This window comes from Elgaria multicarinata, chromosome 1 (assembly GCF_023053635.1).
Source record: "Elgaria multicarinata webbii isolate HBS135686 ecotype San Diego chromosome 1, rElgMul1.1.pri, whole genome shotgun sequence".
Lineage (NCBI taxonomy): Eukaryota > Metazoa > Chordata > Lepidosauria > Squamata > Anguidae > Elgaria > Elgaria multicarinata.
In genome coordinates this window covers 16,095,352-16,239,530 of record NC_086171.1, presented here as the reverse complement: position 1 = coordinate 16,239,530, position 144,179 = coordinate 16,095,352, and the positions used below count along the sequence as shown (strand labels likewise).

General features: G+C 39.9%; 1 protein-coding gene across 3 annotated transcripts; it reads left to right on the top strand.

Annotated features, from left to right (window-relative positions):
• Positions 1 to 39,043: 39,043 nt before the first annotated feature.
• On the top strand, positions 39,044 to 133,777 carry SNX13 (sorting nexin 13). 3 transcript variants are annotated; one of them, XM_063123635.1, is made up of 26 exons: positions 39,044 to 39,304; positions 79,823 to 79,935; positions 82,100 to 82,202; positions 84,236 to 84,325; positions 89,128 to 89,249; positions 90,808 to 90,929; positions 92,208 to 92,309; positions 92,783 to 92,871; positions 95,720 to 95,803; positions 97,636 to 97,774; positions 99,798 to 99,886; positions 100,529 to 100,628; positions 101,805 to 101,998; positions 102,980 to 103,084; positions 104,313 to 104,445; positions 107,398 to 107,435; positions 108,887 to 108,956; positions 112,357 to 112,496; positions 113,377 to 113,484; positions 115,682 to 115,792; positions 119,218 to 119,379; positions 122,222 to 122,293; positions 125,054 to 125,199; positions 127,751 to 127,819; positions 129,043 to 129,155; positions 130,023 to 133,777. In XM_063123635.1, the coding sequence occupies exons 1-26, from the start codon at positions 39,290 to 39,292 to the stop codon at positions 130,268 to 130,270; spliced, it is 2,877 nt and encodes a 958-aa protein (XP_062979705.1). In that variant the 5' UTR covers positions 39,044 to 39,289; the 3' UTR covers positions 130,271 to 133,777. The 3 variants fall into 3 exon arrangements, with proteins under 3 accessions (XP_062979705.1, XP_062979704.1, XP_062979706.1); XM_063123634.1 differs by having other exon boundaries at positions 112,324 to 112,496; XM_063123636.1 differs by lacking the exon at positions 119,218 to 119,379 and having other exon boundaries at positions 112,324 to 112,496.
• Positions 133,778 to 144,179: the final 10,402 nt, after the last annotated feature.

Sequence of the window (144,179 nt, the reverse complement as noted above, 5' to 3'; positions counted from 1 at the left end):
GGTCTAACTAAGGCCTCAGTTTCCCACCCGCAGCTGGTTGGCCACTGTATGGACAGAATGCTGGACTAGAGAGGTCGGGGAGTCTCCATCACAGATGCCCATGAAGCTCTTCACTCCCTGCCCCTTCCAAAGCATTATAAAATAAAATAAAAACTTGGAAAATGTTACAGCAGTCTTCTTTCTCTCCCTTTCTAGCCTCACTTTTCTGTCTCCTACACCTATTTAGTGCCCTGTTCCCCCCCACAGGTTTGCACCTTGGATAGCTCCTTTAGAGTTCTGACTGAAACCCAGAGCAAATTCACCACCCCATTGACATCAGAGCTACCAGCCTCCACTGCATGGACCCTGTTCAGACGACACGCTAAGCCACAGTGGTTAAGCTTTTTGAACTAAACATTATGGCTTAGCGTGTCGTGTGAACAGCAAAGCATGACTTAGCATGTCATGTAAACCATTCCTCACCATGGTGGCTACATAACTACAGTTTAAGCATGCTCACAGGCCCATAGAATCGTGGAATTGGAGGAGGCCTCCTAGGTCCCCAAACTGTTCCAAGCAAAAATCCCAAGCAACAACATCTTCAACAGATGACTGCATCCTTTGTTTTAAGAACCCTCGGCCTACAGTCATGATAAAATATCCTCTCCCCCCCCCCCCCCATTTATTTCCACTAGTGCGTTTTATTTTCTAGGGCAAATAATAGTTTAGAGGTATTTGTCAGTACTCTGGTGCAAAGGAAGGGTTAAATGCTGCAGTCCCAATCCTGGTTCCCCACTCCTACCAAAGCAACTATTTAAGAAAGCAAAAACAGGCACATTGAATGCGTTCACATAGTTAGCTTATCATCTAGTTTGGCCCTTAAATCTCCCTGATTTATATCATTTATCCTCCAGACTTTTCTTACGCAGTCTCAGACTATTTCTTGATTGCCAAGGTTACTAAACACCCTCCCTAGCCCCTAGTGCCATTTCCCTAGTTTTTGTGTGCAAAATGTCCTCTATACAGGTCAGTAACTTTATGTATATTCTATATTTAGCTATGTTCTTAGCTCCACAAACATCTGGGTAGTTATATCCCAGGCTCCTGTGTTTATGAGCTTTGGATGTCCTTGATACCTCCTTGAAGAGTGCTTGGTCCACCTTTTCCCTCCTTTTTAGAAAGTCTAAGAGAAATTTTCCACATCATTATTATTATTATTATTATTATTATTATTATTATTATTATTATTATTATTATTATTTATCATTGCTTTTGGGCATACTGTGCAGTTATCAAGGCAAGGCTAGAGACATTCCTTGAGGAATTGTATTCATTATTAAATATGTATAGCTCATTCTTCTACCAACAAGTATCCACAGCAGCTTACAAAAAAGAATTTAAAAATAATAATATATAAACCAAGGGTGGACAACATGCAGGTCACAGGTGCACTCACCTGCCCAGCTCCCCCCCCCACTGCTATGCCACTGACATTCAAGGTGGTAGCAAATCCAACCCACCCCCAATTTGCCACTGCAAATTGGCAAGAACTCACTATGGAGCATTACAGTAGTGATATTTAGCTAGGGTGACCCTATGGAAAGGAGGACAGGGCTCCTGGAGCTTTAACAGTTGTACAGAAAAGGGAATTTCAGCAGGTGTCATTTATATGCATGCAGCACTTGGTGGAATTTCCTCTTCATCACAACAGCTAAAGCTGCAGGAACCCTGCCCTCTTTTGTATCTGGTTACTCTAGTATAGCTCCTACCTGGGACTTTCTGCATATTAAAGCATGCACTTTACCAGGGTCCTTTCGTTTAATGCAGGGAAAGTATTTAGAACTTTTGACTCTGATTGTTCACTTCCAGATATGTAAGAAAAAATATTTGTAAATGTACTAACGTTTATTAGTTATTATTTGAATGATTATTATTAAGTATAGTTTGGAGTTCTTAAACCATCGACAAGGCGTGATCTCATACCAGCTTTCCGATTAATCACAAAGCTTCTCCCCTTCTTTCACTGTAGTGTCAAATACATGTGTTTGCTTTCTTCTGATGTAACCATCCATATATAATTTGGCATGGTTAAATACATAAATAAGTCTAAATATTTTTTTTAAAAAAAGGAAGAAAACAATGTGAAGTTTTAAGACTTTCACACATTCTAAGCTCACTGAATAAAGTTTAATGGAACTGTCAAATGCTAAAAAAAAGTGATGCAGTAGATGCATGATTCAATTCGCACAAAGAAAACACCCTCATAATAAATAAGCAAAGATCTATCAGAAGGGAAATTTTCCCCTGCACTTGAAATTTAACAGCCAGGCGTCTGCATCCTACACATAACTGTCATGAAGAACCTCTAAATCTGTCCTTGTTTATGGCATGTGTTATGACAAGATTTGACAGTTTCTGAAAGAGCTATAATTGCTACCTAAACATCCAGCATTTTGTCAACTGCAATCGTGTTTAAGGAAAGCATTACTTTTTTTTTCTTCCTGAAAGAGTTGACAGAACTTTTCTTTGCTCATTAGTGTTTGTAACTCATTTTTTTCCCTTAGTCATATTTTTTCAGCCAGGGACATAGGAACCTTTAAGGGTAAGACAGACATGCCATGCATAATGAAAGCCAATATTAATTCATTAATAACACCAGTGTAGTTATACACAGTATTGGTTATTGTAGGCAGTTCTCATTACCTAGGCTGTAAAAAAAAAAAAGAGAGAGAGACCTCTGGATAGTATTTCATTTTTTGTTTTATTTTTTTACGATGCCATCATAGGAGAACATATAAGAATAAAGAAAATAACTCAGCAATTGTTGTTTCAATACATTACAACTAGTTTTTGCACTAAAATAATTATCCACGCCCTGGTAACTGGCTCCTTGCCACAGAAGTCACTTGAGCCTCTAATGACAATCATGAATCCAGGAGCGCCCCAAACTACAAAACTGTTCTTTCTGAGGGGTTGTAACCTCTTCTTGAACAGACAAAGTCTCCAATTCCATTCCCAGAAACCACCCACCCAAAAACTGTCTCTCTTGTCGGGATTGAGTCTCAGTTTGTTGGCCCTTATCCTACCCATCACTGCATCCAGGCACTGGTTCAGAACATGCACGGCCTCTCCTGATTCAGATGTCACAGAGAATTATAGCTGTGTGTAAATGTGCTGATGGCACCTTGCTCCAAATCTTCAGCTTCTTATAGATTGTAAATAGCAATGGGGACAAAATGGCACCACACAGCATAATTGCCAGGGAGCTGAGGCACAATCATCCAATGCTACTTTCAGGAATCATTCCCCCAAGTAGGAGCAGAATCACTGTAGAAGACTGCGCCCCAGTTTCTTGCTTCATTGCCCTCAGCTCAGATGTATAGCAAGGAACTGCCTGGGCTCTGCTCAGAGGGTGAAGCACCAGCTCCAGGTTTTTGAGGGCCCCTGGGCAAGGCACCTTCAATGGGTCCCTGCCCTCTATGAGTCTATCATTCCCTGCCATTGTCACCAGCTGCTATTGCTCCTCATCCTCTTTCTCATTATTGAGAACTTGCACGCTTGACTGGCTGAGATCCAATGAGCAGGTGGCAGTGGCATCTATTGCGCCTCCTTCTCACCACTACCGTTGACTAGGCCAGAATGAGAAGCAGGTGAACAAGCAGTTATTCAATGGTGAAGAGGAGGAGCAAGTCCAGGGGGGCTCTTGTCAGTGGGCCCCTTTTGGGGTGTGGACCCTTGGCAGATGCCTGACCATGCCTACTACTGACCTTGACCACTTGGGTATGTTTGTGTCAACTGCATGAGTCATTTCTACATTCCACAGGGCTTTGACAGGAACACCAGTCACACCAGGAGGAAACTCCCCCAGAACCTATTAGTCTCAGTGGTTGGACCATTCTAATATTTCACCACCGTCACAGAGGGGAAAGGCTACCACGACTAAATTTCAAAATAAAAAGTCAATTCAGTCTTAAATAAATTCTTCCTCATCCAAGACTTAATTGTGGACGTGAGGGCTAACCTGGTGTTTCTTACTGAGACCTGGGTGGAGCAATTGGGAGAGGTTGGTAGTCAGTGCAGACCTACATAGATCTGAGGATCAGAGAGGGGTGGTGGGGTGGTCTACAGGAATTCTATCTCCATCTATAGACTTCCTGTCCATTTGAGTGCCAGTCTTGAGTGTTTGTATCATGTGTTGAATATCTGTAACATATTAGGCATTCTGCTGCTGTACTGCCCACTCTGCTGCCCTTCAGTCTCTCTGCCTGACCTGATGGAGGGGGTCTCACATTTGGTGTTGAGGACCCCTAGAATGATGGCTCTGGGGGGATCTCATCTTCCATGCCACTGGATGTGGGGCAGCTGCCAGATTCAGGGCAGCTCAGGACTGCATTCCAGCCATGGGGCTGCCCCAACATGTTACCAGCCTAACACATGTTGGAGATCACATGCTTGATTTTGTGTGTGTGTTTCTTCTGACTGGACAGGAGGATGGTGTTCTGAAAGTGGGAAAATTATCATCTATCCCCTTATCATGGTCACATCACTTCCTACTGAGGTTTTTGACCAACCTGGCCTAGCTTTCATCCTCCCAACAACACAGTCATTAGAACCTGAGCTGCTGGGAGAGGCAGGTCTTCAGGAGGAAGGGTTGGACCTTTCGCCTTCATTGGTGTTTGGTTCTCTTCTGTCTCTGGGGCAGCAAGAATCAAGCTGCAGGCACACAGTGACTTTAAGGCAGTTGGACCTGTCATTTCCTCCCAATTGTAGTAAAGCAAAGAGGAAATGCAGTCAGAGAAATAGACACATATTACAAAATTAGAAGTGTGTCCCATGTTGCAGGTTAAGATTCAGCTTGGGTGGATCCCAAGACTGGAAAGTTGGAAAGCTATTGATTTAATATGTACTTCCGTTCCTTAGGAAGGTTTAAAAACAACAACAATGTTCTTTTTAAAAGTTTGGCCAGCAGCCAAAAGATCCCACTCTTCTCCATAAATTCAATTACACAAGAAAGTGTACTTTGGGGATAGAAAGCAAAGCAGAGCTCAGATCTCACTTGTTCAACCATCTTCTTTTAAACAACTTGAAAGCCTTTTCCAGGAGGGCAACTGGGGGAAGTGATTCCCCTGAAAGTTGTTTCAATGACCCAGCTATTGAAGCCACAAGCCAATGAAAAGAAGGATCTTACCCCATCCTTTCGTGACCTATAGCTTCATCCCATGTACCTGTTTCCCTCAAATTATCCCCTACAGTGCTAAGCTGTCGGCGTTGTTGTTAGCTAAATCACACCCCGGGCGGCAGCGCTCCTAAGATCCTTTGCACACCAGGAAATGGGTTTAAGGGGGAAATGTAAAAAAAATCATTAAAAAAAAGCAATGGACGACCCAATCTGATTCAAATTTGGTATGCTTAAAGCTCTCCTTAATATCTGTGCCAATTTTGATGTCTTTATCTTTAAAACTTACGCAAATGTAAGCATTTGTTTAATTAATTAAGCTTAGAATCAAAGCTTTTTTTCTGTTGGTGGTACTGAAATTAGTGTGCGTCTTACAATCAATGGTGTCTTAGAATTGAAGAAATATGGGTAGTACCAAAATAGGTCAGGTCTTTTGCCTTTGAAGCACAATTAAAGCAGGATGCATGGGAGTATTTCACAAATCAAGGCAGATTATAAACTGAAAAACTTCAGAGTACTTCACAATAAAAGCAGACTATAAGATGGAAAACTTTGGAGTCCTTTGCACGCAATTCGCAGTGATTGCACAGTGTGAAAAAGCTCCAAGAGAGGTGAGTCCTGCCACTGTTTGAGGGCAATTACAATAGCAGCTAGCCCAGAGTCAGTGGCAGCCACTGATGAGTTGCAGCATCTTCACACAACCACTGGCTTTACTTGCTTTGTTTGGTAATTTGCTTGCAATGTTTTCTGAAAGACGGGATGGTGGGGTGGGGGGAGAGAGTGATTCTGCCAGTGCAACAGTTTTATCAGCTCAGGCTGATATACCAGCTGCGCCCTTATCTGGACAGAGATAGCTTAGCTACAGTTATCCATGCTCTGATAACCTCTCGTTTGGATTACTGCAATGCGTTATACGTGGGGCTGCCTTTGAAAACGGTCTGGAAACTTCAACTGGTGCAAAACAGGGCAGCAAGGTTATTAACAGGGACTGGCCGGCGAGATCACATTACGCCAGTCCTTTTACAACTTCATTGGCTGCCAGTCCAGGTCCGGGCCCAATTCAAAGTGCTGGTATTAACATTTAAAGCCCTAAACGGTTTGGGGCCAGGTTATCTGAAGGAACGCCTCCTCCCATATGTACCTACCCGGACCTTAAGATCATCTACAGGGGGCCTTCTCCATGAGCCCCTGCCAAAGGAAGTGAGGCAGGTGGCTACTAGGAGGAGGGCTTTCTCCGCTGTGGCACCCCGGTTGTGGAACGAGCTCCCCAGAGAGGTCCGCTTGGCGCCTACACTGTACTGCTTTCGTCGCCAGCTGAAGACCTTTTTATTCACTCAGTATTTTAACACTTAATTTTAACTTAAATTTAAATTTTACTGTTTTAACTCTGTATTTTAATCCTATATCAACTTTGCTGTGTGGTTTTATCCTGGTTGCGCTTTTTATACTGTATTTTGTAATTGTGTTTTAAACTGTTGGGTGTTTTACTGTGGTTTTAATTTTTGTGAACCGCCCAGAGAGCTTCGGCTATTGGGCGGTATAAAAATGTAATAAATAAATAAATAAATAAATAAACAAACAGTTGAAACTATCTGAAGCCAGCAATCTGATACAACAGGTGTCGGTAGTTTTCTTATTTGTGGGATGCCAAAGTATTATTTTAAAAATCAAAATCCATGTTTCTCTGTGGCCAGCTATTATTTATTTATTTATTTATTTATTATATTTTTATACTGCCCAATAGCCGAAGCTCTCTGGGCAGTTCACCAAAAAAAAAAAAAAAAAAAAAAACAGTGACCAAACTGGTTTTTAAAAGGATATTTCTATTACAATGGCCACATGCATTTATGATGATGATGATGATGATGATGATGATGATGATGCATTTAATTGTGTATACTTTTAAAAAAGAATTTGTATGTGTCTTAGTGTGTTAGGCAACTACCCACATTAATTTCTTTGCGTTGCATTATTGTTTCGCTCTCTGTTAGGCAACCAGATTACTAACTTATCTTAAATACAACTTTTGTGTCATTTTCTGGACTGCATTAATGTTTTAAAACAATAATTTGTGTGTCTCTATCTGGACCACATGAATTTATCCTTTAAAATGATTTGTGATTAATTTATGATCTAACTTTTTAAAAGTATTTTGATCTCCCTTTGTGGTTGTGGTTTGTCAAATTTCATATCTCTAAAAACAATCCTGTGCAGAAGATGGCTGGCTATATAGGCATAAGCTGGATATTTGTATTGTGCTGCTTCTCACCACTGGTACTTCTGAGTAGTCTGCAAGTAAGGGGAGGAAGAGAAGGATTAATCAAGTTGATGTGTGTCTGTGTGGATTCCCCCCTCCCACTCATGAACTTAAGTGAATTAATTCTCTGTGTGATTGGAGTTGTTGCTGGAGTTATTGAGTGACTCTGTACAAGGCATTTATCATGCGCTCGTGATGAATCACTCACAGAAGTTCGCAGGTCCTTTTCATGATGCAGTCAACCTCCAATGCCTCTCATGCTGTTTCCAAGGGATAATCCACTGTTTTAAAACTCACCAAAAATGCGGTAATAAACCTAAATCATGTGATAAAACAGCACCACCTGCTGGCAGTATCAAGAAACGTATGGTAGGGAGCCAGCCAAAACAGGGTGGAGGGAGGAAGCCTGTGTATTTTGCCAACCATTAAGGCGGAAAGACTCCAGAGGAGAAAGGCCTGGTAAGGCTGTGGGATTTTTGTTAAATGCAGAGAAGTACTTAGGGTCTAAAAAGTGTTTTTGTGTGGGCTGTGTTGTCTGATTCTCTTTCTCTCGCACAGACACACTCCCACACACTTGGGCACTCATGATTTCAAAGACACTGGTTTCAATTTGTGCTGCTCCCCCTACCACCACTGCCAGTACATATTCTGGAGAGTCCTGCCAACCACTCTCCCATTGTGGCATTTGCTTCAGCGGGAGGGTGGGGCTGGCGGGACTCTCCAGAGCAGCCACCTTTTCAGTGATGCTAGAGTGAGCTCCAGAGGGCCCCGCCGGTCCCACTCTCTACCGTGGCAAACACCACAGTGCGAGAGCAGCCAGTGGGCTCTCCAGAGCAGCCAGTGGGCTTTCCAGAGCAGCTGCTCGCCTGCTGTTTTGCTTTGAGTGAAACAATGGACAAACAGCTGCTCTCAGCCACCTGCCCTCTGGCTGATGCTGAGAATCCTCTCGGTATGAGCTAGAGGGTAGGCTGACAGGCGCTCTGGAGAGCTGCACCTGAGCCATCTTGGTTGCTTCCTCCAGAGTTCAGTCTAGGATGAGCTGCCTGAGACCCAGACTTCAGCAATCAGAGCTATAAGACCCTGGCCTTCAATTGGTGGGTTGGGGTCTACTGTGGTGTTGCAGCCTAACCTAAGGTGGGTCATTTCAGCAGCATTACCATCATAAAAATACATTGCAGAATAGTACAAAGTCTGCCCCCCCCCACCAATACATATTTAGGCTAAAGGTATGTCTGATTTCCCAAAAAGTTGCACTAGGGGAAAATTTAGAAATTGTTTATTCCTCCCAAATTGGTAACCTAGCTTTTGCTTTTCAAAAGAGAGTGAAGGGCGCTCAACAAAGGTGATATCTATCTAATTGTGCTTTTAACATGTTGGTTGTTTTATTATGGTTTTAACTTTTGTGAACCGCCCAGAGAGCTTCGGCTATTGGGCGGTATAGAAATGTAATAAATAAATAAATAAATAAATCTGACCTAGGAAGAAATTGAAGGACTCCTGTTGGCAAGTCACCTAGGCCAGATTGCAAAACTATTGAAGTGTGGAACAGCAGCAAACTTTCACTTACATGTTTGGACAATGCTTTTTTAAAAAAGTTATGAACACATAATTTAGGAGGCTAATTAGTCATGCAATGCAGCACTGCCCTTCAACAATTTATTTCCACCAGCATTATTAATCATAGTGTAGCAGATGTCTTAGGGACAAGCCAAGGTTAAAACAAACAATTCAAAATAATGAACTAGTGCACACAAGATGATAACCTGGAGATTTCCATGTCTTATGGGAGAATGTATAAAGGGCTCACGCCTCATAGTTAAACTATGCATAGTTAAACTGTGGAATTCACTACCACAGGATGTAGTGACGGACAACAATTTGGATGACTTTAAAAGGGGGTGGATAAATTCCTGAAGGAGCAGGCTGTCAATGGCAACTAGTCCTGATGGCTATGTGCTGTCTACAGTATAAGAGTCAGTAAGCCTATATACACTGGTTGCTGGGGAACATGGGTGGGAGGGTGCTGTTGCACCATGTCCTGCTTGTGGGTCGTTGGTCAACAGCTGGTTGGCCACTGTATGAACAGAGTGCTGGACTAAACGGACCCTCAGTCTGACCCAGCATGGCTCTTTTTATGTCTTTTTACATCTTCCTGCAAGCCTCTTTTATTTTTGCTAATTCTCATCATGGTGACATGATCTTAACAACAGCATTACCACTCATTAATAATGCACTATTATTAATTTTTCGCTATCAAAGACAGGGAATTATGAATATAAACATAAAACAAACTGTTTGAGTCACCAGGCTTTTACTGAACTGATTCAATCAAGAACAGTGAATATGATAGTTTATTTAGAGCAACCTTTTCCAACCTCATGTCCTCTAGTTGTTTTGTACTACAATTCCTAGCATTCCCAACAATTGGCCATGCTGGCTGGAGCTGATGGGAGTTAAAAGTCCAAAAACATCTGAACATTGGGGAAGGGTATTCTAGAGTAAGAAAAGAGAGCTTCGACTATGGGGCGGTATATAAATGTTAATAATAATAATAATAATAATAATAATAATAATAATAATAATAATAATAATAGGCTGTGCCCAATGTTTAGGCTGAGCATTGTGCTTTCAGGGTAGCCCTTGATTTTCCATCTGGTCTATGTGATACTGTTCATGGTTGTCCCAGTTCACTGTTTCCCAGGCTGTTACTTCAGCACCATTATTTCCCCAATCAACTCTCCTTCCTCATGAGACCCCAGCCTATCCGGGGGTCATGTAGTGTGTTGATGTAACTAACTGAAGTCAAATTATGACCAGAAATGGGCTGGGAGCCTGTGTTGTTATTTAGGCATTGGGAAAACATGGTCTCAGCACCTGATCCCAGTTAGAAACTAACTGCAGTTTTCAAAGGCAGCCACATATAGAACACATTAGAATATTCGAACCTGGAGGTTACTAGAGCATGGAAAAGAGTGGATAAATGAGCTCTATCCTGGAAGGCACACAGCCTCCCTTGGTGATGGCCATTCTATGTCACAGCCACTATTTCCTGTGGAAGCTAGCGGCTCCCGTGACAAAGGGGATATGAATCTGCTCTGGGATAAACTCAGAACCAGAAAGAACTATAAAGGAGCTATCCAAGGTGCCAAACCCATTTGGGGGATAGAGTTCAGCACTCTGGGTTTCTTTGGAGTTCTGATTGAAACCCAGAGCAGATTCACGGTCCCACTGACAAAGGAACCGCCAGCCTCCACCGGCTATTTCTGAGAGCACCTCCAAACTGTGGAACTGCTCCTTTATGGGAACTGCAACCCCATCAAGAACAGGCAGAACAGCCCCTCTCTGGGGAGACAAGTAATGCTGTCATATTGATCCCAGATTCCAAATTCACACTTGTGCTGCCTCACCTGAACCAGGTAAAAGAGGAGAGGAGAGCTAGAGTGATGTACTGATGCTTTAGTTGTGATACTGGAGTTTGTTCATGTTTTCTTACAAATGAATAATGTTTTCCACTTATTCATTACAAAGGTCATTGTCTTTGTGCTCTGGGAGCAGGACCTTCCCTTGAAGACTGTGTGATGGAGCCGTCCCTCTTTGCTCCTGGTCCTTGCTGCCTCACCCTGCCCTGCCCTCAACACCTTGCCATAAATAGCTGCCTGATTCAAGAGCGGGTGTGGATGAAGATCTTGCGGCAGGTGCTCTGCTTCTTGGAGGCCCTCTGCTTTTAGCTGAACAGCTTGGCCATTTTTAATTTTTTTTACAAAGCTCCCTAAAAGTAACCACCAAAAAGTGACTGATTTTTCACACCCGATGCAAATATTCATGACACTCACCCACCCTTTGGCTTGATTCTTTAAAAGAACATTACAGAAGCCAAGTAACACTGCCTAGTAATTTAAAGCAGAGTTTCCACAAGCTACCTGATCCCTGTCTTATATTTCATGTCCGTGACTGGCGACCAGGTGGGAACAACAGAAGATGAGATAGCATTGAACTCCTTAAGTCTTTTGCCAAGTAATTATCCATTGAATGGAGAGAAACACTTGCAGACAGAAAAAAACTTTCATAGGTGAGGAGCCTCTGCAGCCTCTCGAAAAACAACAACAGCTGGATCACAGCATATATGTGCATTTGTTTTAATGATACATGGCTTTATTTCTCACATACCCATACTGTTACTGAAAAGTTCAGCCATGGTGATTTTTAAACTTGTAATTTGTTGGCATTGCCCTAGTGCTATGTATATTTAATGTCATTTCTTTGGAAAAGCTAAGCGGGCAAGATACTCGTAAAAGCTAGGAGCAAACGGATCCTGATGATAGCATGCTATCTACCTGTCTTCATTGTAATTAAAGTTTATGCCCTGTGTGACCTCCACTGTAGGCAAATCAGGAGGAGGCGGGAGTAGAAAAACAATGGGACCCATGGATGAACAAAAATGCTTTCCTGAACATCAAGTCACCATCTAGTCAAGGTGCTCCTGAGGGTAGCCTAAACTGGCCAATCTAAAGCCTTGGCAGGACATGTTCTATCTTGTGGTGTCCTCTCCAGGCACATCCACACTTAGCCACACTTAGCCTTGCCTCCCTCTTCGAGGCTGGTTAGAGTTCAAGGAGAGATACTGCTTCATGTCCTCAGCTCACAGCTGAAGTTCAATATGGAAGAGTTCTGAGCTGGTAGAATGGAAACTACCACTCCAGATTGCAAGTGCAGGCTCATGTTTATGAATGCTTGCCTGTGTAAATAACAAAGCAACAACTATCTCAGCAAGCCAAAAGTTAGAACAGCCAGGGCTGGGCTGGGCTGGGCTGGGCTGGGCTGGGCTACAACATTTCTCCTTGATATGTAGAAGACTCCTCCTCCTCCTCCTCCTCCTCTTCTTCATCTTTACATGCAGGGAGGTTTTACATAGGGGAGCATTCAAACATAGTGTCACCTCTCTGCAGTCTGAAGTGCTACAGTCCGCTCTACAACCAGACCTCAGCGGAACAAGCATGTAATTGCTTGATAGTGCTATTTTCTCTGGCTGTTGTCAGTCCAGATGGTGAGTAAATTCTATCAGTTAGGTTGTAGATAGACAAGGATTTTATGGCTTCCCATATTACCATGGGTGGGCAACCTGTACCCTTCCAGCTGTTTTGGCCTTAGCCAGCATAGCCCATGGTGAAGGATGGTGGGAGTTGTAGGCCAAAACAACTGGAGAGCCACAAGTTGCCCCCCCACCATGCACATACTGCTCCAGATGAAGGATTTCTAGCGAATCTCCAGCTTAGCAAGTAAAACAGAGGCCCAAAGATGCAACGGCTGATGATGACACCCAGCTTGGTTTCTCCTTTTCCTCTGATCTGGGAATGGCAGTAGACTGACTGATTCATTGCCTGGGCTCACTAATGACCCGGATGAGGGTGAACACGTTTAAGCTTAATCCAGACAAGCTGTTGATGGTATGTGTCAAGCTGGGAGTAGGGGGACTGCTAGATCTAGGGGGGAATCCACTCCTAAAAGTGCAACTTCCAAGATCCAGCATTACATCCGGATGCCAATACGTCACCTCCTTTCTCTTGATACTGGGAGCCCATGGTGTATGGAGGGTTGCTTAGGTTTGTGTTGCAGGACCTTGGATAGCTCCAAGCAGACCACTTGCTCCACAAAGTCTGAAGCTTAAGTGAGGCCTCTGATCCTTCTTGGGTCAGATTGCCTCCAGATCTCCGCCTTTCCTGAAGAGCCTTTTAAAGGAGTAGCCCTATAACCTGAAGCCTGGCCCTCCAGTGTCTCTTAATCAGCTCCTGCCTTGTGTGTTGTCTACACTGACATGCAGACACTGGAGAGCCATGCCCTCAGGAGAATTTGGCCAAGGAAGTCTCTGAGTGTCCCTGTTCAAAGGCATTTGGCTTAAGGGGCTCCTGGGTGACAGGCTCCACCTCCAGTTCAGTGCTAGGGTCTGGGTTCAGCACATCCATTGCTTGTACCGCTGGTCCTCTTGATCCAACTGCCCCTCCTCCTTTGAGTCAGAATCCTGGCTCAGGGTTGGGGTTATGCCAGCATATGTGGCCAGGGCTGCATTTTATCAGCTTCAGCTGATCTGCAAGCTGCAACCTTTCCTGGAGAAAAACAATCTGGCAATTTAAGTGCCTCATTAGCTGCCTTTTATTTAACAGTCGTCCAAGGGTGATCACAGCTGTCAGAATCTGTCGGATTCACAAGTAGAAAATGTGCATGTTGGGGGTGGTGTACTACTTGGCATGGGCGCTAGCCAATAGGTAGTGGTTTGATTGGTTATACATGTTACAGTAAATTCATATTTGGAATACTGTAATGTATTCTATGGCTGTTCTGGGAGACAGCTATAGTTGTTACTAATGTGGCAGCCTAGCTGTTGGGCAGGACCAGAAACATGGAACTTATCACACCTGTATTAAAAGAACTTCATGGATTTGGTAGTGTGGGTGCAATTCAAGGTAGGTGCTGATTCTTACTTTTAATATAACTATTGCTTCCAGTTGGTAGTAAACTAAACATGCATTGAATCAGGCTGCACCGTTCTTTCCCTCCAAACTTGTTGAAGAAGGGAGTGCATAAGTCCCTTGAAGGTTTCAGTCCCAGGGCAGTTCCACAATCATTGAAACATAGCATATATCTGTAGGGAAAATAGAGTATTTCTTGTGCACAAGAAAAGATTGCCACGGTTATGGACTGAGTAGGTCCCTGGGCAAATCTACTGACTCTAAAACAGACATTTGACTGTGGATTTAGCAACCCCTTAACTGGGAAACACCTTATGTTCTACATGTGATTTTGGGAAAGAACTGTGTGAATACTCCATCCAAATCCATAGGAAGTTTTATAATACTCCAGAGAAAAGAGGAAACACTAGCTGAATGACATGGGAATTGTGAAATAAATATAGCTTTTTATAGGCGGCCTTCGTGTGAAGTTCCAGTGTGTCATATCCACTTCCTGTTATGCTTGTAAGCCTTGCCTTGCTTTTTTCTTGAGGTCTTTATCCTGTTTGTCCACCCTTTCTGTGATTGTCCCCAATTTTTAAGCTTATTGAGCCATAGAGGGTTTATTTTGAATGTGAACACTATTGAGGGGCTACTAATAATGATGATACCTAAGTAATAGTAATAATGTTACAATGACGTTCCAGGGACAGCACTACTCAGGCTTGGTTTATTTTGAACGAGAGGCCCCTAGGTAGGAATGGCAGTTTTGTAACATTTACTTTATTTACACATCATATTCATTTAAGAGATATTTAGGCTGACTTTCAGTCAAAGCTTCCAAGGTGGTTAACAAAAGAATAAGAAAACAATTCAGAACAAATTAAAATAAAATGCTGCAATAAAGCAATTTATAATAGCAGCACTAAAAACAAGAAAACAAAATAGCAAAGAGAGGAAGAGAGAGAAACAGCAGAAATAAAACAATCCTTTAAAGGCCAGGGAAGATTAAAAAATATCTTCAATATCGTGCCCAAATGGTAACAGTATTGGTACCAGCTGAGCATCCCTGAGTGGACTGTTTCATAACCAGGGCCTATCCGCTACAGAGGCTCTGCTCTGACACTGGTCACCAACCTCACTTCCACAGATGGAGGTACCCAGAGTGGGTCCTCTGATACCAGTTCATACAGCAGAAGGTGGCTCTTCAGACACCTTGATCTTAAGTCATGTAGGGCTGTAGTCATCCTTACCCAACCTGGTGCCCTCCAGATGTTTGCAACCACAGCACCCAGAATTTGTGACCACTGGCCATGATAGTGGGGCTGAAGGGAGTTGAAGTTCAAAACATCTGGAGGGACACCAGGCTGAGGAATGCTGCTTTGGGTCAACACCTTAAATTGTAAAAGGAAACAAACTGGAAGCCGGTGAATATCTTTCAGCATATAGAAGCAAGCCCTACAGAGTTCAGTAGGACTAATTGCCAAGGGAGTTCAGCCTTAGAGGTTTCAAGACCCAGCTCAATCACACTGAATCCCACCTAAGATGACTGGGTGACTTCTGCTTTATTATCAGTAGTATTGGATTGTCTCAACCCACACTGAATTCAGTGGAGCAGGAGCAAGCCTTCCATTAGTGGAATCATAATCCTTTGTTTTTGACATTCCAGCTGGTAGCAATGGAAAAAGATTAAGATATTTGAAAAGCAAGGATTATGACCTCAAATGGGGAATAAGCAGTAGCAACTAATGCCATGAGCCTCATTCATAGGGGCAACACAGAGCCAAGAGAAGTAAAAAGTTTGTTTTCGCAAAATACTCTGCGAAGTATTTCAGCACAACAACTACTGCATGCCTTCAAATATCAGAAAAGCTGAAACTGAAGAATTATAAAGGGAACTCTTGTAAATACACATGCTTCTGTAAACAGAATCTATTTATCTGTTCAGCCTGCAAACAAACAAATAAACACAAGTGAGGACCTGCTAACACATGCAGCAGTGTGAGCATGTTCCAACATCTACACCACAATGTCCTTATCAATACCTTCCCATGGCTGGACTCCCTTCTTCTCCTTCTCAACTCTTGCCATGTGCCTTGTACTCCCTTGTTCACCTTCACTGCCTTCTTCTCATCCTCTTCTTGATTAAACCCCCCATCCATTCCCTCCATCCTTTCTCATTCTGCCTGCCCTCTCCTCCCGCCCCCATCTTCTGCTTGCCCACCTGCTTTCCTTGCCTTTATTCTGCTGTGGCCCATATATTAGTCTCTTGTAAAGAGCTAGAAGAGAAAAGCACTGTAGTCCACTCTACCACCAGGCCTCAAAAGGAAAATGTTTCATTCATTGACAGGGCTATTTTCTCTTGCCCAAATGGTGACTAGATTCTATGAGTTAAGTTAATCAGGTAGACAAAGGTTTCATAGCTTCCCATTAACCATGGGTGGGCAACCTGTGGCCCTCCAGATGTTTTGCCCTACAACTCCCATCAGCCCTCTGAGGGATGACAGGAAATGTAGCCCAAAACATCTGGAGAACCAGCTTCAGCTGGAGCAGGACAGCTGATAATGATACCCAACTCAATTTCTCTTTTTCCTCTGATCTGGATATGGCAGTGGAGTCTCTGATCCAATGCTTGGGTTCAGTAAAGGCCCCAATGAAGGTGAAAATGTTTAAGTTCAATCCAGACAAGCTGCTGATGTTTTCTAGGAGAGTCAAGTGTGACTGCTAGTTCTGGAGGGGATCATACTTCAGAATTTCACTAAGAAAATCTATGTGGCACCATTTTATGGTACTTTTCTTTCACCCCCGTTTCTTCTATTGAAAGACTAGATTGAATGGGACAGGGATGCTGACCAGGTCACTGGTGATTGTTAGGACTCGATGGGCTTCAGAGGGAATGGCCAAACAGTTTCACCCTCAGTATTTTTCTTGAGTTTAGACCACTGGTAGAGACCCTTTCCTGCACTATCCAGCCCACTATTTGCATATTCAGCAACCTGTACTCCAGACCAAGTCAATAAGTATTATTGTTGTGAGTCTTTGGGATCTGGACAGAAGAAGGTTAATGGGGCCAGATGCCCTAGCAGCCCAGACCCATGTATTCTATCCCACTGCAGCAGAGTGAGGGAAGGGAAGAAGGGCTATTTCATCAGCTCTGCTGAAAGACCTTTGACTCCTCTCCTGTCTCAGTCAGTCATCTAGTTATAGCCATTCCATCAGGTTACCTGAACAGTTTCCACCCCAGCTAGTTGATACAGGAACTGTAACTTTAAGGCAGTCTTCCCTGACCTGGTGCCCTCCAGATGTTGGGACTCCCACTCCCACAATCCCTGACCATTGGCCATGCTGTCTGGGGCTGATGGGAGTTCAAAATACTTGGAGGGTGCAAGATTAGGGAAAGATAACCAGCTATTGTTCGAATGATGTTACTTCTGGTTCCTGTCCATAGATAAAGTTCTAAAATACTATTAGGTGTACTGAAAATATTCTTGGTAACAGAAGTTGTTGCTTTTCTTCTTATTTTTGCTAAAGCAGTGCTTGTTGTGATTTATTTCACCCAAAATGTGTACAAATAAAAGTGATCTTTGTATGCCAGCCTACTGCACAATTATCCATAGACTTAGTTTATATATTGCTCATAAAAAGCACAAACTGATAATCTAAAATGCTTTCATTTTAGAAAAATGATGGAATAAGCTGCCACCTAGAGTTGAAAACCAGGTTGATATCTATGGCTATATTTTATGCGTTGCTCTGACATAGTGTTGCTTTTTAGACAGCATCACCTTGAACCACCGCTTTAGGGAAGACAACATCAATATAATTACAAATAAGGCTTAGGATATACTATCTTGATAAACTGTCCTATATAATTTTCTAGAATCATATTGTGTATCACTGCATTAGGTGCAATTGTTGTGTATCATTGGATTAGGTGCAATAAGGGTTTGCTTTCAAAACAGAGCCAGTGTGGCTTAGTGGCTAAAGTGTTGGACTGGGAGTTGGGAGATTGGGGTTCTAGTCCCCACTCGGCCATGGAAACCCACTGGGTGACTTTGGGCCAGTCAGCCCAACCTACCTCACAGGGTTGTTGTTGTGAGGATAACATGGAGAGGAGGAGGATTATATACACTACCTTGGGTTCTTTAGAGGAAAAAAGGTGGGATATAAATAAATAAATAAATAAAATAATAAAAATAAATATGTAATGAGCCTGGGTTTGTTTTTTGGCTCATCATTTGTAAAGTTGTCATAGTGGTTTTAAAAGTATGTGCATTTTGCATGCTTTTGTGTTTTTTAATTTTTGTATATTGCTTTTAAGTGTTTTTATCTTATGCGAACCGGCCAGAGAGCTTCAGCTATGGGGCGGTATACAAATGCAATAAATAAATAATAAATAATAGTATTTCTCAAGTATTTTAATCTTTATGGGATAGTCTCTACCTGGCCTTCCAAAAGAGAATGCCACTGGACTTTAAAACAGGAGATCAGTCTGAGTTTATCAACACTGTAAACTGAAATGCGACAAGTCTGCAAGTCCAAGCATCTTCGACAAGTAGCATTAGTATCTTTATTTATTGGGAAATTGCAAAATAAATTGTTGAAATGCAAATCCAAATTAGGCATTCCCAGGTATTCCTTATTTTGTTAAAGAATGGCTTTTCTTCATATTATAACCTCAGAAGCAATCGTCGGAGCAACGTCTGTCCCCACTTAAAGTAGGAGGAGAAGTTTCGGTCTGTATTGTGTCACGCCTTTTGGCTCCCTTCCCTGTGACTATGACTACTGCTCTTTATTGTTTATTGATAAGTAGCTTCAGTTTTCTCAGCCATGATTTGCAAGTTTTATATCCTGCTTGTTCCTGTTTATTGTTAATATATCTTGTTATATTTTGTTACTGTTATATTTATTCTATTGCTAGCTGCCTTGCACACTTTTAGTGGAAAGATTAATGGGTTCATAATAAATGAAGAATATAGTATTATACATAGAGAAGAATTGGAATTGGAATTAAGATTAAAATCAACATGCTGGAAGAAAGAAATAGTTCATCTAAATAATTGGTTCTACCTTTGTCAGTGACCATCCCAGTGAACCAAGAACGTTCACGATGAGACCATGTCCATCTCCTTACCATGTAGGACAGCTGTCTCCAATGTGTGCCTTCCAACTGTGATGGATTACAACTCCCATCATCCCCACGCAGGGCTTTTCTGCAAAGTGCAGGGCCTTTTCTTCTGTGGTACCCCGGCAGTGGAATGAGCTCCCTAGAGAGGTTCATCTGGCACTTACATTGTACTCCTTCCCGCACCAGGTGGAGACCTTTTTATTTTCCCAGTATTTTAGCAATTTAGCATCCTAGTCTTTTAGTTCAGCTGTTTAAAATCTGTATTTTACATCTCTGCAGTGCTGCTCGGTTTTATTCTGGTTTTACTTTTATATTGCGGTTTTAAGCTTCATATTTTATACTGTACCTTATGGTTTTAATTTTTGTGAACCACCTAGAGAGCTTTGGCTATTGGGTGGTATAGAAATGAATAAATCACATCTGGAGATGAATAAATCACATCTGGAATGAATAAATCACATCTGGAGAGTGCCATGTTTGGGATGGCTGTCCTAGATTGTAAGGAGATAGATATCTGGAGGGCATTAGTTTTTTATTAAAATAAATTAATCCTGTTCCCTTTCGTAGATGTTGTATCTCTGACCACTGTGGCTAAAAAGAAAGAAAAAACAGAAACAGAAAAAAAGCTATGAATGTAAGTAATGTTTTCCAAAAGCTGTTAATGCATATGACCATAATATTTGGTGTTATCAAATTCAATAACTTATCTTCGAGTTGCATAAAAGCATTTTCTTTCATTCGGCTTCTTAAACCTGCATCTTGAATTGTATTAATATATGTAATATAAGAAGCTGACCAGCAGGGGGCTTTCAGGCTGGTATAATGCCACTCAAGCGCTTTAAGTGAAATTTGAACACTCGTATTCTTTTTCACTCAAATTGCTTGTTTGAGAAGTTTTATTTATTAAACTATTAACTAACTAACTAACTAACCATTGTTCCATTAAAAAATAGCGCTGAAGGCAGCTGTAGTAATTGATCATCTCTAACTAACATCAGGACCAACAATTGGAAAGACATGGAATCTGCTGTTGAAGATTTTTGAAACAAAATACATTCTACATTCCTCTGCTTTTTTTTTTAACTTATATTTTTATTTATTGAAATATTTGTACTCCACCTTTCTGGACCAAGTCCACCAAAGGCAGAAAACAAAATATAAGTATGAAAATAAAAACAATACTGTATTATATTAGTTTATATTATATTATATTAAAACTTTTTTAAAAATCCCAGACAGCTTTAATTCACACTCCGTTTCCTGTTCTCCATGTTGCATTTATCTGTACAATAATATCCCACCTTATCTCCAAAAAGCTCAAGATAGTGGACAGGGTTCTTCTCCACTTTTTAATCTTCACAACTTTGCAAGGTAGGTCTGGTGGAGAGATAATGACTGCCTAGGGTCACCTGTGATCTTCAGGGCTGTGGGGGGATTCGAACCTGGGGCTGCTCAACCATAATAAAACACATTACAGAACATGGGTACTCAGTATTTCTCAGGGCACCACAGATGAAATCAGTTCCTACCTCAGAAATGCCATAATATAGGGGAGTGCATTTCACAAGCAGGGTGCCACCACTGAAAAGGCCCTGTCTCTTGTATCCACTCACTTCACCTCATTTGGTGGGGTCACTTGGAGAAGGGAATCAGACGAGGATTGAGACCTTGCTCCTTCCCCCTGGTACATAGGAACATAGGATGCCATCTTATACCAATTCAGACCATTGATCCATACAGCCCACTACTGTCGACACTGACTGGTAGCAGCTCTCCAGGGCAGGACCTACACTACTGCTTTAAAATGCTTTAAAGCGCTTTATAACAGTTTTGACAACTGTTGGGGCCCAGGACACACTGCATATACAGTTTTCAAAACGTTTTCAAAGTGCTTTAAAGCGCTTTAAAAGCAGTAGTGTAGATCTCCTCCAGGATTTCAGACAGGATTCTTTCCAAGCCCTACCTGGAGATGCCAGGACATGCCTCCCTGGTTAGAGGAGAGATGATGATGATGATGATGATGATAATAATAATAATAATAATAATAATAATAATAATAATAATTTACCCGCCTCTCCCTCTGGATTGAGGCGGGGAACAACACCAAACATGATATAATACATAAAATTAGTTAAAAGAGCATATAAAACCAATACAATATTAAAATAACAATCACAGCATCTTAAAATTCTTAAGTTTAAAATTCATCTGGGTAGGCCTGCCGGAAGAGACTAGTCTTTACGGCTGTCTTAAACTCAGAGAGAGCATTAAGCTGATGAATCTCCTCCGGCAGGCCATTCCACAGTCTGGGGGTGGCAGAAGAAAAGGTCCTCTGGGTAACAGTTGCCAGCCTAGTTGTGGCTGACTGGAGTAAACCCTTCCCAGAGGACCTGAGTGTGTGGGGCGGATTGTATAGGAGGTGTAAGGTGTCATCTCTTCTGATCTTCATCTAAGTTTCTTGTCTCCCATGGAGACATTTCACCCAAACATAAATACACATCTGTCATGTCTAAGACCCTGGCCAGGTATACCTCAGGGCAATCCATACTGACAGCCCTACTCACTGAAATCTGGTAGTTCTTCTCACAGAAAACTGAGAGCACAACTTGATGTCCTAATTTGGTTCACAGATAGTATTGTTAAGAAGGCAACACATGGAACTGATAGAATCTAAAAGGGTAAACAAATTCTGGGATACCTGTGTATTTTTGCTTGAGCAGAAATAAATACAGTTTTAAAATTAACAATAGACGTATGCTCTCATTCTCATTAAATAAACCCATGAACACGGAGGGATTTCCACACACCCCACAGATCTAGGAGCATACTGAAAGTGGAATCAGACAAGAAACACCCATCTGGGAACTGGCTGGGGGCTGCCTACTCTTGAGTAAACTGCTGCCTGTCCCAATTGAGTTAAAAATAATGCCCTCAATTCCAGACTCTTGACCTGGTAGTACCAGCCTAAGAAATCAAACCACCATTGGTAGGTTGGGATATCTGATCTGCCAGGGAAGAAGTTGCATAAGACTGCCGGAAGTAGGGTCTGTCTGCGGTGGAAGACAAAAAGCTCCTCCTGGACCTTGTTTCTTTTCTTTTCTTTCTTTTTTTGAAAAAGGCATGGGGACAGGTTAGGCTCCCAGAGCTCCCAGCGTTCCTCCAGACAATTCGGCCTTTTAAAATTGTCATGTATTTTAAATGTTTCAATATTGGAATATATTTTAAACTTTTGCATATTTCTATTCATAGGTTTTAAAATGTATATGTTTTAAATTTTGTAAGGCCACCTTGAGGCTCAATATTGGGCAAAAGGCAGGATGATGATGATGATTTCATTTTGTGTGTCTTTTGAAGAATCTTACAATGAAACATAATTGGAGCAAACCAGGATAATGAATTCAAGGAAGAGGACCATGGTTGACCCATATTTATGAGACTCCCTCCCTTCAGTGATATGACTAGCTCTCTTCCCTTTTTCTTTTAGGTGTTTTTATTGCAGTTTGATTTTAATGAGGAGGGCAAGTTAATGGTTCTGCTGCTGTATATTGTTACATTGTCTTTAAGGTGTTTTTTTTTTAAAAAAATCTTATGACAGGTTGATTGTCTTGAAATGAAATGGTTTTACTGCATGTTCTGTAACGTTACTTTTTAATTTTTGTATGCTGGTTTAGAAAAATATATTTTGAAAAGTGGATTAGAAATCTCTTTAATTAATTAGTCGCTTTTTACATTATCTCAGTCATTTGGGGTCTCCCACACCCCTTTGTACATAGTGGCTCAATTATTGTAATTGTTGGTTGTGTCCCTGTGAACTCTTTCTTCCCTCCCTCTCTTCATGGGTGGATTCTCTACTCAACTTCCTGTTGTTGTTATTATTGTTTTTGCCAGCCATAATCTGCTGTGGTGTTCTAAATGACAGCTCAGTTAGTGCCTTGTTTCAAAACATGGTCTGAAAAGACAGCTTGAAGGAGGTTAACAAACCATAGTTAGAGCTATCCATATTTTGCCAATCTGAATAATCTGGCAAGCTATGGTTAATGAAAACTGGGAAATAGAGCATGGATCTCATGAGGGAGGAAACAGTATGTGAGCCTACAGAGATGCTCCCAATTGCCAAACCATAATTTGGTGTTTTGTAGGGTGTCCATCTGAAAAGGAGGACAGGGCTCCTGTATCTTTAACAGTTGTATTGAAAAGGGAATTTCTGCAGGTGTCATTTGTTTATGTGGAGAACCTGGTGAAATTCCCTCTTCATCACACCAGTTAAAGCTGCAGGTGCCCTGCCCTCTTTTAAATCTGGTCACTCTAGTATAGCTCCTGCACTTTAAATGTTGTGATGAAGAGGGAATTTCATCAGGTTCCCCATATATACAAATGACACCTGCAGAAATTCCCTTTTCAATACAACTGTTAAAGATACAGGAGCCCTGTCCTCCTTTTCATATGGTCACCCTATGTTATGTCTGAACTAAACTAGTGTAAGTAAAATTCAGTCCCTTATTTCAAATCAGGGGAAATAATGACTGAACAAATCTAGTCTAAAATTATATAGTAATTTAGTCATTGTTGTCTGTTTTGACAGATGGTAACTCTGCTTGGTATGGGGTTTGCTGCCTTGAAATAATTTTAGAAATGCATTAGCCTACCACCAGCTTCCTCATTTGATTGTGCAGGCTTTCATTTTTAATTTGTAGTGACTTTTTAAACTAAATAGCAAAGGTAGGCCATAGCTCTGGAGGAAATAATACACCAAATTAGGTCTCCAAGCACTTACATGGGAAAGACAAAAAAGGGATAATGTGATTAATAAAGGAAATTCAGACAGATCATTGTATAAGATGCAACTTCACCCTCCAAAAACAGCTGGTGTTAACAACATGGAAAAAGCAAAAAAGGAACTATTTCACATCCATGGTTATAATCTTCTATGGTGAAAATGGACTGATGCTGATTATCATTAAGGCATGCTGCATTCTCTGTTAAAATATTGAAAAAAATATTCTGTGTATAATTGAGATGAATTGTCATATTGTTTTGCATGTTCATATGCCTCTTCAGTAAGGGGTACAAGCTGCCCAAATATCAGAGATAGGAGATGAAAAATGGTGCAGTAAGAGGAGTTTAACTAGGGTGCAACCCTATACATGCTTAGACAGAAAAAAAAGTTCTACAAAAGTCCCATGCTGGCAGGAAGATGCTGGGAGTTGTAGAAGGTTTTTTGTTGTTGAAACATGCCGTGAAGAAATGCCATGTATTGTTCTGTAATGTTTATTTTGTGTAACCTCTTGAGAGGCTATAAGAGATCCGGATAGGCCTAAGGCTTTGTTGCTGTCAACAACTACAGTTGCTTGGTGATGTTCTGAAGGGGGAGTGAGAGAGAGACAATTGCTTTAAATATTTGTAGATAGGACCTGGACCAGGTGAATTTAATTCTGATTGGCTGGTAATTTTAGCTAGATGAAAAAGAGCAGTTAGAAGTTGATGGATGGTTGTCAGTAGGGGTGTGCTCCACTCCGCTCCGCTCCGCGCCGCTCCGCTCATACTCTGCTCCTCTTCGCTGCGGAGCTCCGGCTCCGAATCGGAGCTCCGCAGTGGAGGGGAGTGGTGCCAGGTAAGGCCGGGAGAGGAGGGCGGGGGGGGGGGTTTACCGGGCCCTGCCGCCATCGCAGCCCATGCGGCGACGGCGGCAGAGCCCGGTAAGGGACCAAGGGGGAGGGGGGCCTTACCTGCCTCCGTCCGCGGTCCGTCGGCTTCTTCAATTAAGCCCGTGGTTAATTGAAGAAGCCGACGGACCGCGGACGGAGGCAGGTAAGGGAGAGGAGGGCGGGGGGGTTACAGGGCCCTGCCGCTGTCGCCGCATGGGCAACAGCAACAGCGGCAGGGCCCGGTAAACCCCAATTACCTTTCCGGCGGAGCTCCAGATCGAGGCGAAGGATCCGCCTTTACCTCGATCCTTTTCGCCACGCTCCGCCGGCCCCCCAATCCTCTTCGCCTCCGCCTTAAGGGAAGGTGAAGCACCCCGCTCTGCTTCTAATTCGCCGGTCCGATTAGAAGCGGAGCACATCCCTAGTTGTCAGGGATTCAGGAAGTCAGTTTGTGAGTAAATAGAGAAGGAGAGGTTCTGCTGGCTGGTGAGTAGTTGTATAGAAGGACTAGGACAAAGCTGTGGAGCAAGTGAATAGTTAAGGCATGAATATTAAGCCTTTTCTTCTCTGTGGGATAACCATATGTGACTGGTAAAGAAGAGGAGTAGGGAGCAAGAGACTGTGGGCCTTGCTAGACCTAGGAGATAATCCGTCTGGGAGGAGGGGCGACGGCGCGCTACAGCTAGCGCGCGCCGTCACCCTTTTCCAGATGTCAACACCCGACGGGGCAAGGGAAAGCCCTGTCGCGTGCTCCGGTTTTTCCCTCTTAAAGGGCCATGTGCGCAGGAGCGCACCACCGAAGAAGGTAAGCGTTTTTTAAAAATAATAACCCCGTGATTTCCCCCCCACGATGTCTGATGCCCCTCCCTGCCCGCTTGCTCGCCCGTCCTCCCCACGTCCGCCATGGCTGTCCCCGTCCCCGTTCTTCTTCCCCTGATGCCCGTCCCCATTGCCCGTCCCCGTTCTTCTCCCCCCTGTCCCCTGACGGGTCCATCTTTCCCCCGGCCCCCATCTCCCCCCCCATGGTTCCCCCCCCGGCCCGATGGGCACAGTGCTCCTATGGAGTGCTGTGCCCAGTCCGTGGCTTCTCCCAGCTACTCGCGTAAGCGAGCAGCCGGGAAAAGCCACGGAAGTCGCTAGACTTTCCGCAGCCCCGGCCTCAGGCCGGGCCATAAGCATATCCGATTATCCTGGTTCAAGGGAGGCGTTAGCCCGGCCTGACCCTGGAATCCCGTGTGTCATCTGGATGCACAGGAGGGACACCAGGCCTCACACCGCGCTAACGCCTCGTCTAGCAACGGCCTGTGTTATGCCAGGAGATTGCCCTAAGTTTTTGCCAGAAGGTTAAACAAGCAGGCATTAAAACCCAGATAAATGGTCCAAGCAGCCAGAAGTACAACAGGAGAAGCTTTGGGAGTCAGAGGAAGATGGTACCCAAGAGCTAGACCAGGTTGTAAGAGCATTTGACTGGGGTGGGAATTGGCTTGAGGTAAAAGAAGTCATTAAGAGGCTTGTAGTAGTAAGATGCATCAGCAAGCAGTCTTTTGAAAACCCTGAAGTAAATATTAGTATCTCTTTAATATATGAACATTTAATTGTTCATCTTGTTTGTAGTGGTTTAAATTTCTTATGCCAAGCTACTAAGAGGCTTTAAAGTAGGGGTGTGCACAGACCCCCCGCTCCGCTTCACTTGCAGATCCACCATTTTCCGGATCGGGCCGCTCCGCCCACTTCCGCTCCGCTCCGCCCGGAGCTCCGGATCCGGATCCGTAGCTCCGTTTCCCCCCCCCATAGGCTTGCATTGAAAGCTAAAAAATTATACAACTTTTTTTCTGTTCAAGTTAGAAACCTCATGTTTGGCACCATGACACCTCATGGGGATATACACACGCATGCCAAGTTTCAAAGCAATCCCATCATCCCCTGATTTTTGGCGAATTTTTGAAAATCGGGCACCCCACACACACCATCCCTGCGAGGTGGGCAGGGGAGGAGGGAGGGAAGGCAGGCAGGCATGCAGCTGGCATTTCTGGGGGCATAAGGAAGTGAGCCAAGGATAAGCCAGTAATGCATATAAAATGGAATAAATCAATCAATAAACAAAGGAGGGGTGGAATTAAAAGCAGCAGTGTTGCTCAATAAACAACAAGAAGAACTTTTTTTAAAAGGCTATATCTGTCTTTTACCAGCAATAGGGGGACATGCCCGGGGGAGGGGGAAGTAGCTGCCAGTTCAAGACACTGACAGCCACAGCTCTGAGAAGAAGTAAAACGCTCACTTCGACTCAGAACAGGCATTGCTCCACCACTGAAAAGTGACCATTCACTTCAACTCATGATAGGCATTGCTCCACCGTTTTACTCTCTTTGGAAGGCTCTAATGGCCTTCCAGTGCAGGAGAGAGTGGGGGCACGTCCACGATGAGATGCCCTAGGGGAGCTCATCCCCTTGCACCACATCGATTCAGTTGTTCCCCAAGGTTAGGGTGGGGAGCAGTGCTGTGTTTCTATCTCTTATTCTTGGCTTAGTATATGATTTCAGGTTGTGTTTGTGCATTTGGTGGGGCTACTGTGTTAAAAAACACGGGGAAAAGCCCGTTCAGATGAAGAAAGAGAAGTTTCCCAGAATCCCAAGTTACCTGTTTTGCCTATGCCCTCCTCCAACTTTGGGATCATCATGACCGGGAGCTGACTCTGCCCCTCAGCCCTTTGAAAAAGGTATCTTTCCCGCCGATTTTTTAAAAACGTCTAGCCCGCGACCCGTACGATGCAGAAAGTTGAGAGTGGTCTCAAAATGACCCCCATCCACGACTCTCTGTGCACAAGAATTTTCAGAACGATAGCTTAAACCCCCCCCCCAGTTATCCCCGATTCTTTCCCTCAATGCAATCCTATGGGCGAAAAGCCGAAAACGCAGTTTGAGCCGCGCGGTTGACCCGATTTTCACAAAAATATAGCCCGCGACCCGTACGATGCAGAAAGTTGAGAGTGGTCTCAAAATGACCCCCATCCACGACTCTCTGTGCACAAGAATTTTCAGAACGATAGCTTAAACCCCCCCCCCCCAGTTATCCCCGATTCTTTCCCTCAATGCAATCCTATGGGCGAAAAGCCGAAAACGCAGTTTGAGCCGCGCGGTTGACCCGATTTTCACAAAAATATAGCCCGCGAGCCGTACGATGCAGAAAGTTGAGAGTGGTCTCAAAATGACCCCCATCCACGACTCTCTGTGCACAAGAATTTCCAGAACGATAGCTTAAACCCCCCCCCCCCAGTTATCCCCGATTCTTTCCCTCAATGCAATCCTATGGGCGAAAAGCCGAAAACGCAGTTTGAGCCGCGCGGTTGACCCGATTTTCACAAAAATATAGCCCGCGACCCAGACAACGCAGAAAGTTAAGAGTGGTCTCAAAATGACCCCCATCCACGACTCTCTGTGCACAAGAATTTCCAGAATGATAGCTTCAAAAACAACGTAGTTATGCGCGATTATTTGCCGCAATGCAATCCTATGGCGAAATGTTTTCAAGATGGCGACCGGAGCGCTCCGCCTGAACTCGGAGCTCCGAAAAATGGGTGCTTCTCTTCGCCTTGCTTCTAGGGGGTCCGCGGTCCGCTCCTACTCCGCCTCTGGGTAAGGCGGAGCAGGCCAATCCGCTACTGCTTCTATGCTCCTAATCGGAGCGGAGCACATCCCTACTTTAAAGTGTTCTAACAGAATTGGTGGCAGAGGAAAAGGGTCAGCCTGTGGAATTCTCAATTATAGTGGCAGATAGTTCCTTAGGTCCTGAACATGAACACTGCCTCCCCACCCCCGCAGAGCTGGGGAAAATCCTTCCTACATGTTATTTTCACATCAAACCCCCCCCCCCAAATGTTCTGTTTTCCCCACCCCCAAAGTACTATTTACAGCTCTGGTAAGACTTCCTGTTTCATTTCTGGGTTTGTGACAACTGTCACTGGGGAAACTGATATCACAAATCCACATATCCAACTCTGGTGTCTTTTCCCCCCCTGGTTTTCTTTTTCTTTTTCATTTTACAGTATATCAGTTGATAGTATTTCTCTGGCTTAGAAAATGCATGGTATTTTCTGAGGAATTTCGAATCGTGTTTCTGCCCAAGCTAAGTATGTGGCTATTTCTTTAATCTCTGCTGGTTCGGAATAACATGTCAGCATCATTTAGTAATGCTACTTTGATGTAGCTTCAATTCCCCTGATAATGTGCACACACTAAATAGTTGAGGATAATAGTGAAGAACATTTAGAGATATGAAAATACATTATGGAATGCTGTAAATCCGATATTTCGACTTAATTTTGCCAGACAAATATCCTTTGTGTGAATAACAAATAACTGGAGAGAACAAAAACAAACGAAGACAGACTAGCCCTATTTATCCATTTTGAACAACAAATGTAGAATATGGCATTCATTTCTAATTTTCTAGTTTTAATATTTAATGTTTGGTTTTTCAACAGTTACAGTGACCACATCACCGTATTGATTTAACACATTTCTCTCACACCCTTCAATCAAAGAACTCCAAGAGCAGGTTACACGAATCAGTTGTCATACAATTATCAAAGTGCTATTCCCTGTTAACAGCGATATTCCAAAAGGGAGTTTCTGAAGTCTAGTATTTGGGTATTATGACTGAATACTGAAATTACTGAGGCACTCCTATTGACTTCAGGGGAAGGGGAGAGGCACGCTATTCTAAAGTGGTTGCAGTCTCTCCTGAAGAGCAGATCCTAGAAGATGTGGCTATTGCCATTTTTATTAACTTAACTGAGCTGAATGTCAAACACACACACCCCAAATGCATTTTGTCTACAATTTAGTGTTTTCTTGCAAGCTCATTCTCCATTAATCCCCATTGCCTCTCTGTATTACCTAGCACAATCTATCATTTCTCTCAGTAACACCACAGATCTTTCTGGAATCACAAAGGAGAGAGTCTCCACCCTCCACTGTACAGTTATTTAATTCCAAAAGAAAGAGGATGTATTGAAAATATAGGATTGGACCATGAAAAATTCAGGCATCGGACACCGGAGAGTAAAGTAACCCTATGGTTATTTGAATAGTATGGCCCACATGATGAGAACGTATGGTTTGGGACTAGCATCTTCCAAAAAACAAGTTCTAAATATTCATATTGCCATGTATTCTTCTTCATAGAGAGCCCCTGCCCTGGGCCAGGCATCATAGAAGAACTGCCTGTGGGGTGGATCAGGGCAATCCTGGACAGACGTCAACCCTAGTTCTCTCAGACTCAGAAACAGATGCTGAGCAGCCATCTAGCCCCGGAGAGTACAGGCGTCTAAAGGTTAGATCTCAGCCAGCTGCCAGCTGCAGAAGTGCCTGCCTGATGAACAGGGACAGGGATACATGTGAGCAAGGCCCTGCTCACAAGGTGACCTTTCCTCAAGTGCACTAGTTGCCTGAAGCTGTGCTCTGGGTGGGTCTCTAAAGGCTCAAACTCAAAAGTGTTTGGCTCCAGCTAGAAGGTGCTGGACTTTATGAGGTTTGTGGAATGGGTGAAACTATAAATCTTCTCTGGGATTATCAGTTATACTGTACAGAATGGGGCTTGCTTGTTAATGAGCTCCAGAGCTTGGGAGTTGAAGATTTGGAGTCTGTTCTCCAACATAAGAATCTTAGAAGCATGGTCCTCAAAACCCTATGGAGATTTATTAAATTTACACAGTTTATGCTTGCTTGTAAGAATCAGTTGTGCTTTTCTTTCCTGATTTCCAGTAGGTGGCAGTTATGAGACCATTTAGCCTTGATATGCTGTTAAATCCCAGGAGGAGGAGGAAATATCTTAGTACATTAAGTACCAGCTTCTTGCCTTTCTCTGCTATTTCTGTGCTTCTTTTGATTTACTTTGAATTGCCTACTAACTTTGCTTTTGGACTTGGCCCTGTCTGGAACTATGGACCTTTGTCCCAGCACCCCTGTAAACAAGACCTCTCCATATGGGACATATAACTTTTAAAGCCAAATGGTCTGGTATCAGGATACTTTAAGGACTTTCCCCCCATATATACCTACTGAAACACTCATGGAAATATAAAATGCTTTGTGTATCCCTTCTGGTAAGTACATGAGATGTGACCTTTTCAGTTGTGGTCCCTTGATTATGGAATACCCTCTCAAGGGAGGTCTGTGTGGCTCTAAGTGAGAGTAAAAGCTTGGCTACTTCAAAAGACTTTGGGGAGGATAACACAATTGACTTTTTTTTTTGTTATGACTTATTTCTGGCTCTATATACTAATTGGTTTTGGCTGATCATTTTGTTTTATTTTGTATTTAATTATTTTATATTTGTGTGAACTTAGTTAACTGCCTTGGATGTCTCTTTTGACAGACAAGTGGGATAAAATTAATATAAATAAACTGCATGTGTGAAAATTGGCAATGAGTCACCACAGGCCACTGTATCAGCAAAATACACTCGCCTCCCAGTGGTAGTCAAGCTAGAAAGTGACAAGAGCTACAGATCTCTGGAGATGACATGCCCATATGAATACATAAATTCATGCTCAGATTGGTAATAAAAGTATTATCCAAAATACAGTGCTTGTGTTGATTCTTTGACATGTGGTTTTTCATTCTCCCAAAATATTTTTCGTTGCTAATGTCTCAAAAGAGCTGCTTGTTTCTTGAATAACTGTGTTGGTTTAATATCTATTATTATTTTAACCCAGGTACTAATGATAGGAATAATGCAGCAGAAATAATCAGCTCTACAGTGGCCATCCTGAAAATCTCAGGGGAGATCACAGGAACAGGCTGATGAAAGGAGCAATTCATCTTAAACTGTACAGAGGCAATGCAGGGATAATCCTTTCCTTCAAATAAAGGGGGCAAACAGAAAAGGAAAGGAAGAGGCAGCTAAGAAAAAACTAAGATCTGTGGATTAGGCAAATGCTGATTTACCAGGAACAGCAGGTGCTGTTTCAGAAACAACCTACAACCCAATTTATCCATGAAGACATTTTGCTAGCCATCACTATTTTATGAGAATACAGTTTCCCCATCTGGTGCCTCAACTAGACTACTCAGCAGTGGAATAATCTTAGAATTACAGTGCAGCATTGGAAACAAGAGTGCAAGTAACTACCATCAAGTACAGAGTTAATATGACATTGAGGAAGCAACACATTTCCCATACCCCTTCCGCTGAACATGTTGCACACACTGTTCTCTTACAAATATTTTCTCAATACTTTATTCAAACATTTTGTTATTAAGCATAACCACCATCAATGTTTACACTTCCGTGTTTTGTTTTAGCTCAGAAATGGTGTTGACCAATCAAATGTGAAGCTTTCGATTTAACTAGTCCATTCAGCATCTTGCCTGTTTGTAATGCAATAGCTCCCTTGAAAACTGAGATACCAGAGTGAAATTTGGTACACTTGTTTAGGACAATCCTACATTTCACATTAAAGGACCAGCTCTGCCATTTCCCCCATTTTCAAAGGGAAATAGGAAAAAGTAAAAGATATTGTAAGGTAATATCTACTTTAAAGGTTCAGATATCAGAATGAAAGTTGGTGTTTACCTTCAGGCAGTGGTGTAGTACATCGGGGGATCACAGGGTCAAAGCCTCAGGACTTCTTGATTAGCAGAGAGAATGATGTCATCTGCTGTCACCACTGTCACTGACTTCCCTGTTCTATCTGAGCTTACCTGCAATCCTCACAGTAGCTGAAGGGAAAGTTGATTTTCCAGCTACAATATATTGTTGTGAACTTTCCCTGTTGACCTTGGGGTTGGTTTGGTTTTGAATGGGCAATTCATAACCATTAGCTTTACAAAAGAACTGCTCTTGAAGATGAAAACTGCTAGAAAGTCCTGGAAAACTTTGAGCTGTTGGTCTTTTTGTTTGGGGAAATGTATTCACCTCTTTCCCTTTCTCATGCAGTCTCATGTCTCTCCAGCCAAAGTCCAGTGTGCTATCCACCACACTGCCCTTTGCCAGCTGATCCCAATGAATTAGGTATTATGCTGTGTATTGCTGCTTTTTGGGGAGGCTGCATGTAGCTGTGTACAGATGCACACAGAATACACAAACACAGGTATCTATCTACACCGCTGCCTGCATTTTTGGATTCTCTTTAGGGGCATGGCTATGGGGACTGTCAGAATTGTGGAGTTGGAAGGGATTGCAAGGATCATCTAGTCCAGCCTTTCTCAACCTGGGGCGCTCCAGATGTGTTGGACTACAACTCCCAGAATGCCCCAGCCAGCTCTGCTGGCTGGGGCATTCTGGGAGATGCAGTCCAACACATCTGGAGTGCCCCAGGTTGAGAACCACTGATCTAGTCCAACCGTTTGCAATGTGCAGGAAAACCACTGTTGTATAGATCTTACCACCAGGAAGTTTTTCCTTATGTTTAATTAAAATCTAGGTAAGTAACTTATACCCATTATTTTGCGTCGTAATTTCTGTAATGAGGAACACCTGCACTTCAACATATACCAGTGGCATCAGGACATTCTAAGTTCAAATCCTGACTTCTCTCTTTGCACTACAATGTGATATCTCCCTTGAAGTTTGGGATTTTTTTTTTAAAAAAGGTCTTTGTTTGAAGTTAGAACACCTTTTCCAACTCAGTGTTTATTTTCAAGGAGTGGTGGAAGATGGGAGAATAGATTGCAATGCAATATGCAATGCAATAAATTGCGATGGAAGTGAACACTGCTTTACTAGTTCTACTTTAGTAAATATTGCAAGTTACTTCAAACTTTAGCTATGGGGCAGTACAGAAATGTAATGCATACAATAAAAATAAATAAAATACTTTGTTAGAAAGAACTGCACAGTTTCAGCAAAGAGGCAAGTGTTCACATGAATATATGCAAAAAAAAAAAAAAAGGAAAAGGAAAAAAATATTTAAAAACACTCACATAGCTGAAAACTAACTGCTGCAATTTGTTCCAATTTGAGGTATTCAGCAGCTAATTTGAGGGCAGTAGGATATTTAAAACAATAAAAAGCAAAAACAAACATAGAGCTCCAGCAAAGCAGCCTCTTTCCAAAGCAGCCATTTTAATCTTTCAATATATGTTAAACTGTCTACGAACATTCATGCTGTCTTATGTAAATAAGCTCATATACACATGAATTATAGTTCAAGAAAGGCCTGCTTTGCATGCCAAAGGTCTCAAGCTCAATTGGGAGTACTCTCAGATCTGTCACTGGAGGCCCAAGTGGCTGCTGCGGCTCAGAGTATTTTTACCAGCTTCACCTAGTTCACCAGCTATGGCCTATCTGGACAGGGATAGCCTGGCCATGTTGGTACAGGCATTAGTGACCTCAAAGCTGGATTACTGCAATGTGCTCTATGTGGGGCTTGCTTTAAAGCTGCCCCAGAAGCTGGAGCTAGTGCAGAATGCAGCAGATTGGCTGTTGTCTGCAACTCCTTTCCTGAGGGAACTGTACTGGCTGCCTATTCGCTACAAGGCCAGGTTTAAGGTTCTAGTACTTGTGTACAAAGCCCTAAGCAACTTGGGACCAGAATACCTGAGAGAATGCTTTCTCCTTTACCAGCCTGCCTATGGTACGATTGGAGTACACCAGGAGAAGAGCCTCCAGTGTGGTGGCCTCCTTCCTATAGAATTCTCTGCCTTTGGAGGTCAGGCTGTATTGCTTTTGGCGCCTCCTGAAAATGTTATTGTTCCATGAAACTTTCCCTGAATGACCTTATTCTTTTAAAATGCATGTTGATTGTGTTTTAATTCTGTTTTTATCCTTTGATTCCATTTATTCACCACTCTGAAATCTTTAGATATGGAGTGGTATATAAAAATAGTAAAATAAATAAATAAATTCCTGGCTTCTCCAAGTACAGCTGAAGACCTCTGTCTGAAACCCCAGAAAGTTGCTGTCAGTCAGGGTAGAGAATCCAGAACTAGATGGACCAGTGGTCTGACTTAGAATAAGGCAGTTGCCATTGTTTCGACACATGCAAGCACATACTAAAATTAACACCAGATTATGGAACTTGTAATGGACATACACTATGCTAGAGGTTCTTGTAACAAATATGTGACATATCCCCCCATTTTTAACATTAACGGAGTTATAGCTTATTCCAGTTATTATAGTAATCAGTTTATTTGTTGTTTCAACCATCATGGTCATATCAACTTTACAAATGCATACACCAGCAGTACAGGTAAGCACACAAAAACTTTACAATACAAAGAAGTAAAATACAAAAATATACTAAAAAGGGTTTTATTAAAAGGTGCCCAAAAATATGTAAAAGTTAATTTTAATGCAAAGAATTAAAATGAGACACTAAGAATTTACAGTTCACCATATTGACCCCCTATGAATCTTCTTCTCAACTTTTGGGCAGCCACTGCGAATCTCACAATTCTGTCTGTCACAAATTTGTCAGCATCTCCAGATATATTGCCATATCACCCACTCCAGGTGCTATAGCACCAGTTTGTCTAGACTGGAGATGTGGAAATGGGAGGAGGGGAAACATGTTTTTCCGTTTTTCCACTGGGAAATTGAAAATTTGGGGAGAAACTGAGGGTAGGGAAGACAATATTTTATTTATTTATTTATTTATTTATTTTATTATTACATTTATATCCTGTCTTTTTTCCTCCTTAAGGAACCCAAAGCAGTGTACATAATCCTCCTCTGCTCCATTTTAAACCTCACAACAACCTTGTGAGGTGGGTTGAGCTGAGAGTCTGTGACTGGTCCAAAGTCACCCAGTGAGCTTTCATGGCCAAGTGGGGACTAGAACCCGGATCTCCCGACTCCCAGTCCTTTATTTCCCCCAAAATGCTTCTGATAACTATGTAAGATGATTTACCGTATTAGACAATTACAATTCCTGCATTGTATTCCTATTGGAGACAGAATTACCATCCCCCTTGCTTCGGGTTGCTCCATCTGCTGCAGGATGTGAAAGAAATTACACACCAAATCAAGGAACAAACTAACACAAGAAAGAGTAGAGAATCCAAACAGAACTTGACTTTTCTGAAGACCATGGAGATACAAATGAACATTTGCAATTAGAAATCATTGAATTGATTCTGATTAGAGAAACTTAAGATGGCAGTATCTTGAAGGATATGTTATTTATTGTTTAAATAAATACCAGTTTCACATGGCAAATTATATCCAGTTACTATGTCACTTTTGTGATGAGGCTACACTTTCAAAGAATTCAATGTTATTCTAAAGTTTTACTCAATACCCAGATGTATTTATTTTAAGGATTTATAGGCTGGATAGTCCTGATATTAAGGGCACAATTCTATGCATGTGTGGACAGAAAAAGGTCTTACAATTCCCAGCATGCCTGGAGTTGTTGGGCTTTTTCCTGTCTAAACTTGCATAAGATTGTGCTTTAAGTGACAGAGTAATCCTAAACATGTAACTTGCCTGTAAAAGAGACGAGGAAGAGGCGTCCTTGCCGCCGCCACCCAACTCCCTCCTTGCCGGCCGGCTCGGAGAGCTCGGCAGAAGAAGGCGGGGTGGAGAGCTTCTTCCGCTCTCCACCCCGCCTTCTTCCGCCGAGCTCTCCGTCCCGGCCGTCGAGGAGGGAGGTGGGCGCCGGCAAGGACGCCTCTTCCTCGTCTCTTTTACAGGTAAGTTACACGATTGTTTTCGGGGTGCACTGGGGGCGGATGGAAGCACCCTGAGTACGATGTGTGGAAGTGCCCAGGGTGGGGCAAGGTGCTTGTTGGTTTTTCTGCCTTATGTGCCAAAGTAACTTGGCTGGCTTTGGGTACTATGGCCCTTGACTTGGGTGGGCTGTGGCACAATTTGGTCTGCAGCAAAATGTCTTGGTCTCACCTTACCTGGGAGTAAGGCCCAAAAGAACACAGTGAGATTTTACTTCTGAATAAACTTGCATCAGAATGGTCTGTCTGGCAGTTGTACTTTTAAATGGTACAATTAGGTGCAGTTGTTATGCATAATCCATTTTACGTTCTTAAGGCATCAAAGTAAATTACACGTAGATAAGAAAATAACTATCGGATATACTAATTGCAAACTCAGTTCTACCGGTATGGATCCAAAATAGCACCATCTATCTACAAGAGAACATAAAAGGTGTTTTGTACTTTTGCAGTGCAAAAATGCTTGGGGTGGGGTGGGGTAGGGCTAATTGGTGCATGTATGGCAGGCAGAAATAACCCAAAACTTAAAGTGGGCACAGAGTCCTGACTGATTTCAGAGGGGAGAAACGTGTGGGGAGAGAGGGCAGCCGGGGGAGGGGATGGAATGGAGTATCCTGGAAGAGGGCATGTATGATTGACTGGAATGCCAAATGGGACCTCTCCAAACAGCTATATTTTCTTACAGGCCCCACATGATGCATATATAACTACTGGCCACATGTTATCCTTTTCTGGGCAAGGTCCTAAAGTGAGTGGTGACTTTCTTGGATAAGACTGATTATTTGGATGCTTTCCAATAAGGGGTCAGGCCGAGTTTCAGGACTGAAACAACCTTAGTGGATTACTCATGCCAGAAACTAACCCTGTTAGTTCTTCTGGATCTCTCAGTGGCATTTGATACCGCTGACCATGGTATCTTCTTTGGGCAGTATAGGACTTGGAGGCAATGCATTGCCTCCAAGGTTCCGGTCTTACTTGGTTGACTGCTCTCAGAAGCTGGTGCTGGGGGGATTACTGTTCCGCTCCATGGCCTCTATTTGATCCCTATCTGTTTAATTTCTGCTCGGCACTGCCAGGAGAGATCTTCCAGAGTTTTGGGGTTGGGTGTTATTACTATGCTGATAATATTCAGCTCTGTCTCTCTCTGAACTGATGTCAAGGAGGCTGTGTAAGTCCTGAATCACTGCCTGGATGGGGGCTAACAAACTAATTCCAGACAAGACAGAAATACTGTTGGTCAACAATAACGCTAATCTATGATTGGAAGTACAGCCTATTCCAGAGGATCGGGCGGCATCCTCTCTGAAGGAACATGTTCACAGCTTGGGGATGCTTCTAGATCCAGCATTACTCCCGGAGAGTCTGTTTTTAAGAATCTCTCTTGCTCCCAATTTCTGCTGCTGGTACCGTTTTAAATTTGTTTTAACTAGTTTGTTTTTTTAAAAAAAGGTTTTGCAAGTTTTAACTGTAAGTCGCCTATTTGTGCTGAGAGGCAGGACTCATATTTATAAATAAAGAACATAATTTCCCCCAAAACTTCAGTCCTCCCTAATGGGGGGGGGGGCATCCCCCCATAGTTTCAACGTACTTGGAAATTGTACATTTCTAATCTATATGCCATCAGGTCATTTCACACTTCAAGCAGAGTAATTGAGCTCATTTATTCTTCTGTGAACACTGTCATCCTGTTATCTGTCAGTTTGCCTCTCTTGTTTTCAATGGTAATTTTATTCCAGACTTGTCTATTGCAGTCTCATTTCTTTTGTCATCGAGTTACTTGTTTCCAATGCTAATTTGACCCTATTATCTCTTAGTTACCCACAAGCCTTAGTCCTAATAAGCTGTTACTCTCATACATTGATCTAAACTGGAATGTTCAAACCTGCTTCCTTTGCTGCTCCAAATCTCTAAACTCTGGCTCATGTGCTGCCGTCCCACTTCCTCTGAACTTGTTTGGCATTCTGGTTCAAAACCTCTACTACTGTACTCTGCCATCTTTGCCCCAACATACCGACACGCGGGTTAATTTGGTAGAATTACCAGTTCCTAGTTCTAAACACAGCCAGTGAAGTGGATTAAAATCCACTCTGGATGACATCATAAACAAGTGTTGAAAGGGCGTGCCAAGCTTTTTTGGTGGGTGTGGCAATGTGGTTAAGCGTAAATAATTCACATGAACAGCAGCTTTCCTAAGCAGAAGTGAATCACATTATGTTCAGTGGTGCTTACTCCACTGTAAGTGCATTTAGGACTGCATCCCTAAGTGAAGAGACTTGTGCCTCCCTCTTGTCCTACCGCCTTTGACCTCGTTTCCCCTTTGCCAGTCTGATCTCGCTCCCCCACCCCGCATCAAGATCAGAACTACTGCCTTATTATTAACTTCACGACAACCGTGTGAGGGAGGTTAGGCAGATAGAGTCACCATCTCTATAAACTTTGTGACCGAGCGGGATTTTGCACCCTGGGTCTCCACGGTCTAAATCCCACCATTGGCTCTTTCATACTTCCTCCCACTTTCCTCACGTGCCGCCGCTCTAGACCCGGGTTACACAGCCAGAGCCCCTGAACACGGGAAGAAGCAAAAGCGAGCGAGCCTGTGTGAACCGCGAAGCAAGCTGTGTGGGACCAGGCGGAGTTGGGCAGGGCAGGGCAGGCAACAGACCAAGAGCCGCGGCGAGAGAACGGCCGGGCCAGAAAGGCCTGCCCCGCGTCTCACCGCCCCAATAGGCGGCCGCGCCGGGGAGAGCAGGAGCGGCGTCGGCGTCTCACGTAGCCTTTTCAAGATGGCCGCCTCTCCTGAGCGACCTGCGGAGGCGGCGGTGGCGGCTGTTATGGGGCTGGTGGTACGGAGGGACCGCTGAGGAGGTTGACAGCCGGCTGGCGCCGTTTCTCTTGAGGTGGGAGGCGACAGCAGACGTTGCGGGCTGCGGCTGGGACCGAACACACCATGCGGCGGGGCTAGAGCCGGAGGCTTCCACCGCGAGTAATGATGTTAGCTGAGGTAAGAGGCCGGCAGAAGAGGAGGCGAATACGGCTGAAAAGGAAACGAGACCGGGGCGGGGGGCTTTGCCGTTCGTCCCTGCGGGGCCCTCCCGCGGCCCTGCCTCCTGTTTGAGAAATCGTCCAGCCGCCTCGGCCCCCTTTTCCCTGGTCCCAATCAAGGCGGTGGGTGCGGAGCTGCTCCAGCTGGGGTCGGTTGGCCTCTAGGCTCGTCTTATCTTCAGTTGTGGTTTGTGCGTCTGGCTGCTACTCGTGGGTTACTTCAGTAACGAAACTGGTGAGGGGTTTCACCCCGTTTCCTAGCAGGCCGGCTGGCCGGCCGGGGATTTCTTTGGATTTCATAAAGACGTCAGTATAATTAGGCTAATGCCTGCTCAAGATTCCTTAGGCCTCTTTTAGGAAGGAGTTTGCTTCAAAATGTAGGTCCTCCAGCTCTCTTTTTACATGCGTTTCATGCTCCCTTGGAATAACATGGGTCGCTCCCCCCTCCCCGCCCATTAACTGAGCATTGAAACAGCTTTGTGTCATGAGCTGAGAGAGACGGGCACTCCTGGCTCCAGCTCCCAATGCTTCATTGTATGTCATTCAGCACTCCTTATCTGCCTCAGTTTCTCTCATGTGACTGTGAACCTTGTCTTAGAGAGGAAAGGCCGAGTCCCCCCCCCCCCCCCGAGCTGTGTCAGTGCAAAAGGATGTAGGATACAAGCCCAAATTATGTGAGAGAAGGGAATGTACAAATGAAAGGGTGGGGGGTGGAGTGAGCACAGCTATGTCACTCCTGTTTTCTCAGGAGCCTGGTACTTTTTCTAAATGACTTAGATTTCTTACTGTTTGGCTTCTGTCTTCTTGGTTGAATACCAATGATATAGCAAATATCAAATATATATATTTGCTATAGAGAGTGATTGCTGCATTGTTCCAATTTAAGAGATGAACACTTTTGTGGTATGTTTACTGCAGAAGTGTTTGCAAGGTTTTAAGCTCCACAGTAATCTTTGTGAAGCAGCTAATTCTTTGCTGTTGTATGTTTTGGCTCATTGAAGTCGTCTAACTGTTGGTTAGGATTAAAGGTACTGTTGTGTAACATGTTGAATACCTTGTGATTAGGCTATTGTCCCCTGAAGTCAATCACTTGTGCCTTGGTGTTAAAGGAACATACTGAACATGTGAAACTGCCTTATATAGTTGCTGCTGCCTAGTCAGAATGGTAGCATCTTTGTAGAATTCAGGACAGTTGTGGTCTATTTCAGCTGTGCTACCTGATACTATTTTAACTGGAGATGATGGTGAGTGAATCTGGGACTTCCTGGTTGCAAAGCATGTGATGTACTTTTATCATTAAACTTCTGGCCATAAATTACCTTGCTGATGCCTCCATGTTCTTACACCAGTAATGTGTGAATCTGGAAACGAGATGCGACAAAGAAAATATGTTGTTACTTCCTTCTAGCATGGGAGTGTTCAGTGTAATTTGGAAGCTTGTGTGCTTTTTCAACAGCAAGACTGAAACAAATGAATTATTCTTCATGGCGATATAGAAAAAGCTGGGAATAAATAATAAATATTTATATAGCACTTTTGAGTGTTCTAAGTGTTTCACTTATGGCATATTGATAATCCCTTACAACAACCCTGTAAGAGAATTCAGTATTATTAACTCCACATGCAGATAGGTTGGGGCTGAGAAATAAGACAACACTTAGTGAGTTTGTGGCAGAAACCTGTTCATAGCCTACGTTGTAATTGTTAGTGTACAGTGGGTTCAATATATGCGGTTATCAGTGACTTAAAAGTACGCTTGCCCTGAGAAGAATTGCAGAATTTAGCAATGTATTATGGTAATTGATGAAATACTGTATTGAGAAGTTATTTTTCTCTCAGTACTTATGTACTTTTTTTGAACCTGAGCCATCTATTTTTATTGGTATATGATGAGGATTTTTAAAATTCTTATCTGCCCTTTTGTTCCTGTTTAGATATGAGCATTTCAAAATGAATGTTGCAGGGTGGTACTGATGGTTTTCTTTTCTACTAACATAAAAGTTGCCTTGCACACGAAAGCTTGGCTAATATTTGTGTACTGCTATTTATGAGGGGCAGTAAAATGAGAAGAACTTAAAAGCAGCAGTGGTACCTAGCCTCTGCATTAGCCTTGTAATTTATTACCTGGGATTTTGATTGAAAGATGTGATCTAATTTTGGAATAAATAGAAAAATGTAAGTATGGGTAGCTTTGCTTTGGTAGTAGGATATTATATATTCCAACTTACAGTCTCCTACAACACAATTCACATGTTTCGTTGGAAGTAAGTACTATTGTGTTCTGTGGGGTTTACTTCTTAGTGTTTTAGTTTTAGCTTAATTTATATGCCACTTTTTCCAAGGTAGCTCACAATAAATATCAAAATACATTGCAGTTTATTTATTTATTTATTGCATTTCTATACCAACCAATAGCCAAAGCTCTCTGGGCGGTTGACAAAAATTAAAACTATTCAAAGTATAAAACAACAGTATAAAACCATAATATAAAATACAGTATAAAAGCACAACCAGGATAAAATCAGCAGGAGTGCAGAAATACAAATTTAAAATGCAAATTTAAAACAGCAAAGTTAAAATTAATTTATAGACTGTTAAAATACTGAGAGAATAAAAAAGATCTTCACCTGGCATCTAAAAGAATATAGTGTAGGTGCCAGGTGAACCTCCTTAGGGAGCTCATTCCACAGCTGGGGTGCCACAGCAGAGAAGGCCCTCCCCCTGGTAGCTACCTGCCTCACTTCCTTTGGCAGGGGCTCACAGAGAAGGACCCCTGAGGATGACCTTAGGGTCCGGGCAGGTATATATAGGAGGAGGCATTCCTTCAGATAGCTTGGAGCCAAGCCATTCAGGACTTTAAATGTTAATACCAGCACTTTGAATCCTGCCTGGACCTGGACTGGCAGCCAATGAAGCGGGAAGAGGATTGGCGTGATGTAATCTTGTTGGCCAGTCCCTGTAGTAAACTTGCTGCCCTGTTTTGTACCAGTTGAAGTTTCTTGACCATTTTCAAAGGCAGTCCCACATATAACACGTTGCAGTAATCCAAACGAGAGGTTATGAAAGCATGGATAACTGTAGCTAGGCTATCTCTGTCCAGATAAGGGTGCAGTTGGTATATCAGCCTAAGCTGATAAAAGGTGCTTTTTGCCACTGAGTTCACCTGTGCCTCAAGTGACAGCTCTGGATCCAAGAGCACCCCCAAACTACAAACCCGATCCTTTAGGGGGAGTGCAACCCCGTCCAGAACAAGGTGAACATCACCTAGCCAGACAGGTGAACCACCCACTAACAGTACCTCTGTCTTGTCTGGATTGAGTCTCAGTTTATTGGCCCTCATCCAGTCCATTACCATGCTCAGGCACTGATTCAGAACAGCCACTGCCTCACCTAGGTTTGATGAAAAGGAGAGATAGAGCTGGTTGTCATCCACATATTGTTGACACCTCAACCCACATCTCAAGATAACCTCTCCTAGTGGTTTCATGTAAATGTTAAACAGCATAGTGGATAAAATAGAACCCTGTGGATACCCATGGCCTAAATGCTATGGCACAGAGCAATAATCCCCCAGCACCACCTTTTGGAATCAGCCATCCAAGTAGGAGTGGAACCACTGCAACACAGTGCCTCCAACTCCCAGCCCAGACAACCTATCCAGAAGGATACCATGGTTGATGGTATCGAAAGCCGCTGAGAGGTTCAAGAGAATCAACAGGGTCACACCCCAAACAGATGCAAATAGGATAGAATTGACAAGTTACATTCAATAGTACAATGAAATGATATAATCAGATACAAAAGCAATGTTAAAATTAATACCAAACAATTTATTCCCCAATGCAATACTGGTCTTGTTCATTTCCAGGGTCACAGTAGCTTGGTTGAAATACTATTGAGATGTTGAGGATGGCTCATCATGCTAGATAGTTTGCAGCTGGCTCCATGATGGGTCTTTCAAGGAGGCAGTGGCAGCAGAAAAACTGAAATGCTGGAGAGTAGCAATGAGAAGTCCTTTTCCCCAGCCTCCTTAGTGTTCTGGCTGCTAGTGTTCAGAACTGCAGTCATGTAGTTTTACAATATCTTCTCAGTTAGCTGGACATGATTGATCTGAGATCTGCCATGGCCCAGAGGTTCAGAAGTGCAGTAGCAGCTTTTGTATACCATTTTTTATACACCTTTGCCCCTCTCTAATTACTCTTGTCTATTTTATTATTTTGTAAATGTACTGCAAGAGAATTATAGTTGGTAATTGGTATAAATACTCAAAAATAAATATTGTACCATTGTTTTTACTGTTGCCTTCAAGTGTCAGTAATGTCTGTGTGAGTTTGAGCTTATCCCATCAATTTTAGGTGTTCTTCCTGATATTTTTAGTATAATAAAATCATAAAGTTATTTCACCAAACTTTGTTTTAAAGTAGAATAATAGAGTTGGGACGGATGGTTATTTGCTGTGTTGTCTGAACCTGGAACTTCGGGTTGTTGAGAGAAACAATGCAGGTTTTTAACCCAGCAACAAACAATAGGTTAAAACTTTGGGTTGTTTCTCCCTCAACAACCCAGGGTTCTGGGTTTGGATGTCACAGCAAATAACCCAGAACCCAGTTCTGCATGATCACAACTACCCATGGTTTAAACAACCCATGGGTAATCATTACATGTCAACTGGGTCATAGTGTGATCAAAATTCTTTATCCTGATTCAAGATCATGGCAATAGAATGAAACTTGTTGATGAATTCTAACTCATCAGTCTCTTGCTCTAATCTCCCTTTGAAGTTACTTTGCTCCACAATGGTCACTTTAAAGTCAGTGACAAAATGTTCTTCCACTGTTATTTGAATATTGCCATTTCTGATGTCAGACTTGTGTCCATTTCTTCTTTTCTATAAAGAGTGGCCTGCTTGTCTTATGTAGAATGCAGAGGGGTGTTGCTGACAGATAATGGCATATCACACTGGAAGATGAGCAAGTGAATAACCTCTAATGTTGTGGGTGACATTATTGGGCCCTTTAATAGCATTTCCAGAGTAGATATGGGGACAACTGGCGTCTGTTTGTTGCAGGGTCTGGTCCTTCATTTGTATCCTTGTTATGTGGCCTGTTTTTAGTGAGTAGCTGTTTTAGATTGGAGTGGGGACTGACTATAAGCAAGTACAGGAAAGGCTTGTGAGAGGGAAGTGTCATTGTCCAGGTTGGACTCTAGCACACAACTCATTCACAATAAGCCAGAATTGGGATAAGTGAATACGGTCAGTGTTCTTAGAAACCTGGCTGTTCAGAGTTCTCAAATAGAGCACTGTGAATATTTTTCTGCTAGTTTCTGTCTTTGGTTTGATGTATTTCTCTATTTTGCTTGTAGCTAGTTCCACAAAAACATCAAAGCTTTACAAATTGAATTAGTATGTTTGTGTAATGTGCATTAATAAATAGAAACTCATTTGCTAATGTAGTACAATTTGGGTTAAATGTGATTTGCTTTGGTGACCAGCACCATTTTAATAAAGCTGCATATCTTGGTTTTCATAGAATCATAGAATAGTAGAGATAGAAGGAGCCTATAAGGCCATCGAGTCCAACCCCCTGCTCAATGCAGGAATCAAGCATTTATGAAATCTACATGTAATGACTTCAGCAATCGCTAATAAATAACTACGAAGTTATTTTTGTTTGCCATCTGCGGTGTATAGAAATACCCAACTTTGTGTTTGGGCATATTGAATAATGAGTACCATAACATTTTTGTTTTTCTCAATGAGAAGCAATTCATTTTAAAATATTTTTGGTTCTGGACAAAGCATGAACAACATCCTTGAGAGATTATGATGCTACTTCTAGGTTTCTTTTTATAGATGCTACTCTGAAAATATAGTTTGATCTATTTTCAAGTCTTTTCTTAATCAGATGCCATACTCCTAGTGAAAGGAGAAATGCTTTTATACAGCTATAAAGAACTGGTGGGCTTGCTAATAATCACGTAGCATGGGTTGTTATAGAATTGGTGCCTCCGTTTAGTGTTACAAGTCAGCCAGAACTTCACTGGTGCAATAGAATGATTGTGGGTGTTTCGTTAGAAAAATGATCACTGCCAAATATGAGGAATTACACTATACCAAATGTGAAAACGTATGATCCAAATCATGCAAACAAGTGAATGTGATTATGATGTAATTACAGGTCCCCTTTAAGGTTCTGGCCCCTAGAGGACACTGGTCCAGACCTTAACCAGGAGTCCCCAAAACACCAGTTGCCACCACCTACTGATTTATAGAGAGAAGCAGTAGGAATTTACTCTTCATATCCTTAGCACATGCAGTGAGGTATGTCAATCTTCAAATCCACCCAGACCAGAACAGAGATACTTAAAAGTATAAACATACATTTATCTATTTTATAGATCAATGTTCAGAACAAACAATAACTGATTAATACTACTACTACTGGTATATGTAATAGCTCTGAAACACCACAAGCTATCTCTGATTTTACTCATTGACTAACTTAACTAATTTTGGCTCCTAATTCCTCTCACTATTTCTCCATCCTAAGACTAACTTCCTCCTTCCCTGACTTCTCACTAATTGGGCCTGTTCAGAAAACACACTAAGCCACGGTTAGGCTAACCTTTTTGCAAATGGTTAGTGAGCATGTTTAAACTGGTTATGTAGCCACCATGGTTAGCAATGGTTCGCATGGAAGGCTGTATCGTGGTTCATATAACATTCTAAGCCATAATGTTTAGCTCAAAATGCTTAACTACCATAGTCTGAACAGGGTCACTATCTCTGTCCTTCTAACTTAACTTTCTTCCACTGCCAGTAGGTCTGCCCAACATACCTTTCTGTTCTCAGCTGTCCATCATTCTTTTCACTCTCGTTTGTTATAGTGAGAGAGATATTCACTGATACATAGCAGATTCTTTACGATCTCACATAACACTTACGAAAATCTACACGTGTCATTAATGTTGTCTAAAATGTTCAAATCCATAGGGATCCACAGGAATATACTGAATTGTCTTGCAACATGTGGACCAACATATCTGCTCCATTCAGTTTCAGTTTCTTTGGTCAAGTTGCCATTGCCTCCCTGTTCTGAATGTCTTTTAATTTCGTTAATGGCACAGGTATCCTAGTGAAGGGGCCACAGGTTTGTGTGTCTTAGGGCTAGATCTGGACTTACCATGTTTGCATTAGACCCATTAAAGTCAGTGAGACAAGTAAGTCTTGACTAATTTCTGTGGGTCTTCTCTAAGCACAATTAACACAGTTGACAAACTGCCAGCTTTGGTAAATGGTGCACAGCTATAAATACTTAAGTGGTAACAATTCTCAGAATTTGTACAGGAGTAAAGTTGTAGTGGAGTCTATTCTAGATAAATGGTTCTTTATATCATAATGAGTATTCCAAGGTAAACAATTATTTAAGCTTACTTGTTAGTCTACAGGAAGGACACGGGTAGATTTGTTTCTTCTCTCCCATGCTTGAAGAACTACAAAGGTCAAAGTAAGAGTGATATCAGGATCAAACTGGCCCATGATTTGGTCTAGATTTCTGAGCAGATAGTAAAATGAGCAAAAAACCCCATTGTCTAGGACAGTGGTGCTCAACCTTTTTTGCTCCATTCCTCCCTGTCACCATTGTTCAGAATATAATTCCCTCCTTCCCAAGATAGTCTAACTCATGTCGCCTGCAAAAGCCAGGCCTTTGCTCTTTTTTCCCTCCCTCCCTCGCAATCCTAGAAGTTTCAATCTTCCCATTTAAAGGGGCAACGCAAAGCATGGCCCCTTTTACATTCTCAGCTCCCATGCTTTGCATTGCTCCTTTAAATGGGAAGCTTGAAACTTCTAGGATTGTGAGGGAGGGAAAAGAGAGCAAAGGCCTGGCTTTTGCAAACGACATGACACTTTTCTGGGATGTTTTAAATAACATGCGTAGGAAGACATAATCTACAGGACATCATACTTTGCTGAATACTGGTCGCAATTCCCCCCCTGGAACCCTAAAATCGCTCCCCGGGGCGGAATTCCCCCCTTGATGAGAACCCATGGTCTAGGATAATCCTTCTGCTTAACATTTTGTTATCTGATTTATGAAATAACAGAGCTGCATATTCACAGGAGTCAAAGGTGTATGGAAGCAATTATCACAGAGAGATGCTCTGCACCTCTTTACCTGGCTCAGAATATGAAAGCAAGGTATAAATAGTTACCTCTTTTATAGCAATTTTGGTAATACTATTACCCTTTTGCTATCATGGTCATCATATTGTTGGATTGGAATAGCAATTACTATAACTAATCTCCACTAGAATTTCTGTGTGAATGCATCTTTGCAGTCTAGACAACTTGATCAGAGATAGACGAGCTGCATTGTCAAAATAACTCAAAGCTATTACCAGCATACTTCTGACTGTATTAGTCATGACATTAACTAGTCAGAAATCACCATGTTAAAACTATTGCTATATTTTTTCTTCCCTGTAGTCATGGTTCCTCCGACCTACTTTTTGAGACTTCTCTCATATAGATTTATCCATGTGTTAGAGAATCTAATCTTTACTATGATAATTTAAACAGCTTTACACTTCCAATTGATTCTTTTGCACTTCCTAGAAGTGTTACCACAAGCAGAGACAGTCATATGCGAAGTGATTGCGCACACATAAACATCTTGCCCTTGATCTTTAGCAACCCCAATTCAAATGCCCAGTTATTTATCATACCTCTGTAACCAACCAGAACAATGTGCACAGAATTTCACACATACTCTTTGCAGGACCACTACCCACTCATGGTAATGGTGGCTAACCAGCAGCATAACTCATGGCTACTACATTAAGGAAATCACGAAGAAAGGCTTTGCATTTATACTTCTTCTGCTGCAAATGTTTAGCTTACCAGTCTAATCTTAGAAACAATGTGTTAATCATTGAGCTGTTAAGTCCCTGGATCAGGCTCCATGCATTTGTGCTGGGGAATATGTGGTTAGAATTGTGTGTAGTTACTGCTTCACTCAAGTAACCACATCACAAAACAACATGCTCTGCCAATATTGCAGGCAAGGATGGAGATACTTGGAATTGGGATGTAAATGGTACAAGCCTCTCAATAGTAATCTCAGTTGTTAGTCTTAAACCATTTATAATTCTACTATTCTTGTGTAAGCTGCCACTGGATTTATAGTATTTCTTGGCATGTCATTATTAATAGCTTTTAAAATGTACTCGAATGTGTATATATCTATGTTTGAGTTGTGACATAGAACTATAAGAACAAGTCTGATACTTACAAAAGATGTTAGGAATACAGATGGGTTCAAAATGTGATGCCAGTAGTGGGTGTGGTTTTGCTTCAGAGGTGGTGGTGGTGAGGAAGAGTGCTAAATGGGGATCTTAGGACCCCCAAACTTAATAAATAAGTGAAAGAAAGGAGGCAAAGCAATAAGGTTATAAATACATCTTCTCTGTTCTTTTCATAAATATAGTTTCAAGTTCATTTGTTGCTTTTTTTGCCCAGCCTCAATAGGTGATTGTCTCAGTTGGCCTTCTGTACACTGAAGTCTGTGTTGGTGCTAATACCGTATTTCTTCGATTCTAAGAAGCACTTTTTATCCCATATAAACATCACTAAAATGGGGTGCATCTTAGAATCGCGGGTGCGATTATTATTCTTAGAATCAAAGCTTTTTTTCTGTTGGTGGTACTGAAATTAGTGTGCGTCTTACAATCGAAGAAATACGGTAATAAATTGGATTAAGTTGTTAATCTCTTTTCAGTATAATTCTAGAACACTTTGTAAAACCTAGTTGTATTTCTTTAGATTAAAATATTCTGACAACTTCAAATACTGATGCACATGCTTCATCTTCATCTGAATTACTTCAGATCAGGGATTCTAACAGTCTAATTTTGGGGAAGGGGCAGAGACACTGTTTGTTGCCACTGTTGGAAGTCAGAAACCTTTGCCAATCTATTGCAATGGAGGTTTTGTTTTTTTTAGTTTTCATTGTAATAGGAAAAATACCTAAACACGTAAGTATTTGCACTTCATGCAGGTACACCATGAGAGAAACCTTTATTGCAAACAAAATCTGAGATGTTTATAATTCTAGAAGGCATCTGTGGGCCAAGGAAAGGTGGCTAAGTAGACTTCTTTTTGCAATTTCTATCTTTGCTTATGTGGCATTGTATTCAGATTTTTTTTTTATCAGCAGGCCTCTAAAAATTTGAATAAGATTGCTTTCAGACTGTTGGCAGTCTTATTCAACCTTTAAGGAGGCCTATTCAGTTTGCTTCTGAAGAATTACCAGTACAGTTTGCATGTATACTTTCAGGGTAGTGGTATGAAGCCATATCTTAGGTGATTTAATTATAGTTAATTCAGCACTTACCTTATTGTTGGTTGCAAGTATACTCCCAGCTATACTTTTGCCAAGAAGACTAAATACTTTTACATATAGCCCATTTTTTGTTTACTCGATGAATTGTTCCCATATCAATCCTTTCCCTTGTTTATGCTCCTTCAGCAGACAAATTTAAGTTGATTTCTTGAATGACTGTTGTGATGTTCAGTAAATAGCTTTTAATAGTAAAATTGCTATTAAACAACATGGCTTCTTGATAAAACTGTTTCTGAACCATGGGTATAACATCTAAAGAGTAGTTTGAAGTCCTGCTTTCTTATTTGCCTTAGTAGGAGTCATTGAAATATTAGCTTTATTTTAGTTTCACCTGCCCATGATGTGGCATCACTTGTTTTCAATAACAACAAGCCATTAAAATAAAAGGCCAATGTCACACAGTAAAAACCATAATAGACGATACAGACATTAAATAGATATATAATGCTTTGTAATACTTTGTACTATTCTGTTGAAGTGGCATTCTTATGTTAATTTAGTTTATTTATTTTTATTTATTTATTTATTACATTTTTATACCGCCCAATAGCCGAAGCTCTCTGGGCGGTTCACAAAAATTAAAACCACAGTAAAACACCCAACAGTTTAAAACACAATTACGAAATACAGTATAAAAAGCGCAACCAGGATAAAACCACACAGCAAAGTTGATATAGGATTAAAATACAGAGTTAAAACAGTAAAATTTAAATTTAAGTTAAAATTAAGTGTTAAAATACTGAGTGAATAAAAAAGTAGATGTCTTTATTTTGAAGAAAACAGGTTTAAAGTTTCAACTGCATTAATTCAACTTTGTGGGCATAAATGGGGTGAGATCATCATTGGAAAGTAGCCACATAGACATTGTATAAGGCTTTGTAATCTTGAGCTCACCTTTATCCAGGCATCTTGTCAGTTTTTATTGCAGGGCTGAATTGATGGGCTAAAAGTGCAATTATAGTGTGTGCATTCAGAAGTAAGTCTTACTGAGTTCAGTGGTATTTATTCCCAAACAAGCATTCATAGTTTCTATCATAAGGCAGTAATCCTAAGTACATATTTACTCATGGAACCTGGGTCTATTGACTTGGCCCTTTTTTTTTTTTTTGGATTGGAGTGCATATTTTCCATAATCTGGAAGTAACCCTAGAATCCTGCTGGCTGTGCCTCCACTTTTTTAATGTGTATTTTAAATGTATGTGGAAAAATGCTAGTAGTACAGGAATTGAAATATATGAATTGAGCCTTAATATGTAGTTTATTGCCTTTGGATATGATTTAGATTGCTTTCTTACTCAAGATATACAGAAAATACTTAGAAGTGTTTAAGGAGTAAACCAAACATCCATCCTGACAAATCCTAATTTATTAATAGCATTATGGAGCTCATTCACTATATTTTGTTCTCTACAATTTTCTTATGGAAGGAGGAAAGGTAGGGTTGATCTGACAGTACCATAGCTACTCTAATTTCTCATGTCTTGTATTTAAGTATGTATACACTTCTATCAACTTGTTAGGTGCTATTTGTGCTCTGTACTTCACAATAGGTAATGTTGAATTCTATATACTAATAGAAAATTCAAGTCTCTGAGCGCTGATTCTTACAATGCAAAACAGCACAGGGTACTTTAAAGGGAGGGAGTCTTGGTAAATAGTACAAAAATAATGGGTGGGGGGCAATCAATGCGAGGACTAAGCATATTCTGTGGACATGGAATGCTGACTGGTGTGTGGGGTGGTGGTGGTGGTGGATGGGAATGAAAATTGGTGGTGGGGGAAGGGGAATGGAAATGGAGTATCCTGGGAGAAGACATGGCTAGAACCATGTACAGGAGCATATCACATTTTGTTGCGGGTGCCACTTGTAAATCTTAACAGTGTTTTCAGAACATCAGATTGTTCAGCATTTTCATGCATTACAATGAATATAGTGGCATCTGCTAATGTGGTCTTAAAAGAATAGAGCAGTGCTAGGCATAAACTTGAAAGTTAGTTGCAAAGCCATATATTTCGAGCAATTGAGGTATAATGCTTGTATGAAAGTGATGCTTACAATATTTACCACACTGTAGCTGGGTTTACACAACATACTAATCCACCATGGGTTATTATGTTGTCTGAATGCAGTGCATTTTCCGTAGGATGGATTATCATGTTGTCTGAACGCTGCCTGTTTTCCACAGTGTGGCTTGTTAACCATGCAATATGGTTTATTTTTCTCAAACAAGCCACCTTGAGAACCCATGGCTTGTTGTTGCGTTGTTCAGGGTGGTTAACAAGCCACACTGCATGGTTAATGAGTAGCCCTGCGGAAAATGCTGTGTTCAGACAACACAATAACCCACGGTTCAGCAAATCCACAATGGGTGGGTTAGTGTGTTGTGTGAACCCAGCCACTAGGAAGTCATACGTTCTGAAGCCTCATAGATATGACATCAAATATATTGAGATATCAGCTTGTGCTGGACTTACTCAGGCTGCAGATAAGCAAAAGAGCTTATGAAACTTATTAATGTATTAAAAGGCTTTTATAATACTTATCCACCTTTGTAGTATATGTGAACATGGATAGTGATATGATCCGCCCCTTTCTCTTACTTTATTATCTTACTCAGGCTGCAAACATCAGAGAGATAAATTCTTGGAAACTGAACAACTCTAATGCGTTTTTCTTCTCATAGTCTTTAATAAAGATAAATGTGCTAGTGATAAAATGGTGTCTTATAGTCAGCTCAGGTAGTTCTAGGGTTTCTAAACATATTATAGCAGTGTCTCATTTCCAGGCTCAAAAAAAATAAATACTGTTTACTTATCTTTAGATTCGGGCTGGTATATTTTGATGCTGCAGATGAGCAGAAAAACAGCTGTGGCCCTCTAGTTGTTGTTGGACTTGGATGCCCATCAGCCCTAGCTAGCATGGCGAATAGTCAGGGATGGTGGGAGTTATAGTCCAAAAAGATTTCCATGGCCACAGCTTCTCCACTGATGTCATAAATCTTCTTTGGTGTCTTAGCAAACAGCACTTTAAAAAGATTTAAAATCTAGGCAAATAGGAGTGAGGAAGTAATAATCTTGATTTAAAACAGAAAGGTTGTTGCATATGTTAGTTTTGAAAAATGTGTTCCTTATCTAAATTGTCAACTTCATTTTTGGAAAATGTATTGCACAGGCACTAATGTTTGTTCTGATGTTTTGATTTTCTTGGATCTCCTGCTTTTTATAGAGATTAAAAAGAACAGCAGGGACTGCTTTCTTTCACAAAGTAAACTTTAAAACATGTTTTCTGACAGCCTGCATGGGCCATGCTGGTTGGGGATGATGGTAATTGCAGTCCAGCACAACTTGAGGATCCAGGTTGGGGAAGGCTGGTCTAAGATGGTCCCAGTTTTCCGGTGTTCACTAACCATAGTTGTCCATGATGTTAAAACTGGCAAACTATGGTTAGTGTACCACCTCCAAGCAATTTTCTTAAAACTACAGTTTAAAATTGTGTTTTGGAGAAATCATGAAGATAAGATGGATATTTTATACTAAGAGTTTTATACTATAATCTAGCAACTATAGATTTCAAGTCCAATTTTGCTTGTGGTTTAAATATTGTTCCCAATGAACTTGAAGAGGCTGCAGCATAAATCTGCTATAAGCAGAATTTTGCAGCTAGTATAAATATTTAAATAATTTAACATTATAGTTTCTAAAGACCGTTATTTTTTAATTCAGTTTTAGAGGTCCAGAATATGTGCAATTTATTTACAAATGGAGCAGATGGGTTTGTTTGTTTCCCATAAATAAGGATAATCTGTAATTGATTAATAGACCCTTCACTGGGATTTATTTAGAATATTAAGAGAGATTTTTTCTGTATAGATGGACCTTGAGCAACTTTACGCCTAGGTTGAATTCTACTTTTGTGTATTTCATAATGTTTTGTATTTGTAATTTCATTGTTATCTTGTCTTCTTAATTGTATTATGCAATGCTATTTTTGTAGTTCATGTTTTGTAGTTCAAACTACAAACTTGCAGCACTGCTAATTTGTATGCTGTACTTGACTAGGAGAGCCAAAATATGAGACACAGGAGGCTGACTAGTCACTTCATTGCATCTATTGCTATAAATTCTAGTGCTAAGCATTCTGAAAGGGAACGTGGAAGTTTTCTCTTACTCTCCTTATGCCTGATACTCACCTTATGGCAAGCACTTAGGCTTGGTTCAGACATAACACAGCATTTGTTAGGTTGAGCAAGTGTGAGCCAAAGTTTGAGAGCACCACTTTCCTGTTATATCTGAATTTGGGGGATTGTGGCTTGTTCAATCATGGGATTAGAACCATAGTTTGTTTGAACTTAACTGATTTAAGCAAAGTGCATATTAGGATTTTTTTCTTTCAAAAACAAGAATTGCTACCACAGGATGTAGTGATGGCCACCAATTTGGATGGCCTTAAAAGGGATAAATTCCTGGAGGAGAAGGCCATCAATGGCTACTAGTCCTGATGGCTACGTGCTACTTCCAGTATCCGAGGCAGTAAACCTATATGCACCAGTTGCTGAGAAACATGAGTGGGAGGGTGCTGTTGCACAGTGTCCTGCTTGTATGTCCCTGGTTGACAACTAATTGGCCATTGAGTGAACAGAGTGCTGGACTAGATGGACCCTTGGTCTGATCCAGCACGACTCCTCTTAGGTTCTTATGAATCTTTCATTTTTGTATATTAACTATGGTGTGTGTGCTTTTCAGCAATATCACTCCAGTTATTGAACAGTCTTCCTAGAAAGCTTCAACTGGCACACCCCTGTGGTCTTTCCTGTGCCTGTGGATTCCTGCATTGGGCAGGAGGTTGGACTTGATGGCCTTATAGGCCCATTCCAGCTCTACTATTCTGTGATTCTATAAAAAGGTTTTGACCCAAGCCTTTTAAATAATGTTGTTTACGGCCTTCTAATCAGTGTGTTTAATTTTGGGATGCTGTGGATTTTATTTTGTTGCATTTCATGTTGCTCTTGCTTTTATAATTTTATGTTTTATTTTGTAAATAAATTGCTTTTATGGTTTGTGTAAGCCACTCAGAGAACTTTATGAGGAGACATACAAGTGTTATAAAGAAATAAATATGTTAAAACTGTGAAACATAATTGACATTACAACCAACACCATACCCCTTTTGAGGTTTTTCTGTTCATTGTGGAAAGCGTATTTGTGGTCCATAGATGTTCTAGGTAACCCAGATGAATCAGAAAGTTGAGAGTAACTGATTTTGTAGAGGTGAGTATATAAGTGAGTTGCATATAGAGCTCTGCATTGGATTCTTAGCAGTGACTCTTGAATTTTGCATGTAATGGCAAGAAAAGTATCTCAAAAGCCAGACAGTAATATGTACTGCAGTAATTTGGATTTCTCTGGATCAAGTACACAAATTGTCAGTAACTGTAAATGCATTTTTCAGCAGACATAAGCTTCAGTTTCTTGGTACATCAAGGAATGCTGAAAACCATACTTAAATGAAGCTGGCATTCTAAAGACCCTAACCAAATTCACATGTCATGCAAACTCATGGTGGGTGGCAAGCTATGCTGCGTATGTGTTTATGCAAACAACCTACTGCGCTCCTGTTGGACAACCAGGCAAACAAGCTACACAGAGTAGTTTATTTCACGCCCCCTTACCGCTCCTCCTGTAGTCTTCCTGGCCAGCTGGGCAGGAATCCCAGCTTCTTTAGCAGTGGGAGTACAGATCTCTTGAGAAGAGCAGAGTGGTGGTAGCATTCTTGGCTGCTCTTGCTGATCAGCTATGTAGGTAATTTCCATAGCCCATGCTGGCACAAAAGACTACATGCTAACCCACCATAGGTAAAATAATCCTTATTGCAGACTCTGGGTTCTCAGGTTAGCTCTTTTGGGGGAAATTACCCACTGTTGGGGTAAAAAACCATCCCACAGACATGCTCACCCATCATGGATTGTTCCAGGAATAAGATTTCTTGTTGAATAACTTTTGTTTTTCTTTTTTTTTGCAAAACCATCTACCCTGCCATACAAACCTCATCTACACAGATATTCAAGCCAGTTGTGATTTTTGTTACTGTAGTTAAGTTAACCATGAATTCTTTTCTCTCTGTCTACAAAAGCACCCACAGCCCTTTCCCTTGTCTCTCTCTTGTCACCTTCCCCAAAGCAGGCTGTTGGGGTTTTTCGGCCCCTGGGAGAAGAGGAAACAACAAGAGCAGCACTAGTTACTTGAAGGCTTGTGTATAGAAGGAAGTGCCCACCTTGATTCTGCTCACAAGAATTGATTCAAGCTTGTTTGCATAGTGAAACATTGCTGTTCCGAATACCTGCCCCATCCCTAGTGAAAGACACTGCTGTCATTCTACTAGAAAAGTATCAAGGGGATATTAGAGGAAAAAGCCGTTTCAAAGTATGTTGAGTTATGCTTATAGACATGAAGTAGAAACAGACCAAAGTAGGATGAAATGACTCAGTTCATAGTAAAAGCAGTGGAGACCATAGAAATGCACTAATATGTGAGAAGGAGCCATGTTAAATATGTACACATTGTTCATTAACCAAGGTGCTGGGGGGAAAGTAGTGTATCTCCAATATACATAAAGGTTATAAGTCTAAAGGACATTGGGTTGGATACCAAATAGTTATTTCACCAGCAGAAGGATACCACTGTAAAATGGGACTTTTATGTCGTCTCCACCTTGCAGCCCACCATGCACCTTCCAAAACTGTGTCGGAGAGTCCCCCAATGCACTGGAGCATGGTTGTAGGAGATCGGGAAGCTATTGGGGAGGATAGGATGCAAATGTTCCATTCTGGCAGCATTATACTTCTGCTAATTTTGGATTCAAGCTGTTGTACTCTGCTTTTTCACAAAAATACCAGAATTGAATACCAGTTTCTACTAAACATTAAAAAAAATTCTCTGATCATTTTTTAAAATGTTATAAATGTTGAATTCAAAATTCAATACTGCAGTTCAGCCATTAAGGGAAAATAACTGAGCAGCTCAGCTTTTATTTGAAAATTATATTTAATCAAAATGACATCGATTTTTAAATCAAATAATTATTATGTTGGAATTTTAAGAAATAAAACAAGACCTATGTATAATTACAGCATGTAAAGTTAACCAGTAATTAAAACCAAAACATAATAGTTATAAAAATAGATGATAAGCAATGAATATATCATTGCTTTCTCAAGGCTGGAACATGGTGTATGGCAAGCTTTTGTGAAAAATCCACAATGAAATATATTTCCATCGTTTTATTAAACAACTCGTAAGTCTCCCTAGTCTATGCCTAATACTGAATGATGATGATTCTTCAGATGTGCTATGCTTCACCCTGTTCTAAAAATGCTACTTGGAAACATCTCTTTCTGAGTACCATTCAAATTTATTCTACAAAGCTATGGTTAAGTTTGTGGATTGTTTTTCACCATGCACCACAGAGGGAAATTCATAATTAGATGCAGGATTGCACTAGGAACATCAGTGCATGGACCTCCCCAGAAGGTCCATTGCATTACTGCTGCAATACATTATACGTGGGGCTGCCTTTGAAAATGGTTCGGAAACTTCAGCTGGTACAAAACAGCCTACTAACAGGGACTGGCCGGCGAGACCACATCACACCAGTCCTTCTACAACTTCATTGGCTGCCAGTCCAGGTCCGGGCCCAATTCAAAGTGCTGGTACTAACATTCAAAGCCCTAAATGGTTTGGGGCCAGGTTATTTGAAGGAATGCCTCCTCCCATATGTGCCTGCCCGGACCTTGAGATCATCCACAGGGGCCCTTCTCCATGAGCCCTTGCCAAAGGAAGTGAGGCAGGTGGCTACTAAGAGGAGGGCTTTCTCTGCTGTGGCACCCCAGCTGTGGAATGAGATCCCCAGAGAGGTTTGGCTGGCGCCTACACTGTATTCCTTCCGTCGCCAGCTGAAGACCTTTTTATTTTCTCGGTATTTTAACACCTATTAACTTAAATTTAAACTTCGCTGTTTGAATTCCATATTTTAACTATCAATTTTTGCTGTGTGCTTTTATCCTGGTTGTTCTTTTTATATTGTATTTTGTATTTGTGTTTTTAGATTGTTGGTTGTTTTTACGCTCTTCATGATTTTAATTTTTGTGAACCACCCAGAGAGCTTCGGCTATTGGGCGGTATAAAAATGTAATAAATAAAACAGATGGTTGCTGGAGGAGGACAAAATATTTGGGGGTATGTGTCAATGTGATGGTTTTGTATGCAAATAATTAGATCTAATAGTTCTTACTTTTTGAGAAGTAGGAATGGGGCACAATGAGGTAGTTTGATGCAGTCCAAATGCTCCCCCTCCAACCTATAAACACACCACATTCCACTTGCATTTAAGTTTGCGGATGGAGAGAAGGTGTTTCTCCTGCTGATTCACTTCTCAAAAAAAGCAGTGCAAAGAAGTCTATCAGACTGCTGAAAGGTCTTTTCAGAGAGCCAGGGACACCCTCTGTGCCATATTATACACTACAGTATCAGAAGCAACATGACTTGGACTATATGTATAGCAGTATTCTTACTATTAAAACACATGCACAGTATTTTTAAATTGAGTTTTAGGCAGACATGATTTTCTGAAAAGTAGTTTGTTTACCATTACCTGAAGTGTACAGCAGCTGCAAGTGCTGGGTGTATTCTTCTGAAGGTGCATTGAAACCTAGCCGGTGTTCTACATAAGCTGCCCCAGTATCCTTTACATGGTTGGTTGGGGCATGCTAGACATTGTAGGACCTCTTTCTGTCTAAACATGCATAGGATTGCACCCATACAGTATGCCTTGTTGAAATCAATGGGGCTTATACATGCCTAACATTCACTGAATCATGTCCTTGGTTTTTAATGCCTCGTTTTATTTGGGCGACTGCTGAAGTTAGGAAGAACAGAGTAAGAAAGGTGTTGAACTATGTTCATCTCACTGTTTACCGCCATCTTTTCTGGTCTTATTAGGGAATTGTCCAGGGAGGAGGATTCTAGAAGCATATTTTCACAGGGATTTCTTCAATGGGCAAATATGTTTGTTCTGTGCAGATGGTCTCCAAAATATGCCTGTGTCAGATACATTCTCAGTTTGTTAAAAGCTTTTCATACTTCTAGCTCATCGCTTAAGGATATTAACGCTCCTACTACATTTTTTTTTGGCTATGTAATGCCAATTTAAGGAGACAGATTTATAACTTCACATTTTTAAAGTATATTCTGATATTTTCCCCATGATAGCAGCAAAGACATGCAACCCAAAATTAGTAACCTGTGTAGATTATTTTCAAGAGTAGACTTGTAAATAGAATGCTATCCTGTTTCAGATTTCTCACTCCAGTGAAAAAGTCTATGAAAATGACCAATTCTAATGGAAGGTGTTTTTTTTTTACATAAATTGCTTCTCTGAAAACAATCTAGACGCGTTCCTGTATGAAATGCTGCATTGTATGAAACTCCCTTCAAATATCTTATCTGGAATTCAGTAATTTGAGGTGGACAGAGGATAAAATGAAAGCTTTTTCTGATAAAATGTTTAATTGGTATGCAGATGATGTGTGAAGTGAAATGTCAAGGTTGTTACCATAGTATTGAGTATAAGCAGTTTGTGTTCTGGGCCTGTAAGTTTAAAGAAATGCTGTTCTTGTCTCTGCTCTGGCATTAAGGGACCAGCTAGTTGATGGTTAGAGGGCTAGAGTAGTTCTGATCCCTGCTCTGGACTGTTAGTGAATATTGCTTCCACAATGGAATAAATAATGTAAGATTTAGAACCAGTTACTCAAGTTGCTGTGTTACTTAATAATAGTATATTCAGCAAATAACATTGTGTTTTCTGAAGGGAGATACAACTCTTTAGTAAATGGGCATCCTTTTTGTCTGCCATTTAAGTGCCAGTTCTAGTTATGTTTATTTCTGTGCTGCCTTTTATTGAAAAGCCCCTAACATGGCATACAAAGATGTGTGTGCATTGTACTTCAAGCATAATTTAGAATAGTCTCTTTAACTTCAGGATGTGTAGCAGTGACTATTAAGAGCTTTGTGACAGCTACAGGTTTTGTGTGATTACTTCAAGTAGATAAGGAAAGGCTGATAAGATACATGTTTTCAAATTTCTTTGGAATGGTACAAGTAAAGGCTGTTTAGTGAAACATGGGTAATTGAATTCATTCTGTTGCATAATGTATCTGTAGCATTCAGAGGAAGGTAACAGTGGTACAAGAAAATATTGAGTGATTAACGAATAAAACAAATTTTAAACAAACTGAGTCGGTAGATTTAAGGTTTTAGCTGCAGCTGAAGCAATCCAAAGTTCAAAGCTTTAGGTATTGGTTAGACTATGCTTGTTCAGGAAATATGTACACAATCCTGCTAAGTACAAGCACTTTGAAATCAAAGAAACGTCTGTCAGAGAATAAACTTGGTGGAGTCAATGACCCTGTTCAGATGACATGATAAGCCATGGTAGTTAAGCATTTTGAGTTAAACATTATGGCTTAGCATGTTGTGTGAACCATTTCTAGCCATGGTGGCTACATAACGTTGGTTTAAACATGTGCAGTAACCATTTGCTGCAAAAGGGTTAGCAGCCTAACCAAGGCTTAGCATGTCATCTGAACAGGATCACTCGCTCACACCTGTGTCCACCTAGGTTTTCAGTTCAATACTAGCATATGCTTGAGGATCTGGGAGGTGGTGTTGCTGTGATCTTTAAGAATTCCCCCTCCAGTCTTCCTGACTGACTGGGATTCAGTTTCAAGTGTTTCTATTTTGTGTGGGTAATCAGGACAGACTAGGGATTCTGCTGGTGTACCATCTACACCACTAGCCAGCAGTCTCTCTGCCTGAGCTGACAGGGTGTCCTGAGTTTGGTTTTGAGGACCCTCAAGGTATTATTTATGCTGGGACAGGATGACTCAGGACTTTCTGTCCATCACAAAAACCATGGAGCTGTCCCAACATGTCATTGCTCAAGTCACAGTCTTTACTTTGTTTTCTAAACTGGTGGTCTAGGAGTAGTGGATTTTACTCCAATGTCCCTTGTCATGGTTGTATCACTTCCTGTTGAGGTTTATAGCTGTTTCCTTCTGAAAAGGGGGTAGACCAGTTAGGATGGTCTGCCCCAGGAGGCTTATGGAAATCACAGGATTCCAGTGAGCCCTTGTGGAGTTCCTGTTTGGCATAGTTGGTGCTCTGTGGAATGTGATGGTCCTGACATTTGCTGCTTTTGCTCTTTGGTTTTCTGGGGAGCAGTGGGAAATAAACCAAGTGTGATTAGAGCATAAGTAATGGAAAACTTGCAGTGAAGGCTCATTATCGAGCCTATTGGATGCTGTGGTGTAGGAAAGAAACTGGAACACCATTGCATCCTCACAGTGCCATCCGGCAGAGCTTTTCCAAATGGTTTGGGGCCTTCTGCAGTCTTCTCCATTTGGTGATGAGGAACCCCCTGTGTTATGTTTAAAAAGCACTTTGAGGCCCTTCATAGTTAGGATCAGGGCACTTGAAGGATCACCTGTCTGCTACCTGTACATTAAGTTCTTCACTGGAAGGCCTTCTCAGTGATGGTGTCCTAGTTGAGAAATTGTCCCCAAAGGGGTTCATCTGATACTATTTAATTCTCCTTTCAGAGTTATTAAAGCTTTTAGGATACAATTAATCTGTTTTATGCTGCTTTTTATTATCTGCCAGAGGGGTAGCTACATTAGTCTGTTGCAGCAAAAACAACCAAGATAGTTGTGGTACCTTAAAGATTAACAAATTTATTCTGTCATAAGCTTTCAAGGATGCTGTCCACCTAATCAGAGGTATCTGATGAAGTAAACAGTTTGCATGGAAGCTTATGGTGTAATCAGTTCATTAGTCTTTAAGGTACCACAAGACTGTTCATTAGTTTTTATTATCTTGTGGCTTTTATTTTTTTTTAATTTAAATTTACACTTAAATGTATTCTTTTTGTAAACTGCCAAGGCAATATGGATATAGTATTGAAATAAAAATAAATAGATCAATAAATATAAATACTTAAGAACATATTTAACTTTCCTCTTGAAATAAGCAGGACTTTAAAAGTGTTTAACTTTGGCTACATCATACCCTATGTTTTGAGAACCTGCTTTCAGTAGTATGAAGCTATTAGAACTCAAAATAGAAGTAATCTGCTTATCCAATAAGCTTTACCTGAATCTTTATCTCTTGGCTTGATTTCAGCTTGGAAATGAAAAGGATTTGTATAAGTTTCTACTTCTGTGTTGCCACCTTTTTTTGTGGTTGTGTGAACATCACATAGCCTCTTTCATATATAAGCTTTTCACTTTTTTTTACCCTGTTTGATTTATGGTTAGGTGACAAGAACCAGTACAGTAGGCTCAATAGATGTTGATATGTACTTATTTAGTCTAGCCTTTAGACCACTAGGATTGTACCAGTGCTTGAGGCTATTGTGTGCATACTGAAAGCTGAGGTATTTGTAGATTATGTTGCTTTTGTTTTCAGACAGGTGGGGGTTTGACTGCTTGAATGTTCGCCCATATAAAAAAGGGACTGAATTTAAAACAAAACACAAATTCCTTCTTTTTTTAGGCAGCCGTCTTTTTCCATAAAATGGAAGCCGTTCTTTTCCATACATCATCATAGAAACATAAGAAACTGTCTTACATTGGACTCTTGGACCATCTAGCTCAGTATTGTTGACACTGACAGGCAGTGATTTCAGGATTTCAGGCAAGATTCTTTCCGAGCTCTACCTGGAGATTCTGAGAACTGAAATGCTGAGTTACTACCTCATCTCTGTGCTCTTCCTGTCTTTCCCAGGGGCATCTGTGATCCATTTTGAATGTGAGTGTGGGAATGGCAGGCGCAGCCAAGCTAGTTCTCAGTCCACCCCATAACACTAAGTTTTAAGGAACATCCACCCCCATGCATTTCTAAACACTGAGGCCATAGCTAGACCTAAGGTTTATCCCTGGATCGTCCAGGGGTCAAACCTGTTCATCTAGGTGACACACAGGGGATCCAGTGCTCAGGCAGGGGCAAACCCTGGATGATCCCAGGATAAACCTTAGGTCTAGCTGTGGCCAATGAACTGTGTTGCAAGTTCAGAGAAACAGAAAATCCAAAGATAACTGTTATAATCCGCACATTAGTTTGTGAGATGTGGATCGGGTCAGTTTGATTTGGAATACATACAGATTGAATAGCTAGACTATAATATATTAAGTATGTCACCTGCAGCTTAGCCTTTCTTTCTTTCTTTCTTTCTTTCTTTCTTTCTTTCTTTCTTTCTTTCTTTCTTTCTTCTTACACTGAACTGTGTGGGCCCCTGATCTGGACTACTGCACATGGATATGGGAGATTTAATCCTTCCTCTCCCAGATATTTTTTCTTTTAATTCACACACTGGCCTCCACATGGGAGCTAAAGAAAGGAAAAAGCTTTGGTACCAATAGAGACCTTTTTTCTTTGGGTGGGTGAGTGGATTTAGGAAAGCAAGTGGCTAGGAAGGAAAGCTTAAACTTCCAATGAGCGCACACAGTGGTCTTAATCCAAATTGAGGCCTGGCCTCACACACTTATAAATAAAACAGAAAGAGAAGCTAAGTTGCATTCTGTATTTTTAAATATATATTTTTATTGAAATTTTGAAAGCAAATTATTAAAAAAACAACAATTCAACATAAAGTAGGAGGAAAACACACAAACTTTGAAGCAGGTTTCAGCAAGTTTTTTTTTTTTTTTTTTTTTAAGAAATACGTTCTAGGAGAAGACTGAATAGGCCTGGTCTGAAGATGCCGCAGTTCAGGTCAGATTAGAGATGTGAAGGCCCGGAAAACCCCCGGGAAAAAACATTTTTGTTCCGAAGACTTTTGGGTTTTTTTTCCTGAAAAATTGAAAAAAAAATGAAGAAAAAACGGATTACGGGATGTTTTATTTTAGCATGATGAATAAAATCTTTAAGAGAAGATGTTCAGATATTTACTTCTCCAAATGATTTCTAAAAACTGTACAGTATCAGATTATTACAGTTCCTGTGCACCGAGGACAACGAAATTCTAGGTTGCAAATTGAGACTACAACTCTCAAATGCAAGAGCAAGATGCATTTCTGCCTCTAGGGGGCACTGCCATTGAAGCAGAGGCTGGAACTAATAGTTATAGCTATAGGTCAGAAAATGAGTCTAATTAAATTTCATGCATATTCATTGAATCTTGGTCCCCCACTTTTTTTCTCAGTTCTTTTTATTGGAATGGGTGCTTTATGTCTTGACACTGCAGGACTAGTAGAGGCATAAATCATTTTCTTTCTTACTAATGTTGGTGGTTTCTTCTGTTGTTTTTTTAAATTGTTTTTTCGCCTGCTCCTCATAAATTGGCAGAACCAAAGAGGTTCCTAACAGTTCAGGAGCTTGTAGCTCCATTTGTTACCTTTTTTTTAAAAAAAAATTAAGAAGTAAAGTCACTGTACTTTTAATATACCAAATGTAATAATTTTATGCCAAACAAACTTGGACATAATTAAAATTTATGTTCCTAAAGTAACAAAGTGACTTTCAATCTGTAAAAAGTGTTAATATTGCATTATTTCAATTATTCCAGAAATTTCTGTTTTTTTCTGAAACTCCCCGGGAAAAAAAAATGTTTTTTTTTTTCATGGCTTCAAAATTTCCAGAAATTTTACATCTCTATATCAGTATCTTTCCACAGATTTCCATGGGGTAAGCAGTATCCTGTTAACTTCTGTACTGTTACCATAGTCAGTAAAGCAGAAGCAAATAGCTAAGAATTTATCAAATAACTAAGAAGCTTTCAGATGTTGTTGCTGTGGCCATATACTAGCAGTACATTTTTCAGTTAATATAAAACTGTATGCTACTACATATTTAATGTGTTGTGTAGTTTAGCCATAAGGAACCTGGAAAGACTAGGGAGGTGGGATCATCTTTTTTTGTGTGTGTGTGTGAAAGTATTTACATAATGAAACCATTTAATATAGCTGCCTGGTTACTGCTGCTTTTCAGTTTGTTAGACTCACTATAGACCAGATGTGGGGAACCATCTGGTGTCCAAATTGCCCCTACTGGGCGCTCCATTGTGGCCATGCCAGCTGAAGTCATTGCCCCACCCATTTTGCCTTTAAGTGTTGTGCTCATGGGAGCATCACACAAAAGGAATTTGGCAGAACTGAGAAGATGGGCTCCTCCTCCAAATGCTAGTAGAGTCCTGTTCTTCACCTTTCCTCACTGGGGATGACGTGGAGTGGCCTGTTGCACCGTGTCCTGCTTGTGGCTCCTTAGTTAACAACTGATTGGCCACTGTATGGACAAAATGTTTGTCTAAATGGACCGTTGGTCTGATCAAGCATAGCTTTTCTTATTTTTCTTCTTCTTAAAGACCCCTACCCAAAGTGCCGCCTGGAGACTGGCCTTGCCTGTTCAACAGTTTCCTCTACTGGGGATGATGCAGGGAAGGCAGATCACTTAGTGTATCACTAATTAAGGAATCCCCTTACCTCCACCCTGCGGATCAGAGATAACAAGGGGTTTCCCCTGGGTGCTGCTCAACCTCTCCATTGTAGAGACTAGTGGAATCTCTATGTAATCACTTTTCCCCTTAAAAGCCTTTATCTGAGGAAGGAAATCAAGCCTTTCGAATAAATTCAGTCATGATGATGATGATTCCAACAGTGGTAGCTTTCCCATTTTTACTAGTTATTAAAACTACTATGGGAGATTATTTTCCCCGTGCATTCTGTGTATTTGTTGGCAACATGTTTTACACCCAGCGTTAGCATAATTAAACTTTCTGGTTTCTGCCTGTGTTTTGCATGAAATTATTTATAGATTCACAAACACCTGCTCTATTTTTAGTGAAGTGGTTCTATCTACAGTAAACGTCTCACTCAGCTGTGAGATATCTGTCTTAAAGAAAAGAAAACCTGCTTGCGTTAGCTTTATTGAATCCAGCAACTTTTCTGCGACTGGGAGCAACGTGATGTTGCTTTTATTCCAAGGGAAGTTAGAGCAATAGCCCCTTTGATCACTTAATGATATGACTTACACAGACTGCCTGGAAAAATCCATACAGAAGTTCCAGCAACAGTTTGCTTCTACTTTATTAATTCTTTCACTTTTTTGCAAGGTTGGGTCTCTGCCTAAATATATTAGATATTCTTGATCAGAACCTGACAAAGTGGTGCTAGGACAGGAATTGAGGTAGAAATTTCCATACTGCCTGAAAAAACCGGTAAATGTCATTGATTTACTAAGTAAGCATAACTATGTCTTGGGGTCTGTAGGGGTCACATGGGTGGGGGCTGCAACATATAACAGATGATGTTGTCTGACAGCTCACAATACCCCTTATCATTAGCCATGCTGGCTGGTGCTGATGGGAGGCCAACAACATCTGGAGGGCCATGGGTTTCCTCTACTTCTACTCTAGGTGTTCATATTCCCTGTAAAATAAAAAAAAGATGTGCCGTGTATATACAGTTTTATCCTGAGGAATATGCCTGTTTTGGATATGGTAAGTCAAGGCATATTGGCACAACTGATCCTAGCAAACTTATTATAAACTTATTATAACGTATCCGATAAGGTTAAGTAATCATACCAACAGTATAACATCTTGGAATAAAGGTTGTCAACACTAACCGTCAAGTAGAGAAACCTCTATGATGCATCAGAGGCTTGCAGTTCAATGTTCATTTCACCCCTACCCACCCCCTTTCTTTAGTTACTGCATTTGAAAGAGGAAGATAACTCTGTGCAGCAACCATATTTTAAATTATAGCATTTACTTAAATATTGAGGTCATGATACAGCCAAATTTAAGCACCTTTGAAGCTAGTTATTTCAGTGGAATAATTAAATGAAATTTAATAGCACTGTAGGGCTGGAATCCAAAACACTCTTACCTAGGAGTAAGTCCCATTGAACTGAATGGAGTTTACTGAGTAGACATATGTAAGACTGCACTCTAAGGTGCATAACTGTGTCTTACGTGTTTTCTGCCAGTTCTAAGTATTCATGCTATGTTTCATGTTAATTGGCTATGTGGCTTTCAGAGAGTATTATTCTGACCCAAAATCTATTTCTAGACCCATCTCTTCCCCACCCATTGTTTATTTCTGTGTATCTTCCTCTACTTCCCCAGATACTTTCATTCTTTGTCACTGCCTATTTTGAAGCCTGTAACCTATGTCTGCTTGCTTAGTGCTTTTTAAAAACTATCTTACCTTGGGTCTGTCTGAGAGATACGGAATAACATGGATTATTCTGTTGGATTTCAGAGGAGAAAATCAAATATATAGGAGGGGAGTTGTTTTTGTTCATTTGAATATTACTCTGGGTAAAAGTTGGCCTTGCTTTTAACCCATCTGGAAAACTTTTTAATAGGTTTGTCACTTGCTGTTGAATTTGACACTGGCAACAGTTTATGCAATGGTAAATATAATGGTGGTCTGACATAGTACAACCTTAGCAGAGGGATGGGCAACTTGTGGCCATATGTTTTGGCCTACATATCTCAGAATTGGTTATGCTGCTTAGGGCTGATGGGATTTGTGGGCCAAAAAATCTGGAGGCCTACAAGCCCATCACCCCTGTTTTAGCAAGTACTACTCTGTTCAAAACTGGCCATTTATATTCCAGTTAAACATTTTCTACTGGAAATGCTGCCTCTATGGATAGTTATCCGTTCCTTCAACAATAGGCAACTATTTTTTTCATATATTTAGAAACTCTGATGCTAGAATTCTTTACAACAAAACCTTAGTCCCCATATGAAGGCTAAACTAGACTTGATGTCACTTGTGTGAAAGCAGTCAATACCTGAATAACAAAAACAATAGCAGGCTCTGGACCATGGGAGTGCATGGTAAGGGGGAGTGCATCTCTTACCCCTGCAATGGTCCTAAAGCTGCTCAGGCTTCCTCACAGCTGCTGTTTACATAACAAAACTCTACATATTGATTGCATTCATGCAATTAACGTTATGTCAAATTGGGCCCTAAGTTGAAGTATATGTAACTGAAGTAATCATATTTGTCTCCTGTTTTTCTCCTGCATCTGTTTCTCTCCACTTCCTCTGTTTCCCTTGTGCCTATTTTTAGTTTATGTGCCTCTTATGGCAGGGGCCTGTGAAACCTGTATTTGAAAAGCACCAAGTATGTAGATGGTGTTATAATACAATGAGGATGCTCAATAATATGTGCTTTAACCCTGCATAGGACTGTACCTCCCGAACTCAGAAGTTGGCTACCAATTTGTTAAAAGAGAATGAGAGATTGTCAAGGTCATTTAGGTTCAGACTTGAAATGTGGCACCTCCTAGATAGTTAGCCACAGAGGGGGAGACTGTCCCCAGGATGGCTCCATCACCCCAGTAACCAATGGATTTCCCCTGTTCTGGCCTTGGCTATAAATTTTTGCAAATCATTACTGGGTGTGTGCCAGGGCTACATCAAGCATCTGAGCCTGCCTGTCTCTATCCCTTATGTGTCTGCCTGCTTTTGCCTGTCTGTTCACCCATGCATCCTCTAGCTTGTCTATCTGCTTGGCCTTCTGCCATCTGGTTCACTCTTGTCCTTGCAGTCTGACAGATCTCCGCTCTGACCTTGACCTGATGTTTACCTTGACTATGGATGGTCCTTCTTGGCATTTCTCGTAGTGCATATGTCTTGTGCTGTGGTGAGCCATTGAACTGCAGGTGTGAGTTTCTCAGTGAAGTATCTGCCGACCCAGGATGACCATTGGATTCTTTTGGCAGGAAGGAGTAAGGTATTCTGTTCCAGCAGAGCCTTGGTTGACAAACGAGGTTTTTCTGAATTCTGGTGTGCTCCTGTATTCTCAGTTATTCTTTGGTCCTGGTTTGCCCCTCAATCCAGCCTCCTGATCGGTCTTCCACCTCTAATTTTTAGTCTTTACTGGCTTATCCTACAGTTCTTGGCTCATCGCACTCTGCCCACAACTCAGCCCTGCCAGTGGATATACTTCCTATATTCAGCTTAGGCAATTCAAAGAGATCTTGGCTAAGGCTTCCTGGAAATGCTTGTCCCAATCCTTTCTGAACTTTCAACCAGTGTTGATGGTTACTAACCTAAGCTGAAGTTGTAATGTTGTACGTAAAGTTACTCAGGCCTATTTTTAGTACAGTGTAAGACACGTTTTGTGATATAGCCTTAACAATTCAGTACCTAATTTTTATATTTGGCTTATGGTATACAGGCTTGTTAAACTTGTTAAAACAACAACCGTAAAGAGGATTGCTATAAAGGAACAAAGTGTTTTTAATAGAATTCCAGAGGATTAGTTTATATTTTATAAAAATGTAGAAGAATTGTGATTCTGTTGGATATTCTTCTTAGCATTTTATATTGTAACTTAATTTTTTTAAAAAAGCTGAGATCCCCCTCCCCTCTTAAACCAATGGGTATAAGTAGTAGTAGTAGTTGTTGTTGTTATTATTATTATTATTATTATTATTATTATTTATTACATTTATATATCACCCCATAGCTGAAGCTCTCTGGGTGGTTTACAACAGTTAAAAACAGTGAACATTACAAACAAATATAAAAAAAATTAAACCATAAAAAGCATAAAATACAAATGAAAACAGAATATCCGTTTAAAACAACTATTCTTGGGTCAGTTAAAAAACTCAGCATATGCTGTTAAATGCCTAGGAGAAGAGAAAAATCTTGGTAGGTACCCCCCCTCACACACACACACACAATTTATTTCCAGTTTTCTGCTCAATTAATAAATATTTTTTCTCTTTAAGGCGCACCTAATATGCAAGTTACATACAAATAAAAACAAAAACATAATGACTGGAAAACATGTTGAATAAAAATCTAAAGATAAAAGCCAGTTGAGTCTTCATAGTTCTTCTGTATCTTATTTACTGAGCATTTAAACCTTTAAAGAGTAAGGCAATGGCAATAGTAGAGTGTACAGTGCTCAAGTGAGACTAAAACTCATCATCTGAAAGAATAAGATGGTCATTTCAATTTATGCACAAGTAGTAATTCCAGTTGCATGACTAGAAGGGAAGTATATAGTAGTGTATTGAAATCCTTCGTATCTTATATTTATATCTTGTAAAGATATTGCATAGTTTTTCTTTTAGGACAGGACATGAGTAGTTATTTTTCCCAATTCATGTATTTATGAATGGGGGAAATTGTGAATTGCTGGATGAAAAAAATGAATAGGTAATTGCTTTTTTATAGATGAAAACAAGCAATCTTTCCATTCTGCCATACCCATTATTTTTTGCACTCAAGACTGGTGACAGTAAAAGCTATCTCCATCATGCCGTAACTTCAAGCTGGTTTTCCTCCCTGCAACTGTTTTTATGCTGTATTTTAGTGGGGAATGCTCTCATAAAAAACCCCATTAAGATCCGGCAATTTGAGGTAAGAAGGTGCTACTTTGCTAACATATACTTTAGGCCTACATAAGTCATTTAAGATAGGGACCCCCCCCCAAAAAAAAACCCAATTAGAAATCAATATGGTGGCCATCTTTCAAAATGGTATCTTTTATAATTTTTTTTGGTCAAAAAATTCAATGGTACTATTTTAAAATAGGTATTTTAATAAATTTGCTTTAAAACTTTAAATTTGCTTTAAAAACTATTTCTGATTGCACTAATTGAAAAAGAACATTTTTATGTCTGAAACATCTGCACTTGCATGTATGAAAGTAACACATGTAAAAAAGGCTAGAATAGTTCACCAGGTAACTTAAGCTTCTTATTCTGGCCTATGATAGTAGTGACAAAGGCCTCAACCTTCAACAGTGGGTTGAGAAAAGATCCAATGAATCACCAACTTTTCTTTACTGGGTGACAGTATTGAACCTAGAGATTCTTTTGTTGGCATTCATGTATTCAATCTGCATGGGAGATTACAGTTACTTCAAAGAAACTCTGAAGAAAATGATACCATGGTTCTTTGTTTTTGATCATTTCAACTATGCACGCTTGTTGAGTATTCATATTAAAGATTTAGAAGAACTTCCTGAAAGAGCAGGGACAGTGCGTGAATAATTTTTGAAAAGGAACTTTGTAATCCAAAAGACAAAAACACCTTTTTCAGCCATTGCAGTGGATCAAGCACATGAGCAACAAAATGCTTGTATTAAAGGTGAAGGAGGAGCTGTTGGGCTGTTTGAAAATGCAAAAGCATTTGTCTGGTCTGGTTTGGCTTTGACTGGTCCAGAGATAACCAGGTTAGTTGATGAATTCTGTATTCTGGATGCTAAAATCCATCCATCTCTCCACCATGAACAATACGAATCATACCGAAAGAAATTTCTCAATAAGACAAAACTGTTGACGGATTCTTTCTTAGATGTGTGTAATCCCTTTGAAGAAACAAGCAGTGATCTTTTTTCTCTTCATACACGTCTTGTTGCAAGCTCTGATAGAGTGAAGGCTCTTCAAAATCTTGAAGATGGAAGAAACCTCTATCATACATTCATCAAGCAATGACTTTCAAAGAACCCAAGTGTAAGTGCTTTCAGCCCTCTTAAGATGAAAAACAGGAAGTTATTAGCAGTTCTAGAGGCAAGACAGATCCCTAGACATATTAAAGTCGTAAAAGCGCTGAAAAACAGCGTCCAACTATTTTCAAAGCTTTTCATTGCTGTCTAATACCATGAGTTAGATCTAGACACATTTTTCCAACATGACAATCAACCATTTCCCCCGTCTCTTTCTTTAGATGGAGGAATTCGGTCATGTATAAAATCAGACCTAGCTTCCATTCTTGAAAATGTAGCCGATGGAAGGGATGATTTCACAGGTCAATATGATGCTATTGTGCTTGATGGTGCAACTCTTTTCAACATGCTCCGTCCAGGGACATCAAAAACATTTGGAGAATATTGCACACGTGAGTTTCAACAGTACACTGCAAAAGAAATTGACAACCGGGCTGTAAAAAGGGCTGATTTCGTCTGGGTCACTTACTCTGGAGATAGCATCAAGAAGCCTACACAGGAGAAAAGCGGACTTGGAGTTCACCGACATGTGACTGAAGGAAGCCTTGTTCTGAAAAACTGGGCTGGCTTCCTTAGAAATGATAAAAACAAAAGAACTTTTTGGTTTGTTAGCTAGAGTAATAGTAAGGGACAAGATGAGTTTTGAGGTTGTAATGAATGATGACGGAACATTTTTATCATCGTACTCAAACACTTCTCTCCATAGGACATTTATTTATTTATTTATTTATTGCATTTTTATACCGCCCAACAGCCGAAGCTCCCTGGGCGGTTCACAAAATACTAGAAGCTGATGGTCTTATAATACTTCACACTGCAGATATTATTTCTCATGGTGCAGTCGATGTTATGATCAGAACTGTAGATAAGGATGTGCTTGCCCTCTCTATATCTTACTATCACTACCTAAAAAGCCTTGGCTTTAAGAGACTGTGGATTTTGTTTGGTGTTGGCAACCGGAAGTGCCATATATCTCTGCACAACATCGCAGAGGTTCTAGGGGAATCAAAGGCTGTTGCCCTAAGAGGCTTTCACCAGATGTGACACTACATCACCATTTTCTGCTGGAATTGCTGGATAAAATTTGAAGATGCCTACAAGCTCATTTCTTGCACTTTCAAACCCTATGCCATATCTAAGCCCAGAACTTCAGCAGAAATTTCAAACTTACGTTGTTCTGCTTTACAGTACAGAATGTGCTGGCATGTCCATCAGTGAAGTCAGGAAAATGCTGTTTACATCAAAAGGTAGACTGCCAAAGCACATTCTAAGGGCTGCTTATCAGGGTGGACATATATGGGGGCAGTCTCCTATTGCAAATCTGGTCTTACCTCCACCTTCAGAGTGGGGTTGGATAAAAACTGATGGTATATGGACAACATTGTGGACATCTCTTATAGCAATATGGGAGAGTTGCAGAGAGTTGGTTTGCTGCAACTGTAAATCAGGAGGCCAATCACACTGCAGTTGCAAAAATGCTGGTGTCCCATGTACACTGCTATGTAAGAATTGTAAGGCAAAATGCTTGAAGTCTACTGTCTCAATAGTAGAAGAAGAACCATTTGAGGATACTGATGTTGTATTGTAAGATTTAAGTGCCTAAACATCAAAGACAATGATTAAATGTAGTTTAATTTATGTATACTTCAATATATACCAATGTTGCACATTAAATTTAGAAATGAGGAATATTGTAATAACAATAGTTCACATTTTTGGTTGTTTTCCCCCTATATAAATAAAATACTTTTTAAAATATATAAAATATATTTTGAACATTGGATGAGGCTGTTAAATGTTTGATTAGTGAAGAAATTTTACAATAAAAAGTATTTATTTTTTCATTTTTCTCATTTTTTAAGCAAATTTATTAAAATACCTACTTTAAAATAGTACCATTGAATTTTTGACCAAAAAAAAAACCATCATAAAAGACACCTCAATGGCTTATCTATGCTATTTTTAAGATAAGAGCCCTCGTTTTGAAAGATGGCCACCATGTTGATTTCTAATTGATTTTTTGCGGGGGGGGGGAGGGTCGGGTCCCTATCTTAAATGATTTATATAGGCCTAAAGTAAACATGAGCAAAGTAGCACCTTCTTACCACAAATTGCTGGATACCTACATGAACAGACCCAACTATTTATACTTGTTTAGTTTAAAATGATTTTATTTCTTATGGTAAACTGCCCTGAGAACTATGCTTATAGGGCAGCCTATAAATAAACAAAAAACCTACAGTTTACAAAGCAATGTTAAGGCTCTACAGTTTTCAACCAACACCAAAAAGCCAGGGCTCCAAGGCAGGAAACCATGCTCCCTGCCCCATCATCATGCAGCAATACTCAAGAAATTTTTAGGTTATGTAAAACCAACACTTCTTTCTGAAACATGTAAATTTCAGGGAGATTGGTGATTTTTTTTAGATTTTATGAACGTTAGAATGACCCCCCCCCCCCGATTACTGCTTTATTTTGGTGGAATGCAGAATCTACTCATCAGCCGTAACTATATGGACACTATAGTGTCCATGTAAATAGTGTATAAAAAGCCGTAAACAATTATAAGTCATGACTTCTACCTATACTATGATAAATACTTAAGTCTACCTGCATTAAGCAGAAGATTAAGAAGGTAAATTATCACCTTGCCTATCCTGAATTTTTGCTGTTCACTGGAAAGCATCTCTCTCCTAAATGTGCTTGGCTATTGGGCGGTATAGAAATGTAGTAGTAAATGAATGCCCACAGAAAAAGAACTATAAATATTTGCAGTAGCTTTCAGTGATATTATAGAGGGCTCCAATTGTCAATACAGAGTGGCCCAAAAGTAGGTATACAGTATAGTTTATTTGCATTTTATTACATTGTTTATTACATTTACATTTGTTTAACACTGTTTAATCTCATAAGTGCTTGAAATGTATTCCGTCAACGTTGCAACATTCCTCGAACCTGTCCAGAACACTGTGACACACAGTTCAACACAAATTCCGGTCCACATCAATGTCCATAAATGCTTCCAAGATGAACTCTTTTAATTCGTTCATTGTCTGGGGATTCCTCTCAAAAACCTTATTCTTTACTACGTCCCCCCAAAAGAAGTCCATTGGTGTTAAGTCGGGTGAACTTGGCGGCCATTCAATGCTGCCACGTCGTCCGATTCAATGCTGTGGGACGGTGTTGTCAAGATAGTCCCTTACTGCAAAAGCATAATGAGGAGGTGCCCCATCTTGTTGGAAGAGCAGTTCGGTGAAGTTAGCCCTGGTTCTGAGTTGTGGCACTACCACGTCGCGTAACATGTTTAGGTAATTGTTACTATCCACAGTTGTATCGAAGAAAACTGGTCCTACAACACCTTCGCTGGACAGTGCACCCCACAGTGTGATGCCTGGCTGGTTCAGTTGAGATGTGATAGTCAAATGAGGATTTTCATCTGCCCAATACACACAGTTATGCCTGTTCACATGGCCTGACAACTTGAAAGAAGCCTCATCTGACCAGATGATCTTATCAAGAAGGTCTGGTTCGTTAGAGATTTGGTTACACATCATCTCACAGAATTGCAACCGACGGTCTGGGTTCAATTTCAATTTACACATTAAGCATTGCAAGGACATTCTAAGTATGGATAGCTGCTTAGACGCATGTCGTGTGGACTTTTTCGGACTGTTCACAAATGTCAGAGCTGCTTTAGAATCCACTTTCTTGTTCTTGACTCAAGTTCACTGCCATCATTCACAATATCAGTAAAAAAAAACCCTAAACAACGGCCTCACTCCCCTCACTCTCCACACCTGTCATTCTTCTCAACTGTCATTCTGACTTCACCCACACATCTTCTACTCACACATTCTCTCCCCCTCCCATCAACATTCTAAACAACTGTATACATACTTTTGGGCCACCTGGTATGTATATGTACAGAATATGTCCAATTTCATGTCTTAAAACACTATCCCAAAAGATTCCTTCTGTCTCTCCCTCTCCCTCATTGCTATGGACATCTGTTAGCTTTGGACATCTTAGACTGATCATACCTTTAGGATAGAAATATGAATCTACAGTGTTAAAAGATAAAAGCTAATTAGAAACTACCTTTTATTTTATTTTTGATGCACTTTGCTAAATCTTTTTCTGATCCTAAATAAATCTTCCTTAATTTGAATTGAGTTTTGACAGAATTGTTTTTTAAGCTCAGTGACCTCTTCTCCCACGTGCTCTTTCATGTTACTTCCTTTGACCAAGAGCAAGGAAGGGGCAGATGGGCTAGATTTACCTTGTGCCGAGAGGATTTTAGCTGGCTTTTGCTCCAACCCTGGTCAAAAGTTAACTTGAATTGCCTGGGGCACCTCCTTGTTCAAAGGAACTGGTTGCCAAAGATGCACTGAAGAAGTTGGCAACCTCAGATAGAATTGATCCACAGTTAGGCTCTTAACAGAGGTCCTGTTCTATTTCCTTATATGACAGATATCACATTTGAATTCCAAAATACCTTTAATGGAAACTGACAATTTTAAAGAACTGACATAATTCATAATTTTGCTTTTCATATGAGTAATTAATTTCCTGCCAAGATGCTGTCAGAATTAAGACTCTCCTGTACATCTCCTTTTACAAATTACTGTAGAATTTCTGTACGTTATCCTTTTACCTCTTTAATCACCTGTAGTTGTAGCTTGTATGCTCTGTTGCAGTTGAGTCATAATTGAATAACCTTGGGACTGCTAGCTAGCCATATATCCTTTGTTATAGCTAAGCCCTCTAACCTTAGTTGGCTACAATAGGAATACAAAGGAGTTAGCCACAGATGCATACTTAGGGATAGTTTGGAAGGAGGCCACATCTCATGAGCATAAGAGGAAGCCTGCTGGATCAGACTAAAAGGTTCATCTCATCCAGCATCATGTTACCCAAAAGCAGTGCCTCTGGGAAGTTCATAAATAGGGCGTGGAGGCATTAGCCCTTCCCCGGTTTCTCTCTAGCAACTGGTATTCTTTAGCATACTTCCTCTGAACCAGATTCCTTATATAGCCAGATGTAAATAGATTCCTTATATATATATTAAAAAACCTCCACCGTGTGGTGGAGTTTTCACGCCAGACAACACAATTCTCAACGGTGGTGTAAAAACTCCACTGTGGAGTTCTAAAATCACCGTTGAGAAAAGGGTTGCCTGAACTGAGCCTGTGCCTGCTGGGCAGAAGTGTGTGTGTGTGCGCACACGTGCGTGTGCATGCACATACACACATGGCTCAGTGAGTTCCAGGCTCTTAGGGAGCAGGCTTATCCTTTGAAGTTTTTTTTTTTTTTTAAATGTGGTTCTCTTGATTTTATTTTTATTCTGGTTTATGTGCGCTTCCAAATCGAAATTTTGGTAAGATGCATTTTAAAAATGGTTTAAATAAAGTGTTTGACCTGGAGAAGCAGAGATTTTTTTATGTGGGCCTTTCAGGAATGGTGGAAGGTCCTACCTCTAAGCTGACTGCTCTCCTGCTATTACAGAGATTGAACGTCTTTGGGCAAGAGAGAGAATACAGTATGCCTTAGAAGGGACTTGGTTTCTGTATAGAACTGATTATCTTCTTGCACAGTGTTGGGGCTGGTACTGGGGTATCCAACAATTAGGAACATAGAGGTGGGTTTGTGACGATCTCTTCAGTGCATGATAACTGGTCTGTCTAGTGCAAACAAGGTTTGGCTTCAGTGGAATCAGACAGCTGGTGCATCGCTAAAAAAGAAGCTGGAGAGCATATTTTGGTAGGAAGTGAGGAGCATCCAGTAACATGGTGGAACAGTAAATAGAATTAGTGGGATATTGTTGTCCCTGGATAAACACTATAAAAATGACAAGGAAGGACATGGCGGTGGTGAGGGAGGAGGGGTTCCCTCTATATGTCAGAGGGCTTGAATTCTAATAAAGTAAGACACATAATAGGAACAAACTCCTTTACAGAATCACCTAGAAATATCAGGCTCCCAAGTAGTGTAGTACTGGGACATATTATCACCTTGCCCTAACCAAAACTCTTGAGAGGGATCATGAGATTAAGAAAACCAGGAATCCAGCCAAAGGATAAAGTGTTGTTGATAAAGTATTGCTATAACTGTTCCTCATACTGACTAGATAAATATATGTAGAAGTCAAAACATAGAAAAACTTGACAAAGAAGGACTGTGCTTATTTTTTTTATTTTTTTATTGTTAGCCTAATGGAACATGGTAGCTTTCAACAAATAAAACTAATACATTATTTTTAATAATGTATTCGTTTTATATGTTTGAATCATTTCTATGTATTTTATAACATTTTTGTATTCTATCTTGTTCCCTGCCTCGATGCAGAGGTGGATAAGAATTATTATTATTATATCACCTCACATGTGAAATGACTATGGCCATGTTAAGTGTTGGATATTCATCCTTGTAAGGCTTACTTGTTTGGGCTAGTCTTCTGGAATTCTGACTTGATATGGATGTAATGCTGCTGAGTGCTGTCCAGTTTCCAGTTTCCTAGCTATGTTTAGGGAGATCACAGGAGCATCCTATGGGCTTGTACACTTGTTTCTTTTTCACCCTTTCCTCCTGCTGTAGCATTCCCTTTCCCCTTGGTTTTGAATTGAACAGTGCTTATTATTCAAGGCTCCACCAGCATTCTTGGTAACTATAATTAACTTCAACAATAGTTGGCAAGCCCAGTTCTACCCATGGTTGCAAATGGTACTAGTTTTGATTTACAAAGATGTAACTCTTAAATGTTAGCTCTGAAAAAGAAATTGGGGGGTGTTTAGTTCTTGCATAAAGTGAGAGAGGAGTACATGAGCTCACCTGGGTGTGAGACAAAAGTAAATTGGCGGGGGCATAACCACTCCATTGGGTACTGCCTGTGGCATTCCCTAGCATTGGACTAAAGAATTCAGCCCAGGCTCTTCATTGGTTTTAGGGTGGTTTCACAGTTTAAAATTATCTCCAATGATTAGAAAAGTCTGTTGAGTGGCTGGATTCTAAAGCTGTTTTGGGGAGTAGAGAAGGCAGAAATTTCTCTTGGCAAGAATGACCTTGGAAACTAACAATGCTATCTCATGATGTAGTGTTGTTCCTTTTGGGCCTTTCTGTTTCAAATTACAACAGAACTGCTCAGGGCACCTCTGCTGCTGTTTTAAGTGGCAGCAAAGATTTTTTTTAATTTTTTTTTAATAAAGCTAATAAATGTAAGTCTGCCCTATTCCTGAAATACCTTAGAATTCCCCAATAGCCACCAAAAATCCCACACTTACAAATGGCTCTGTGAATGTGTGCAGGGTATGCAATTTATAAAACATGTCGTCTTGGCTCCAAGTCTGAATTGGGAAAGGGTGGAGAAGTTTCAGTAAATTTGAAGAAACTGTATTCTGTTTCCTGAAGTGTTTTTTTTTAATTGCATTATTATTTATTATAAAAAAATAACAAAACAAAAAGTCTTCACTTTCTCACTGAATTTAGCACTGATAAAATTGTACACGTGGTTATCCATTTGATTTGACTTCCCATCTGGGTAAAGTACATTTTGGTTCATGAAACCTTCAACCTGCCCCTTCCAGAAACCAGCTTTTTAATGCGCATCGGAGTTTGCCCCCGGAAGCATTATATCGTGGCCTTGTGTGGACCTGTGCCGGTGGGGCTGACTGCATGCATACCCCCTGTATTGAATACTAATCTATGCCACAATAAAAGTTGTCATTTAAGGAGCTACCAAATTGTGGATTTGCCAGGGAGTTCATCCTATGTCAGCTAAGTAGTAATCTGTGGCTACTGAGTAAGGCAGTTTTATGCAAGGAGGCTAAGGGGAGACATGATAGAGGTGTACAAAATTATGCATGGTATGGAGACTGCGGATAGGGAGACATTTTTCTCCCTCTCTCATAATACTAGAACCCGGGGTCATCTCATGAAGCTGATTGGTGGGAGATCCAGGACAAATAAAAGGAAGTATTTCTTCACACAGCGTGTAGTTAAATTATGGAACTCACTACCACAAGATGTAGTGATGGCCACCAATTTGGATGGCTTTAAAAGGGGGTTGGATAAATTCCTGGAGGCAAAGGCTATCAATGGCTACTAGCCCTGATGGTTGTGTGCTACCCCGAGGCAGTAAGCCTATATATACCATTTGCTGTGGAACATGGGTGGGAGGGTGCTGTTGCACCGTGTATTGCTTGTGGCTCCCTGGTCGACTGCTATTTAGCCACTATGGGAACACAGTGCTGGACTAGATGGACACTTGGTCTGATCCAGCAAGGCTCTTCTTATGTTCTGATGTAGGATTTAGGAATTGGGAGGAAGTGAACACTCCTTTCTTCCTCCTGCCCTGGGTAGTTCTATTTGGTGTGGTGTGTGAGAATGGCTAAACCTAGTTAAAATAAACCTAGATATTCTGTTTATTCCCTCTGGGTTCTAAACATATTGCGTCAGATAAATACAAAAATGTAAGAGAAGACTTGACAAACTATTATTTCAGATATAAAATATAAACCTTCTTTGTTTTTGTGTCTTATTTTATTCCAGACAAGTCTTTCCATATGGGGATGGGGAAGCCTTGGCGTCGTGCTTTTTCTAATAACATTTGGACCATTTGCTATATTTTATTTTGCATTTTATATCCTCTGCTTTGTGGGTGGGTAAGTATATCACTTTTATGTGTTTGATCTATGTAAAGAATGCATTAAAATTAAGAATGATGCACTGCAATTATAAGTAATTTTTTGAATGTGCCTATGTGTAAAATTGCCCTCATTAAAAAGGAGAAAACTCAACAGGAAGAGGTTGTTTTCAACAAGGCTCATTAAATAGATGTTCAGCCTCTTGGTGTGTGCAAACACTGCTAAAGAAAATTCTCAACACAACCTCTGCATCTGCTTGGTAATATTATTAACTCTTTCTGCTTCTTCTGTTCTTCAGTGTCAAACATAGTTTAGTAAATGAGTTCGTTGTATCTGGGCCTTGTTGATAGAGCATTGTTATCCATTACATGCAAAATATTCAACTTAACCTGTATGTGCCTGAACTTTAGTATTCAGATCAAAGACATTTTTTTAAAAAAAATCAAGGAAATGTAGAACTTGTATTCCCTGAAAAATTGTTGAATACATTTACGTGTAAGAGAATAATCCTACTAGTATGTGTGTATTGGGGAGGGTGTCTCTTCCTACGTCCTGCTGGCTTGTGCTGACTGGGAAAGTAGGTGTAGCATACCTTCTGTGTGTGTGTGTGTGTGTGTGTGTGTGTGTGTGTGCGTGTGTGTGTGTGCGCGCGCGCGCCAACCAAGAGGGAGGTCACCAGGATCTAACAGTCCCTTTGCCTAGGGGTCTTGAATTTTTTTTTGGTTCTGAGGGCATATTTGGGAATTTGAGGAACTACTGTAGGCACCACCACAAAATGGGTCCCATGGAAGATGTGCTTAGTCACATAATAGCTGCTGTGGGAGCCTGGCTAGAAAAGGACAAGTAATTCACCCAAGAAATGGAGTACAAGCAGAGAAAGGCTCTGAACTCCAAAGACAATCCATATATTTGACCGCACAGTAGCACAACAAAATATCTATTGAAGCATGCAATTCTATGCATGCTTACATGGAACTCGATGGGAATGACTATAAGTAGGCCTATATAGGATTGTTCTACTTGTCCCATCCGCACTCACACACCTTTCCCCAGACTTAAAGGAAAGGAAAACGCCCACAGCCCCAACAGGAAAGAAAACATTTTCCCTTCCTTGATTCTGCAGTCAGCAACTCTTTCCCCATTCCTACTTCCTCCTCTGCCACCAGAGCCCCCACCTAGGAAGGTGCTGTGTGTGTTTTTGTGTGAAGAACAAAAGAAGCAGCTAGGAAAAGAGAGAAAGAGAAAGTTAGGAGTTGGGTGGAGGAAGAAATAGGAAGGGAGAGAAAGAGCAAGGCTAGGGACTGGGAAGGAGGGGGAAATAGCAGGTAAGACGTATGGGGGAGAGAGAACAAGGCTAGAGGTCAGGAGGGGGAGAAACAGCGAGGTAAAGTGGTGGGAGTGAATGCCAAAGGTAGAGGCTGGGATTGAGGGGGGAAAGAGCCAGGCAAATGGGTAGAAGGGAGAGAAATTGTGAGGAAAAGGACTGTGGGTAGAGAAGTGGCAAGGTCAGAGGCTGGGAAAAAGAGAGCAAAGGAGAAAGATCTTTTTAAAGAGATTGTTGTGGGCCAGGAAGAAGCTCTTTCCTTCTCTTCTTGTCTGCCAAACAACTGATCAGTGGCAGGTACAGGAATAGGAAAGAGAACCTGATGCCTTAATGTTTTTCAAGATCTTTAAAAAATAATAATTAACAATACATTTTTGAAGGGGGCAAGGAGTGGAGAGCTTTGCATGTGCCATTGGAGGGCCCCACAGATGCCATGTTGGGGACCCCTGCTTTAAATTTGCATAGGATTGCCCCATAAATCACTTTATGTATCTAAACATGTTCGGCTTGTTCCTATACACGTGATGCCATGTTATGAATACTGCTAATTGCCTCTTTACATCTGTATTGTATTAAATTTTGCTTTGGACATTGTTGTGAATTCACAGAGGATAATTTTTCTACTCACAATGGAGCAATTAAGCTAAATTAAAGACATTAAATGAACAGGATTTGGCTTCATAGAAATGTTCTTGTTTAATAGGGTTTTTTAAGTACAGCAAAAACGTTCATGTAGAATTGAATGGAAAAAGGTATACAGATAAGAGTACCTTGTTTGGGGTATTGTTTTTTATTTAGAGTATTAGTCAAGAAATTGTCTCAGTCGTTAAAATTTACATTATAATTTCATTATTTTAGGGGTTTTGTGGTAACACTCTTGTTTGGAAAAACCAATTCAGAAAAGTACCTCGAACAGTGTGAACACTCCTTTCTTCCTCCAACATCATTTGGAATTACTAAGGTAAGCAATAAGAAAAAAGCGTCCTGGCATTATTTTTTCTTGTTTCATTTCCCTCAAAATAAACTTACCTGTGTTCCTACCAGCTACCACATTCCCTTTCCCAGTTAAGTGCAAAATATATATTTTATGGGAAAAGAAAAAGTTTTAAGAAACTCAGCTATTAAATGTATTCTGCTGTAGTCAACACATTGATTTCTCTTATAATGAAAATGAGATAATACAACATCAGTATGAACAAGTTAAGCTTTGCAACAAAATGATGTAGTATGGAGTAATTCTATTAAGGTTTCCAGATACTTCATTCTCTTTCTACTTCTCCCATCCAATTATCCACCCTCCCTCCACCCAAACAGTCAGCATTCCATGTTCATGTAGCATGCTAAGTTTCCATCGGGCAGTTTTGGTATTTGAGTGTGTGTTGGGGTGAAAGTGTGTGGACACACTGAGGCCCAGTACCAGCTGCATTAAAATCTTAGTTTTCTTTATTTATTTCTATGGGAAGCTCTTAATTTTTTATACCTGGGGACATTTAAAAATAATTTCTCAGTGTGAGTCAGGAAATGACTTATCTAGACAAGAAGATGGTTCTCTCTACCCTTTCTGTGCGGATGAGTCTTTTTTTTCAAATTCTCCTTTTCCCACCATTCTATTTCCCATTTCTTTCTGGTTTTCTGAGAGATTTTCCTCTTTAGCAGTCAATCAGAAATCTGAGGCCACTTGAGCATTCAGTATTTATTCGACGATTTTTCACTTCCCTCTGCCCAGTTTTTTTTGCTGAACATTTCATTGTTGTTGTTGTTTTACTAACTTCAGAGTTTCCCTCAGCCTGTTGATACCTCCCTGTTACGTGTGGGTGGTCCTGTTTGGCTGTGTAAGTGACAGCATAGAATTCAATTGAAAATAAAATACTGAGTTATAAAGTGCTCCATATACTGTGTGGTGTTGTAATAAATTATGACTTGTATGAAGTGCTCAACTCTTCTCAGGAGCAGTTTTTCCATTTCAAGCCAGAAAATACCTGGAATTCATGATTACATTTCTCATATCTATATTTTTTAAAAATATAGATATATATATTTTTATAGCCAGCTGTGTTGGAGATTAGGATTGTGACTGTGATGCATTGGGAGGGGGTTTAACCCTTTCCCTATGCCATGATGTTGAGATTTTTTTTGCCCCAGCTGCTATTTGCCCTAGGAGGGAAGTGCTATTAATGCCAGTGATAGCATTTGTCAGGACCATGCCATAGAAGAGAGAGTAAAGCCTGTATGCCACAGTCCCAATCCTGAATGATGCCCTGTACACCTCCTATTTTAAAAAACCAAACACATCTAGTGCAGTCATGCATTTCATTTATTGTCTTGTTCAGCCTTTAGTCTCTTTTTAATACAGTGTTTTGTGTATGTATTCTGAAAATTAGCCCAGAGGGTCTCCTTGTTGTCTTTTCTGGCAGGTTGTCATTCTGGACCTTTCACTTTTGAGTTCTGCTGTTTCAGTTTGAGTTATTTGGATTTCTCTAATCTTAATTTAGCTAAATGCTATGCCACAAATACATGATAAAAACCTGCAGTCATTTCGTTTAGCTTTCCAGAACTGCAAAAACAAAGTGTGACCAACATGGGACTCTTCCTATTGGAGCAACCAGAAGCTGGTTGTCTGAAACCTAATCTTGAATATTGGATCTTCATTCAGAGACTAGATTAAAAACTGTTCCAGTCTGTTTCTGTGAAAACATACTACATTTGTGCACTGTTAGATAGGGGACAGCTAGCTTTCCAAGTTCATGTCTGTATCTAACAGCAGCCTCCATCCTTTTGCCCTTTCAGGAGATGCATTTTTTAAATATGGGCATCTTTGAAAGGGACTGCTGTGTGTGTGCATGTGCATGCGTGCAAGAGAGCCATAGTTGGTGTATTTTTCACTGAATCATTTTTCACATTGTAAGGCAGGCTGTGCATCCGAATTTTACTCTCTGTGAATTATAGTGTGAACTAAACCTGTGAACTAATCAAGTATAATCTCTTCCACCGAAGTGCATAGAAGAAATGAAACAGGAAAGCAAGCCTATTAAGATTGATAGAAGGCTAACCGGTGCCTATATAATTGATGAACCTCTGCAGCAAGTAAGTTCAGACATTTATTGATTTTTAAGTAGATTGTAACAATGATATTCTCTGACCTTCATTACTAAAGTATTGCACTGTTTTGTGCGAGAGTAATCTAGATGTTGAAATGGCAAAACTTTCAAGGTGGTATATCTCAGGCACACACATACTCCCATTCCTCTGCAACATGGGGCTCAAACAGTGAATGGATTTGGCCATTTATTTGTGTTTGATAGCTTTGACATTTATTTGGGCGTGATATCTTTGACATTTTCGCATTGTTTTTGGTAACAGGTCAGGTGGAGACCATGTTCAAATAAACATGGTAGAGCTCTATCCCCTTTGAACAGAGTCTAACATCTCTGGCCTTTCCCTCCCACATAATTTAAGTGACTCCATTAGGCACACTTAGTATTTTCACTAGGTCACTTCTGTCTCATATACTAACCCACGTATGTGTTGCAGTTGTTAATACTTAGCCGAAACATTTATTCTATATATACTCTATCCAGAATGTTTCTGAGTTTCTTATTGTGGAACCTCTCCCTGTAGGACTATACATTCATGTAGGATATGACTATACATGGGTACTAGTAACAAAGTCTGTTTGGCACCTTCGGTATCAGTGGCGGTATGCCCTTCTATACCAATTGCTGAGTAACACGAACAGAAGGGTCCCATTGCACTCATGTTGTATTTGTGGGTTTTCCACTGGGTGAACACAATATTAGATCAGATAGGCCCTTGATGATCCACATGGCTCTTCTTATGTTCCTGTGCTGGGTTTGGGTTCTGGTCCTGCCAGGTCCAAGTCATCTATCAGGTTCTTTTGGTTATCAAGCCACTTGTGCAAAAAGATGGAAGTTCATTGATGAAAAATGAAGAATCTTTTTGCACATGCAAAGGAAGTTAGCACCTCCTTCCAGCTAATCAAGCTTTTATAGCTGGGTGTCTATCGGGCTCCTCACAATAGACGAAAGCCGTCCCTTTGAGCCAAAGCAGTAGCATGCACAGTTCCTCCTGAAACAAAGCTGAAGCATGAAGCTTTTGCACTGTATATTGTAGGTTTCCCTGCGAGCTGCCTGCTTCTCTCTCAGGAGCTGACAGGCTGAATCCCTCCCCACTCTCAGAAGGAGCAGAGGGGTCCCTCTCACAGGTTCGCAAAGCATCTCAGCTTGGAAAAATAATCAGCCTGGTTAGGAGTGAAAACCTCCCAGCTCATCCTGAGAAAAGACTCTATGAAAAAAGGCTGACATAACTACGAGAGGCTCATCCAGGGAATGAGGCCTGCTCTTGTCAATGAAAGCCTGCTAAAATCTGTTCACTGTGTTAAGCTACTCAGGACTGTTAGCAGCATTTTGTAACTCTGTGAAGTCCATATTTCTGCTCATTATCAAACTCACTACACTTCCCTAAGGCCTTAGACTCAGTGACCATACTCTGAATAGCATTACTGGCATCTCTCTCTCTCTCTCTCTCTCTCTCTCTCTCACACACACACACACACACACACACTCACATAAACTCACTTGCTATTATCTGCTATTATAAGACATACTCAGTGACCTCCCCAGGTAGTCTGAACTGTCTTCAGTTCTTGCCAAAACTCTGGGGCTGGTGGTTTAAGGGGAAAGGGAAGACCATGATTGCTCTTTGTCTTACAGTCTTGGCCACAGGCATGATTAATGCAAATAACCGGAAACAGATGGCACAGACCAGCAAGACTAGCAAGCAAAGTATAGAATAAATTGTTGTTTCCCCAATTTAAGTACGTATGTCACTACTTCTGCCAGTTGCCCTTACGCTAGCTCTTGCAGCTTGAGAAATGGAACTCTTGCTGACACTGTGGTTCAGTGCATATTCAGACATTGATTCAATGTATAGTCATACTTTGAAAGGGCAAAAGGACGGATTTCTCTGGGTTTAGCAACAGGGTTAGCAGAACAACAAACTCTGCAGGTCTTATAAATGTTGCCACCCCCACCGCACCCCGGACCAGCAAATACCGTATACTTTTTGAGCAAAGCTCTTTAGCAGGAATAAAATGTATGTTAACTATTCTAGTCACTGCATGATGATGCAACGATATTGCCAAAATCTGATGTGTTGTAGTATCTGCTTCTTTTGTCTTATGTTAGTATATCTTTGTGTTTTGCAGGGACTGCTTTTGCTTGTGTGGAACTTAACTGTAGACCACAAGATATTGATGATGGTTTGCAATTACAAGTATGAGCCGGCATGAACCTTGGGCTAGTGTTCCCACTCCTCTGCTTCCCGTTTTCTTAGCATGGGGGAGCAGAGATTAGAAGCTTTCATTCCTGGTTTGCAGCCAACTGTAGTTTGCCCTTCCATCTGAACTCAACAAGTTACAGTTGGAGTAAAACAAGTGCCCCAAACATAGTTCAGGCTAAATAGAAAAATACGATTTGCTGAAAACCAGAAATGGAAATTTCTAATCTCCTTCTCTTGCTTTCTTAAGAAGGGGAAAGAGGGGGAGGCTTGTGCTGGCTCTTATTTGTAATTGCAAATCATGCTCTGCTGTTATGTCTGATTCCTTAAAAATTTACAAGCTGCGTAATTACTAAAGGAAAATACTTCTGTTTTGTTCGTACCATTTTTTACTTGTTTTGCTTAGCTTAGGGAAAACAGCACTGTAATATATGGGTGGGTGAATTTGCCATAGGGTGCAGGGTTGGATTTCATGACCTGGTCATTTCCAGTCCTTGATATAATTCCCAGAAAAATATTGAGATTAGTTTAGAAATCCAGAGATTTAAATTTTTACTTGCTGTTTTGTCATACCTTTAGAGTGTTTTTCTTATGCTATTTTCTGTTGTTGTGAAATATATAAAGCTTGTTGTTGTTAATGAAAGCTGAACCCCTTATATAATCACTTAATTCCAAGATTTGTGGAATTAAGATCAAAAGCAAAGTGGTCTCATGATGGTAAACTGTAAGATTTGGAAATATTTTTGATGGCATAAGTATGTCACAGCTAACTATGGCTGGTGTTCACTGTCTGGTAATATAAGCTTGGAGAACATGTTCAGAACATACACCATGATCCATTGACTCCCCCTCTACCTCAATTACCGTGGCAAATGCAGTTCTTTGGAAGGGGAAAAAAGCTCTTTATCAGTGGTGTGAAGCAGGCATAAGTGAACCAGGGGTTTAGGGAGTTAGTTTGTGGGGTCTGTGCATGTGAATCCCAAGCTGCTCTACCATGGTTTAATGTTATGTGTGACTTTCACCAACCTGACTTAAAATGAATCACAATATGCTCCAAAGTTCACTCTGAGAAGCCTAATTAAATTGGGCTTTGCACTGAGCCAATATTATGATAAATAGTGTTTTTTACATCAGTAGCTGTGATTCAGAGGTCCATATACCTACTGCGTTTGTTCCAGATTTTGTTTACACTAGCAGAAGCACCCCTTGAGTGGAGTTCTACTTAGCATGCTTCTACCAACAGAAGGCAGGGGGTGGTGGTGGAGTGATTTTAACTGATTTCCTCTACTCCTGTGGCCTCCAATGCTACTTCCCTTGTTCCACCAGTAGGGATTACTCTGCTGGATCAAAAGCCTGTTGATGGAAGGAGCCCTTCTATTCACAGGAGACAAAGTTCAAGATTCAAGCCATTTTCAGCTATGGAAAGTGAAGAACTGTGAGTCAAAGCAGTTCTGTGACGAACAGTGGGAGAGCCCTACATACTGAGAATTTGTACAACACAGGTGTCCATGCCCAAAATTGGGGTCAACACAGTCCTTGGCAGGGGGTTGGATTTCATCTCCCAGATTTCAGCACTGAGTAACTGTAAATCCCAATGCAACTAAGGCACCCGGTACCAGAAATTGGCATGTGGGGTGGGGAAGAAATTCGCCACACCATGCCAAGCACCCCTAGGCAACACTGTTCTTGGTTGGAGTGGATTCCCCCCTCCCCTGATACCTGGCATGGGGCACCTTTAAATCCCATAGGGTTGCATTGAGATTGCAAGGCACTCTGTTCCAAAAATTGGGAGGGGCATGGAATCCAATCCCCTACCATGGACTGTTGGGGCAACACAGTCTTTGATAGAGGGGTTAGAATTAGCCCCTTCCCCTCAGATTTTCAGAACAGGGCACCTTTAGATTCCTATACTAGCCTATAAGAATTTAAAAGTGCCCTAAAGATCGCTTTTGCTGCTTTAGTTTTGACAGCTCCCAAAACTGAGGTGGCTTGAGGAATCTTTACGGGGAAGGGGACGTGATACAGGCTTACCAGTCCTTCACATCTGTAACTTTGTCAAGTGCAACGTACCGGGGTGCATGAGGTTGCGGCAAGCCAGTAACCTTCAGTTCCCCGCTGTTGCGCACGTGCATCTGTGGAAAATCGGACGAATTTAAAAACAGCAGCAACAAGCATTTCCTCATATTCCCTGGGCATGGGAATGTTTCTGCGCAAAAATGGGGCCAGGATTTTTTTTAAAGGACTCTGATTGGAGCTGGGAAGGGGACTTGGCAGCAGACAAGATGGGTCCATCGCCAGGTTTTTTGGGATACCAGGTGGAGGACTGAGGGGGAGCGAGGGGGCAAATAAGCCACACACTGTGGGTTGTTTGCTTGATTGTCTTGCAGTTGTGCTAACCGCCTGGCTAGTCACCTAACATGGCCTAGCATATCGTCTGAATGTGGCCAGTACCTTTCTTAATCAGACCTTTAATCTTGACAAGTGTTGGTTAGAAATTATTTTTGTGAATTCTTTTTTCTAAACATTATCTGTGGAAATAATTACATGTTTTATTAATGTTTTAACATTTATATATTTTGATATAATTTTAGGTTATCCAGTTTTCCTTGCGTGACTATGTACAGTATTGGTATTACACACTAAGTGATGATGAATCTTTTCTTCTTGAAATAAGGCAGGCTCTCCAAAATGCACTAATTCAGTTTTCTTCTAGGTAAGAGTTATTTATATTAAAGACTTATTTGTATTTAAAAAAAGTCTGTTTCTGTTATTTGCAAAATTTTAAAAGGTGCATGCATTAAAAACATGTCATGTCACAAAAGCTTACACAAATATATCATATTTTCTGAGTTCATGTTGCAGCCCCTGCCAGTCAAGGTCAACTTGGCTTTTTGAAACAATGGAATATACCCTAGGGAATTCAAAACCATTCTAAGATGTATATAAGTAATTGACTGTTCTCAGGATAATCAATAACTGTTGAAAGCTTGCTTATACCAAATGGTCAAAGAAATTTGAATCTTGCTTGTTTCAATTGCCTTGATTTAGGAAATCACTTTTCTTTTTCTTTTCTTTTTCTCCCCCCCCCCTTTTTTTTTTGGCTCAACACGAGAAATTAAGTGGCCATGGGGTGGGGTAGAAATTCATCACATGCGGTAAACATAAATAATTTGGAAATTAAGCGAAGTGCTACCCTCTTATTACTGTGAAATATTATCGTATGTTTTTAAGAGGTTACTGAGTTATTCACTTCTACTTATACGGAGTAGTTTCACCGTTTGTTTTCACAAGATGGAAGAAACTTAGCATCTTTCATTCCCATTGAAACCAATGGGACTTAAAACTAACAGTTCCCATTGAAATCAATGTGAAAAAAGTGCAACTAACTTAATCCAAATCTAACCCCTTATGTGGGGATACTAATTAACTGTTTAGGACTTACCATTACCTTTTTAAAGGCGCAAAATGCACATTTCTTTAAGAGTAAGACTTCATTTACACCCACAATGTTTTTTTATGTTTTATTCTATAGAACTGCACACACAATAGTGCATGGCACACAACTCTGTTAACATAACATCCAATTGTGGTGTTTCTTTTCTCTTAGAAGCTAAGGCATCGGAGGTAGTATGACTGTGTATAACAGTTGCTGGGGAACATGAGCAGGAGGGTGCTATTATACTCGTGCCCTACTTGTGGGTTTCCCATAGGCAGCTGGTTGGCCACTGTGTGAATAGAATGCTGGACTAGATAGACCTTTGGTCTGATCCAATAGGGCTCTTAAAGTTCTTATGAGTTGAAGAAATATTTTATGTAAGGTTGCCACCTAGTGTTCGGTTTTAGTGTGTGCTGCTACTGAATGCATCATTCGTAACCACAGGCTAATAGTATTAATCACAATTCCTCTGTCCTATACCAATTTACTGCAAAATTTAAGCCGCAATCTTAAACATGCTTTCTCAGGAAGTCAACAGGATTTACTTCTGAAGAAACATCAGCATTTGTGATGACTGTACATTACCTCCAGTATCAGAGGTGGTAGGCCCTGAATGCCAGTTGCTAAGGAACATGAGCAAGGTAGTACATTTCCACTCATGTCCTGCTGTGGGATTCCCGTAGGCGTCTGGCTGGCCCCTATGAGAACAAAATGCTGGATGAGATGAGCCTTTGGTCTTATCCAGAATGGCTCTTCTTCTTTCCCTATGTTTAAGATTACACTGGAAGTCTGCTTTGTAAGATTTTGTTAATGTAATATCTCTTTATTTTGAAAGGTCAAAAGAAATAGATTGGCAGCCTTATTTTACCACCCGACTTGTAGATGATTTTGCCACTCATCTTAGAGTATTCAGAAAAGCTCAGCAAAGGATAACTGAAAAAGATGATCCAAGTAAAGGTAAGACCTTCATTTTAAAATACGTCCTATTGATTTTTGTAACAAACTGAATGACAGTTGTTTTTCCAGTAGATTCACTTACATTTTCTTATAAAACAAAGCATTAGCTTGTTCTTACTTATTTATTTATTTGCTTACAATATATATATACCGCTCCATATCTAAAATAGATTCCAGAGTGGTGAACATAGGAATAAAACAGTAAAAAGATTTTTTTTTAAAGATTAAAACAGCAAATTAAAATTGATCAATTTGAAAGGAAGTACCAATAAAAAACAGTGGCTGGTCAGTTGAAGAATGCTTCCTTGAAAAGAGTGATTTTCAGAAGGCGCTGGAAGCAGCATAATGTTGGCACCTGCGTGACCTCCAGGGTCAGGGAGTTCCAAAGAGAATGGGCCCTCTACACTAAAGGCTGTTCTCCAGGTGGACTCCAATCGGGCCATAGGTCCATGTGGAAACACCAGGAGCATGCCCTCCAGTGACCTCAGTTTCCAGGCAGGTTGGTAGGGAGAAGGCGCTTTCTTGGGTATTTTGGTCCCAAGTTGTTCAGTTGTTTGTTCTTACAGCTGGTTACCACTGGAAGTACAATATCTGTATCTACTAGTGATAATTAAATGCTATGCTTAAAAACCATGTGGGTTGCATTGCTTGACACAAGAATACATCTTTCCCCCAGTTCCGCACCCCAAAGTTCAGGCCTTTCTTTGGGGTTCTCAAAGAAGGTTTATGGAGATTTACAGGAGCCTGCAGTGGAGAGTAAAGTAGGGAATTATCCTTGTATAACCACAGCATCTGCATGAACAGAAGTCACTGGCTAGAGATATATGTTCCTTCTCTGGAAAGATCCCTTCATTAATCTCAAGTACCAGTTAAATTATGTATATAAGTACTGTGATTGGTAGATCAGGTAAATCACTGCAGTAAATTTGATCTTCGCATGATTTGCACTGTAGAAGTAAACAAAGTACTTAAACTGGATTTTGCACTGATGCCATCTCTTGGTTTTGACCTGGAAGCGTCTGCATAATTGTACTGGAAGTTTACACAATGTACTTATCAAACTGAGAGTAGGCTTTTCCTTGTTACGTGCATAACTTGGCACAGATGGGGAAAAGGGAATTTAATTTCTAAGCCAGAAGTAAGTGCAAATTGTATAGAAATGTTAATGTGAAAGAAGAAACTTAGTGCAGCTATTGTAGTTTAGTAGGGGTAGCAGCAGACCAGAATACTTCAATGTACATTTCCTAGATTCGTTTAAGTTTTCTCATTTCCGTTTAGATGGAGCAGAAGATCTTGTAGATACATTTTTTGAAGTTGAAGTTGAAATGGAGGAGGAAGTTTGCCGTGATCTAGTCTGCACATCTCCCAAAGATGAAGAAGGTTTTCCCTCCTTGCTTTCTTTAGATATGTTCTGAATAAATTATGCCAGCAGCCAGTCTCCTGGAAATATGCTGAAATTTCTAAATAGATAATTATTAGTCCTTTTGTATTCAATAAGATTTTTTTTATTTCATAGCTTTAGCACTGAATTTTGTTATTAATCTGTGGGAGGAAGAATATATTTATGATAGTAAAACAATAGAGTTTTATGTCGATTTAGAAATGGGACTTGAGAAACTGTACAGTGTATATTACAAGTTAATATTGTAATTTTGGGTGTGAATGTAAAGCATGTATTTCTAAAAGTCATTTCCAATGATTGGGCTATTGGATTTTATCATACCTCAAAAATGGTGGTGGTATTAGTTGCAATGTACAAAGTTTTCTGTTACTTCTTGAAAGATAAAGGAATGAATAAATTTAATAGTATATTAGATTTTATTATACATCTTTTTTATATCTTGTACCTTTAGGATTCCTAAGGGATCTGTGTGAAGTTTTACTGTATTTATTGCTACCTCCTGGAGACTTCCAGAACAAGATCATGAGATATTTTGTCAGGGTAATTTTAGTTTTATATCCTATCACAGGAATGTGCAGTGTTCCTTAGCCTAAGAGCTGCATAATGTTTGTATAATCAGGAATGATATATCTAGGTCTGTCCAATAATTAAAGTTCTTTAAACTGCCTTGTACAGTTGTGCTATCTGTTTTTTAAACAATTGGTAATTTAAACAATTAAATATAAATATGTATTGCAACATATTTAAACAAAATGAGCATGATGCAGTCCACCATTGAGTGCCCATGCCTGAAGGATTCCCATAGCTTGCTAAAGCCCAACTCCCTCACAACTTGTATCTATGCATGGATGTAGGTAGTGTAATAGTCTATTATGGAGTGGGCTCCCTATTGAGGTAATGCAGGGCATATGGGAGGTGTGCACAGATCTTCCATTCCTCCTAAATGCTTGTAGTGCTGTCTGCATGTATGTGTGTGAGGGAATGGCCCTCTATCAAGCATATGGGGTTCCTCTGGGTGCAGCTGCTGTACCTGTAGTGAACTGGATCACGCCTCTTCCATAAAAGCACTTCTGAACCTTTTCTGAAGGAAGAGGGAATTTTAAATTGTATATAATACACATACTCACTAACATGCTGTATTTTGAATATGATCTGTCTGCTTAGTGACTATGTATATTATATACTATTTCTGTTCTGAATTTTTCTATTGTTTGAATTACAGTTTCGTGTTTCAACGTCCCCGAGTATTGATCAATTTCCTTTTTTTCAAAATAAAGTTCCTTATTGTTCAATAGGATTTTGAGGCTTGCCTCATTTTGCTGTTCTGCATTTGTGCTGCCCTCTATTTCCACTTGAGTTTGAATACTGAGCAGAGAAACTATCTTTAACTTCTGTGTTAATCATATTTTGCACTGTAAAGATGGTTCTAAAATACCAGCATTGTGGTGAGCCCTTCAGAGTCCCAAATCCTAGAGCTCTTGCTTGTCAGCCCCATCAGCAAATTGGAGGAGGGAAGAATTTGTATTTGTGACTGAAGTTTTAGTTGCTTAATTACACTGATAAAGAAATCGAAAGGTGATAGATTTACAAATATCAGGTTTTTTGATAACTTGCTCCCCCAACCCTCCCAAGTGGTAGAGGTGGGAGGGAACTTTGAGGAATTTTAGTGGCTACAGCATCACCTTCTATTGTTTCACATTAATTTATAATAGCAAATGCTGTTAATAAGGCTAGGAATGTCAAGCGCTGCTTTAGCAATTCAATCTTTCTTGTTTTGAGCAGTTGAACCACAACTGTCAATTTTCTTCCTTCCCTCTGCTGATTTTTACCAACTGCTTTGCCATATATTTTCTACTGAAATTGCTGCTATCTCGTTGCTATATTGTCTTCCTGCCTCCGCTTCCCCACCAGCTCTAAGCTTAGTTCGTTTTTCTCAGCCTCTACTGTTCTTACTATATACAAGCCACTGATTCAACTTTGGCAGGCCAGAATTTCTTCACATAGCTACTCTTTGTGGGTGTTCTGAATTCTGTTTTGATAAACCTCTGGCTGAGCAATGTGAGCGATGGTTTGACTATGTCTGTTGTGCCTTAAAATTGTCTTATATAAGTGGGACTTGAATGGGACTTAATTCTTTTTCAATGTGCAGCATTAATGTTTTTATATATAAAATTGAATATCACCAATAAAATTAATCACAATTATTAGTTTGAAATGAGTGTTTTAAAATAGTATAATTGCAGCCTTCATTGTTTATTATTTATTTATTTATTTAGGACCATCAGTGTACATGGTGCTGTACATAGTAAAAGAATAAAACAGCAACACCCTGCCACATAGCGTTACAATGAACAGAGTTTGACAATGAATAGAGTAACTATGGAGTTGCAATTGTTAGAAATGCCCCTCAACTATCTGTACAGCTTTTATGAAACACTAAAAACTAACATTCATTTACCACTTTGTCTTAGGCTATAACTGTATACAAACTTACCTGGGACAAAGTCCCATTCTACTTGGTGAGAGTAGGAACATAGGAAGCTGCCTTATGCTGAATCAGACTATTGGCTCATCTAGTCCAGAATTGTTGATACTGATTGGCAGCTGCTCTCCAGGCTCCTGGAGATCAAACCTGGGGCCTTCTGCATGTTAAGCATGTGCTCTACCATTGAACAACGGGCCATGTACAGGATTGTGCTGTTAAACAGGTTTACGCTGGAGCCCTTTTCACAGTTAACGTCCACATAATTGTCATCACATGGAAGGAGAGAGTAGGGCTGTGCCTGCTACCTTCACATCCCCCGCTGTGGACATGTTGGGGTAACACCTGTATCGCCGAAGCCTGCAGGATGCATATAGGCATTCTCTGTGATCTGGAACCATGATCACCCTGTGTTCAAGACCAGGGGAAGAGCCTACATCCATTTATTTGGCTTCGCTGTTGCAGGCAGCCCTCCAATGTGTGGACAGTGGAGGTGGGGTGCAGGGCTGCCCGGGAATGCAGTGCCAGTGAGTGTAGTTATGCTCTTTCCCTTCACTTGCTTATGTTCACATGGAGAACAGCCAGTGTAAAGGGATTTGATCTAGTTAACATTCTTTGAACCTTAGAAAGATTCATGTGCTGTATTTTGGTATGTTAATTTCTTGAGCAGGTTGAGTAGGGATAGCAATGTAGGTTTATGGGACTGCCACTCATAATGCTGATAAAGGTTCAGAACGTGATTTTATGGGATTTTTTTTCAAGAAATATGAAAGATGAAATTCTTTTTATCTGGCTTGCTTACAAAACTTGTAGTTTTCATTTGCAATCTAGGCAAAGATGATATTTCAAAGAAAGAAATTGTCTACGTGGAGAGCAGGTGTAATTTTATTTTCAATTATTTTTCAGGAAATCCTTGCTCGAGGAATTCTTCTTCCATTAATAGATCAGCTCAGTGATCCTGATTATATTAATCAGTATTTCATATGGATGGTAAGCTTTTTAGATAGACACAGACAGTATCTTCAAATAATTGTCCGTTCCCACCATTTCCAAATATTCTTCAATAGTAACAAATATAGCAGAATTTAATAGGGATGTTAATCCCTTTATTATAGCACTTTACTAGGGGTATGCATCGGATTTGGCCAAAGCCTGAGCTGAATTTGGGGACCTATGGTCCGTTTCTGGTGTTTGCTGGTCCATTTCTGGTGGGATTCCCTCTGAAGAGGCCAGAACTGAAACTCGACCCTCATGACGCTACATTACCTATTTGTGCTTTGGATACGCAGACGTTTTGTCTTCTCCCCAAATAGCATCTTTTGATTTGTTTACTGATCCTGGGAGGGATGCGGGGAGTGTGGCTGAGTAGCTGACAGGTCCACCTTCTAATCAGAGGGCACATTTTACCAGAGGCTGCCCAATGACTGTGCTTTCGGGGAGGGCAAAAATGGGACCATGCGATGGACAATAATACACATGCTACCAAAGGTCACTATGAAAAAAGCTTTATACTGGTTTTAAATCATAACTTCCTAGCCCATGCAAATAGCGTTTTAAAACTTTGCAAGTTTCATTCCTGGGAACACATCTATGACATGTACAGTTTTCATACAAATTAACCAAATAATCTTGGGGAGAGGAAAGGGGAATAAAATCAACATGTGTTATATCAGCAGGGGAAACTATACTGCAAATTTTGCCCAATTTTGTTCAGAAATAAAGTTACTGCCAGTTCATTTTTAATATAAAAATGCATAGCACAGCTCCTCTTTATCCATTTTTCTGACATTTGATGGGTGTATTCTATTCCCAAGGGACTAGCGTGCCTTTAAATATCATCGAAGTGTGACAATGAAAGGAGAAAAAGTTATAGCCATTTAAAAAAAAATTCCCATGGTAGTCTATGACAGGCACAAAACCTTGGATTTCCAAATCTCAACTCAGGTTCTGTATCCAAGTCAAAGCAGATGGATTCCAAATCGGTCTGAGCTGAATTCGGCCGTTTTATGAAATGTACACCTATGCTTTTAATCATTCCAAAACTGTGTTTTCTAAGACTGGAACATTCTAAATTTATGTTAGCAACATTCAACATTAGTTTGAGTGGAAAGTAGTTCAGTTGCATTTTAGCGTATTTGAAGTAAGGCGATTTATTTTGTGACATTAAAAAAAGCCAGCATTGAACTAGTAGTATTTCATATAGTAATAATCAGAATGGGGAATGTTTTTTTTTTACCTCTGTTCCTATGTTCTGGTTTACCATGCTACTTCTTCCATGAGTAAGTGCTTTATGAAATTATAATAACCACTGGTTATTACCGTACTGTTAGAAAAGTGCTAGCCTAAAAAGAGAGGAGGATAGGGGGATGCTCTGGGTGTGTGCCTGTGCATTGGTTCCATTAATGTTCTGACTTGGAATCCAATGTTGAGGCACTGCATTTCTGTTAATTTCTTTTGGGGGTAATGTATAAATATGATCATGTGTGCTCCTTCAGCAGTGAGCTGTAAAGATTTTTATTGTCCTCACCTTCATGGAGCGATGTATGCTGATAACAGGAAGATAATGAAGGTTGGGTTGTGAACTTTGCACCTTAAGGAAGTGCAAAGACATTATTATAAACACCATGAAAATACTAATATAGAAATGAGGAGACTTTAAAAACACCAATTTGCCAAAACAAATAAGATTAAATTGAGCTGTAATGTATTGAAAGCCACTACATATTTATATACCAAAATTCTGCTGTTTGGAAAACATAGGTTATTATTTATATATATGTATATATATTGTGACATGTGTTATCTTCTCCCTCATATTTTAGATTCGTGATTCAATTTGCAACTATGAGGCCTTTATGAACATTGTTAAAGTAAGTGACAGAGTAGGGGAGTTGGAAGCAGTAAGGGATAAAGCAGCAGAAGAATTGCAGTATCTTCGATCCTTGGATACAGCTGGAGATGGTTTGTATTTTAATGTTTTTCATTTGCAACTTAAAATCATTTGTTTTTCCTTCATATAGCAGCCTCCAAACTAAGAATTTTCAGTACGATACTTTTTTAATATTTAAACCAATCAAGGCAAGGGTGTGTTGGTAAAATATACACTTTCTTTTTCTTTTTTCCATTCAGTAGATGGATGCTGAACTAATAGGGTCAGACTTTTGATGACACTTCTTTTAAGCATCATACTTGATTGGGAGGCACACTCAAGGAATACAAAAACATATATTTTGTCTACAGTCATTTTTATCATACTAAAAATGGTATACTCTCGTTTGATGGCATTTCTTTTCCTAAAAGCTTCTTTTCTGTGCAACACCCATTTTTAAGCTAAATTTGGCCTTATAAAGTCTCAATACTGGTTTGCCACCAATTTTGGGGGCTCAGTGGGTGGGGGTTAGCTGCTCTACCATGGTGTAGGTGGGTGGAGGATTGGCCCCTGAACTGCCTGAAGTTGCCCACCCCTGGCATAGATGCAAAAAGCCACCCAGAGGGTTCATAGCAAATTTTTATACCTCAGCGGCTGATGTCCAAGACAATACTATCAACTGAACCACAGAGGATAATGGCCTTCATTATTTAGGGTAAGCGAGTGGGGTTGAAGGGTGAGGTGAGGAATAAAGATATCAGTAGCCTTAACATTTTTAATTGGATTGTGCCTGATTCAAGAATTTAATAAAGGTTTTTGAGTAAAAGGTAGTATTACGAATGCATTTTAGATTTCAAAGGCTGGTGCCTGGGTCACACTGTGGCTTAAATAAGCCATAAATCAGCTGAATGTAGGAACAAGCCCAATGTGCCATTCAGGGGGTGTTCTGAAACCACAAAGGAACGCTTGGCAAGGCTTTTATTTATTTATTTATTTTGGCTAGCTTATTCTGATTCTGGTGGTCATTGGGCAGTAAAGGAGCTATGTAAGGAACGTATGCAATGTAAATTCTGCTCATTCTGGGTCTGGTTCATGAGATTTCATAAGGCATTTTGCACAGCACCCTGGCTGTGGAATGAGCTCCCTAAAGAGGTTTGCTTGGCACCTACATTATATGCCTTTAGACGCCAGGTGAAGACCTTTTTATTCTCCCAGCATTTTAACAGTCTATAAATAAATTTTAACTCTGTGTTTTAAATTTGTAATTTTGCATTGCTGCTGTTTTTATCTGGTTGAGCTTTTATATTGTATTTTATATTACGGTTTTATACTGTTGTTTTATACTTTGAATGGTTTTAATTTTTGTGAACCGCCCAGAGAGCTCTGGCTATTGGGCGGTATAGAAATGTAATGAATAAACAAATAAATAAATACACTTTCAAACTTATTTTTGGATCTTGTAAAATAGGCTGAGCTCAGGGTTATGAATTCCCCATTAGTAAATAATCCCCTTAGTAAATTCTGTGCTTTTATAGCTCAGTAAAAACATCAGAGGATACATGCAGTCCTGATTGTGGGGTTTCAACCGGTGAGCTGAGGCAAAACCTCTCAGAGAGCATCAGCTATTGGGCAATATAGAAATGTAATAAATAAATATAGGGGAAATTAAAGTGGCATGTCTGGATTTGTGTCCACAACAAAGCTCAAAAACAGTTTTAGTGTCTCATTTCATGTTTGTACCATCTCTTCTAAAATTTTTATAGTATCACTAGAATTTGAACCACTTTCTAGTTGCCATGAGTTTCTTCTTATGGTTTTATTATTCTAAGAAATACTCATTTTAAAAACTCTCAAATGCAGTCCAAGATAAAAGTGGCTCAGTGTTGTATCCATCTGCTGACATCACTATTTATTTAAAGTATGTACAACCACTAACAGTTTCCCATGCCTAAACATAATAATCAGTTTTTCTAAAAAGCACAGTATTTCTTTTACAGTGTCTCTTGGTGTTCTCTTCCTTATGAACAGCTTTAAGCAATGCTTCATAGTACTCCAGAAACCTACTTGAATGTCTCCAGTCCTTTGAGCCTTACTTCTTAGTCCATTTATTTTCAGATATCAACACTATAAAAAATCAAATAAATAGCTTATTATTTGTGAAGAAAGTATGTGATTCAAGAATACTGAGGCTGCAGTCAGGAAAAGTAAGTATGTTTTCCCCTGGTAGAATGTGTGTGAGACCTAAAAATGTATACTTGGACTAATGTATAACGACACATTTTGCAAATCTAATAATGGGAAACAAAATATTTTGGAGCTTAGTGTTCTTACATACTTCACACAAAATCTATTGATATTATATAAATATGTGGGTAATCATACATCAGTTTGCCAACTTAGATTCAATCTCCTCTCACATCAGTCTAATAACACTGTTGTGTATCAGTTATTGTGTAGCAGTTTGCTATTGGAGTCAGACCCTGAGCCTTTCCTTGCCTGGTTTCTAGCAAGCATTGTTATAGCTAGCATCATGTTTGAATGACTTCCCCAGCTCAATGAATCCATTGCTATTGCTGTTATCACAGAACAAAATGTTAAGGTGTATATGAGATTACACAATGAGCAGTATTGATCCCCAGATTTTCTTAGCTGAAGATCCCACCTGTGGATAGTGGGCATCCCTGATTGCTTGGCTTAGTGATACAGAGAACCACCTGTACCCACACCTGAAAATGTTGCTATGTAGGAAGTGGAAATTTTTTCTTGGGAAGATTGCACTTCTTGGTCTTTATGTTGTCATTATATTAATTTTAGCATCCTATTAATACACTGTTGTCTTTATCCAGGAAATAGATACTGTGAAGCTGGCTGCAAACTTTGGAAAACTTTGCACAGTCCCTTTGGACAACATTCTAGTAAACAATGTTGCACTACAATTTTTTATGGGTAAGTGAACAGTAGTTTAAAAATTCTGTTGTGTGTATGAGTGGGTATGAAAGAATTTCATAGGATGCTATAAGCATACAAAAACAAAAAAAGAGAAGGAGAAATGACACTTCAGCATAGGTCTTCCCTTCCAATATTACATAACACTGACTTCATGATATAACATGAGCAAATGGCATTGTTGGTTCTTGGGCTTACAAACTGAACAGACTATTGCTGCTTTAGAATGCTGTCATTTACCTTCAACCCAGACATTTTCAGTCCTATTTTACAAGTAGCAGGGCTGACAGTGGCACACACCACTCCACAGCTTTCCGTCTACACATATGCCTGGAAATGTTGCTTGTGAAATAATTCCTATCAACCTTACTTTACTTGCTTACCTTGAAAAATCAAGTCCTCTCACCAGCTTAGATTGAATGTAAACTCACACATTAATTTGCCATTTATAAATAAACCCATCTCCTCTTAGCTACTACTCAAGATTGCCTCAATAAGGGATTCAATCTATGCACCTACCGTATTTCTTTGATTCTAAGATGCCATCGATTGTAAGACACACACTAATTTCAGTACCACCAACAGGAAAAAAAAAAAGCTTTGATTCTAAGAAATAATAAATGCACCCGCGATTCTAAGACGCACCCCATTTTTAGAGATGTTTATATGGGGGAAAAAGTGTGTCTTAGAACCGAAGAAATACAGTATATTCCACCTCTGTTGCTGCCAAAGTTAATGGATCATGTTCATAAGTAATTTATATTTATTTATTTATTCATTTTATTACATTTATATACCGCCCCACAGCCAAAGCTCTCTGGGCGGTTTACAACATTATATAATTATGTTTGCAATGGTTCTGATCCAAGATCAGGATCATTTGGCTAATTGTGTGTGTGTGTGTGTTTTATCTACTGTATTTCTTCGATTGTAAGACGCCATCGATTGTAAGACGCACACTAATTTCAGTACCACCAACAGAAAAAAAGCTTTGATTCTAAGAAGTAATAAATGACCCGTGATTCTAAGACGCACCCCGTTTTTAGAGATGTTTATATGGGGGAAAAAGTGCGTCTTAGAACGAAGAAATACAGTACCATAGTAGTTTCTAGAATACTTTTTTTATCCTAATGGTAAGGTTGGATTTTGATGATAATGATGATGATGATTTTGTAGATTACATGCAGCAAATGGGAGGCCAAGCGCATCTCTTTTTCTGGATGACAGTAGAAGGATACAGGGTTACAGCACAGAAACAGCTGGAAGTATTACTGAGCCTTCAGAAAGATGGAATGCATCAGACTACACAAACCAAAGGCCTGTTAAGAACAGCTGCAGTTGGAATTTATGATCAGTATTTGTCAGAGAAGGTAAGAATGGGGTTTTATATGAATTGGAATATATTTGAAGAAGTAAATTAAAAGAAGAACTTCGTAAATTAAAATAATTAGAGTCAGCAGTCTGGGCATATAAAGTTGTTATGTTGTATAACCTAACCAATAAAAGCTACAAAACAGGTAAGGTACCAGCACCAGCTCAAGGTGATTCAGTAAAAGATCTTACCTATTTTATGTCTGGTATATTGATAGTGAACATTTCCAGTGTTATACTGGCATTTAGCGTTTGTCTCCTGAAGAAACACCTGATAGCCCTATTCTAAACATCTATTTGCCAGCACAGGAATCGTAGGATCAGGCTGCTGACCGGCAGGCTAATATTTGAATATGAAATAGCCCTGGTGAACTTATTTATTTATTATTGGTTGTATTTTTATACCATCTGGGATTAACCAAGGCAGTTTACAAGAAGTTCAAAACATAGTCAATTAAAAACATAGCGAAACATTAAAACAACACTAAAATCCATCACAACGATTTCCAAAAGCCAAGTATCTATCTGCTTTTATTTTTTACTTCAAAGCACTTTCATATTCTTGGCTTTGGGTGTTCAGCTGAATTTGAATTTGGGAATTCTAACCAGGAACCAAAGTCTTTGGTTGTTTAATTACACTTTTTTATTTCTTCTGAAGGGATAAGATGCAGCGTGGGGACTCAGTAAATTAATTAAACTTACTTCCCACCCATAAATATTAATTTGTTTTGAGATGCTGAAAACAAAACCATGGGCATAGTAAGTGTGCCTTGAATTACTTGAGTGCACTCACATAGCTATTCTACATCTGAAGGTAATGGTAGATCTAAGAGATACTCTTTGATTTGATTAAAATAACTGTTGAGTCATTAATTTTTGTTTTCTATCACTAGCTTTAATAATGCAATAATAATGGCTGATTTTTTTAAAAAAATCATATGGATGGCATTAAGATAAGTTTATTTAATTCATTATGGCAGGCATCCCCAAGAGTTAATATTGGTGATACCTTGGTAGCAAAGCTGGCAGAAAAACTGAATAATGAGGATCCAACTCCTGAAATCTTTGACGAGATTCAAAGAAAGGTAGAGCATGTTCATCCTCTATTTCATATGTATTGGTGGAAGTTGTTTGCTTAGGATTGATTTTGCTGTTTTTAGATTGAAATTCAAAATTATCTTGGAAATAATATTTCATTATTTCCCTTATATGCAACTCTCACAGCTTGCTGTCTATGGCTTGATGCAAATCAAAATTTACCAATCTCCTAATAGTGGTGCTTCTTCACTCATTTATTTAACAGTATGACAAAGGGATTCCCTGAACAGTTCAAATGTTGATCCAATTTAGTCATACATGAACTAGTTAGTTAACTATGGTTTGGAGAAACGAAAGTTAGTTAACAATGGACAAAGTGGGAAGCTGAGCTTGATTACAAATCATGAATGAAAGCTTTAAATCACCCACAAAGGAGGGAGGAAAGGAGGTGAAGAGCTTGCAAGCCTGTGGTTCGCCATGACTCACGCATGTAATGACAAGCCGTGTTCTGAGTTGAGGCACTGAAGTTCAGAATTGGGAGCATAGAATCATAGAATAGCCGAGTTGGAAGGGGCCTATAAGGCCATCGAGTCCAACCCCCTGCTCAATGCAGGAATCTACCCTAAAGCATACCTGACAGATGGTTGTCCAGCTGCCTCTTGAATGCCTCTAGTATGGGAGAGCCCACAACCTCCCTAGGTAACTGGTTTCATTGTCGTACTGCTCTGTCAGGAAGTTTTTCCTGATGTCCAGCCAGAATCTGGCTTCCTTTAACTTGAACCTGTTATTCTGTGTCCTGCACTCTGGGATGATCAAGAAGAGATCCTGGCCCTCCTCTGTGTGACAACCTTTTAAGTATTTGAAGAGTGCTATCATGTCTCCCCTCAATCTTCTCTTCTCCAGGCTAAACATGTCCAGTTCTTTCAGTCTCTCTTCATAGGGCTTTGTTTCCAGACCCCTGTGTCATGTCAACTGTCTCCTTTTATCTGGGGCTGCAGTTTTTACATTATAGAACTCCAAGCACAATAGGAGGCACTCCTGTAGCCAGTGGGAAAAGTCAACTCAATGCGATGGAGAACTCCACAGAGCCCTCCACACAACACAACGGTTGTGCAGGAACTCTCCTCTGCACAGTGTGGATCATGTAGCTTTCAACACAGTAAGGCCTATCAGGATTCCTCAAATAGCATGGGTGCCCTGCCACAATTTTAAGAGATATTTTATAAACTAATCTGATTATAAGGCTTGGGTAATACTGCATTTTTATTCCAAAAGGTATATGACTTGATGTTGCGGGATGAAAGATTCTATCCTTCATTCAAACAGCATGGCCTTTATGTGCGGATGCTTGCTGAACTAGATATGCTAAAGGATCCTAGTTTCAGAGGATCAGATGATGGTGAAGGAGGTAAGTTGACTTCGAACTTTTATTATATTTTTTTGTTTATTTGTGATTAAATTAAATAACACCTACTTAGTGACTGAGTTTGCATAACATGATAAAAGCCATTGTGGGTTGTGATCCATGTTTGTTTCAAACTGGCTTGTCATGTTGTCTGAACGAAGCATCGTGGTTTGCTAACCCCGCCCAAGCCACTCTGGCTGGGTATGGACAACACGACAGGCCAATCTGAAGCAAACATGGCTCCACCATGGCTTATTGTGTTATGCTAACACAGACTCCCTGTGCGTTTTGAATCTATTTAAATGTTTACTCTGTCGCATCCTGTAGGCTCAGGATTTATAACAATTTAAGAACAAAAATGTGTGAATGGAGCCTAATAAAATAAGACTAAAAAATATGATCAAGCCCCCACTTCATTACTTGCTTAGCTCTAGTTTCTACAATGCAGCACAAACAAAATGCTTTTAAGAGATGATAGGAGAAGGAAGTTTCACCATTGTAAAATTGTGGACAATATCCATATGTCTTTCAATATGTTTGTTTACTGCAGAATGTAAACCTAATATTTGGACTTGAACTCCAAACTAAAATCAATTTTGGTTGTATTAACTATATTTTACATAATGGAATCTAAATAAACATCACAAATGTATAACAATTCCCTAAATTTGTTTATTGTCTTTTGGATAATTCTGACATTTTACAAAATGCATCTAAGTAAAATGAATACCAGAATTTTTCAAACACTTTTCTCAAATCAGTCTGTAGGAAGTAGTCATGAAATATTCAGTTCTCTAAATCAAACTGCATTCAAGTGTGAATTTTACATTATTTGTCTGTGTTTGTGCTTTTGTCAAATGGCATATTAGGCTAAATCCCATTGTATGCAAAATTATGTATACAGGCTCAGGTAAAAGGCATTGTTGTATTTTATCACTTCGTAATGATGGTGACACACAAAAATAATTTCTAGTGAAAATCACTTCCAAGTATGAAAACTTTTTTCAAAGAATGGTAAACAATAATTTAGATCATTGCAACCATGTGATGTGCATTCAGTGTACATTCCAGAAACTCATAACCAATGCAGCAATGTACATGAGTTTCATAAACTGACCTGCTCTTTGAATAGGAATTTATCATGATTTGAAATAATCCTAACACATTTTATTTTGTAACAAAAATAAATGCTGGCATTGATGTTGGATCAGTGTAGTAGCTTTTTGCCTATGAAATCACATAATGTAAAAATGGTTGAAGACGTTATGCCACTTTTGTCTGATCTTGCTGTCAAGCCAAAAATTGTAGCTCTGAGTTGCTCCATTCACTTTGTGGATTGGAAACAGCTGCTGCTGTACATCCCAATTAAAGGTGGGAAAGGTAGATGATTTTTTGCTTCACCTACTGCTTGGTGAAGGGGATCGCTCCTGAGGGAAAAAGAAATGAGTTTTAACCACTGTTTGGTGCTGGAGTCTTGAACCCCAGTGCCCACTGTACTGCCTGAAAGCCTTTCCCCCACCTCTCTCTCCTGTGGGAAAGATAATTCAGGTTGAGGTTTCAGACAATGCAGCAGTACTGAGGAGCACTGCATGAAAGCCTTTCCCCTACCTGTTGCTTTGTATGGCATGAAAGAAATGTAGGGCAAATGTGGTTCCAGCCGATGGACTCTGAGGCTCAGGACCAGCTGAAGTTCTTCCCACTTGAAATGCTTGCTAACGGGTGTGTCATTATGGCAAGTGAAATTGTTAAAGCCTGCACTTTTACCTTTCACTGCTTCAGACAAACATGGCCAATCTTCTGACAGTTTAGAGTATTTCTTTCCCCTTATTTTGTATGGTTAAATTGCTATTATCATGTTTATTAAATAATCTAGTTCTGCTTTTCCGTAGTCACTGTTAATTTTATCAGTATCGAATATGGTGCTGTTATTACATACATAGAAATGGCTAAATATATAATAGGTGTGCTTTGCTGACTCCTAGTGGTATGTGGTAGCAATAGCTTTGAGTTTCTGTTAAATTTTAAAAGATATCACGGCTAGAATACCGCTAGTTACCCTACCCTATGCAATGTTGTTTGTTCTAATCTGATTTGAAATAGTGTACTTCCAGTATTTTCTTCTTTGGTATTATTTTGACCATGAAGCTCCACGCTTCTGTTCCTTTTTGTACCTCAAACCATCTGTGCAATGGTCAGATTATTCTTTTGCCCAATTATGTATACTTATTTATTTTAAACGTTTCATGACTATAATCAAAATGCTTTAATTCTGAATAGATCTAGTTGTTCAGGGAAAACAAAATTTGGCTAAAAAGAGACTCACATATGATAGTGCCGTGGACTTTAGCAGCACTCTGTATCCAAGATATTTGCTAACATTCACCTCTCAAGTAAATACCTGTCCTAGGTCCATGTACTGGACCTCTCCTTAGCACATCCCCAGTTTAAAGCCCTTTAAGCTCTTCTTCAACCATGGAATTTTGAGGAGGCCTGGGGAAAAGGTTTGTGCACCTCCCTTTGCAAGCAACATCAGTCAATTTAACCCTTTTGTAGGAGTAAGTGCGATGTCTCCTGAATTCAGAATTATGCTTAGCCTTACTGCCTATGTTCCAGAGAATAGCATGTTTGCACTGATGGGACAGTCTTCTTGTTAATGCTTGATATGTTGTGAAGCATTGTTTAGATTACTTGTCCTATTTCATTTGGGGGTCAGGTAGGTGATTTCTTTTTTTGCATCAAATATACCGAATATGGAAAATAAAGTAAAATTCATGTTTAGGCTAAATATGTGTGTATTAGTAACACATTGCATCTAGTTATAGGTTTTAATTTAGACTTGCTAGTCATGGAGAAGTCATGGTAATTAGTACAGATTCCTTGTTTGCTTAATGCTTTACGTATTAACCTACTTAAATATTTACAATTTCATGTACAAGTCTCTTTCTTTCTTGGTAGAATCATTTAATGGTTCTCCTACAGGCAGCATTAACTTGGTAAGTGCTTTTTCAACATTATAGAAGTCATAAAATTATAGTGTTAATCTATTTACCTGTGGGATAGTCATATTAGTCTGTTGCAGCAAAAAGAACAAAAGCTCTTGTGGCACCTAAAAAACCAACACATTTTGTAGTCTTTAAAGTGCCGCACTGGTTCTATTTACCAGTGTGGGTGCGTGTGAGAATTATATCTGTGTAGTTCTGTGTAGTTTGGCCCAAACCTCTTCCATTATTGAACAAAAAGAAATGTGAAGTTAAGCAGTGTGGTCTTACCCATTTTTCTTAAGTTATTTTTTTGTCTTGAGTGAAACTGGGCCTGTTTTGATTAAAGCAGCATCTACTTACATTTAAATTAATACTTAAGTAAAATATTAGGAACTTTCTTAAGTATGATCAACTCTGTTTAGTAATCCTCAAGGGAATTAATATTGGGAAGTTTGAAATTGCTTATTAACGTCAAAGATGGACAGCTCTACATGTGCATCCCCATATAGTTTTGGAACATGCTAATATTTAGTTAGCACTTATTATGGCTTTTAAAGTAGTGTGGAGATCTGTAGTGGGTAGAATGTTGGACTAACTAGATGCAATACATAAATAAGAGCATCCATGTGTGTTTTAAATAAATAAATAAATAGCACTTGCATTGGTTGGGGGTAAATTGGATCAGAAATCCGAAATTAAACAAGTGATGCCTTCTTTCAGCTTTTCTCCTTGTTGGGAAACATTTTACCCACATAAATTCTTGTGTCAGTCTGCTACTAAAGCTGCAAGAGCAATGCCAGAAAAATGTAGCGATCCTATTTATTTGCATTGCTCTTGAGGTAACCTGTTTAATTAGAAGATTAATCAACGAAAGCTTTACTTAACTAATGAAAAAGAGCCAATTTTTATTAGTGGTGGCAGATTATAGTTGGTGGAGTTGAGAGTTGAGGATACACTTGATTTTTGAGGCTATTTCAACTCCAAACTATTTTGAAGTTACCTTATTACTACAATGGGGAATGCAGAAACAAGCACAGAAATGCACATCAGGGGGAAAGATATACTAAAACTTTGTCTGACGTGCAAGTTTACTACATGAAGGAAATTCTTTTTTCATTCTGGAAGATCCAATGAGAAATTTATTTATTTATTTCATGTCTATACCACCAAATAGCTGAAGCTCTCTGAGCAGTTCACATGAAGAGATAGGTCTAGTGAGTGATTCTAGACATGGAATCTCCATGTTTACAGGCAGTATATCTCTTGAGTACTGGATGGAGGTTGGTCAGTACCTTCCTGTACTGCTTGGGAACTTGAAGAAGCATCCAGCTGGAGGCTTTCAGACATGGAATGCTGGATGAGGTTACTCCTGATCTGAGAAAGCAATTCTTTGTTCTTGCTAATGATGGAGTACATATTTCTGTACCAAAAGTTGTAACTGTGGCTGGCTTTTCCCCCTCTAGTCATTAGATGACCTTTCAAATGTGTCTGCTGATGAGTCCATACAACTACATGCGTATATTTCAGATACAGGTGAGTTTAGTAAATGACACTTCTTCTAATATTTGGGTATATTATCCTTATTTATATTTTGTGCAACTTTTCTTCAGAAACCTTTATTAACACTACAATCATTTATCTCTTAAATCTAAACCTTTTCTTTTATCTTAACTTTTCTCCTCATGAACTCTCATTGCTTGGTGTAATTATTAGACTTAACAATCTCTAGGAACAAAGAGCTGCTTAGGCCCATGAAGAGGCTTGTTCTAGCCTAGTAGATTTTGACTTTTGTTTTGTTTTTTAACAGCTGACCTGTGCCATATTGCTTCCCTTAGTTTCAAAAGCAGCATGGGTGAGCTGCTGCTTCAATAAAGCAATCCTATAAGTTCCCTGGGCTAATGGGACTGACATCACAGTTCTTTGGATCCTAGACATTGCAGTTTTGCATTTTCCTGCATTATTAAAATGTAATTTAATTGTGTGTAAATTCCCTGAACTCATTACATTATTTAAAGTTAGACTCTGTTTCATTTTTGTTTAACATATAATAGTGCAACCATGAAATTGCATGTTTTGAATCAGAATTTAATTTGTTCACATCTAACATCCATTTTCCATTTGCATCCAGTAAATTTTTGTATTTTAACATGTTCAGCTACCAGAGAGTTGGGTTTCAGATCTATGGAATGGAAAATTATCCTTTCATTTTAAGCATCCATTTCTTTTAATTTCTGTTTTGGAAAGATTTTTAAAGAGCTGAATCCATAAAAGAGGAAGTGGAACTGAATTTTATGTCTATACATATTGGAGAAGTCCCGCTCCATGATGATAGCCAAATTGGCTGCCAGACCGCCCAAAATGATGGTGACCATTGGCAGGGGAGTGCAAAAGATGCCATTTTATGTTCTGTGTTGGCCAGGGAGCTAGAGCTGTCCCCAAACTCAGTGCTACTTTCACCTTGTTCTCATATGGAGCTATGCCCCCATCCCTGGGGTAAGCGTAGTTCAGAAGCATTAAGTTTCCCTTTTGAGTAATCACAGCTTAGTGTTGTATCCAAACCCAAACTAAACTGGTTTGTCTTAATTATGGGATTATAAAGCTAACTTGTTTCAAGTGACCATAGTTAAGGTTAACCACAGTTTATGGAAAACAGTAAACTGTGGTTAATTGAAAGGAAAAGTGAAGACTTCAGATCTCGTCTTGGCATTGTCTAGAATGAGGGGGAGTTCATTAAGTCAAAGCTCACATAGCTCATTCTTGTACTAGCAAAAAAGGGTTAAAGAAAACTGAAAACAACCTACAGTTTCACTGTATTGGTAGCGTAATATCAAAAATAAGGGAAATTAATGCTGAGGTATATTTTGTAGGTGGAAAAATCTATACTGATTTGAACACATATTTCCTTCAAGTAACTATGAGTAGTGCTGATTTTATGCTTTTTTTATGCTGAGAGTTGTAGGACTTTTTTCAGTCTAAACATGCATTGGGTAGCACCCTTAAGCACTCATGTAAAGATGTTTATGGGGTTACTATTCAGCATAAAACAAAGAAGTTTGTCTGTGTACACTTTGCTATTACCACACTTATTCAGTGGAATTAGATTATTCAATGAATATATAGGCCCACACAAAAAATAGTTGTAGCTGAAATACCATATAGTAGTTGGGAGAGAAGGAAGAGGTAATACATCTCAGAATTCCTTTAATATTGTTAATTTTAAGTGAAGGGGCTTAATCCTAGCTGCTAAAAACTAGATCACATCTAAAATTCTTGCAAGACACTTCTGAGGAAGAGTTAGACACTTATGCGGCCTCTGTCAAGGAGATTTTTACAAGCCATTATCCAAATCTGGCATGCACAAACACAAGGAGCCACTCTTGATTTTAGAAAGTGATGGGACAAAATATTTTATTTATTTATTTATTGCAATTTTATACCGCCCAATAGCCGAAGCTCCCTGGACGGTTCACAAAAATTAAAACCATTCAAAGTCTAAAACTAACAGTATGAAACGTGATATAAAATACAATGTAAAAGCACAATCAAGGTAAAATCAGCAGTGCAGAAATACAAATTTAAAATACAAATTTAAAACAGCAAAGTTAAAATTGAATTTATGTTGAGCCTAAGCTATTCAAAGCCTTTAAAAGACCAAAAGCAGAATATTGAATTCTGCCTAGAGAAGATCACTGAGCCAGTGCAGATGCTGGAAAATAGGTGCAATATTCTTTTTATTACATATATACCTTTAGTAGTTTCAATGACTAAATTTTATACCAGTTGATGTTTCCAAGCAGCTATCAAGAGCAATTCAACATATTGAACATGGCAGTGATCAAGTCATAAGGTTGCAAAGATTTGAGCAGTGGTTCTAACATTGAAACTGACAGACAAGATCACAGGCCTTCTTATCAAATGCAGCATGTGAAGAGCTTGTTTTTGGTACCACATTCCAAATGCCTGCTATCAATAAAGCCACACACAGAATGGTCATGGACTGGACTTCTAGACCCCACAGAGTATCTGTGTCTGTTTATAGAAGGACTTATAGACTGGTTATCTGTCTAGGTCTGCAAACATCATCATTTTATTATGCTGTCACAGACCCAGTAAGAAATAATAGCAGTCATCATTAAAACCATAAAACACAATCACTGATTCATTATACAACAGGCTAAAAAGTTATTAAAACATAGACAGATTTAAAAATTTATAAGCATAATTAAAACACCTGATATAAAAGCTTAAAAACAACGACATAGAATAGAAGTTGCAATTAGGGTGAGAAAACCATCTTACAAGACCTTTGTATGGAGAAGAGGGACTTAGCCAATGACTCTGTTGTTAATTTGTTCGTACCTGCCAGGAAGTAGTCTAAATACTGTTTAGGTGACCTTCCAGGGAATTTTCTCATAAAAGAACCAAGAAGTCTATTTCGCTGCTCCCTGTGGAGGCTGCATTCGGGGTGGGGGGGTGGGGAACATGCCCTAATGATTCAACTGCTTCGTCACCACAGGCACACAAGCTACCTAGGTCTGTGACAAACATATTTGAGTCCCATTGCACTAATTCAAACAAGGCTATTACACTTGGTTGAGTTGGAAGCATCTCCTACCTCTTACGCATTCCTCAGAATTTTTAATTTGCTCTAAGAAGCATTTTTTATTACAGTGGTAGTTATTGAATGAAGTGCTTCTGTTAAAGCATCTTTTTTGAGTATAAGATGCTACTTAAGAAGAATTGCACACAGAGAATGGTGGTTTGCATGTCCATTTTGTCTCCACTTTCATTTCCAACATCTTTTCATTTCATGTTTCTTCTGCCCTTTCGTCTTCCTCCTCTTTTTTTGTCCCTCCGTTTCTTTTTCCATTTTGTTTGTTTGTTTCTTTTAAATTGCTAGTCTGTGCTGATTATGACCCATATACTGTGGCAGGAGTTTGTAATGACCATGGCAAGACATATGCGCTATATGCTATCACTGTTCGCCGTCGATCTCCAAATGGTGATGAAGTGTGGAAAACGTATCGTCGCTACAGTGACTTCCATGACTTCCACATGAGGATCACTGAACAGGTAATGTATTTGGAGTTAATGTTTGTGTGTGGAAGGCATGAAGTGTCTTCTTGCATTAATTTAAATTAGTAATGAATGAGCTTCCATGGGATCACTTCAAATGAGCTACTTTGGGTTCAGTTTAAGCTTAGGCAAGTTCTGTGCTCCTGATATGATGGAACTGGACTAAACTAATTATAAGGTGACCCTGAAAACGGGCTTGGCTAGTATGTAGCCCAGACATTCATAACAGGGTAAATTTATATTCCTGACTCCCCAGTTTCAAACGCTAGGGACATTGCTAATTTTAAATTATCTTTTGAGCAGAGTCCTACATCTGATAGATATTGAAGACCTATTTCTCAACAGAAGATTTGAAATGCTTTTTAACCTTATCACTTCAGAATTGAACGTATTGGTTCATATGACTGAATGTTCCTCCATACAGAAAAGTTTGCTGCACACATGGAAAAAGAGCATGTTGGAGAGAGAGCTGAGATAGAACCCTGCTCCCTGACATTTGGTTTTCTACATGTAGACATTTTCTTCTGTATGGAAGAGCAGTCAGTTGCCTCAGCTCACACCTTCTTCCTGGAGTGGTCCAGTCCAGAAACAGGTTGTTCGGAAGTCCAGATAAAGCTAACTATTATTAGCATCACAGTTAATGCTGAAATCCTGTATCCACTTACCTGGGAGTAAGCCCCAATGAACTCAGTGGGGCTTATCTCTGAGTAGACATGTATAGTATTGCAGTCTTAGGCATAGTTAAGAGATTGCAATATTACATCTGCACTGGTCCTGAAATGTGCTTGTTAAATGAATAAATGGCAATTCATTTTAGCTGTAAATATTGAATAGAGATATTTTTAAGAAATATGTTATGGCGAATATCTTTTAACAGATGGAAGATCTAGCAAATTTATTGAGGCTTCCTGGTAAAAAAACATTCAATAACATGGACAGAGAATTTCTAGAAAAAAGGAAGAAGGATTTAAATTCATATTTGCAGGTATGTTCTCATACAGAGTTTGTTATTAAGGGCGTTACTACTGAACTTGGGTAATAAAGTTTCAGTATGCCAACATTGTTTAGATATAACTAGAAGTTATAAATATTCCTGGTTTTAATAGTTGTGGTAATAGTGATTATGTTTCTAATATCAGGGACTTAAATATTTTGGAAGCTTGACTTGGCTTCTGAACATTTGTTGGAAGGAAGCACAGAACATACTGGGCACATCATGTTTTGCACATCATGCTAAGCCACTCTGGAGAATGAGACACTGTGGGTTGGTTGTTCGCTTGCCAAGCCATGTTACTCCAGACAGATGATTGGGCATGCAGCAGCTCAGCATGACTTCTTTCCCCCACGGTCCTCCAGCCTACTCCCTGCATGTATCCCGGTGACCTTGGCATGGCAAATCATGTCTTATCCTTGTTGCTAGGGTCAAAAATGTTCCCGGCCCCGCTTCAATTGCTACCCATTTTTGGAGTACTTACTTTTGTTTGCCATCTTTTTTTAAAAAAAAACAAACATTTTTTGGTGCTTTGGAAGTATGCTTTTTTTTTTACCTGCTCTTTTGCAAGTGTGCCAGAGTGCAGATTCACTTGTCCACAATGTGTAGTCTTGCCTTGTCATTTTCCTTCTATGTTACAGCTGTCAAGGGAGACGCTGAAGTGCAGTAGGTAATGCACTAGGAAATCAACAAGGCGAGATTGCACATAAGCTAATCTTCTGAAGGTCGAGGAAAAATAATACTAAGTGAAACTGCAAACCTATTTGCGCAATTCAGAAGGACTGAAAAAGAAAAAAAGGCGAGACAACTAATTGCTCTAAAAAGGAGCACCAAAGTGGCTTTGCATGGCGTGTGAACTGGGCCAGTATGTTCTGGTTTTCCTTCCAATAACTGACTTGGCAATGTTATCCTCTCACTCTTACACCTTGAACTGATACTTGTCAGTGTCCTTTTTCAACACTTCTTCAAGTCTGAATGAAATTGACAAATGGGAGTTATTGGCTCCCCACTCCCATTGTGGCTCTGTTATGACAAGCCAGACTCAACCACCCTACCACAAATCATGGGTTCTCAGGATAGCTTGTGCATAGTTTACAAGCCATGCTGAATCACCTGTGCTGGGTTCACATGCCATGGTAAACCACACTGACACTAACTAGGTTCACAACCCACCGTGGCTTATCTTGTTATGCAATCCCAGTCATTTTAATATGACATACTGGACCCAGCCTTGCTGTTGGGTGCTCAGATAGTGGCCATGGCCAGGGGGCTTAGAGGGTGATATGCCAGATAAGACCATTTCTGGGACAGGTACAGCTCCTTGGTTAAATTGATATTGGACTGTTGTAATGGACTCTATGGGCTGGTTTGAACGTCGCAATAAGCCACCCTGAAAATAAACCATGGTGGGTTGTTTGTTTGCTTGCTAACCCACATTACTCCCAACAGACAATTGAGTGCTCAGCAGCTTGTTGTTGCTTGTTTCCCCTTTAGTCCTCCCACCTGTTCCCAGTATGTATCCATTCTCGTATCCTATGGAGAGAAACCTTTCTGGCTTCCCAACCTGCTTTGAGTGATGCCCTTTTTTGCGTAATCTTTCCGTTCTCAGATTTCCTCTCATTCCCCATTGCTTCAGAAGTATACAATGGATTCATTTTTTTTCTTTCCATCATTCACAAGTGCATACTTGAGACCCAGGGCAATTAAGAGGAAGTACTTCTTCACACAGTGCATAGTTAAATTATGGAACTCACTACCACAAGATGTAGTGATGGCCGCCAATTTGGATGGCTTTAAAAGGGCGTTGGATAAATTCCTGGAGGCGAAGGCTATCAATGGCTACTAGCCCTGATGGTTGTGTGCAATCTCCAGTATTCGAGGCAGTAAGCCTGTGTGCACCAGTTGCTGGGGAACATGGGTGGGAGGGTGCTGTTGCACCATGTCCTGCCTTGTTGGTCCCTGGCCGATGGCTGGTTGGCCACTGTGTGAACAGAGTGCTAGACCAGATGGACCCTTGGTCTGATCCAGCAGGGCTCTTCTTATGTTCTTATGACAGCAAAATAAATTCATTCATGAAAATGAATGGTTTAAATAGTCTCGTATAATGTGTTGTAAAGCGTAACATGGTTCAAGCTAAAATGTTCATCTATCTAGATGTTAGGTGAAATTACTTGCATCTTTTACTTCTTAGCTTTTGCTTGCTCCTGAAGTGATGAAAGCGTATCCAGCTATAACACCCTATGTGTATGACTTCTTGGAAAATAAGGCATATAGTAAAGGGAAGGGAGATTTTGCTCGTAAGGTAAGAATGGTGTCTATTGTCTAGCAGCTTTAGTGATGAATGTGATACTATAATTTTGTGCATAATAAATCACCATAGTTTGTTTGCAAAGTTAATATGCAAATAAGAACTTACTGAAATAGAAGCATGTATTTATTGTCAGAGAAGTCAAGCTTCCAGCATAGGCTCCTTGCAATACAAAAAGTTTTAAAATTGCTTAGAAGCCGCTTTCAATCCTAAAATGCATCCAGTGTTTTGAAAGGCGTTAATATTCCTTCCCTTTTATCTACCCTAAAATCCTCTGCCCATTTCAGGCACCACATGCTTCATGACTTCCATCCACCTGCTGAAAAGAGAGAATGCATGTCTCCCTCTAAGAATGCTTTTTGAGGCTGTTACTCTGCAAAGAACCAAAGGAACTATGCACACAATTTTCAGATACAGCCATTTATCAAAGCTGATCATTCAGCAGTTGTGCCTGAGACAGATCTCTTTACAGATACATGCACAGTTTTCCCTTTTGTTTTGACCATTCCTTTCTATAAATTAGGTACAGATTGCTTTGATATTTAGAAGTTAAAAAATTATCTAGAGATTGAACTGAAACACACATGCCTATAATAATTCAAGCTTCTATAACTTGGGTTGTTCTTAAATTCTTTCCTTGAATATAGCAGTCAAGTTCACATATAGTCCTATTGTACCATAGTGTGTGTATATTTCCCTCCTGCTCATTCCTATGCCACTACACAATGTGCTGTTTTCTTGTTTGGTGAACAAGAGGCGAACATTCCCCAAAAACCCTTGAGGGAAGACCCTACCTTCTGTTCAAATTACTGCCTTTCTGGCTTATGGAGGTGGCAGCCTTTTAATCCAAATGCATAATTGAAAGAAATTTCTGTATTGCACATCTACTGTCTATTCCTCATGTAGTCAATGAGACAAGGATTCTGGTAATGTATTCAACTCATTTATTCACAAGGATTGCTTTAACAATATAAGAACATAAAATCACCATTATAACACAACAAAATTTAACATATCAAAACAGTCAGCAAATTCTGTTAGGTACAACAGCAGTCATTGAATCTCATTAAAAGCGAAGGAAGGAGAGTGTTTCCATTGTCCTCCAGTGGGGAGGCAAAGGGAGGGTGCCATAACCAGAACAGTCCCCTGTCTTTTGTCACCATCCATATTGCCTCAAGGAAGGAAAAGCACTCGGAGTAAGGCCTCTGAAGAAGATCTTAATAGATAGGAGGTTTGTATGGGAGCAGGTTGCCCTTCTCCAATTGCAGTCTGCTTAGTGCTTTGTATTTCAAAACCAGCACTTAGAATTGTGTCTGGAAACCAATAGGTAACCAATGTAGTTCTTCAAGTACTGGAGAGACATATTCTTTTGCATTAGAACCAATTGACAGTCTAGCAGCTGTATTTTGCACCAATAATTGAATGACGATGTTATCAGGGCATGGATGACTGTGGGCATGTCTCATTGTTCCCGGAGAAGCCGTTGCTGGCAAATCAGCCAAAGCTGATAGAAGATGGTACAAGCTCCAGGGAATATTTGAGCATCCAGCTGCAATGGGTTGGCTTTAGACATGTGAATAGAATTCATGCTATGCTTTTGCAGGCTACTATGCATGTGGCCTAAACTGTGCTTTCTCACTTGCAAACACTCACAGAGACATGCTTCCCTTGCTCTCATCTACTGCAGCCTGCATTGTCCCCCCAAATAAGTCAGTCTTAAAACTGCGCCTCCTATTGTCTAGGCTGCCACTGTCATAAATTGTTTTAAGCTGGAGAGCTGGCCATTTCTCCTAAGTCTTGGACGAGGCAGTGGAACCCTATATTCTGAGTTGTAATGGATTTTAAAGGTGAATTGCAAACAACAGAAATAGGTACACAGTTCTCATTACGAAAGTGCTAGATGACTATACCAAGGCAGAGATATCTCTTTGGTAGGAGATCTCCTGTGAAGCGTAACGCAGTGCTTCATACATCAGAAACTGCAAATATGAAGGCGGGATATAATTACAATAAATAAATAAGTAAATAAAGTATTTATATCCCGCCTTTTTTCCTCCAAGGAATCCAAACTGCCCAGAGAGCCTCGGCTATGGGGTGGTATACAAATGTAAATAAATAAATAAATAAATAAATAATCCTCTTCCTTTTATCGTCACAACAACAACCCTGTGAGGTAGGTTGGGCTGAGAGTCTGACTGGCCCAAAGTCACCCAGTGAGCTTCCATGGCCAAGTGGGGAGTAGAACCCAGATCTCCCGACTCCCAGTCCAACACTCTAACTACTACATTACACTGGAGAAGCAGTGTTTCCTAGAAGTGGAAATAGAGTTCAGAATAATTACATAGATTACAGTGGCCCCGTTCAGACAACACGCTAAACCATGCTGCTTAACCACAAAAATGGTTAACCGAATTCATCGACCTTAATGCATTCCATTAACCATTTTGTGGTTAAGCAGTGTGGTTTAGTGTGTTGTCTGAACCAGGCCAGTATGTAGGTAAATCAGTAATATGACATTACGCATTACATTAAACATCAGACTTTGATCAAGAACAGCAGGTGCATATTGATTTTTTCTTTTTTTTAATGTGTTGTAGAAATTACTTATGTTCTGATGTCATAACACAATATGTTAACCTGTCCTCCCTCCATATTATTGGGTGGTAGGACATGCAACTGCATGTCAGGGCATAGGTTAGTTCTACTACATAATACCAGCGTGTGTATATGTGAAGGGGAGATTTTACATAGGGCTAGGACTCTGTTCTAGGAACAAGTAGTTCTGTCCTTATTTAAACACATAATAGTTTTCTACTAACTTCACATCACTTTGTCCTTTTAAAATAACATAATATGCACAAAGAATAACATTTGCCTGCATCAAGATCTTCATTATCAGTATTTAGTGTACAAGCTTTAATAGGCCAACAAATATTTAGCATTTACCATTTCCCCCCTTTTTAGTTTCCTCCTTCCCATTGCAGCACCTTATAGCTTGAAAAATAAAATAAATCTGCTTCCGGAAGACCTTCCGGAATGGTGAGCTGCAGCTGGAGGGGGGAACCTGAGATCTTGCCTTATGCAACTGAAAGTGTTTTCTGTTCATGCAAGGGGCTCTCCGTTACATTGCACAGTAACATAAGTACAAGACATGCCCTTGCCCTGTGAGATTTTCTGGCTGGCTTTAGATTGTGGGTGAGTTGAGGGATCAGTCCCTGGATGACATTCCTTTCAGTTCCAACTGTTAGGGTGTTTTTTAACCAAAATTTGCCTTATGGATGCTTGAAATTTACAAAGTAAATAATGGTTTTGTATTACTGCTCTCCAAAACAGTGTGACATTTTCAACACACATTATTGGATGACTGTAGTCATATCCTCATAGACTTATGCAATCGTGGTAAATGTTTTCCTCTTCAGATGGACACATTTGTAAACCCACTGCGTAACTCTATGAGAAATGTTTCAAATGCTGTCAAGTCCTTCCCTGACAGTTTCACAGAGGGGATGACTAAAATGTCAGACAACATGGGCAAAATATCAGAAAGATTTGGACAAGACATAAAGCAATCATTTTTCAAGGTAAGAATGCATTGAAGTAACACACAACGGACTTGGTTCCATTTTGGGCCACCTCATTTAAACAAGTAAGAACAGAACTGGCACAGTGTTCGATAACAAATATTAACGGTATTGCCTTGTTTTATTTTGAAGGCTGAAAGTGGAACAAATTATCTAAGAAAGAAGTAGTATTGTAGATCAGAAATTCTTTACCAGTTTTATCCTAAAATGCAAGATACAGCTGTCTGCTTAAAGATTCTTGAAGCAGTTGTGGAAAATCTGTTAAAAGTTGAGGAATAGCTTGCTGGCAGTATTTTTTATCAGTTGGAGATCTATCATACACACCTAGCACTCTGCCCTGGCCTCATAACCTATGGGTTGTCTGATAATTCTATATGGTATATGACTTTATATATCAACGGATGGTCCAAGGAACAGAGGAGGTGTACTTGTCTGATTTTCATGGGGAAACACAAATAAAACAATTACTGGCTATATCCTGTCCAGATTTTTTGGCAGTAATTTATTGCAACTTTCCATTATTTTTAACAATAAAAGAGAAACTTTTTTTTAAAAAAAAAAACACCCCAACAACCTTAAAATTCAGAAATCTATCCTTTTGGGTGGTACAAAATTATCTGGAAGGGAAAAAGGCTCCTGTTAATTCAATCATGTCCTTATTAGCTACTTGATCTCTGAATTCAGACCCATCTTCATCCAGGTAAGCAAGAAGTTGTTAAAAAAGAGGGAGAGGTTGAAGCTGGAGAAGAATGGGATGAGAGCAATTGTGTGCCAGCTGGGCAGGTAGCCACATTTGATATTGGGCCATAACAGCTGTTATGTAAATAAAATAAATAACAGCTCTTTCTTTGAGGCAATTTACTTGTTATTAAAGCACTCCAGAAAGGTGTACCATATGCCATTTATACATTAAATTATACTATATTGTAATACAAGTTTAAAGTATTTCTTTGTTTAAATGTCACAAACTCCCTGAATTCCAACTCTAGGAGTTTCCCTATCTAGTAAGGATATCTGGTGGAGAGTTGGAATCTTGCCAAGCTAGATTCAGGTTTGCCTGGGCTATTGCTCTTTCAGAACTTGGCATAATCCTTTTTTGCATTTAACCTACTAATAGGACTTGCCCTTAGGATTTTCTAGAAACGCATCTAAGTATTAATAGGCAGTATTGTTGTGTTGTAGACAGGCTTTCACGTTTCATGAGCAACACAACATGACACTGCGTGGGAAAGCCCTCTGATATTTGTTTTGATACACTAGAGTAATATATCTGCTACATTGGAAAGCTTGCTTGCTATCATAACTAACTTTTCATTTTCTAAAATGGTATGTTTGGAAATCTTGGGCTATCATCACCATGGATGGCACACATACATGCATATTCTTTCCTTTTGCCTTACCACACTAGATTTTCTCAGCTCCCTGATGCTGATCTAAAATGTAATTTTAGGTCTGGCTGTTACTGAAAGTGCATATTCTGCCATTTTGGGCTTCTCATCCTTTATCTCAGAACAGTGCACAGAGTCTGTGCTCTGTTATCAAATATTATCTATTTTGCAACCCTAAATTACCAAAAGATCTGGGGCGATTTCAACACAGTTTCCTTCCTCCCCCTTCCATATTTCCACATATTGGCTGCAACACAGAGCTTTATAGGGCTTTAGTGCACACATGATTCTCTGCCAAAGCAGAGGCTGCCCTCTTCACTTCCATGTTAAAGAATGTACTGTGGTCAGGGCCTGAGGTGTTCACCTTCAGCACAATATAAATGGGATAGCTTTCGCTTTCATCAGGTTCCATGTTTGGTGCTAGAGACGCTGGATGGGGGCAAATATCTGAAGCAATTTTTTGATCCTTTCTTGCCAGTGACCTTGCTTTCATCAATCCCCCTACCTGTCCTTGAATAAAATGTACTTATTCCATTTAGCCTTGTCATTGCTAACCCAACTTCTGCTCTGTCACACATAAATGCATCTTCCTTAAAACAATATTTCAAGTGTGTGAAGTTAAAATAAAACGAAGCAAGATGCATGCTAATCACAAACCAAATGTAATCTTCTGGATTTCCTCTTCCTTTTTTCCTTTCTTTCCTTGTTTGTATTGCATAAAGATAAGATCGTAAGCTCGCCAATGCAGGGCTTTCTTAATTTTAACAAAGCACACCTTTACAGCAAGAGACGTACTAGCATAAATAGGAAGGAACCTTTCCTTTTAAAATGAGACTATAATGAAATCTGAAGTAGTGTTTTATGATATTAGGTAATCTGAATAGTAACATTTTAGAGATATAAAATATTTCTGCCTTACATGTTATATATTAGGTAGAAGTGAGCCTTGTTCTACCATCCCATTTGATAAATATAGTTCTTGGGATTTTTCACATGCCACTAAGTATTAATCATTGTTAGAAATTAGAATACAGTGTCTTTTTGTCATCTGACTATTTAGAATATTCATACTGCATCTTGACTTGTGATAGTGGGGTAAGTCCAATATTACACGAGCAGATCTCTGCTGATGTAACAGGGGTTTCCCTTCCCCTCCTTTTCCCTGTAGCCACCCACACATCCCCCAAACCTGCTCTGGAGTTGATTTGGTGGATGGACAGGGCAGGGCAGTGGGGAGGGGCATTTACTCCACCAATGGTGTCTATTCCACTGATGGAAGAATACCATTGGCTATAACCCACTATTTGTTTTAAACGTACATTTAAAATGTTTTAATGGCATCATGTAAAATCTGTTATTAAATATAGTTTTGAATTAAGTTCTAGAACTCTGGTGTTGTGACATATTTTTCAACCACTATGTTCCCCTATAAATAATATGTCTTCGGAATGTAGGAGCCTCCTTTAATACAGAAGCCATACGTTGATCCTAAACACTGCCGTGTTGCAGCACACCTTGATGACAATGTGAGTATACTGTTTTGTTTTGAGCTGAAATCAGTATTGGTTGTAAACAAGTTTATTATATTGCCTTTGTAAATGAAATGGATGCACATGCACATACACAACCAGAGTTTAATGTTGATATTACTGTAAAACGTGTTGAAAGATGTCAAGTTTATACCTGAGGCCTAAAGAACTACTGTAGGCATCCTCGAAGGCATGTCAGATGCACAATGCGATTTCCCCCCTCAAAAAGCTAGCCCCCATGTCTCATGTCAAATTGTTTTGAAACTCCTTCAGTTTCAAAAGCTGTTTGCCATGTGGCATGGGAGACTGCTGTTTGAGAAACAAAAGCCCCAAATTTCTTTGGGCAAGCGGAACTAGTTGAGCAGTTCTTTAGATGCCAAACTGTATATTTGGTAATAAAAGCTTGACACTTAACATTATTCAATAATCTGATTAATTCTATATCAGTTGCGTAAAAAATGATTACTACATCTAATGAGATTTCTAGATCTGTGACACACATGTTCTCGTCATAGATCTAGATGAAACTTTTATTAGATCTAAAATTCTGAAGGATGTGCATGTGTGCAGGAATATGGTAAAGTTTAAAAGGTTAAGCCTCTGGTGTTCTCGTAAGCTGGTCAATTCCTAGATGTTTTGATTGAAACAGTGATCAAATATGTGAAAATCAGTTGAAAATATCTTTTATCTTTAATGAGGACAGAAAGACCATAAGATTACCAATGATTATATGCAGATTTGTCATGGTCATATATCTGCACCTGTTCTACACATTTTTTACTTGCCACATCAAAGCATTCCAATTTGTGTTTCTCAATACTGACTGCTACTGTGACTTTGGCAAAATGGCCTTTTTCCTCCCCCCCCCCCCCCGGGAGTATGACACGTTTCATATTGTTCATGTTATTTTAAAAATCATGGAAATTGCCTAACTACATATTTGTTTTATTCTTGTTATATGTGTTATGCTTTTAATGTTGTGGGAGAGATATTTCACATATGCATACAGGTAAAATGCATTTTCCAAAATGCGCAATTTATTGTGTGCTCATTACGTTGGGTTTGTATTGTAGCATCTCAGTTAATTGTGTGTGTGTGTGTGTGTGTGAAGGTTTCAGAAAAAGGGCTTTCTAGATTTGAGTTTTAAACTACTTCTAAAAATTGGTGTATCAGTGTTCCAGCAAACATTTGTTTGAAAAATTCCAAAGCTCATTTCAGCTGGTTTCAGGGGTGCTTCAGATTTGTTTCTGCTATGTTGATGGGCAAAAGGCATTTGGAATTGATACAAATTGCAAATTCAATTTGGAACATGCCATGGGTGGTATCCTGTTTAAAGTGGGGACAGTCAGAAATGCGAGTGGTTGAATGGAAGCCCAAAGGATGTTCAGAGCACTTGATTGGATCTTTGGCTAGAATGCAATGGGACGCTTACAACCTGCCTGCGGCCCACAAATTCCCATGTGGAAGCACACCCACTTCTTGTAGAACAGAGATTTCCTAGGCAACCGGAAATGAGTGAAAAAGGTTGTTTCTTGAAGAGGGCAGCTTGGCAGAACTTGCATAAGGGAATTACCCTGATCTGTCCCATTTCAGAAATGAGTGTTTCTGCTTGTTTCAGGATTTCTTCTGTGATGAATTTCTATTGCGCAGTAGAAACGACAGGACCCATTTCTTGCACAGCAGAATCTGTGGGGTACAAGGGAATTGGTGGCGACATAAGCACCCCTTTGGATTCTGCCTCCTGTTATGTCTTTCCAGACTATTTTAGTTTCAGTTTAGTTTTATTCTTTTTGCCCTTCAGAGAACAAACTTGTGAGGGTGTAGGATTGTTGAAGTGTTATTAAATTTAAGCGATTTAATATTCATATAATTGTTTCTAGAAGCAGGACCATGTGATGGAATCGTACTAGCTAAAATGTTCATACTTGCACTCTGTAACCTGGTTCACACATAATGCCAATTCATGGGTTAAAGGAGTGAGTGCGCTGCCTTCTGCCTACTCACCACTTCCACTTTGCATCCGCTTTCTGAAATAGCCAGGAGTGCTGTTAGTCATGGTGTCTGAATCTGGCACGCTAGGTTGTTGAGGATAAAACAACCCAGAGTTTTAACCCAACAACAAACCATGGCGATGAGCCTGCAGGAGGCGGTATGCTTCCTTGCACTCAGCCCAGACAACCCATAGGATAAACAACCCATGTTTTGTCATTTCATGCGGACCATTTGACATGCTCCTCAAAAATGTTGATAGCTATGTCACAAACGATTCAGTGCTGCAGCGTAGATAGTGGTATCTTTAGTAATATGTAAATATTTGATATTAGTTAACTATTACAAAGTAGTAAATTTCCATGTTTGTTGTAGTGTGAACAAGTTACACTGGCTTGGATCCAGAAATATTTTCCTACTGCAGCCCCTTGTGCCCCCCATAAAACCTATTCCGTAGGTTTAAGGAACACTCTGGAACAGTATGGGAGGTAGTGTAGGGGGCTGCACAAAGAAGAGAGAATTTGTAAAATTACATCTTTCTGTTGTGGAAGCATCCGCTGAATTGAAACCCCTTCTGTGAGCGGAGGGCTCCTTCCGTTTCCAGAAGGTTTTCATTGGATCTAACCCAGTGCTTGAGCATAAGCATTACAGCAAAGCAAATGCTTCATAGCTTTGTTGGTTGTGGTAAACATTGCTGAAGTTGTCTGAAGAAGATTATCTCTTTTCCTTTAAATAATGAAAAATAATCTTTCCATCCCAATTTACTAGGTGGAAGACAACGTTCCTCTTAAAATAATGCTGCTACTCATGGATGAAATTTTCGACCTGAAAGAGAGAAATCAATGGTTACGACGAAATATTAAAAACCTGCTTCAGCAGCTTATTAGAGCCATGCATGGATATACAATAAATAAGTACTGCCTTCAATTTTTCTAATACTTAAGAATATGTATTATGTGAAGTGTGTTTGAAAAACTAGCATTTCTCCTTTTTAAGCACTAAAAATCTTGATGTAATTTTAATTACAATGGAAAGATAATACAGCTGCTTTCGTCATACTGCTGGGCATACATAGAAAGGCTAGCTCGGGTGGGGAATATCTGGAACGTGGAGGGTTGGCACCTTCTGTGGGCTCCGGCCTGAGGCAACTGGGGGTTTGGAAAGAGGGTGGAGAAAGGAAACTGCGATCAGTTGGAGATCACAAAGGGCTTCCCCTGCCATGCCATTCCCCCTCCCAATGGGATATTGAGCAGGAGTTGGGGAAACCACTTCGTTACCTTGGATTACATATCAGAGATAACAAGGGGATTCCCTCCTTGACAATCCGCTTGCAGAAGTGTCCTGCAAGGGCCTGCCAAGTTTCTTTCGTTCACTTGTCACTTGGACCCTAATTGGGACACAAGCGACACACAAAGGAGGCGCCCAACTTGGCTGGTATTTGTAGGACTGGCTTCTTCAAGCAGAATGCCAAGGAGGGAGTCCCCTCGTTATCTCTGACCTGTGATGCCTTTGTGCATCACTTGCGCCTCAATTGGGCTGAGATCTGCATGCAAAGGAGACAGCTGGATGGCTCTTGCAAGTGCCTGCTGAGTCCCTTTCCTTGCCATGCAGCACACGCCCCAATTGGGACACAAGTGGCACATAGAGGAAGTGCCCAACTCAGCAGATAGTCCTGTAAGTGCTGGCCAAATCCCTTCCCCCTTGCAGAGAGGAAAGGAAAATTGGCAGGCGGGGGGGATGGCATCATGCGAGGGACATCATCCAGCCCTGCTCCCTTGATATCATCCAGCCCACCAGCTTCTTCTGGGAGTGGGGGAATCTGCCCTCCCGACAAATAATAGGTAACTTGTCCTGAAGTAGCGGGTGCTTCCCTGTCCAGTCATTGAGAATATCATGAGAGAATGCAGGATAGGTATACTTGCCTGTCAGATTGAGAAGCTGGTCCCTTCAGAATCAGGGCCTGTTAGAATCAGACCCATACAGCTTCTTGCCTCACGTAGTTGCTTAGGATTGTTCCGTACACTGTTTTTACTTCTTGCGGTGCATTATTATTTCTCTATCTTCTCTTCCTCAGTCAGCTAGCTTATGAAACTGTCTAGTGTCCATTAAGTGCAGTCTTCCCCAACCTGATGCCCTCCAGCTCGCATCAGCTCCAGCCAGCATGGCCAATGGTCAGGAATGCTGGATGGTGTTGTCCACAATGTCTGCACGGCATCAAGTTGGGAAGTCTGTTTTAGTGAAAGCAAAGCAGCAACCAATCTGGTAACTTTGAGATCATTGTGGGGTACTAGATAGTGCAATACATTTGGATTTTGGTGGAGACCTGGAATTTCTTCTCAACTATGAAGCGTAGTCATTGGCACTAGGCTTGTCATTGACCGGGTTCACGCATTGGCGGACAGTTAATTGGCTTATTAACCATCCCCATACATATTGGTGTGCCACCCAATTTCCCTAATTACCCTCATTTGGCCTGGCTTGTTGCTTAACCGACAAGGGTGGGTGGCTGGGATGATTAACAGATCACTCCGCATTCATGCCCTGTTGTAGGGTTGCTGGGTGCTTACCCCAGCCACCCACCCTTGCCAGGTGCGCATGTAACGATAACTCACACCAGTTAAAGGCAATCAAAGAAATCAGGTGGCAAGAGCAAGGATGGTTAACAAGCCATTGTGGCTTCCTAACCACTCTCATGTCATGTGAACTGGGCCAGTATCTCTGTCCTAACTGCATCCCAGGAATCTCGTGAGATTATAATTGGCCATGAATACCTTGCAAGAGTTTGCTTTGCAGAGTCATCTGTTTAAGATAATCTTGTGAAATAAGTAGGAAAAAATGTGGATTCTGGGTTTGTGGGGCCGTTGCTCAGAGGAAGAGCAGAAGTTTTACATGCAGGACGTCCTAGGTTTAGTCCCCGGCATCTCCGGGTAGGGCAAGAAAAACTCCTGCCCGAAATCCTGGTGCCAGTCAGTGTTTATAATAATCCTGGGATAGATGGACTGATAGTCTGACTCAGTATAAGGCAGCTTTCTATGTTTCCATGATACTGTCCCCTACAAAGCTGATCTTGATGTAAGGATCTTCTCATGAAGATATAGAAGCATGCCCTAGTGGCTGCAAGAGTAGCGGGCTCGTTACGAAGAGAGGCGACACATTTTTTCTCCATCCCTGCCTCCCTTCCAGGTCTGCTCTCCTTTTTTGGCTACTGTTGTATCAAGAATGCTTGAGCAAGAGATGTTTTCCTTTTATTTGTTGCACTGATTTTGAAGAAGACAATGGATTGGATCCAGACTAAGTTAGTTAAACTAAATGCCCATTAAAGTCATTGGTGCTAAAGTCATAACAAGTTTGTCCTATTGATTTTAGTGGGATCAAATCCAGTTAACTTAATCTGGATCCAAACCAATATGTTAAAGCAATATGCTTGATTGAAAATGATTAAAACAAGAATTTTCTTCATTTCAGAAAAATAGTCGATCACGTTGATTGGATGACGTCTCCTGAACAAGTAGCCGACACAGTTAAACGGTTTAGGTATGAGCTTTTTACGCATGCTAGGTTCAAAGCGATATATATATTTCTACTTTAATAGAACCACTTCCTCACCTGGGCTTTTCCAGGTAGTCTTGCTTTGTAGAAATATTGATTTGTAAATATGTTTTTGAAAAACATATATTGGGGCAAAGAAATGAAAACATTTCTTTGCCCCAATATACACTTGACCATTTTGCCTTATAATGTATGCCCAATTATCAGCATCCATTGTTTCTCAGGGCTTGCTGATAGGGAAAATGAAAGCAACTTTGAAACAGAGGGTATTAAGTCTGTCTCCTCCAACTATGCTTAATTGTGTAGTTTTTACTTTTAAAAGTCCAGTAGCAAGATTTAAATGACACCATTATCATTTTCTACTTTCCTCGCCTTTGCGCTAATGATTCAAAGCTGTATCCCAGGGATGGAGTTGGATAACCTCTGGCCCACAAAGTTTCCTCCTCAGGCCCCACCCCCTCTTCTAGCAGAGTGAATCTCTGACCTGATTAGCTGTTGATATGAGATAAAAGCTGTTCCCTGCAGGGGGAAAAGGGTGGGGCCAGAAGAGGAAGCTGCTGTGCTGCTTCCTTCTCAGGCTTTTTTTTTTTTTGCAGAGACTGCTCAGTCGACAGAGTAGCCTTGCAGAGGCTTGGTACTTGTGAGGCTCTTTGAAATTGCTCCCCACTGATTCAGGCCTGCTTATTTCTGAGTAGACATACTGAAGCCATGTCCTGCTGGCTTCTTAGTAGGCATAACATGGGTAAAAAAAACCACGCATTTTTGCCTTTCGCCGTGCCTGCAGATGGAAAGTGGATCCTGAGATCTTTTCCAGATTGGAATTTGGTCCTTGGGCTGAAGAGAAGTCCCCGTCCCCCCACCCGCTCCCTGCTCTATTCCCTCGGTTTGCTGAGCTACCTTTGTGCGTTCTTATTGGTACTCCAGCATAGTGCTAGTCCTCCTACTAAATTCTATTGCGGTCAGATGAATAAGCCCCTGTACAGTCTGTTTGGGGACAGCTGCTTATATAAGCTGCCTACCCCTGGAGCCAACCATTCTTATATAGCCAGGGACTGAAAATGCACACAAATCAATCCGGAGATACTGAATATTGAGGTTTTGACATAGCGTCTTATCTTTGCATGTGCAAGACTGCTACACAGTAACACATTTTCAGACGATAACTATAAAATGATTTTCATTTTACCAGTAAACTTGTCTGCTTACAGAGATGCCTTTTGGCCGAATGGCATTTTAGCTGAGGCTGTTCCTCGCAGAGACAATGCCATCAGAATGCGAACTAGAATTGCTGGGAAAACAAAATTACTGGGGATAATGCCAGGTATGTGAATTGTATTTTTTAAAAATGCTTCTTGAATTCAAGTAGGAAATGCCCTCAGCTGTAACAGTGAACCTTTAAAGAAGCAGAGTTTTGTTTGCCTGTATCTGAATGGTATATTAGCAGTCAGATTGAGGAATTGTACTTGGCTAAAGAGGCTCAGTTCAGACAACATGTTAGTCAACGCAGTGTGAAAACTCCACTCAGTGGTTGAGTTTGTAGGGGGTACTCCCCACGCAACATGTCCTAACTCCACTGTTGTGTGACTGTGGGCTACCGTGGAGTTGAGCAAAATCCATTGCAATGTTTGATTTACAGTTCCTCCACCCACTCTCCTTCCCTGCTCTTCCCAATGGTATCCCATCAGCCATTGCTGCAAAAAACCCAACAACAATCCCAGCAGCTCTCCTAGAGGGGCACTTCCTCCTTTCGCCTGTCTTGCCAGGGAAATCTGTAGACAGTGGGAAAAGTCAACACAGTGCAACGGAAAAATCTATGGAGTCTGCCACACAACACGCAAACAAGCGTTGTGCAGAAACACTCCTCTGCACAGTGTGGCTATTCTGTGTGGAGAGTTTCCCCAAAAAAACTCCACCGCAAGGTGGAGCTTTCCCACCAGACAACACATTTCTCAACAGTGGTGTAAAAACTCCACTGTGGAGTTCTAAAACCTCCATTGAGAAACGTGTTGTCTGAACTAAGCCATATTCTTCTTTGTATTTAGTATAGAGACTTTCTAAGCTATGAGACTTATTTTCTTAACCGTCCTTGTTTTAGAATCTGTAATCTTGATTGGTGATTTTACAGTAAATATAGATGCATGTGAAGATAAAGTTGTTACTGAACTACCATATTTTGTGTTTTTTCTAGATGAGCTGAAGCATATCTTAGGTGCTGAGACAACAAGGAAAGGCATTCTCCGAGTCTTTGAAATGTTTCAGCATACTCAACTAAATAAGAGGATGGTGTATGTCTTTCTGGAAGGCTTCTTGGAAACCTTATTTCCAGCAAATGGGTTCCCTGATCTCTTCAAAAAACTGCATTCACGCTCAAAGCAAATGGAGCGATATAAGCATAGACTACTATCTACGCAAGCGCCTTTTTTACAGAAAAGGTGACACTCCAAACTATTAAATTGGTGTCCATTTGCCCAGGACCTGGGCAGATTCTCTGGGGCTTAAAACTCTCATGCTGTTATTTCTGCACCAGTCTTTTAGTGTCACATATTAGAATATAAATGCATCCATAAGAGATGTAATTATTCTCATCCTTCGTCTCTAATGCAACTACTACCATGAACTGGGTTCATGTGTCTTAAATGATTTGGTGCATTTTCATGCAACATTGAGAATACTTGCCCGCTCTGTAAGAATGTCTGTTCCTTCCACTCCTGAAAGAATCTTTGATTGCCAGCAATGAAAAGTGCTAGACCATGTCCACGGAGAGATAAGTAAAGCACAATGGTGGTGATAGCAATGGAGGACTTGGCTGCTTTGCTTGGAACTGGGAGATTGTGCAATGTGAGAATCAGGTGCGATTTGATTTGCATTTATGACTGTTGAGGCCTTGAAGGTCTTGGTCAGCAGCGCTGAAAAGATTGAGCTAATATGAAGAGACGTCTTTTGGAACAGGTGATTCTGAGAAATGTTATAATTTTTCCAAAGCTACATTTGCTAACTAAAGGTTGAGGAAATATGTGCAGAAGCCACATTAACTTCACCTTCCTGAATTAAAAAGGAAACACTAAGTAAATTATCTTGGCTGGGTTTATTTTCAGTGGGATAGGGCAGAAGTACAGAAAAACAGACATTGGGTTGCATTAGCTGTTTAAGGGTCTTGTTTTGCTCTTAAATTATAATCCTTGTAGTCTGCATATAACTTTTAAAGGAGAATTGCACTTAGCAAGGAGAAGGGCAGATATTTAAAACAAGGGATTACCACATTTATTAGGAATCTGAGGGGCTGGGGAAGGGAAGCAAATTAAAATACATTGCTCTTGAGATTAAGAACCTATTTAAAAAGAAATGTACTATATGCCATTAAAAGTCACACTAAGATATATTTAAGTATGTTCACCTCAAGTGGTAAATTGCTAAAATAACTTGGTTTCTTACTGACATGGAAGTCTTAATGACTTAATTGAACAGTCATATGCAAACAATTACAAATTCCTGAATGCACCATAGTGTATATATGAAAATAAGAGACACAACTACAATATTTTTTTAAATAACAATCTTTTTTTATTTTTTGCATAATGTAAAATTTTAATAAATAAACCTCTTCTACACAGAAAAGCCCCCTGTCTATCCTCTTTACTTCCAAACAAAATGTCTAACTGAGAATGGAGTAATAATTGACTATACTTGCTTAGCCTTAATTTATCTTGGACTCAAAACACCTCCTTTTCTGACTCTCCTTGGTGAACACCTTCTACAACCAATGAATTACAACCCATTGCTTATAAACCTCTGAATATTCTGCTACATACTGTGTTAAAAAAAGATTTTAAAACCCAGAAAACATCCAAGGTATTATACATATTTAATGCTCTTATATTAAACACATATTTTTGGAAGGGAGTCTGATTTTAATCACTGGGCAATATGTTAGGGGTTTGGGTATAAATGTAATACCTACAGATCTTGCAACGAAGGTCCTCCATTTAGTAACTTACATTCAGGAGAAAATATCTGACACTTTGGAGGAGGAAAGGGGAGTAGCTGAGAAGTGCATCTGCTTAAGGACTGCGGTCTGGTTCCTCCCACCCTTCTTACTTAGATTCCATAATGTCTGCTCAATATTGCTATAAAGTCTGCTCAATATGGGCTGTAATAATTCTTTGCGTCTTCATTTACAGTAAGCATGTGTTTAAGTGCAATTGTTTTGTTCTGTCTCTGCAGATCTACATACTATATATGTAATCCCTTTTACCAGTATCAGGACAGCTGAAGATAACATGCATTAAGTATCAATTCCCTGTCCCACATTCTCCATGTTTTTAAGTAAAGATGACAATTGACATGAAACTCTTTCATACCTGTTTTAAACATTTCTATTGATTTGATCTTCAGTCTATGGCCTAATTCTCATTGAAGTGGGTGATACCACTTTAATTGCAGGTTGATTGAATGATGATCATCCATGCATATTTTTTTTTAAAATCACTGCATGTAGATAGCATGTCAGGAAGAATATTGTAGCTCAGCTTTCCCCCAGCATGTTAGTTTTCTATGAAGGGATTTTGTTTTTATATGGAGGAGTATTCCATCATATGACAAACACACACCTTCAATTTGATGTCATAGGATCCACACAGCATTCAATGAAACCTAGGTCTATATCACCTCTTAATGTTCATATGCCCAGCCCATTTGACCTGTAAAGTAGTAGAGCTCCATAACCTACACGGAACATTGTGTACAGGAAACCTCGCAGGCCTAAATACAAGTCATAACAGAGCACTAATATATGACTTGAATTTGAATTAATACATCTAGATTACTCAGTTTAATTTATTGTATTGTCAAAGTAGGGATGATGAACAGTCAATAAACTATGTAGTATCTCTTATCTTCCAGCATCTACATTGGGCTTTAAGATTATCCTCAATTGTTGCATTGTTTAATTGACGACATATCCATAAAATCTTTGTGTAAATGAAACATAACAATGTGTAATTTCTTTTAACACAGTTACTTCACAGAGGGTTTTGTCATCGGTATTTAACTTCAAAGTGTGCCTGCAGACAGGAGCCATCAGTTTTATGTGTCTTTTTGAGTTATTATGTATAGTTCACATGTTGAATATCTACATTATATCAACTGTGGCCCCTGTGTCATTTACACCCTTCAAAATACCCCCAAAATTGATTGTGTAAATGCAGCACGCACTTAGCCAGAAATGTCCTGGCCTGAGAAAGCTGTGACCAGCCTCTGAAAATAAATGTGCCATTGTCCAACAAAATGCACTTAGCCTTAATTAAGAGAGAATGAACAGTAAGGTGGAATACTTCATATGGTTCATTCTCAAGCTTCTGCCTCTGGTGTTTGCTATAAATAAACAATTAATTTTAAATGCTACCAGAATGTGTAACAATTTTTAAAAGTAAAGTACAAATTCCACAATCTCAATTTTAATTTTAGTGCAATATTTTCATGTAACGCATGTATATTTGAATAACTGTACAAAAGAGAGAGAGAAAGGAAGGAAGTTTTAAGATCAAGGGTAAACTGTCTTAACCAACAATGTATATTCTGTTATTGCTGCTGTGTTGGCTTATCTAAGGACTTGTTTTAAAAGTCTGGTTTGTCACTCTTTGTAAGTTCCTATTCCCTGTGCTCAAATGAGCATGGTTCTTACATTACAAGGAGCAAAATCTAAAGAGCACATCTTAATATAGCTGTTAAATAAATGACTTGTGCATATCATTGTACAGTATGTGTCAACTGTGTGCCTAATGGTTCTCTCAATATTTCCCCCTTTTCTTTAACAAAGAATGAAAACAAATTTGGAATGCCATAGTCTCTCTCTTTCTGAACAGCTACAAGCTCTTTTTATTTGGAGTTTGTATTATGTTTGTCCAACAGAAACGCTTGGAAAAGTACACTAATAAAGTATTAACAAGAAAGCTTTGAGTTTGTCTTATTTACTGACGCTGCATAATTGCTGATTAACATTTATGATGTGATAGCAGAAGACCTGCTGCAGTGGAAATATGTTTAGAGATTTGTTCTTGCTAAAATAACCATCTAAAATGTGATTTGGAGTTTAAAATAAGGTAAGAAAATATTTAATGGAGTAAATAAACTCGTACATTCAATAGGAAGCAATTTGGAATAAGTGCATCACAAGCAAACTTAATGAATCTCAAACTTCTGTGCACCTGCAAAGCAACCACATTAGCTATAAATAATTGCAGACCTTCCAAAACATATTGTATACCTTTAGTGCAAAAATGGTCTGTAGGGTTTTCCTTAGGTTTTATTTTCAGAACAGCTGGGTCTGCATGCCAGAACTATTGTTTTTCTTGAAATATATAAAAATTCCAGCTGTTTCACATTAATCTTCGACAACTTGATACCGGAGGGCTGCTAAGATGCCACTTGTTTATCCCTGGGGAAAATGTTTATTGAAACTCTTTTCTATCCAGGTAGCCAGTGAAATTGGTTTCTAGAAAGAAATGAGTTCATTGGAACAAATTTTATGTTTTTAAATTACTGATGTTACATCAAACATGAGGATGATAGCAGATCACTAGTATACATACGTAAAAGATTAGTGATGTGTGTAATTAGGAGAATGTTATGAATGCAAGCTAATGGATATGAGTGATGAGTTCTCTAAGCATATACAAAATGATATATTTGCTAAGTTATGCGCTTCAGCATAGCTCTGAAAATTTCTTGTGCCAGATAAGAGGCCAATTCCTTCTCTGAACTGTCCAATATTAACTTGTACTATAAGCTATTTCAGTATCTTTACAAACTAATGAAAAGTTTATGCCAATCATTTTCAAGAACTCATGATTCTCTTGAGATCATTTAAGAGCAAGTGAAAGAAGCAACATTGGAAAATTATTGCTAGATTCATTTTACACTGTAGTACATGATGATTTTAAAATAAACCAGTACTACAGTAAGTGACTTGGCAAGGGAGTAAATCCATCGATGTGAATTTCATGTTGCTATTTAATTCTGGAAAGCGTATCACTATTACCAAGCTGGTTCAACAGTAGTTAGGGATTTTACTGTTTGAGCTTTTTGGAAAAACATCTACCTGCAGGTGTTTTTCCTTTTTCTTTACGGGTACTCACGGAGGTCACAGAAGCATGAAATCTGCCCTAATTCGGCTTAGCTGCTAATCACACACTGAGAAAAGAAAGTGTGACTGAATATGGAGTAAATGTCAGTTGGCACCTGTTTTGGCCATCTCAATTTGTTTTTCTTCTCACGGCATTTTACACCTCTTAATTTAATTTGCGACTGGCCTTTTCTCTTTCCAGCTGTCCAGGGTTACACAGCACACATTCCAGCTGGTGTTATCAAGGGCTTAACAGGCCTCAGCCACTGAGCCCAGCAAATTAACAGTGTTGCACAGAACACTGCTTTTTCTGTATCTTATCTTGCTACGTGAGCGTAACTCAATTCCCAGCTCTGAAATGGAGTAGACATATTTTAAATGTGCCTCAGAAAAGTTTCCCATCCTAACCACACAAATAAGAAAAAGACTAGGGTGTGAAGTAGAATTTTCAGTGGTTTTTCAAATTACTACAAAGCTAGTATGTTCCTCTAAACATTCTGATCCTATGCATGTTTACTTAGAAAACCCTCTGAGTACAATTGGACCTATTCCCTGTTAGGGAATGAGACAGTATCCTAATTGTAATGGCTTCTGATGGCTTTTATAGAGCAACCCATAAAATAACATATTGCTAGATTGTATAGCAATAGCTTAGAATAATTTACTTCTGAAGCACTGATCAACTGAAGATCAATTAAAGCTTTAAAACCTAGCTCTTTGTGCAGCTCAATATCTAAAAAGATTCCAGAGCGGTGAACATAGTTATAAACACTAAAAACAGATTTAAACAAATTAAAATTGTTCAATGTAAAATAAAGGATGCGGAAAAAAATGGCTAGTCAGTTGTGGGAGGCTTTTTGAGATAGAGTTGTCTTCAGGAGGTGCCAGAAGCAGCCTATTGTTGGCGCCTGCCTGACTTCCAGGAGCAGAGAGTTCCGCAGAGAAGGGGCCACTGCTCTAAAGGCTCTTCTGATGGATTCCAATTGGGCCATAGGTCCATGTGGAACCACCTTTAAAGCCATCCACATTGTCACTACATATTTTTGTAATGAATTCCACAGTTTAACTATGCACTGTGTCAAGAAGTGCTTCCTTTCATCTGTCCAGAATCTCCCACCAATTGGCTTCATGGGTGGGATAAGCCTGGGTTCTAGTATTATGAGGTAGGTGTGTGTGTGTGTGTGTGTGTGAAATGTCTCATTACCCACTTTCTTCTAACCATGCATAATTTTGTACATCTTCATCATACCTCCCCTTATCCTTTTTTCTAAGTCAAACAGCCCCAGACACTTTTAGCCTTTCCTCATAGGTGAGTCGCTTCTCAGAACAACTTCACTCCTATGCAGACCTAACATTTTGGGCACTGGACAAGCTCAATGCACATGATGACAAACTACTAAGGAGGGAAATAGGAGGGATTCTTAAATTAAAAACTCTGAATTCAAGTGGCCTAAATGAAGATCTTGAATTTTTGCCATCCCTGTGACTCTGCAATTTGCTGCAGATATTCTGCAGTGTCTAATCACAAGACCTTGACACTATCGCAGCCACATGGGAACACCTGGCAGAGTAAAAAATTGAAATTATTTTAAAAAGTGAACAGGGATATAAGGGTGGCTCTGAATGTCATTCTTCCCAGTCATCTGTGATTATTAGTGGAGACAGTTCATTGCTAGAGGAAAATCTGCAGACAACTTCCAATAAGGTATGATATCTATATTTTTTTATGTAAGATTATTTCATATGTTTTTATTTGGATGTATGTATACGGAATCTAGTGGCCCCATGCAATATGAAGAATTTTTAAAACATATAGGCCCCTGTGGCAATATGCCAAATTGCCTTTACAATATGAATATTTAATACTATGTTTCTAAATGTACGTTTAATGTTTACAGCCCCCTGAAGAAGGCCTTTCAAAGGACACAGGCCAAAATGCTTTGTACAAATAAACCTTTTTGCATCCTGAGGACCTGTTTCTCCCTTCTTTTGATTTGAGTGACTTGTACTGAGGCAGAAAGATTTTAATAAACCACACCCGGATATGCTGGAGTAAAAGAAAAGTACATAGTTTCATCAGTGTGAGTCTTCACCATGTATGTATAACCTGCTTGATCATATATATATATATATATATATATATATATATATATATATATATATATCCAATCAGTATACCACATGCTTCTAGCATTCCCTTGTCATTCCAATTTGATGCACTGTCAAAATATCCTCTGACATTTTCCTTTCCTACCTAGACCCTGGAATAAATTATTGCATGCATCATGAGTGATGATTTAAGTCATGAAACTAGAGCCAGATCTGCGCAATGTGGAGGGGTTCCCAGGCTGCCTTCAAGACATGTAAAAATGAACAAACACACCACAAGATGGCAACTGGATTTAAGTGACCTTTTCACCTCTTTAACAGGACAATCTATTAAAAACGTTTGGAGATGAAAGATGCTGATGCAATATATGAAGAACTGCTGGGTAGATAGAAAGCCCGTGGGTAGAGTTCAGGCTTGCAGGGTCCATTTTATTTTTACTAGAACCCAAAGATCCATCAAATGGAACCAAGGGGAAAATAGTAGATGGATTTAGAATTCAATACAAGGTGCTTTTGAGCACATGCTGAGCCTAGGAATTTATTTTCAGTACCAATTTCAGCCTAGGAATTTATTTTCAGTATCAATCCCAGTTCTTTGACATAAAAATTGATTTGTAGTTTTCCCCCAAACAATCTCCATTTCAACATCTACTTAAGGAATTGTGTGTGGGGGGGAACCCTTTGTTCTTGCTGTTGCTAAAATGGTTCCACCACGATCACAGGCATGCCTGGTTGGAACGCGGGGAGGGCCTTCTCGGTGGCTGCCCTGGGGCTCTGGAAGTCCTTTCCCAGGGAAGCTTAGACTGGCTCCTTCCCTGGTGTGTTAAAGGCTAAAACTTTCTTGTTCCGGCTGGCCTTTGGGGAGTAGTCTGGACCTCTGTTTATGTTTTGTTTATATACTGGATTTTTAAAAATAATAATCATATTTTAAATGTTTTAATATTGTAGTATCTTTAATTTTTTTTTTAAAAAAAATTGTATATCTGTTTTAACTGTACATGTTTTAATTTGTAAAGCCGCCTTTAGTCCCAGTATTGAGAAAAAGGTGGGATAATAATAATAATAATAATAATAATAATAATAATAATAATAATAATTTCTTACCCACCTCTCCCTTTGGATAATATAATGGGGAGTTGAAAACCATTGCACTCATATCTATCCGTTGATTCCAATCTGCCTTCTGCTTGTCCCTGGGCTAGATTGCCCTCAAATGGCTCCTAGCTGCATTTGCGTTGTACCCTGCCTCGATCCAAAGGGAGAGGCGGGTAACAGATAAAATTATTGTTGTTGTTGTTGTTGTTGTTTGCCTGAGTTTTAATTTTCTGCTTGCTGCACCATTGTTAAAGGCACAGGGGAGGGGGGGAAAAGTTGGTGAAGAGTAGCCCTAGGATTCTCCAGTACACACATGGTGGGATTAGAATCTGCGTGGGAGAAGATCAGAGAAAAGATTCTCACTGCACTCCCAATCATTTCCCTTCTGTATAGTTATTTACTATTCTACAGGCACATTAACTTTCTTACTAGGCAATTCCTCAAGGTACGAATCCCTCAATAGTAAAAGGATGCTGTGAGAAGGCAGAAAACTCCAGTTATTATTTGCAGAGCTGAGCAAAAAATAGCGCCCTTAAATTCTCCACTCTATTTTCAGGCGATGAAATGGGAGGGACCATTTTGCCAATTTTTCTTCTCCAACTGTTTCTTGGGGACTGGTATGCCCAGCAGCCGCAGCAGCAGCAACGCTGGGCTCTTATTTTCCCCTCCTGCTGCCGTGTTGGCAGCCTGGCCTCCACCGTACATCCCCCATAATGCCCTAAAATTACATTGCATTATTTTGGGTGGTAGTGGTGATGGGGAGGAATGGCAGAGAATATTTTGCAAAATGGCTTCTTTGGAGAGGGGTTGGGGGGGGGAACATCATCTGAGAAATTTCAGCTGAATTAGAACTCTGGGCTGCTGCTGCTTTTCAGTCATATGCTCTGTTCTGGCAACTCCAAAGGAACAATGAATAAATGTAATAATTATGCCATTAATTAGTGGGGGCTAGTAGACATAGTATGTTCTACAGCATGCAAGCTCAGATGTGAAGTAATAGATCCAGTGGATAAAGATTTGGACCAGAAAGTCCTGGGTTGAAATAATTTCTTAGTCATGAATCATGGCCAACTTACTCTCAGTCTCTGTTCTCTGTGAAATTTAAATTATAATTATTTGTGTTTTTATGCTGATGAAAAAATTAAAAATAATAATGCAAATTGTGCAATAAAAGTGTTCCATGCATTATTAACTTCCTGTTGTTTTGCTCTGACTTTATCTGATTGAGGGGAGCACAGGGGAAAAGGGCAAGAAATATTCATTTATAGGTGATTTCTCTATTTAAATGTTTTCTTCTCACACTCCATAAAACAATTTCAAAGCTCCATTCATGGAGATTCTTGGTGAAGTCTGTCCCATATGCACTGTGTGTGTGTGTGTGAGAGAGAGAGAGAGAGAGAGAGATACTTAGGTTTCCATTTCATAGGTGTGACACAAATAATAATCCAATTATGAGACAGAACAGATTGAGGTGTGACCTGAAATTTTTGCTTTGATCATCCAATACACCATCTAATGGGAAGAGCAGCCCCAAATGTGAATTCTTGCAGCTGACTGTGCTGGTTGCACCTTACCCTGGAGAGCACCTGCTAAGGGGTCGAGGGACTCTTTTGAAGTGAAGTTTTATGTTGTCAAATGAGAGCTGCTCCCACTACATGAGAAGGTAAGTGAGAAGCCGCACTAAGGTTGATCTGAAACCATGTTCAGGTCACGAGCAATGGGCCATGACATCTGGACATCAGTTAGCTGAGACAGCAGCAGTCTGTCAGTCCTTGCACCATGGACTAAGATACCCTTTACAGGTTACAGGCAGACCTACTCAGGAATCATAATGGTAACAGTAATTTGAAATGGGCATTTCCTGGCAGGCTTCTGCTGCTGATGGTGGTTGGATTTAATGATACTAGACAAATTTTCACTACTATGCCCCGCAACAAGGGACTAGTGGAGGCCACAGGACTGGTGGCAGGAGAAACAGTGGCTGTGGCCTGCCTCACGACTTCAGAGCAGTTCCCCCCAAAGGAATTGTGGACATCCTATTTTAGGAAAGGGTTGAGTTATAAATCATAGAATAATAGAGTTAATTGCTTTCTATTACATGGTAGTATCCAATGTTAGTCCTATGTAGAGGAGACCCATGGAAAATAATAGGATGTAAGTTAGCCGTGACCAAGTTACATCTTGTTCATTTTCTTGGGTCTACTCTTCGAGGACTTTCACTAGATACTACCCACAGTTCCCCAACTCTGTTCATAGAACTATAGTTCCCAAAGGGTCCCTTGTGGGGAAGCCATGATTATCAAAGCTGCTTAAGAACATATCATCATCATCATCATCTTACATACCTTTCTCAGAAAAGACCCAAGACACCTTATAATAAAAATGAAAACATACAAAAATGTGAACAATTCTAAACAGCTAAAAACACCAAGAAATACCAGAACCCCATAAAAATTAAGAAGCCCATCATATGCCATCAAATGCCTGGGAGGAGAGGAATGTGGTGCTAAAAATATGACCTCATTGGGGAGAGATTCCACAGCTGGGGGCTTTTTTAATAATAAATTTGTCTACAGTACTGAGACATTTCTCCCTTTTTCTTGTTTAAAATATAAAAATTAATTAAATTCTGAGAGGAAGGCATACTTGCAGTACTTTTCTATCTCCCTGGAGCAGTTTTATTACTGGATTCTGCAAGTTTCTCACTGAATTGTACCTTTAGAATATTTTCATCTAAATGATCTCAGTATTTATTCCTGTATTCTTATTTTTGAAAGCAATTGACTACACCACTAAAGAATTAATGAAAAACAAACTTTCTAGCTCCACCCTGTGTCTATAAAGGGAAATGAAATAAGTTTTTATTCTCTGCTGTAGCAGACGAACTGCAGCACTCTTCCCCAACCTGGTCTCTCCAGATGTGTTGGACTGCAACTGCCATCATTCCTGGCCAGCATGGCCATGGCTATAGTAGCTGGGAATGATGGAAGCTGTAATCCAACACACCTGGGCAGCACTAGATTGGAGAAGGTTGGATCAGAGAGAAGGTAACCAGGCTTAGCTAAAGGTTAGTCAAGGCATTGTTTTCACCATGGTCCTAAAAGTATGCCTTTGGAAAAGAATGCCTGGTTTTAAAACAAAAGAAAAAGGTCTTGTGGGTCAAAATCTTGATTTCCTCACCCCCCCCGAGAAATGGAATGCAGTTTGTTTAAATAGAGTGGCAAGAAGTTAGAACTGGATCCAGAAAAAAGGTTATGGTGTACATTGGTCTATGGGCCCTGCATTAAAAATAGCCTACAAACCAAGAATCACAATCTGTAAAAGGTGAATTAATTTCTTTCCCCTCCAACCTTTCACTGCAATGTAACATTTGGGGAAAGGCTTTGCCCAGAAAGTGATTCAGGGGCATGAATGTCTGCTAGAAAGACCTTTTGCTTCATGTATGTGTAGGGGTTAAGGGTTTTTTGTTTTTGTTTTTTACATTGTTGGATTATGCCCACCCTCCAGAAACACAGGAGACACATTTTTCATTATAAATGTTTCAAATATATGTGCTTGAATGATGATAGATAAGTCAGTTTCTGATTATTATTAGTATTATTAGTATTATCTCTTTTCTTGCTCGTAGTGGTTTTCTAGATGGACATGACAGGCTTTGCCAAATAATGCTGTCTTTTACTGATTCAGAAATGTCCTGACTATTGAACATGTTTCAAATATGACTGCTTTCTGGATGTTGGTGTGGGTGTATTCTGGTAGGCATAGGTTCTGAAGGTATTCTGTAAATCTTTTTTGATGAGATACCAGTAACTGATGTGACTAACAGAATAATTGTAACTTTTTCTTGTTGCCATAGATGATGATGATGATGATTTCTATACCACCCATTTATTTGCAACAAATCACAAGACAATAAAGTACAGCATTAAAAATATAGTGTAAAATACAGGATAAAAAATTAAATATCCAAAATTTAAAACAATTTAGACAGGGGAAACAAGTTTCAATAAAACACCAGAGTTGTTTAGACAATTGGCATAAATACCCCATCATATGCCATTAAATTATATGATGACTGTGAACATATTCCAAGTTGTGCTCCACATAATCCAAGACAATTTATATAACATAGTTGAATTTGCCTGAAAACTCTGTCAGCAAGTGAGGGAATTTTTTGTAATTACTTAACAGAATATGTTTCTCTCTCTCTCTCTCTCTCTCTCTCTCTCTCTCTCTCTCTCTCTCTCTCTCTCTCTCTCTCTCTCTCTCTCTCTCTGTGTGTGTGTGTGTGTGTGTGTGTGTGCACTTGTGTGCGCATACATGTGTACACTCTCACAGCATATGGAGTATACTCTCTTCTGGTCTCCATGGCCTCCAGTGGAAGGCATAACTGATATTCCCCTGCATGAATACCAAAGTGTTCTTGGCCAAGTGGATCATAGGCAAATTGCATCTGCTCAGCAGCTATCATGACACCACTACAGTATTTCTTCCTTACAGAATTAGTATCAGCAAGCAGGCAGCCATTTGCCATTTGAGTTATTAGTCGGAAGAGTAATAAGACGTATTCTTGTCCAGGCTATTTCTTCTTTTATTTCCTTAATGAATGGCTGGCTGTGATTGGCTTGCCCACTTTTGAGGGCAGTTCAGTGGGCAAGTACATGAGAAGTACTTTTCCACAGTGGCCCACACCTCTGGAACGGGTTGCCATCAGGGAGGCCATCAGGACCCATCAATGTAGGCTTTTAAGAAGGGCCTGGAGGCGAACATGTTTTTTCCTGCCTTTTTCTGATTATCTTTTATTGGACTGTTCTAGGGCTTTTGCTGCAATTATGTTTTTAAATTATTATTTTACATGTTTATTGTTGTATTCCTGGTGGTTGTTAATTTGTATTATTTTTTTCTGGCTTTACTGTATTGAACTTTAATGTGAGACTCCAGTCTATGGCCCTTAGACTGAAGTCACCAGTACTCTGACCTCAGAATGGAGAATCGTAGACACACATCCCCACCTAAACTGCCATGAGAGGGCTCTGGAGCAGTATAGAAATGCAATAAATAAGTAGAAATATTTTAAATACATTAAAAATGGTGGATCTAACTAATACAGTCTCCAGCAAGACTGACTGAATGGAGGTTTGTGTGATCAGTCTGGTAGGGCTGAACTTCGGGCTTTCAAATATCAGCTTCAAAAAAGTGTGCTGATTAAATGCCCCAGATTTTGGGCTTATGCTGCCACCTAGTGAGGCCCAAACAAATCAGCAAGTTTGTGATTTGCCTTGACAAACAGACAAACAGTAAGACAAACAGTAAGAAAGGAATTACTGGTGGAAATTGTCACTTGGATGACATAGAAGACATGGTTTGGAATGGAAAGGCGGGGAGAGAAAGGTGGACATCATGAGCAGGTTGGCATATTTTCCAAAATAGCCATCGGCTATTCCCCTGCATCCACTGCTGCATGGACCATGGCACCTACATCCATAAAATGTATGTCAAACTATTGGCTTTTCAGTGTCACAAAGCCAATGGTACCACCCTTGAATGTGTATGTTTGAACCTTTGGAAGTTACACAGCAAAGTACCAAAATAAATGCATTTTTAAAATAATTTAGGATTAGTAAAAAGGTGATTGGAAATTGTTTATTAACCAAAATAAAACAAACAAAATGAACACTCCAGAGTGCAGACATGAGTACATTTTTACTAGAAAAACAAGATTCAAAACAATGAATAGGTAAATCAGGGCTGGCCACTTGCGGCCCTCCAGAAAATTTAGCCTACAACTCCCATCAGCCCCAGCCAGCATAACCAATGGTGAGGGATGATGGGGGTTGTAGGTCAAAACATCTGGAGTATTACAAGCGGCCCATCCCTGATGGAAATAAGTGGATTACAATGAATGCTGTTTGTAGTAGTTGTATTAGCAAAATATAGTGGAACAGACATCCATTCTATGACAGGTGCATGTTTTATGTATTATTTCAGACAGTCACAAACTACAAGCAGTTTAGTGGAACC

Coding starts and splice junctions, on each gene's coding strand:
- SNX13 (XM_063123634.1), top strand. Junction 108,957..112,323: donor TGCGTATATTTCAGATACAG/GTGAGTTTAGTA, acceptor TTAAATTGCTAG/TCTGTGCTGATTATGACCCA. Junction 119,380..122,221: donor TAAAGCAATCATTTTTCAAG/GTAAGAATGCAT, acceptor TTCGGAATGTAG/GAGCCTCCTTTAATACAGAA.